The sequence below is a fragment of the Spea bombifrons genome, chromosome 7, assembly GCF_027358695.1.
Source record: "Spea bombifrons isolate aSpeBom1 chromosome 7, aSpeBom1.2.pri, whole genome shotgun sequence".
Lineage (NCBI taxonomy): Eukaryota > Metazoa > Chordata > Amphibia > Anura > Pelobatidae > Spea > Spea bombifrons.
In genome coordinates, this window is record NC_071093.1 from 25,843,140 (window position 1) to 25,983,288 (window position 140,149).

Here is a 140,149-nt window from a genome sequence, read left to right on the forward strand (position 1 = left end):
CCAGAATGCCTTATGCCCCCCATTTAACACTCCCCCCTCCCTCCTCCTCCTCCTCCAAACTTACCGGTGCTTCTGGCTTCCCTGTCATGTAGCCGGGGCAGCGTGTAGATCCCACGCACTTACGCTGCAGCCGGAAGGAGGCGTGGCTAGCAGCGGGGTGTTGTCTGCGTCCATCGTGCAGACCTTCCCCGACTGTCAGAGATCAGAGTTCCCCGCACCGGTGCCGGGGAAGGTCTGCGCGATGGACGCAGACAACCCCCGCTGCTAGCAACACCTCCTTCCTGCTGCAGCGGAAGTTGTCTACGCGAATCGCGTAGACATCTACACGCTGCCCCAGCTACACACCGGGGACAGTACAGTACCGGTAAGTGGGGCGGGGGGGACAGGAGGATCCAGGTCCCCTGCAGCTGCGGGGGATCTGGATCTTAGTCGTCTCATAGTCAGACCTATTTGGGGTCTGATTATAAGACGACCCCGATTATAAGACGAGGGGTATTTTTCAGAGCATTTGCTCTGAAAAAACCCTCGTCTTATAATCGAGCAAATACGGTAAATATCTTAAACAAATGAAATGTTCCAGCTTACATTAAAAAAGTCTTTAAGATGTCCCATTATCCTTCACTTGGTATTGTGCTTAAAACCGCTACAGTTCCGATTTCCTGTGTGGCATATAATGTATTTCCGGGTATACTGGTTGTCTCCGCCTAGTCTACCTCTTATTAAATATAGTCTTCATCAAGTAAAACTGGAAAAAATGATTTTGACTGGAAATAAAGACATCAAATCTTTTACAATTTCTCTATAAAACAAACAAAAGAAACAACTGCTAAATCCAGTAGTTTCTTTATTTTATTGTCACCATGTCAAGATGAAAGTTTGGTCTGCGACTTTATCAAACCTTATTGAAACTGTCACAAGGATTTTCTCTACAAAAACTACAAAAGTATAAAGTTACAGCAGTGCAAACAGTTTTTCACATAAAAAAAAATCAATTGTGTTATTTTATTTAATACATAAGCAATTAGAAATCCTATAAAATATGAAAGGTAAAGAAATATATTTGTTTTGATGTACAGTCTGAAATAAAGTCCGATACATGTGACAAGGCATGTTTTCAAATTCAGTTACAAAACTGAGCATGAATGTAAACATTACATTACAAGTGTCACCGTTTAACAAATTAGTAAGGCTGCTATGGGCCTTTAATGAAAGCCCAATAATGCTCATAATTCTCTAATATACCACAATTGGCCCACTTACCACACCATCATGTTACTCTCCATGTAATGTACAGAATTGTACCAAATGTGCATAATACATAGACAGCAGGTAATTTTATCTTTGTTTAAGTCCCTACAGAACCAGTTTTTGTGCTACAAATGAACTCCTTGAATTAAGACAGCTGAAAAAGTTCAATTCACTTAAAGTGTAAAAATGCATTGTAGATAATAGCACTGATAGTTTCGATCTTGGATCTTTAGATAATCTATTTGATCAGCTTTAAGATTCTCAGATTCAGGGAACGGGATGCAGTGAGTTGCATGGCTGTGTGAATTTTCAGGATGGAGAAACTGGAAGTCTTTAAGTAGTAGGTACCCATGCAATGTTAGCAAAACAAACTAGAAAAAAGCTTAAAAGAAACAAACCTGGAACTTTCCTTTACTATGAGCTGCATCATATTGCCATTTTACTGAAGGCACAAAGACATATTTTTTAAATGAATACTTCCCGGAAGATACAGTGGTGCTGCATAGCCCAGTGCTATTTCTAAGATTACAGAGTAAAATAATATTTCTAAAAACAATATCTTCCCAGTGTTACAAAATATTTGTGGAGACATTACAAAGTAGTATAATTTACACTACAAAACTATACATTTGTGCATCTTACAGTGCAGTACCTAAAATATGTATTACAAAGTTTACCACAAAGTAGTTACAGAAATAAAAAAGTAGATCAATCTATTATTTCCACATAATGAATGGATAACCAGATTACAGAATGTACATTGGAGTGCTTGAAAGCATTTGATTTTGGTGTACCAATAAGTATTAAGAGTTAGATATCCTTAATATAATCAAAAAACATGTGTTTATGCATCTGTTGTTCCTTCTCCATTCTCCTGAGGCTGAAGCTGCTCTCTTTCTGTTTCTTCTTGTGGAGGTCGAACACGTTTAAAGAAGCCAACCTAAAACAGTTGTGAAAGCAAATTTTAAATACAAAAATTGGTACTTAACAAAATATTGAAATAGATACATTTAAGTTTTGTGTATTTAGCAGAAGCGGTTTAGCTTTCCAGAGACCAACTCTATACACGCGATATCATACCTTTTTGCTCACTCCCAGAATGTCATTGACACCATCTAGGGATGGATCCAGTTCAACACATGAAATATAAATATATAATATATAAAGGCATTTACTTACCTTATACATTATGAAAACCATGAGTGCCAACAACAGTAAACCAGATATCACTGCAAGTATAATCACCCACACTGGTACAGGCAAACTGGCCGTTTGATTAACCCATAAAATATTTGTAGTAACCTGAAAAAAGCGGAATACATGAAAATATTACAGAATGACTTCTAACCAACTATATTTAAAACACACAGCATTTCATGCCCTGCTGCAGTGATGGTGTGTGAAATAAAGTCAAAATTAGTCTACCGATATACACTGATATATTAACCCCCCATGTTAAAGTTTTATAGAACTGGCACCTGACACCCATTTCCCCTAAAAACTACTGGCTACAATTTAGATATAATTAGAGTACATTTTACTTGGTGTTGCATGCAATAACTGTGACATTTGAAAACACTTACCACTGTGTTATTTGCTATATCAACCATTTGCACGTTTTTATAGGGGAATTCTAGAACATTAAAAGAAGCTGTTGATTTCAGTGAATATGAATGATTCTGGTTCTCCGTCTGTGAAGGAAAACAAAATAGAAATGTGTGCCTTCAGCAGTGGTGCTTAACCATAAATGTCATTTAAATGAATGCATTTTAAGTATTCAGAGTAAATTCCTTCAACTTAGAAAATGAATACTGTAAAAAAGAGTGAATGCAGGATAATATATACAATTATGTATAGGGCCAGGGCCTGATTAATGGTGGAGCACATGGAGCAATTGCTCCAGAGTTCTGAGAGGCCCTGGCTTTCAGATGAGCCAATAACTCTCAACCTGTTCCATGAAGCAATGATCTGCTCATGTCATCCTCCCTTACTGACTTTGTGTGGCCCAAAATAACCTCACTTCACAGCATGCAGCTTCAGTGACAGAGGATGATTGCAGATGATTTTTCTCACTGATTTATGGAACTCCTTCCCACCAAACTACAATACACCCTGCTATACCATAGTGTAAACTGTAAAGTGCAATTTACTTTACCAGGCACACATTTTTACAATAATTTTGTTTAACTCACTAGGTGAAAGCAAAAACAACCAAAAAAATAAAAAAAAATTAACTGGTGCATGTCAGCCCTTTGTATTCTCTTTCAACTATCTTTTTAACAAACATTATACACACCATTGAAAGACTGCTATAACCAGAGTATATAAATGTTATACAACAAAATTTGGTATCTAGTTGTGCATAACTTTTAAAAAACTAAAAGCAAAAAATATGAAATACAATAACTTACATTTAGAAAAGTTGGAGTCCACAGTCTTGACCTAATGTATAAAATTGCACTCTTTCCTTTTTCCACTCGTCCAACACGACAATCAATTTTCAGGCAATCAGCTGTTTCGCAGCCCTAAATCGAAAGAAACAGCTGTGAATTGTATATCCCATACATACAGGATTGCACAGGGTGTGTGACAGTCGCACCACTTGCCACCTATAATGTAATGCTTTTTGTAAGTATATTGCTGGTGCCAATAAACAAGGACCAAAGGATGAGCAGACTGGTATACCGATTTCTACATGATGCTGCTAGGTTATGTACAGGAAAGGTACAACTACAATTTCACGTATCAAAGTTCTTACAAGAGTCTGGATCTCTCCTTCGGTCACAGTTAAATCACGACGATTACGTTGGCGATTTTCAGTAATACGTGTTTCATTTTTATCACCTCCTTGTGATCCTGTAAGCTATAAAACAAAAAGGAGAAAATTATTCTTGGGAACTATCACCTTTGATATAACAAAATCAGTAGCATCACAGATTGCAAGGATGGTAAAGTCTCAAGCTCACTGTTGGAAAATCTGAAGGGAAACCAATCAGCCACAAACCCGTAGCAAGAAATGAGTACATGGAGCATGCCAGGAAAAATTAACTTCCAGTCATTTGATATGCTTTTCTCAATTGCCTTAAATATTGGTTAGATTACTTTTTCCCAACTACTCAATGGCACAGTCTATCCACGAGAGTGCTGCAGAATTTAGATCACAAATTACATCAATACCAGGCACTGTGGTCTATGACCCTGATATAAATACCAGGTAATCTGGCCATACACTACCTTCTGGAACCAGCTGCAGAGGTAACTGCTGATCTCATACCTGCCCAACCCATTACTCCTGCACAATTAAAATGTGTGAGAAACAGAAATGTCAATAGGTTTCTCTAATTTACTATTTTACTGAAGAATTCTGCAGGAGCTACAGTAATATCAAAAAGCTGAATTAAAAGCAAATGTGCTGCTGCAGAGTTTTGCATGACATTGGAAAAATAAAAAATGAAAGGACATGCAAATTGATGTACTACCATCCCATAAACCCTTCTGCACACATACTATTGGAACTCCCACCATAACAGCCAGAAATGGCCCTGTCAAATAACTACAGGAACAACAGAGGGTCAAAATAAAGAAGGACCAAATGTGGTGGGGCATATGAGAGATATGAAAAGCTCCGAGTATCAAGCTTCTGGAAAAGATGTTAACTGAATGGCCCAGAAACTGGAATGGTGAACAAAACACCAAGCATCTGCACTAGAGACTGAGATGTCAAACAACACGTAGGAAACAAAGAAAAATGAACAAGATGTATTTACCTTCACATTTAATGGATTGATTTCCAGGTTGGAAGTGCACTCCATGGGACCATCAATATCATATGTAACAACATACAATAAGGTATTGTTGTTAATCTTGTAGGGCCACTGAAGAGTGAGGATGGCTTTACTAAAAGCACTCGGGCCATTGTTTCTCAGCTAGCATGAACAAAAATATCAATAAGTTATTGATAGCATTAACAGTAAAAATAGACTGTTTATAAGAAATGCATGAACGTTTCCCTGGGTTATTTTTTAAGATTAATTGGGATAAATATCTCTTTTACAAAAAAAGAAATCTCATAGTGGTCAAATTTATCGTCACATCATGTGAGGGGACAGCTACAGAAACACACTCTCTCTCTCTGCCCAGCAGGCAATACATCAGGTCAAGTAGTGTAAATAAATCACATCTTTTTGAAGAAATTGGTTTTAACTTTCCTTGTGCATTTACTTTTCAAATATCTTTTGCTTTGCTGGTAAGTGGATTTAGCCAACCAGTATTAGTCAAATCTTAGTAAATCCACGTCTTGACCTCTTAATCGAAAATATCTTGCTAAATCTTACTAGCAGGTCACATTGTTTCAGGGTACAAAAAACAAAAATGTAGCACCGAGACATAAATATATATACGTTTTGGCTTATTGGCTTATGAGAAAGTTTTGCTAAAGATTGGCTTATGCAAAAAGTCTTATATACACGGATCAGCCATAACATTATGACTACCTGCCTTATGTTGTATAGGTCCCCCTTTTGCCACCAAAACAGCCCAGACCCCTTGAGGCATGAACTCCGCTAGATCTCTGAAAGTGTGCTGGGGTATCTGGCACCAAGACATTAGCAGCAGATCCTTACAGTCCTGTAATATGCGAGGTGGGGCCTCCTTGGATGCATCCTGGTGCCATGTGTTTTCCAGATAAGCAACACACACCCAGCCATCCAAGTGAAGTAAAAGAAAATGTGATTCATCAGACCTGCCCACCTTATTCCATTGCTTCGTGGTCCAGTTCTTTTGCTCACCTGCCCACTGTAGGCGCTTTCGGCAGTGGATAGAGGTCAGTCAGCATGGGCATCCTGACTGCTCTGCAGCTTGACAACCCCAAACTCAACAAACTGCAGACTGTGTGTTCTGACACCTTTCTATCAGAGCATTAACTTTTTCAGCAATTTGAGATACAGTAGCTTGTCTGTTGGATTCGACCACACCGGCCAGCCTTCGCCCTCCAAATGTATCAATCACTAGTTTTCCATCCTTGGACCACTTTTGACCACTGCAGACCAGGAACACCTCACAAGAGCTGCAGTTTTGGAGATACTCTGACCCACTCGTCTAGCCATCACAATTTGGCCCTTGTTGAAGTTGTTCAGATCCTTACGCTTGCACATTTTTCCTTCTTTTAACACATCACCTTTGAAGATGAAATTTTCGCTTGCTGCCTAATATATCCCACCCATGTCAGTGGTCATAATGTTATGGCTGATTGGGAATATTTTCTGGGAGAACCTGAATGCTGCATGCATGCGATGTTTCATTGTGTGCGCAACCATTGGCAGCACGTCAATGGTTGTGCACACAATGAAACATCACGTGCGTGCAGGCGTCTAATGTCACCATCTGACAGGAGGCAGCAACAGCCAAGAGAGTAAATGAATGGCATTTCAAATGGTAAACCCCTTTTAACTCTCAGAAATCACTGGGGGGGGCGTCTTCTGAATAAAATCTAATTTATATCCCTGTAAGCATGTAATGTTACCTCAAAGACATGCTGAACTAATGGACCAATGTCATCTTCTGTGACCAGATTCATCTTTGCTTCCCAATTTGCTATTGGCAAGAATAATTCATTTGGAGTTGAGACCCTGAATAGGTATATAAAGAAAAATGTTAAATGTGGAAACAAGTACTAATATTTTATAACTTTACATTTTTTTCCCATTAAACTAACAATTCAAAAAAACCTTTTTGCTTACTAAAGATTTCGGCTGGACGTGACTATATTTTTCACAAAGACTTGTGTTGGAAAAATACAAAAAACCCATATATCACTGTAACAAATGTGAAACTGGATACAACTTTTAATAATATTTTTTTTATACACATTCTTTGCAATATTATCTGTGTTCACACTTACCCTCTTATTTCCACAGCTGATGACACAGCAAGGGCAATCTGGATTGACTGGACTGGACTCAAATTGTCATACTGATTTGAGCTAAATGTACAGAAAATGCAGAATCATCAACGTGGAGCAACTTTAATACATACATAAATAAAACTATACATTTTTAACGCACGTCTGCATATCACTCTTTTTGCATATTGGTTTTACAACATCAGAATGAATGAAAGGAGGGGCTAAACAAGTATGCTGGAATGCAAATTTTGTGTCAAAGGCAGCCGAAATTTTAAATCATACATTATAGACAATTCTATACCGGTATTTATATTTATGACAATATTGCAGGACTAACACATCTCTAATTGTAAAATGCCTTTTGACTCTTGCTTGCTTTCACTTTCCCGAATATCCACAGCAGGCATCTTCTAAAAGACCCACTGAGCAGGATCTACACAATGCATAGTTAAATCAGTAAGAATACTTTTAAGAAATGTAATTAACTATGCATTATAAAACACCAACATAGCCTTTCTTACAGGACAGATTCGCCGACTTGAATTATTATCACACACAGTAAAGACTGGGCATTGAAATGTTTAAAGCATATGATAGAGGACTTTAAAGGTTTGTGGTGACACCCTTGCAAATGAGGGTGTCACCACAAGAGATGGGGAGAAAGGGTTGTAAGGACTGTGTATATAGATAGATAGCATGTAGATAGTGACAAGGAGGGAGAGGGGGAAGATAGTAAGAAAAAGTGGGGTGTAGATAGTGAGAAAAGGGAGGAGAGGTAGCTAGAGAGAAAGGGAGGAGAGGTAGCTAGAGAGAAAGGGGGTAGTAAGAATACTGAAATAAACAGTGAGAATGAGTGAGAGAAGGAATTATTGGGTTGATGAATAGTGTGAATGAGTGAAAGAATAAATTATTGTGTGAATTAGTGAGTGACCGTAAAAGTTTTTGTATGTATCATAGATGTATAATAGATTTGTAGAAAGGTAAAGATCACACAAGCAGGGTGTTTGAGCCTTGGGGACCAAGATGGCACAGGGCGGGCTGTTTGGGGACAAAGTTAACTTCTGATGGGATGTTTGGGGACAACGATGTCAAGCCCTATGTGTGTAATCTGAGTGCTGGTCAGGTTCTGTGTGGGCAGCATGGACGCCAGGGCTAGCTTTGGGGTGTGCAATCTGTGAGCTATACTTGTAATTTAGGGGGTTTATCTATACCTTTAATGCTAAGTTTTTATGTGAATTCCAATTTATCTACACCTGCAAAGCTGGGTTTGCGAGTTATTCTGTTGATCCAAATCTGAAATGCTATGTTTCCATACATTATTTATTTATACCTGCAAATACAGGGTTTGTATGTCTTATTCAGTTGATCAATACCTGCAAAGCTGTTTCCGTGGTTTTTATTTGATCTATACCCTCAGTGCTGAGTTTACATGTGATTTCCAGTTGATCTGCTGGGTTTGTGTGTTCTATTGATCAATACTTGCAATGCTATGTTTCCATGCATTATTTTTGTATACCTGCAAATACAGGATTTGTATGTCTGATTCTGTTTATTTGATCTATACCTTAAATTCTGGTCAGAAGGAGGGAAGACTGCACTGACTCTCACAGTCTTCACCTAATCTGTAGTGAGTCTGGCATATATTTTTATGGTGTGGTAGTGGAGGGAATTATTGCATGCTAGGGAGTGTGGAGTGGGGACCCAAAGAAATAGGGTCCATTATTTCAATATAAAATTGACAGCAGGGTCAATATATATATATTTATATATATTGTCAGCATTGGCTAACAGTATATATTGTCAGCAGGGGCTAATATTAATATACATCTGCGGCAGGATCTAATACTAAATAATGAAAACTAACTGCCAGTTCAGCTGTTGAATCACAGTCTTTACTTCAAAGAGATAAGTATATATTAGGTAGCTACAAATGCATGTCTAGCGTATATATATCAAATAACAGATGGAATACCTATCTTGTGATAGTAACTTTTTTATTGGACGGACAAAATTTTGGATTGACAAGCTTTCGGAGCTCTTCTCCCTTTCTTCCGAAAGCTTGTCATTTCCAAATTTTGTTAGTCGAATAAAAAAGGTATTATCACCACATAATTATTCCATCTGTTATTTGATATTGACACCAGTGGACTAATATGGCTACAACCTCTACTATATGTATGTATGTATATATATATATATATATATATATATATATATATATACACATATACACACATACATACACACACACACACATACACACCGTATATACAGTGTGTAATCTCATGCACTTCCCTCAATGTGGTCACCCTAGTGTGTGTATGGGCAGTGTGTGTGTGTGTATGGGCAGTGTGTGTGTGTGTGTATGGGCAGTGTTTATAAGCTAGTTTATAAGTGTGTGTATATGTGTGTGTGTAAAGGCGGGGGAGTATGAGGGCGGTGTATGTGTATACATGTGTGTATGGACAGGCTTGTATAAGGGCAGTGTATGTGCATATGTATGTTTATGGGCATGGGTGTGTGTGTAAAGGCAGTGTGTATGCAAGAGCAGTGCAGGTATTTGTATGTTTGTAAGCTGGTGTGTGTGTAAGGGCAGTGTATGTGTATATGCGTGTTAATGGGCAGGTGTGTGTAAAGGCAGTGTGTAAGGGCAGTCGAGTGTAAGGGCAGTGTATGTGTAAATGTGTGTTTATGGACAGGTGTGTGTAAGGACAGTGCAAAATTAAAAAAACCTCAAAAAAAATAGCTGGGGGCACAATTTTCCATTCTTGCTTCGGGCGCAAAAGGAGCTAGCTATGGCTCTGCTCCCATCACTTTATACTAAGACATTACATTATATGAATGTATATAACGCCAGCAGATTCTGTAGCGCTGTTACATTCAGTCAGTAAAATTTAAAATCACATACACCAACATAAAAGGAGAAGAGTGCCCTGCCCTTGTAAGCTTAACCCCTTGACTGCTAACGACGGCATGGTGCCGTCGCTAGCAGTCCCAGTCAGGTGCTAACGACGGCACCATGCCGTCGCTAGCACTCTCCTACCTTGATGGGGGTCTGTGGACCCCCATCACCACCTACCCCGGCGATCTGCCCCTCATTTTGAAGGGCATCACTGGGACCACCCGATCCGGCCGGTGACGTCACGCGTAATGACGCGATGACGTCACCGCGCAACTTTATTGAAAACTGACAATTGTCAGTTTTCACGGTATGGGGGCATGCTGCTTAGATGCCTGTATCTCAGGCATCTGAGCAGCTACAGACCCCCAACATATACCGTTGGAAAGGTAATCGCCTCACCTTTCCAACGATATAATGCTTGTAAAAAAAAAATAAAAAATATTATGTTAAAAAAATAAAAATGTACAAAAAAAGTAAAAAAAATTAAATTATCTAAACATAAACTGGTTTAACTTTAAAAAAAAAAAAAAAGTTTAAGTATTCTAGCTAAATGATCACTGTGGTAGCCAATGTTACCACAGCGATCATATAGCTATAAAAAGTCACATTCCCTTTTTAAAAATGGCTGATACTAAATTTTAACCCCATGATCCCTTTGATCATGGGGTTAAATTTAGCCAATGGTAGAGGAAGGCAATTTTTGAAATCCAGATGAACTGCAAAAATCAGCCGTATAGCCTGTAGTACGTAAGTTAACCATGTCATCCCTGGAGCCCCTTGCATTTTTACTGCAAAACTTATTTTTGCTGTAAAAGTGATTTTTTTCTCCCTTTACGATCATCTCTTTGGGATTGTAAGGGGAAAGAATGGTGTGTGTGCTTCTGCGAGTGAATGTATGGAAAGTATGGTGTGTGCTTCTGCGGGTGAATGGAGATATGAAAGCGTGTGAATGATCAGTAATTAGGGTTGAAGCCTTGATGTGGCATTACTGCTCACGTAAGAAGTTAAATTATGGCACAAAAAGTACATATTTTCAAAAACTACACCCCTCGGCGCATCAAATGAGGGGCTGCATGTGTTTCTAGTACAAACCTGGAGTGCGCAAGACACAAATGAACATGTCGCTATGGTTAGAAAAAACATATTTTCTAGCCAAAGCGACATATTCCATCATTATCTGTGAACTTAACTTTTGTCCTAGAAATACATGTAACCCCTCATTTGAAGCTCCAAGGGATGTAGTTTCTTGAAATGTGTACTTTATGTACCCTAATTTAACTTCCCAGATGTCTAGACCACCTTAACTTCAGATATGGCAGATTGGAGAATCTTGTTAAAAAATTGTCTTAAAACATTTAGGGGTGATGGCTGCATTTAGACAGCTCTAGACAGCTGGGAAGTTAAATTATGGTACATAAAGTATATATTTTCAGAAACTACACCCCTTGGCGCATCAAATGAGGGGCTGCATGTGTTTCTAGGACAAACCTGGAGTGCGGAAGACATAAATGAACTTGTCGCTTTTAATTTTATTTATTTTTTATTTTTTATTTGTGTGATATTCACTTATTTGTTGTGCAAGTCAGATTTGTGATACGAATACAAATAAGACCTCATTTGCTGCGGCTGGGGGTGTAGTTTCTAAAAATATATAGTTTTGTTGGCATATTTTAACATCCCGGGCAGCTAGAGCTGTTTAATTGACGCAGCCATGCATTAAATTTAAAGATGAATTTTGTGATAGTCTAATAAATTTAACTTTTAGCAATAAAATATTAGAAAAACATAGTCTACTGTTCTCAATGTCTGTTTATTTTAGACCGGTTACCTACTACAGATATTTAGCAACACAGGTTTTGATATTAGAGTTTAGAAAAATAACATTACAAACTAGTTTTTATTGAGTTGGAAGTGAAAAATTACACTTTTTTCCCATTTTTGGTTGTATTTTGCAAACCTAATGAGACATACACATATAAAAATGGTATATTTGGAATCTGCTGGGTGTGTTGAAAAAAAACAATATATGGTTTGTATAGTTTATTTCCAAGAAATTTACTTGAAACACGTTTAAACGTGAGAGGCACCAAAACGCCGAAAACTAGCTTAGCACCAGGGTGTGAAATGGCTTAGCAGCCAAGGGGTTAAAATCTAGCTGACAGCGTAACTCCTATAAACTATATACCACCGTCAATGTCTGACTCAGGGTGACCACATCGGCAATGTTTTCCATGACATGTATACATTTTTCATATTGCTGACCAGCACAGATAAAATGCTGCCCTGAAGTATGTGGGATATATAGACTCATGGGAGGGACCCAATTAGTCAGTTATACATTATCCATACTGCAGTGCAGCTCTTTAGCTGGTGTGGTCAGCAATATGTAAAAATTATATCTGTACTGGAAAACATGGCTGATGTGGTCACCCTACTCTCGGTATATAATGATAGCAGTTTTCCTGTACCACCATCAATGTCTGGCTCAGTGTATAGTGATAGTAGATATGCTGTTCCACTGTCATGCATGCCTCAATATATAATGATAATAGTTATGCTGTTTTAAAGTGTGAAGTGTGTGTGTGTGTGTGGTGGGGGGGGTGCGACATACAAGGATCCGCCCCAGGTGCCAAATACTCTCGGTACGCCCCTGAACAGATGTGCCCTTTGCAGCTTGATGGGGTTACTTTCTTAATGTCTACTTTTATAGACATTTTTTTTTCAAAAAGACAAAAAAAACCTCTCCCAATAATAATATAACATACAGTATATAATTTATCATGATACTTCATTGTACTCCAGCTGCAGTGAGGATCTGTATGATGCTTTTGCAGGCGATGAGTTCCATGTTCCCACAGGCCCTTACATTCATAATATATGACTGCTCTGAAGTGTTAAACAGGTTGATTGAAAATTATTAAACTAATTTTACTCATTTTTTTAACATACCTCCGAATCTGTAAGTCAAACTTAACAGAGTTGTCCATTTCTGAATGCTGATGAACACTGAAAAGCAGGCCTGCCAATACCTGAGATAGTAATAAAAATATGGAACATTTATGGAATTCTGATTTTAATATTTTTTTTCTAATTCTTAACTATATATTATTATTAATAATAATATTATACCACATACACACATTTAAGAGACATTTAACCCCTTCAAGACCGCTGTTTTTCATACCCTAATGACATGATTTTTTTTTTGTAATATTACCATGCTTGTTAGTTGCAATTATTCTAAACATTCAAGGTATTGATATGAAATATACATAATGAAAAAATTGTCATACTTTTTGCTTTGCTGTCCATATAAGGCAAGCAGAATTCAGCTTAAAAAACATGAAATTGTCATGCTACTCAGCAAGACAGGCAAGGTTGTTGGTGCAGGATTGAACACCACAGAAACCATGGTGTTTATTCAATAAGGGCCGTGTTACTCCTACTCCACTACTCATTATGCAGTGCCAACACTGGCAAGTTCCTCCAGCAAAAGGCTGAGCTGGCCCTGTATAATGTGTAAGGCAAAGGGCAAAGAAATGCCACTACCTTTACTATGCATTATACAGGATAAGCCAAGTTTCTCCTGCAATAGAAGATAAAGGGGGGGAGGGGTTGAATAGGCCTCATCGTGATTTGATATAGGAAAGGCCATTGCCTTCGAAACCAAAACGAGAATGCTTAAAACTCATTAAAAAAATAGACATGCTAATAGTTTATTTTCATCATTTAACAAAATGCAAAGTGAGTGAACAGAAGAAAAATCTAAAACAAATCAATATTTGGTGTTACCGCCCATTGCCTTCAAAACACCATCAATTTTTCAAGGTACGCTTGCAGTTGGTAGTTAGGTTGTTCCATATATCCTCGATAACTAACCACAGTTCTTCTGTTCTCTCTCTTAATATAATCCCAGGTAGACTTGATGTTGACATCAGGGCTCAGTGTGGGCCATACCAACACCTGGATTCCTTGTTCTTTATGCTTAAGATAGTTCTTAATGGCTTTGGCTGTATGTATGGGGTCATTGTCATAAATTTGGGGCCAATCAGATGCCTCCCTGATGGTATTGCTTGATGGAAAAGTATCTGCCTGTACTTATCAGCATTAAGGAGACCATTATTTCTAACTAAACTCCTTTTGCAGAAATCCAGCCCCAAACTTCGCTGTTGCCTGCAAACACTCAAACTGCAAACAAACTGTTTTCTGCTTCAGCCAAATATTTCAAATGTTGACTCATCAGTCCAGAGCACCTGCCAATTTTCCATTTTTTTTTGTGAATAGTTGAGTCGGTATGATATTTTGGCCGCAAATATTTCTTGAACACCACATCTGACCAGACTTTCTTTGGACAGTAGATAGGGGTACCAGGGTCCCACTGTTTTCTTCCAATGCTGAGCTGATGGCACTGCTGGACATCTTCTGATTGCAAAGGGAAGTAAGCATGATGTGCCTTTATCTGATGCACTGGGTTTCCTTGGCTGACCACTGCATCTACGGTCATCTATATTGCCTATGTCCTTGTGTTTCTTCAAAAGAAGCCTGGACCTCACTGATGCAATATAATTACCTTGTATCTTGTTGCTGTGCTTAGTCTTGCTACGGTCTATGACTTTTCCACTAAACTGTCTTGATATCGAGCTTGGCTGTTGCTCACTGTTCTCCTACACAGTTGTTTCTGTTTCAGTTAGAGATTTTTCAACCTACATATTGATTTAATGATCAATAGCAACTATTTGGTATAATTGTTTAATACATCATACACCTGACTATATGCCTACAAAATCTCTGACTTTGTGCAAGTGCACCTAAAGGAATTGCTGCTGTTTTGAAGGCAAAGGGTGGTCACACCAAATACTGATTAAGATTTTTTTCTGTTGACTTACTTTGCAATTTGTTACATTTGTTACAATTTGTCAGTTTTTGAATGCATTCATAATTCATAAAAACAGCATATGTTCTCACCTAAAACTTATTTTTAACTGATATCAGTATATTTTTATTGGTGTGAGTTCCTCTTTTTGAGACAAAGATAAAACTTAAGAATGGGTTCCTATTGGTTTAAGAAAACCTTTCTGATGGTCTTGATGGAGGATGCTAGTAACATGTGGGCCACTTAAATACACTTGTTTGTTCTTTCATATAATGTGAATGTTTGTTTTTGTTTGTAGTCAAAGTAAAAAAACCTTCACTGAAAAAAAAGATACAATACATGCATTTTGATTTTTTGTACAGCTAACTTATTTTCATACCAGAACAATACACTTTTTTTTTTTTTACCTTTGTTCCAGCCTTCATTGGATTTCCAAGATCACATACCACAAGGCGTGTTCGATTCTCAGTCTTAAATGCACAAGATAACCTAGATAAAGTCTAGAAAATAAGGGAAAAAAAGAAAAAAAAACTATATATTACTCAACATGCCGAAATTGTATTAATAATACAATGATTCTGTATTTATACATTTAGAGTATTTTTAATTAGTAGATTAAACTAACACTAAATAGTCAAGATCATCCAGGTGAATGCCCCCCTGCATTAGAAGAAATTGAAAGGCCAGTCCATCAATGCATGATGTTACAAATAGAATAGGTGTCAACAGGAAAAGATCTTAAAATATATGGTCTGAAGGAAAGGTATCACAGGCACAGTTAACCAAGACCCAGAATAAGGATTGTCGAAATGCAGCATCATGGGGATTAACATATAAAACCACAAAATGGCCAATGCCTATATACAAATACGTATATTTGAAATAAGTTTTGATCTGATATTTAGAGGAACTCAAGTCACAGTACATACGGCTTATACTTTTATGGTTGAGGGGATCTAAACAGCTAAACAAATCTTAACTCACCTCATTGTTTCTAATGACACCAATAAAATCAGCCTGTTCTGGAATCTGTATAAATAACTCTGCTTCATAAGCTCCTTCCCCTTGGTTCTGAGCATGTACGAGCAATGTTAATGGACTATCATCACCAATATAAATCTGCTTTTGTTCACTGTTGAAAGAAATCAGACAAAAGAAATCAATCGAAAGAAAGAAATCGTTATCCCTTTATTGACTGGGTTGTTTTTTTATTCTGTTTTTCATCTTTAATCAAATCAAGCTTTTACAAACACTGAATGTTTTTGTTTAGTTATGTTTTCTACTGGTGTGTTACCAAATGCTAATTTGACTTCATAAGTTGAGATTAATAATCAGCCTGTGTTTATTTAAAGAGTGGCTGTCAATATGAATCTGAGACATGCGGCAAATTTTATCTTATATTATACTACTGTATACTATTATACTACAGATTTATGCTGTTTATATACATACATCATAGTAGGGACTGTACGACATCAAGAAGCACACTTAGGAGGTACGCTGGTTTACTACTTCTCCAGTGATGGTGGACAAACATTTGTCAACTTCGTTAAAAAAAAAACTTTGATCATAAATGCTACCTCATAAAACTGATATTTTATTTATATCCTTGCAATAATTTCCAAAACTACAGCAAAAATAAATCAGTTACAGATGGTAATATGTAGCACACTACAGAACAAGATACGTAAATGATAAAAAAACCAAGATAAGTAAAAGATATTGACACGAAGGATGCAGTGGGAAGCATCCAAAACAATCTCATTGAAAAATGCGTCATTCTGTGTATCCCTTTCTGAACCTTCAACATTTTAGATATTTTGTAACTAAATAAATAAGTACAATCACTAACCTTTCTACTGATAAAATCAGATTTGGTTTGCATATATTATCTTCACCACAATCCAGTAAAATGTGTGCCTGGGAATGATACAACAAAAACATTATATTATATCTTGCATAACAACTATTCACTTTAAGACAACTTTGAAAAATGTAACTGTTATTTGTTGGATCAAGCCTCTTCTGGGTTGCTGCAAATTTTATATTGTCTGCCATATTTATTTATATTTTGTAATCACACAACAAATACCACATTAGAAGGATGCTATTAAATAAATAACAATTCTAAAAAAAGTTTACTTTTTCATTGAAAAAGGACCTGACTGGGATGTCACGGAGAGATGTCATGAGACTCATATAAAATACCTCTCATCATATATAAAATACCTGTCATCATGGGACCTAAAACGCTGAGAGGGACAGGCACCAGTCAGAATGCAGCATGTGCTTACTGAATTTCTTTGCAAAGCCGTAGGGAATATCATTAGGTTCATGTGACATTTTGGTACGTTTAGGAGTGCTAAAAATAAGCGAAATTGGGAGTATTTATACAGTATTAATGGAATTCTGTCAATTTCAAGGCACTGTACAAATGAAAATTTGTACTGACTGACTGTTTAAGATGGGAAAAATGAAACATTAAAGGGAACAACCGATTACAAATACCTGTTTTGTAATGTTGGCTGGAGTGAACTGGTTTAAAATAGGTAACAATCCAGATGAATCTGCTGCTGAAGTTGAGTTCATTTGGTACTCCATAAAAACTGTTATAGGTGTAAGTTTATCCCTGAATTCCGACTCATCCTACAGAATAAAAGAAGGGAAAAATAAAAAACATCATGTTGGATTATTAAATATCTTAATGTAAGAAGGGCCCAGGGTACAAGCCACACGAGAACAAATTCTGCAGAACGGACATTCTGAAAGGGCATTACGTTTTTAGGCCATTCTGCGGGCCTAGGACTGAGAGGGAGTTTTGCCAATGATGAAATTTGCTTCCGTGCCAATGAAAAACAGGATAATGAAACTCTCTGACCTAGATATTAAAACTGGACATTTCATTAGGGGAGACATGCAGGCATGCAGTAAGCTAGGGGCAACATTCTGCTAAAACTAATCCACAATCATTACAGAAGATGTGTTTGGCAAAACACACCTCCTGACACATGGTACTCTTACTGTCAGTCGTTCCGGGCAGCGGTCTAATGAGAACTCCATGCGTGCTTACAAAGTGCAACAACTTATTTCAATGGGAGCACTATCCTACCACTAATGGGCTGCTTTAAGTTTTTGGGGTTTTTTTTGCTAATGTGGGTACTCTCTTTTTCTGAATTTTAAAATACTACAATAACAAGTTTTTCAACTCCACGAAACACCGCATTAAATACTCAAAGGAAAAAACAACTGCAATACTTACCCGTAAAAATGCTTGTAGTTCTTCACAACGCATGATTCCTCCATTTGAAATAGTCATAGTCTTGGAGTGACTTGATTGTTTACTGTGGAGAAATAATGCTCTGCGTACAGCTCCCTTCTGTTTAAGTTTATCCAGTAACAGTTCTACATGGAATGCTATTAAACAGAAAATGTTTTTTTTTTTTAAATCCATATATATTTCTTTCCTTTTAATAATATTAATTTCAATTTTCAAACAGGGCAACTTATTGCAGGACAGAAACAGACATCCATTTTTCTTTCAATTGTATTTGAAAAGTACATTTAAATATACATTTATACTTACTAAGATCACTGGGGACCCTCCCTTTACCAGTTGCCCTCAGACAGAACTTAACATTAAAACTGCAAAAGGAAAACAGGGCAACTTACTTTAACATCTACATCACACTGAGAAACTTCAAAACATTATTACTGTTATGTGAGATTGCTAATTTTAATCTACTAATTATATGAAAATGCTAAATTCTGATAAGTGAAGAAAAAAATACTAAAACCTTGAAATAGCCAAAAAAAATGATTATTAAGATAACATGTTTACCAGTTTTGAAACACAACAAATACTTAATAGTTACAGTTAGAAAATACATACCAGGAAACTTTCGTATTATCCAGGTTACAGGTTTTACTATCTGGGTTCAGTATTGATGGGTTCACTTCAAGAATGGCATTTACACGGATGACTGGTCGAGCCCTGAGAGTTAGATATTCAAATGTTTATAATGGATTAAAACAGATTATTATAATAGGTTTCTTTTTAGATCACTGGTAAAACTACATTTTAGATATCAGTTTATGGCACAAGTCAAAACAATGCTGTTGTCGGTAATAAATTAATTAAAATAATTTTAAATGAAGATTTCAGTTATTTGCAGGATACCCAAATAGCTTTTGTTTACTACACCTATTATGGGATATCACTGCCATATCTATGTGAATTCAAAGCAAAAGAAACAATGTACTGGGTAGCTCTTTATATCTATACCACGTTATAGATGTCAATCTATTTTAAAAGGGCTTAAAAAAGTATATCGATATACAACTTAATAAAATGTCTCTTCAGAGCCATAGAGGATAATGACATAAAAACAGACCATGGTAAAGATTGTAATGGTACGCTCTATTAAATAGAAATGCATTCCACACTCTTTCACAGCTTTTAAATAAATCAGTGTCCTAGTTTTGTTTCAATTTCAGATATCAATATCTCGGATTTACTTTACTAATTTTTAGTGAAGGGATACCTGTATAATACGGCTTTATCAACTCCGAAAGCACCAACAAGTAAATCTGGGGGCAAAGAAGAAAGCAGCTGTTAATTTACACATTACATTTACGTGGAAATTAAGAGTTATTTTGTCCATACAAATATAACCCATATTGATCATAAGAGAAACCAAACAATGCTTGTGTTCTAAAGTAAAGTAAGAAACAATGTAGACTGAACCTGCATGCTGGCATTTAAGAGAACAGTGTTGACTCTGTGTTACTGATGTAACAAAATCTAGACACGGTTTTGATAAGAATGGTTAACTTGCATCTCTGTCTCCAACAGGAGGCAATTTACGAGGGAATATCTAGGTTTCAGACATTCGGACGGCAGTTACACAGTATATGCATCACAAAATCCTGAACATTTACATCACTCATACATGTGCGCTGCACAGGTGGCAAAGATTATTTATGTTTCACAAGTATAATCTTGTGATATGGTGTCATAACATTGGGCTTCTGGATAGGCCCTCTTCTATATGCTCCTCACAAATAGCAACTATGCTCTGTGCCGTTATGATTTCTCTGTGTTGTAACAGCAAAACTGAACTGTATTTTACAAACCCCACGGGGCTTTAAAATATACCCCAAGATTTCCAAGTAACATGGTTGAATATAATTTCTATTTTATAGAATATAGGAAAAGGAAATTAGTGTTTTGCTAAAATGCAGTATTACTTCCTTAATAAAACAAGTATTGTAAGAATGTATCTACATAAAACATGTCGAAGAGTAATCAAAAGAAAGGCAATGAAAAGTTAAGCACGCTCACTACTTGTGTAGGAATTACATTCAAGTACTAAACATGACAGATGGCAAAAACACCATATTGTGTAGTAAATATTTATAACAGTTGGAAAACTACCAACATACAAGCATTAGCAACCTACCCGGATATCCATTTTTATCAACATCCGTATCTCCTCTTATGGAGTAACCAAAGCTCGATGGAAAAGCCTTTGAGGCCCATTGACCCTCAAGAGTCTGAGAAGGCACAGTGCTGATACCAGAAGCTCTTCCATTAAATATGTAAACAAGCCCTTTCTTGCCATCACCACCATAAGGTGCCCCAATGGCAATATCTATATAAAAAAAAATGAAAAAAATATTAACTTAATGAATCAAATTTCGACAGCTGAAAAATAATAATTATTTAAAACATATGCATGGAAACCTTTGTGCTCGCTTTATAAATATAAAATAAAAGAGGTTATTTAGAATTACAATTCCTTGAGATCATAAGGGGGAAGTAATTCATGGAACATCAAGACATTTTGAGCGTAACCCATACTGTTGTTGATTTCTTTTTTTGAACCATTCGATTCTTACTTTGTTGAATGGTGTTGTACCTTCTAGATTCAAACGTCTGTAGTTGTTTTAATAGGAGTTGTGTGTTCATCTCATCTAAAGGATTTATTTTCCTCTTTGAGGACAAGTTCATGTTCTGTGTGCGGACTGCTTGGATAGGAAGTAGCTATATCACATGAACTGCTTTGCAAATTTTTAATACCCGGAATTAGATATTTTCTATGAGCTCCTGTTGCCCTCGAACAACACAATAATAAATGCCCTTAACAGGCTGGATGATGACAGGCAACATGCTACTATTCAGGAACTATTCAGAAATAGGGTCTTTATTTAACCCCTTAATGACAAAGCCCGTACATGTACAGGTTCAAAATGCATTGTTTTCAAGGGGTTTAGGAACCGCCCATTGTCCTTAAGGGGTTAATACCTTAAATAAATGTATTTACTTCACACCTTGTACGCATAAACAAGAAGAGAACTGCACTAACCCAGTCAAAGTTGAATGCACAGAAAATACAATCCTGACACCTCAGTTAGGAAATTTTACTATGTAGGCATATGTCAATATCTACCATCTCATATAATGTTGTCTACCAGTAATTTGAGGTTTTTTTTATTTAACACAAATTTGACTATATTTTCAGAATTCACCTTTGGAAGTTTATCTAGAAATCAATATTGTTTATATGTCAATTTATATTACAAAACACATCCTTCTGTGTGGCAAAGATGTAAGCCCTCAATTTACAGCAATGGCACTTTTGCTCATTTTAAATTAAATTCTACTATAATAAGTCAATCAGCATGCGAATGACAAACATTTTGTAACGATGCACAACCTTTCCAACAAATACCTAAAGGGCAGAGGTTAGGTCTGGGGCATCCCCGGTACCATCACAAAGAATAATTTTAAACTTACATGTGTTGAAATAGTAACCTTACCATTAAACCCATCCTGATCCACATCTCCTATGGGTGCAATACAACTTCCAAACCTTGCAAACACTTCATAGCCAGTTAGCCTCAACAAGAGCTGAGGTCCACCTGCTCTTTGTTGAAGATAAACAGATACTTGACCAACTTCCTGAAGTTTTCCATCTGAGGCACGGTCCATAAAAAGTGGTGTCCCAATGAACAAATCCACAAAGCTGCAATGAAAATATAAATGTAAGAGTGACCCTAATAGTTTCACACACAATATATGAAAACAAAATTCCGTTACTAAATGCTAATTAGAGCACAGAAATGTCAGATTCACTAAAGATTTTTCCTGCTTGGTATGGAAGTAGACTTTTTACAAAGGTTTTAATTAGCATTACCCCAATCATTCTTATAATTCTTCACAATATCACCAGATATATAAAAATGTAGAATACACATTGCCCTCCACTTTTAGTCATCACTTTATATTTATTTATAGATAGCCAGCTGATTCTGCAGCACTTTTACAATAGGAAACAGGGAACATTAACAATATACAATTTCACAATAGGATTTGTACAGACAGAGAAGAAGACACTGATCTTGTAAGGTTACAATCTATTGGAAGGTTTAGGATGAATTAATGAGATGGAACGCATTTTTAGCCTTTCATGCCAAAACTGTCTGTTACATAACATGCAGTTTGTAAAACATGTGCAACAAAAATAAGGAACATCTTTATAGGATTTACCTTTTTATCTCCCTAACTTCCAGCAGGAGCTGAGGTCACGCTGAAGTTTTGCTTATGCCTGGGTGTGTGTGCCTGTCTGGGTATGCATGTATGTCTTGGTATATGTGTGTCTGCTTGGGTATTTTAGTGTATGAACATGGCTTTGGCTATGCGTGTGTGTGGGTATGTTAGTGTGTCAACATGTGTCTTTGGGTATAATAGTATGTGTGTGTGTCTGGCTGTGTTAGTTTATGTATCTGGGTATATGCCTGGGCGACTATGTTAGTGTGTGTGCATATGTGTTAGTGTCAAGTGTCTGTGTTTTAGCGCTGAGTGTATGGATGTGTGTTTTGAATCTCTAGATTTGTTGGTGTTGGATGAGTGTCTGGTGGTGTCTTTGTGTGCCCCTCCCGAGGTCAGGCTAACACAAATAGCTAATCAGCCAATCACATGGTAGCAACTCAATGCATTTAGGAATCTAGACGTGGTCAAGACAACTTCCTGAGGTTCAAACTGAGCATTAGAATGGGGAAGAAAGGGGATTTAAGTGACTTTGAACGTGGCACAACCATCTCTAGGGTTTACAAAGAATGGTCCAAAAAAGAGAAAATATCCGGTGAGCAGCAGTTGTGTGGACGAAAATGCCTTGTTGATGTCAGAGGAGAACGGGCAGACTGGTTTGAGATGACAGAAAGACAACAGTAACTCAAATAACCACTCATTACAACCAAGGTATGCAGAATACCATCTCAGAAAGCACAACATGTCGAACCTTGAAGCAGGTGGGCTACAGCAGCAGGAGACCACACTGGGTCCCATTCCTAAGAATGTCAGCTAAGAACAGGAAACTGAGGCTACAATTCACACAAGCTCACCAAAATTGGAGAAAGGAAGACTGGAAGAATGTTACCTGGTCGATTCCAGCTGCGACATTCAGATGGCAGGGTCAGACTTTGGTGTAAACAACATGAAAGCATGGATCCATCCATTCTTGGCACACTTTGGGCCCTTAGTACCAATTGAGCATCCTTTAAATGCGACAGCCTACCCGGGTATTGTTGCTGACCATGTCCATCCTTTTATGACCACAGTGTACACATCTTCTGATGCCTACTTCCAGCAGGATAACGCACAAAGACAACACAAAAGCATGGATCCATCCTGCCTTGTAACAGTTCAGGCTGGTGGTGGTGTAATGCTGTGTGGGACATTTTCTTGGCATACTTTGGGCCCCTTAGTACCAATTGAGCATGGTTTAAACGTGACAGCCTATCTCTGTCTAGTTGCTGACCATGCCCATCCCTTTAAGACCACAGTGTACCCATCTTCTGATGGCTACTTCCAGCAGGATAATGCACCATGTCACAAAGCTCACATCATCTCAGACTGGTTTCTTGAACATGACAATGAGTTCACTGTACTCCAATTCGCATCATGGATGTGCAACCGACAGATCTGCAGCAACTACGTGATGCCATCGTGTCCATATGGACCAAAATCTCTGAGGAATGTTTCTAGCACCTTGTAGAAAGTATGCCACGAAGAATGAAGGCAGTTTGAAAGGCAAAGGGGGGGTCCAACCCAGTACTAGCAAGGTGTATTTAATAAAGTGGCGAGTGAGTGTATGTATGTGTATGTATATATATATATACACACATACACATATACACATATATACACACATACACACACACACACACGTATACCTAGATGAAAGATTTTTCTTTAGCTAAATAAGTGTTCTGAACTGCAATGAAATGGACTTGTGTAATGTCACCGTAAATTACCATATTTTTATTAAATTAATTATTATTAGATAGTATTTCATTAAATGTGCGACAGGTGTTACAAACACAAGAAAAAAATAGTTTTTTTGCTTTGGTTTGAATTTTCAAACAAAAATATGAGGCACACAATGGTTTACGTAGGTTTTCCAGCAGAACATAATTCTGAACAAAACTCCTTTTACAAGCAATAAAAAGTTACATACTAAAGCAAAGAAGAACTATGCTTACCTGTCTCCATTGATATCTGTTGTGGCAACTGAATAACCGAAATATGCTGCCATCTAAATTGAAAGTAAGACTAAACTTAATGTATAGTATAATTATCAAATAAAACAATGAACTGAACTCTAAAAAACTGCAGAAGTCAAAAATCTTTTGCAAACAAAATAAATACAATTAGCATGAAAGGCGGTTATAAATGGTAGGAGGGTGCGCATTACAGAAATGACGGCAAGTGAAAAACATAACAACAAACTAGAAAAGGAGTTAAACTGGGTGGAAGTTGGAGTGACCATAGTAAGAAAAGAAGTAAACATTCATATGTTTACAACAGACGATGCTTTAGGTGGTTAAGTGCAATTAACAACAGCAGGTAAAGAAATGGAGAAAAGACAGGAGAGTATAGGGGGCAAACAGTAGGTGTAAATGATTTTATAGTAGACAATGACTTGGAATACAACATGGAAACATTTTAAACCAATCAATTTCATTTGTAGCGGGGATGTAGATTCTTCTGATCCTTGGGTTTTATTTTAAAAAATGCACAAAGGATATCCTTTTGTTGTGTTATTCTCCACAAATATTACAATAAACTTAAACTTACTTGTTCTCCAGTGAAATTGTACAGTGATGTCATTGCTTTTCCATCAAAAATGGATACCTGTATTAAAAGAAGGAAGAGATAAAAAAAAATTGCAAACTAAAAAACCATATATGCTATTACCAAATAATATGAAAATAATATGCTATTCTTACCATTCCTAATGTTTTTGCAGCTCTTGGAACACCAGACACAAAATCTGTATTGGTAATCAAATTAAAAAGAAAAAAAGAAAATCAGAGATTGTAAGTGAAATAATGTTTTTAGCTTGAGCTGTTCAGCTATTTTAATGCTATTTTGTATGTGTATTAGGAGATACATTAAGCTGTTCCTGCCACTGCAGACTACAGTTCATTTACAACGCTAATTGTATTTTGTTTGCAAAAGTTTTTTGACTTCTAATGCTTTTCAGAGTTTGGTTCATTGTTCTATTTCATAACTGTAGTATACATTGTATCAAGTTTACTCCTTCTAGAAATTCAGATGGCAGTACATGTTGGACTGTAATTTACGGTGGCTTTACCACCATGTCCCTGTATTAAAACGCCGCTAACGTTAGAAAAGTTTAGCTTTTGCTAAAGAGGCCAAGGTTACTTTCACAATGCAGAAAAAAGTGCAAGCTACTTTCTTAGACTGACTGGCATTTATAGACAGGGAGAAACATGCCTTCATCATAGAAATCTACAGGATCAGTGATACAGAAATATTGTCGATGGCACATTAATTTCCACTTAATAAAAACAAATATTTATTTCAGGTCTGTACAATGTTGATGGACATACTCTAAAGCTGATGGATGGAGACTGGCAAAAAGCCTTTTATTCTTCCTTTGCTCACAGCTTTCAACAAAAAGAGAGAACGAACGCGCAATTAACAAACAAGAATATAATTTTTTTTATCGCTGTCACTTGAAGAATGTACCCGGGCAAGCGCATATGACAAACTACATTGGCATCTTTGACCTTTAAGGCCCACATAGAAAACTTTTTTTTAGGGTCAGTTTCGAACAGCTTAAGTTTGTATTTTTTTTCTATAACAGGGGAAGGTTTACTAAAATATAACCAAGTAAATAAAATGTTTAATTTTAGATTAAAAATAAACATTTAAAATATTAATACTGGAAGTCATGTAGTTATGCTGTGGCTCGTATGTTCCACAGCTTTTGTATCCTGAATGTGAGAGATTCTATTATTTGTGGAATTAACATTCCATTTCAAGGACTATTATTGTTTGCAGGCGTTTAGTAGCCAAGATTTACTGACCAAATATAAAATTGCATCGTGTAGAAGAGACACCTCAACAAGGTTCAGAGACACTGAATCAAGGAGCTGGAGACCAAATCCACTACATCAAACTTGGTATTTCATATTATCAAGATGGTAAGAGGACAGCGTGCGCTGGAATTGTGAGACTGAAGGTTATTCTCAGGTCTATATATGTATTTTATGGCCCTTTTGTGCTTTTAAGTCACTGCTGAAAAATATATATCCTGAACTACATAGTATAACATGGTGCATAAAAAATATTTTATCAAATGTTATATACCTTCTATATTATCACCATTAAAATCTCCAACTGCGACAGAATATCCTGAAATAGAAAAATAAATAAAAATATATAAAGTGTTACAATATGTCAATTTAAATAACATCAATATCTAGTTCTATCCAAATGCAATATTTAGACTGGCTAAAGGAACAATTTAGTCACCAAAATTGCAGCTTATTTAAGGAAACAATTCACGTTATATGCACTTTGATGCATATGATAGCCGAGTGTCCCCTTTAAATTAGGGTTTTTCTCCCCTTTGCAAATTCGAAGGGGTTCATCAGAATCTAACCTTATAAATGTGCCTCTTTCCTCGCTCCCAATATCATAGCCTTACAGCAGATGTGTTTGCCAAACATTTCACCTGCTTTTGAAAAGAGCACACACCATATACTCACTGCCAGTCAGTTCTAGTGCTGACTCAAGCAAGAGTTTCCGGAAAGCTGATAAGCGTGCATGCATTCTTTACGGTAAAGGACATGTGAAAAACAAGCTCCTACAAGCAATCTGGACTATGTTTCCCTGGAAAGCAGTGGAGTATTGCAACACACATTTCATTTGGGTTTATGTTTAACTAAACTTCAAGCTAAACAATGTAGCTGATGAACCAAGAGAAGAATACAACTATTGGAAAATTTAATAAAAAATTCCCTGTTCAGTACATGACAATTGGATCAAAACAGGTCAGCATCTAAAAGATGTGTGGGATTAATGACTCAAACAGTGTAAGGCTGACAAGTGATAAAGCCAGACAAAGGCAGAATTTATTACTCATGCTGTGGAAATCCCCATGCTAGAATAAAGTAACATCTGAAAGCACACTTGTGCAAACAGTTTTGCAAATCTCTACAAAATCCCCATATTATACAGCAAGTACCGTATTTGCTCGATTATAAGACGAGGTTTTTTTCAGAGCAAATGCTCTGAAAAATACCCCTCGTCTTATAATCGGGGTCGTCTTCTAATCAGACCTCAAATAGAGGTCTGATTAGTAGACTAAGATCCAGATCCCCCGCACCGCTGCAGGGGACCTGGATCCTCCTGTCGTCGCCCCCCCCCCCTCCCCACACACTTACCGGTGCTTCCGGAGGTGAAGTTGGCAGCGGGGGTTTGTATGCGTCCGTCGCAAATACCTTCCCCGACTGTCAGAGATTAGAGTTCCAGAGTTCCTGATCTCTGACAGCCGGGGAAGGTATTTGCGACGGACGCATACAAACCCCCGCTGCCAACTCCACCTCCTTCCGGCTGCCGCGTAATGAGACGTCAACCCGCTGCCCCGGCAATGCAGCAGGAAATTGGAAGCACCGGTAAGTGTGTGTGTGTGTGTGTGTGTGTGTGTGTGTGTGTGCCTTTTAACCCCCACTTAGGGGGTTAAAAGGCATATTATGGGGCAGAGTGGCATATAGGGAGGTATAAGGCATTTCAGGAGGCAGAGTGGCGTTAAGGGGGCATTTAATAGAGCACTCTGCCTCCTGAAATGCCTTATACCTCCCTATATGCCACTCTGCCCCATAATATGCCTTTTAACCCCCTAAATGCCAGAGTGGCATATAGGGGTATAAGGCATTTCTGGAGGCAGAGTGCTCTATATAATGCCTTTTAACTCCCTTAATGCCACTCTGCCTCCTGGAATGCCTTATACCTCCCTATATGCCACTCTGCCCCATAATATGCATTTTAACCCCCTAAATGCCAGAATGGGATATAGGGGTATAAGGCATTTCTGGAGGCAGAGTGGCACATAGGGGGTCAAAAGGCATACCATGGGGCACAGTGGCATATAGAGGGTTAAAAGGCATATCATGGGCCACAGTGCCATATTGGTGCGGCAAGCCTGGGGGCAGATGTGCGTAACTGGGGGACAGGTTGGAAAATACAAGAAATAAAAACAAAAAAAAAATATTTTTCTCAATCATAGCTTTTATTAAAAAAAATAGTTTACATGAATTAACATTTACTGGTAAAACTTTTTTCCTTTAGGGTCGTCTTATATTCAGGCTTTTTCTTTTTTTCCTAAGTTAATATTCAGATTTTGGGGGGTCGTCTTATAATCAGGGTCGTCTTATAATCGAGCAAATACGGTATATAGAATGCAAAGTCAAATTAACAATGTCACCAATCCTACTGCCTATACAACTATTGGCTTATGGACAGACTGCTGATCCAGGATGCCCACAGTTTAAACACACAACATGAGTAATGTCTGGGTCTACCACCAGGTCAACAACGCTGTCTGAAAATATAGGTAATATGTCAACTTGGATGTCAACAAATGACTCCTCTCAGGTAGCCTGATCAGTAAAATCACCTCAGTTTAGCTAAGACCAGAACAGGGGGCCTCTACTTGGCTCAGTGCTAAAGCCAGCTGTAAGGTTTTACCTATGCTTATGTGCATTCTCAGTATTTAAACATGCATGCATGAGCACCGAACCAGCACTCCTGGCTGACCCGACAGATCTCAGGATGTCACAAGGCAAGTTACCAAGTGTTTCACACCAAAACCCTGCTAAGATTGCAGAAAGCCAGATGTAGTAAACAAGATTGAGCCGCACCACCCCTTTAATATCATCAAACAGTTCAGACATCAGAAAACCTTTAAAGAGAATATAACACAAATTTTAATGTGGCTTCATTAATAAAAAACAAAAAAGAAAGAACAGAAAATAAAATGATGGTGGTGCAAGTAAAACCACATATACCTTGGGTTTTCTTTTTTCCCTAGTGGCTCGTTTTCCCTGAAAGACCTAAACATATCCGTATCATTTTAGAAACCATAACACATCTAAATGTATTTTTTTAGAATTTCACATACCTAGGTAGCTGTCATCGTACTGGGGACTAGCTGGGCGCGTTGCCAATTGGTTGTCATAGATAATGCTGTATTTTCTTGGATTGTATTTATTCACAATGTCTTCGACTGGGTCAGAAATTAGTTGACCTGAAAAAGAAATATATTAATTATACTGTTACAGTGTCTTGCAGTTACACACTTCACTCTTTCTTCATTCTGGAGAATGAAGAGTCGGTAACAAGTAAAGAGTTAGAAAAACCACAAAAGTTGTGTGTCTGTGTGTATGCATGCATGTATGTGTAAGCGTGCGTTGTAAGATTGTGTGTGTATATGTACGTATGTAGGAGTAAATGTATGCTAGAGTGGCTGTGTGTGTATGTATTTGTTTGTATGTATACACAAGTGGAGCGCTGTCCCTGACCATCATCAAACCCCCACATTATAATTCATTCACATCCCCACCATCATTATCCCCCAATTCTGTGTAGGATGCAAAACATGTGTGTGAGCCCATAGCCTAGAAAGAACATTGCCAATGACTGATGTGCCAGACAGAAGGAGCATTATTGCAGTGTGTATGTGTTGTTTTTGCATGAATAAATTGCATTATAAATACACACATTGTAATGTCATACACAAAGACTACTTAAAATATGGTACCAAACAATGGTATCTTTACAGATTTATTTTATTAATGTATTAAATTGCTTTAAAATGACATGCAGTGTAATTTACAGTACCTTGCCAGTAAAAACTGCCTGGACCTCCAAGAAGAACTCTTTCTGCCTATGGGAAAGTAAAACACGTTAAACATAGGGAAACAATGCATTCTATTTAATATAAGACAGCAAAAGTATACAAAAAAAAGAAAAAAAACATATTTAACATGAAGCCTAACACTGTTTAAGTACTGCCACTTAAATTCTTAGAACACACAGCCTCCTTGAAATCACACTTTTTTCCTGTAATCCCGATTGATGCCTTTAGAGATCGCCTTGTTCAAAGAGCACATCGATTTTAATACTGAATGACATTTCTCACTGTAAATGTAATACAATTAAATTAGAAAGTAAAGATTGCAATGTTACTTATGAGATGCCGCCAAACTGTGTCTTCTTTGGAGGACACTAGAGCAATTTTTAGAAAGGCCTTGGAATTTTGACAAAGAAGCTTGTGCTCTAACAGTTACTTTCTATTAACACAGCATGCTTGCAGTCATTCACAAATCCTACCATGATAAGTTTTAGGAATGAAATCAACTGACGGCATCTTAATTACTGATTTGAGTGAAAACTAACATTCCTTGCAGGAACAATGCTGGGTTTTGTGCTGAATCTGGGCCCAGTCTCCATATTACCTTTCCAGAGCTGTGTGTCCTTTAAATTCAGATCACAGTAATGCATATGCCAACATGGAGCAGAGGGAAGTTACGAGGGGTTGGGCCTAGGGCAGTTCCCAACCTAAATATATCACTGGCATTAAACATCTTTAAATTTCAAAATTGTGTTTTTGTCATTTTAATTTATAGCTTAAATTCTAATATGTTAACAACAATATTCTAAACAAAATACCTTCGTAAAGTCAATGCTAAATCCACCTTGACAAAATCCTTGTTCCTGCGCATCATTTTTTGCTACAAAAAAGATATATTAGTTACAGAATTAATATTAAATCCAGTGACTTTCATAGCAAGAAAAACACGATTTGTGCGAGAATTAAACTGATAGAACTACTTAAAGAAAAGGCAATGTTAGATACATACTACTGGATCTGCAGGGGGCATATTCCACTACCCTATCGCCGTCCTGTAAGAAGCATGTTCCGACAGGCTCTCTTTCTTGTTTTACTTCTGTCCTCCAGTGATAAAGTGGTGCACAAGCCTGTGAAAGCCAGAAATATATAGCAATGTAAATAAATACTATTCTAACAGTATTTTTGAAAAAACCCCAAAACATACTTACTAATATTTTATTCTGTTTTGACCGTATGGATGCCCCAAACCACTGATGTGACTTGAACTCTATAGGATCATCTTGGCTATAATATCGGTTTCCTAAGATAAAAGTAAAACAGTCTTTTTTTTGGCAATAATTGGCTGCGCATGTTAAACAATTATATACATAATCACACACACACACACACACTAAACCTATACAAATTCCCTTTAATCCTTTATTATAAAATTATTGTTCTGTCCCAATACATACTTTCCATGTGTCCCCCCCCCCCTAAAAAGGACAAAAACACTGTGAAGCTCAAATGTCTGCTATGAAGTGGCCCTTTTTTTCAGGACCTCTGAATCTTAGGTATCCTAAAACATGATAAATCATAATAGTAACAATAAAGTGCAGCTGCGTGCCTCAGCACTGACTTGGGCCCAACATCTGGCTCGTTCTAGATTGCAGACGATCTAGGTTAGTGTTTAGGTTTGTATCAGCTTGTACAACACACCACCTACCTACCCTACTTAGGCTATGGAGCTCCTAACTAGTTACACTGGGTCTTCTTTGCTGTTGGGCTAGCATAACAAGATTGGCCTAAGTTAGGCCAATCACGTAAACCGTTTGGGCTGTAACTTAAAACTTTCCCAAAATGATTGACCTGTCCCATGTCCATACCATGAGAATGTGGTAACACAAGACAGAATCATATGTATACATGTATGTATTTATATCCATTCCTCCATACATACCCAACCATGTAGGAAATGAGAAATACAGAAACCAAGGTTGAAACCATACAGACCCTAAAAGTGTCTCTCTTTGGCCATTTAACATCTTGGGTGGTATGAATAAATGACTGTTAATAAAAGATATGATCAATCCTGAATTCAGCATGTAATCTATTTGTGTCCCTGCTGTTTCAAGGATATTGTAAAAGTGATGCATGTATTTGCTAGTGTATTATAGAGGAACTATACAGAACATATAAAGACTTACCAGTTGAGTCAAAAACAATGGGCTGGCACTTCAAATTTTTCCAGTCACATTTAAGTACTTCTCCGCCTTCATTAATGCCAGGCTGGCTGGTGTTTGCTTTTGGAGCCCCAATCAGCAAGAATGACCTATGCATAAAGGATAGAATACGTAAACTAAGAAAATAATACCACTAGCAAAGCAGAAAATGCTTAAAACGGAGACTTATACAAGGTCATTAACAGAGGGTAAGAGGTTTAGATGTATGGAAGTTTTACCTTAGTAAGAGGATGGTCGATAAGTAGGACAGTCCCCAGCACACATGGATACAGTGAGGGTACTTAAACATGCGTGGTATGGGCATATGGACATCCTAAATCTAAGTCAAGACTTAGAGTTAGTCAAGACTTAGGACTGATTAAAGTTTAAGTCTTTATATCGAGAAAACCATTCGGACTAGATGGGCTGAATTGTTCTCATCTATTGTCATATCCTATGTTTATATATTTCCAACAGAAGGTTCAAACAAATTGTAGTGATTTACAAAAGGTCTCGAATGTAAGGCATGTCTTTTCACAAGTGACACAGAAGTACACAATGCGGTAGATATTACTATTGGAAGAAGCCAAATGACTAATGATTTATTTAAATCAGAAGAAAAGAGAATGTGGCTGTGCAGTTTAATGTTGATAAATGTAAAATAATGCACTTAGGACATAGGAATAAAGGGTGCTCTGCTGTTGACAACTAAAAAAAGGGATTTGGGAATAATTACTTCAGAGGACTTAACGGGGTGGTTTAATGCTCCAGACTGCCTCACCAAAGAAGAATGCATAATACAATATCTTCTTTAACATTTTATACATTCGCCATGCCAGTGATAGTGGTATATATATATATATATATATATATATATATATATATATATATATATATATATATATATATATATATATATATATATATATATATCACATGTCACAGCTTGTGCATGACAAATAGCGGAGGGGTTCTGCATAATCTTCATGTGCATTTTACAAACGGGACACAACATAAAATATTATATCAATGCAATGGCTGAAGGGTACTTTAACACCTTCGTGACCAGACTGTTTTTCAAATTTTGTACCCTTCGTGACAATGGCTATTTTACAATTTCTGTGGTGTTTGTTTTTATCTGTAATTTTCATCTCTCTCGTTTAGTGTACCCATGCAAATTTTATATTTTTTTCAGGACAAGAAGGGCTTTCTTTAGACACCATCATTTTGATCATATCATATTAAAAAATAATAATAAAATATGACTTATTTGAACCCCCTTTACTCATCTACAAAAGCTAAATTGATTTCTAGCGGGGGCACATGGTGTTTGGGCTTCTATTTTTATATATATATAAACTAGGTGGCGACATCACAGGAGTCTATTTTTTTTATACTTTATTACATTCTTAGTTATCATTAAACTATTTTTATTGGTTTTTTTTTATTTTTATGTTTTGTATTATAAAGATTATAAGATAGGACCAAGGACCAAATAAACGTAGAGCTTTGGAGAGCTGAAAAAATAGATGGGCAAGGTGGTTCTTAGATGTTGTCAAATTCTATGTTCCTACATTTCTAAGAAGTTATCTTTTATTTACTGTATATATTGCCAACAATTTACACATTGCTTCTTATAGTACATACATTCAAAGGGTATGATACAACTAAAATGGATGGACTAAAGCAAATTGTTACATTAGGTAAAGAGGGCTCCTCATGCAAGGTTACAATGAAAATGTTGCTTACAGGCATTACAGGAAATGCAGTACTTTTGAGTGTATATATATATATATATATATATATATATATATATATAATAAAACAAGAAAATCCTTTCTCACCAAGCATCGATGCAGTAAATACCAGTTTGACTGCTTAGTAAAGATATCACCTACAAAAACAGGTCCAAGCAGCATTCTGCCACAGGCCACATATTTCACTAATTCATCAAAACCAAAGCAGACATCAAGACATGTTATATCATGCAATAAATGTCCACAGGCCAACACAGCACATTTCTGATCACTTTTAGTTTAAAGAATATCTGACACTCAATAAAGTCTTATTATTCCTTTTTGTATAAAACATTCATGCGTTCAGATGAGCAGTCATTTGTATCATGTGTGAGATATATAAATACATATACATGCATTCAAATATAGACATGATTTCCATTAACCTTTCTATTGCTAACTGGAAACTTATATCTCATAGATGGTAAAACATCCTGGTATTTTTCCATTTTTGTATGCTCACATTGTGTCTTAACTTGACACAATCTGCATTGCTACTAGCTGATTTTAATGACCAATGTCCATGTTCTTCCAACTACAAATGTATCTCCTCTATAAAGCAAAAAACATACCAGCTCTGAAACAGAGTTGTAAGTCTTAAGCCTAAAGCTACACTTAATAATTGTATAGCGTCAATGGATTCATGTCCCATTGGAGGTAGCGATGATTAGCTTAATAACTAACATGTAAACTTTAATGTTACAAAGCCAGAAATACTTAAACTATAGAATTGACACTGATGTCACATAGGACAGAAGTGGACACAGAGTTAGAACATCTGCTGGGGTAAAGATGGAGTCTCACAGCAGCATCAGATTTCAAGGGGAAAAAGAATTCCAACTTTAAAGAAATATTTGCATAAATTAGGCAGAACTATTTCACCAATATCTTCTATAGACTCCTAAATAAAATGAAATTAATTTAGACACCACCACACCATGGCTTCAGGGGACTGTCATTGCTTGACTGTTATTGATTACAAAAGTATCATTGCTTGCTTCAAGGACAGACATTTTCAATTGTGACAGAAAAATGCTTTATTAACACAGACATCCATAAAATAATAAACCGACAGAAAGTCTATCACTGCCATTTTTACCTTTTAGTACAGAGATCCCTTTTTGTAGATTATTCTGATTTACAGTATGTTAATAACAAAGCTGGACAGCAACAGTGTGCAATGGCTGCATCACTAGTGCTTGTTGGGTGACACTTGGGCCAAGGCCAATGGCAATAAGACTGAGCCATATATTTCAAACACTATAATGGCAGCTTATCTACAATATACACTAATAGCAGAATTTGGGGCAGCTCACTTGCACAACCTACTCCTGTCAATGGTGCCAATAACTGTGACAGAACAATTTCCCATATATATATTTGTGGTTTGGTTTTTCCCCACACAGCACAGGGAAAAATATGACTAAATCCTGAGGAATAATAAACACCTTCAATAACACATTGAGCAAAACTAGAGACCAATATGTTGCAGTCCAGTGTTTTATAACCATAACAATATTTTGTGTTTGACATTTAACCCCTTCAATTCCAGGGGTTTTTGGTACCTCAAAGCCCGGAGCAATTTTGCCATTTTTGCGCTATGTCAGTCCAGCGATTATTCACTTTTCCTGTGAATAGTGTAGCCATGTAAACTATATATTGTTTTTTCAAGGAAAGATAGAGATAGGTAAAGCGACAGAAAATTCCATCCAAATTTATCAATTCAGGTGTCTTGATTTCAGAAATACCTAATTTATATAAAATTTTCATACTTTTCCAGCACATAAAGCCAACATACTATAAGGTGTACATTACTTTATACAAAGCCGTAAAATTTTTACATTAGGTATGATGGGAATGTAACTCTAATTTTAAACAAATAAAACAAAAACACCCACAAAAGGTATATATTTCTGTAAAGCAGACAACCCAGGCTATCCTATCAGGGGTATTTGGGCACTCTACATGCAGGTATTTTGCCACCAATCACTGTCAAAGGTGGCCACAGAAATTAGTTCCTGCGCTTTTTTCAACAACGCGTCTTAGTATTTTGTAGTATTCTTAGGATATTTTGCACACGGTATATGTTATGGCAGAGAAATCCAGCCTAAATTGTTCAGCCGCCTCTCCTGATTACGGAAATACCCCACATGCCTAGTTTTTTTGTGGTTTTCTGGACATTACAGGGCATAAGTTGTAACGTGCCGGCATACTGGATCACTGATTACGGAAATACCCCACACGCATATGTTTTTTATGCATATGGTTATTTATGGGTTTTTTTTTTATTTGCAGGGAAAAAAACTTACGGAATTGTGCCAATTGAAAATACCCCCCTGTGGCTCACCCCAAAAAAAAAAAGAAAAAAAAAAAGAAGTATAACGGAAATTTAATAATCTACCTTGGTGTGGTAGATCATGAAGCACTCATGGATGCAGAGTCCTGGCAAAGAGGGACAGGAAGGGCAGTGGTACCTGGAGTCCTTCCTAATACCCTTTTTGTAACAGACTCTGCATCTTTTCTGAGGCTTCTGTTTGGCACCAGTGGTGGGGATTGAAGAAGAAAAATGCCTGCCGGTAAAACGCAGGACATTCCCATCCTGCACATTAGGGATTGGCTGCTCAAAGAGGATTTTGAGCTGGTGACGTCACCTGGAAGGGAAAGCCCGATCGCGTTATCGGGCATTTCTATCTGTAACAGTTTTCCGGCTTCGCGCCGGAAGCTGTTACAGGAGATCGGGCAGCAGAAAGCCAGCGATGCCGGCTTCTGCTGCCAGGGGGGAGTCCAGGCTGTCAAACGACAGCCTGGTCTCCAGTGCAGCGGCAGGGATGTGTCCCTGACGCTGCACGAAGGACTAGACGTACCGGTACGTCCATAGGGGTTTCTTAGTGGGCGTTTTTTGGACGTCCCAGTACGTCTATAGGGGATTGAAGGGGTTAATAATATAACTTGTACAGACTCTCCAAAAGTGATAGATTTGGAGAGAATGAGTATATTTTTTGTGTATTGAGGCAGTTTATTAAACTCGTTTAACTCGCCATAACAATAAGTGGACCATTTAATTGGTTTGCATAGTGATAGGAACACTTTTTAAACTTGTAACCCCCAAATGTGGCCACCTTTTTAAGCTGTTTATGTCCTATGAAAAAGCATTACAAAACAGCCATGTTTTATGGTCTTCATGGTCCATTTTAGAATATAATTATATATAACCATGGTACTTGTTTTGGAAATCAAACCTACAAAAAAGAAACCTGTTTTGATCTCAATACAATACATACATTATTAATGACATTGTCTTTGCCATAATTGTTAAAATACAGCTTTATGCCACTCCTCAGTATTTTGCATTTAAAAAACAATGATATTTTAAAAGTGAGCACAAAAAAAAAAAACTATGCACAGTATCAAATGTTAAGGGATGCTTATTATTAACATGTGAGAGAGAACCGTGCTGGATAGGCGTTATTAACAGAAAATCACCGAAAAATCCCATGAATCACAGGCTGGAAGGCCTTAGACATAATGGTTTAAATAAACAAGCGCCCCCCACACACACACACACACACAAAAAAGGCTAATTAAATCAGAACGTGTTTACAGAACATATCCGAACCTACAGGGACTTACGTAGAAGTATCAGGCGTGAAAAAGTCTACAGCAAAACCGAAGTAACTTCCTTCGCTACCCGACTGAACAAAGGGGTTATCCACATCCAGATTGAAACAAGAAGTCAAACCCAAACCCGTAAATAGTAGCCCCAGAACAACGGCGGCGGCCATAGCGTTATTAACGTGAAATAGCCCTCGGTTCTCCGCTGGTGAGTTTATGTTTGGCCGTGTCTCCTATTCCGTGTGACCCATATGTCAGGACTTGCTTTTCGTTTGCTGTAGCGGGTGTTGGAAATGACTGGAAAGTGGTGTCGGGCTGAAGAATGTTAGTGCTTGTAACTAATGTGCTGATCCCATAGAATGATGAGGGCTGTAAACTTCCGCATGACTCACAGAGGGGCGGAAGACTGGAGACGGGATTCGGAGCCTCAGCTATGTGAGCAAAGCCTGATGTGTCGGAATGGGAGGCGGAGAATGTCAGCTCACACTGGATGCCAGTCCTTTTACAGTATTCTTTCTCGGTCTTACCCTTTTTCCCTTGCAGTTACTTAATATGCAGTCCATAAGAGATTGATGAGGTCTGATAGCAAAATGACATGAACATAAAGAGTAGAAAATCCTATACATATCTGAGAGATTTAGGTTAAATATGAATTGAACGTGGTTTGGATTTATTTCGGTTTGTAAATGTATTTAATACATAAAGTGTAGCTTTTTATGGTATGTAATTAATACCTTAATATACTATATAATGTATACACTTGCATGCCAGAGGTGTCATGTGAGAGGAGATATACCAAAATCCTCTTTGATAGGTGTGTTTCAGCGTATTTTATTTTTTCCTGGAATATGGAATTTTATATGGAATTATACAGTTTGTATTCTACAGGGTCTGGGAGCATCGGTGAATATTGCAAACATTGTGGATCAATGGTTTTTCTAAAAATGTGGTTTTAAATCCATTGCTTCACTATTTATTATGAAGGGCCATCACAAGCAAGCAGAGACATATGCCTTAGGCCTCACCCAGGCCTGTGCCTCCAGCCGCCTCCTCCACTGTTACCATGCTTACTGCGGAGTTCCAGGATATTACATAATATCCCAACACTCTATGACTTAAAGGCACAGATTTAAAGCATTTTACGGAGGCTAGAGCCAGCACAGCCTCCATAACTTATGAGCTTGTTGACCCTGGACTCCCCCACCTTAGTTGTTCTAGGTGTCACTGCCAGCAGGTTTCACCAGTGAGAATGGTTGAGCTGGCCTTGCGTAATTCACAATGGAGAAATCTTACTGATTTAACTATAGCGTTTTCTAAAACAGAAGCTCACTGTGGCAGGGCTTTCATAATGTATAGGAGCTGAAACACATCTCTTCTGTGAACTCTGCATTTAGTGAATAGTCTCCCATACCAACTACTAGTCAATATACACTACGCTAAAATTATTTTAGAAACAAAAATAGGATGCAGCTATGGTATAACAGCTGCATAAAATACTTGAGACTACGAGTGGTGCCGAATTGCAGATAAAACAGAAACATTAAAGAGACCTAACTCATCTCCTGCTGCTTTTGCCTGTGTGGTATACTCAATGCCAATCAGCTCCTGCAAGGATTCCTGGGAGGATCTGATTAACCCACCCGTTCTGTACTTGTGCAGAAGGTTTTCCCACTGATTTCAATAAGAGGGCTTTCCTGCTACTAATTGGCTGCTTCAAGCATGAAGAACATGGAGATGTAGAGCTGCAGCTTCTTACAGTAAGTCCCCTTAACAGACTGAAGAATACAATGTACTTTAATATGTATTCTTCATTGGTGTTGCTACCAGGGCTGTAACAATCATGGTTGCAGGGGTCGCAACTGCAGCCAGGCCTGACATTCTGGGCAACTCGCAGCTGATTCACCATGCAAGAAATGACATCACATCCACTTTCTGCATGCTGGATCAGTCTGCACAGAGCAAGAGAGACAAACCACTACTGCAGGGAAGTGGTGTAGGCAGGGACACAGGCAGGCTGTTTGGTGGCAAAGATGGTACAGACAAGCTGTGGGCACTGACCAGTTGTTTGGGACAAACATGTAGCAGACAAACTGGGGGCACAGACAATTTGGGGACAAAGATGTCACAGACAATCCATGGACAAAGATGGCAATTATAAGCTGTTGGGGTAAAATATGTCACCCACAAAATGTTAGGGGGCAAAGCTGGCCCTGTGGGACATGTTGCTTGGTGAAGTTGAGTGGCCTCAGGCAATTTTTGCACCGTGGCCCTATGGTTTCTAGTTACGTCTTTGCGTTGTTAGCTGTAATTTGTTTATGTGAACAACAAAGATTAAAGTCTGCAACTAAAAATGAAAATGTTCCACAGAACTTGTGTTCAGCATAGCTTGTGATCTCCCAATTGGTGGAGAACTACAGTATTTGCTTGATTGTAAGACTACACTGATTATAAGATGACTCCCCAAAATTTGAATATTACCGTATTTGCTCGATTATAAGACAAGGTTTTTTCCAGAGCAAATGCTCTGAAAAATACCCCTCGTCTTATAATCGGGGTCGTCTTCTCAGACCCCCCAAAAAATGTCTGCTGGGGCCATGCTGCTTACCGGTCGCGAGCAGCGTCTCTTCTGTTAGAAGCAGGAGGACAGGAAGCTTGCAGCGTCCTCACAGAGCTCTATCTCCCCCTCCCTCCTCTGGGGGCGGGGCCAGAGAAGTTGCTCTACAGCCGGTCCCCTGCAGAAGTCTTCGAGTGAGAGATCTGCAGTTCAGGTAAGGGGGTGGGGGAGGGTTTTTGGGTAAGTATGTGTGATTAATGTGTGTTTAATGTGTGAAGTATGTGTGATTAATGGAATGAATGAGTATTTAAATGTGTTTGTGTGTGATAGCATGGATGTGTAAGGGGGGTGGGGGTTGTAGCATGGCATAGGGAGGCTGTAATCCCACTACTATCATCCCCAGGTTCCAGCATGTACTGGCTGCCTTGGCTTGATAGGAGTGTGATTGCTGTTAGCAGTTTGATATATATATCAAACTGCTAACAGCAATCACACTCCTATCAAGCCAAGGCAGCCAGTACATGCTGGGTTAAAAGGCATATCATGGGGCTGAGTGGCATATAGGGGGTTAAAATGCATTTCTGGACCTCCAGAAATGCATTTTAACCCCCTATATGCCACTCAGCCCCATGATATGCCTATATACCTCCAGAAATGCATTTTAACCCCCTATATGCCACTCAGCCCCATGATATGCCTTTTAACCCCCTATATGCCAGAGTGGCATATAGGGGTATAAGGCATATCATGGGGCAGAGTGGCAAATAGGGGGGTATAAAGCATTTCTGGGGGCAGAGTGGCATAACTGGGGGGGGCAGGTTGGCAAATAAAAGGAAATTTAAAAAATATATTTTTCTCAATCATAGCTTTTATTAAACATGAAAAAATAATTTACATGAATTAATATTTACTGGTAAAACTTTTTTCCTATAGGGTCGTCTTATATTCAGGCTTTTTGTTTTTTTCCTAAATTAATATTTAGATTTTGGGGGGTCGTCTTATAATCGGGGTCGTCTTATAATCGAGCAAATACGGTAATTTAGAAGAAAAAGCCTGAATTTAAGACTACACTATAGGAAAAAAGTTTTTTTTTTAGTAAATATTAATTCAAATGCGAACTATTTTTCAGATTTAACAAAAACCATAATGCATTTTTTGTTTTTATTTCCTTTTATATGCCAACCTGCCCCCAGTTATGCACATCTGCCCCATGGCTTGCTACTCTGCCCCCCAGAGTTGCCTTATACCTCCCTATATGCCACTCTGCCCCCCGATATGCCTTATACCCCTATATGCCACTCTGCCCCCCAGATATGCCTTATACCCCTTATATGTCACTCTGCCCCCCAGATATGCCTTATACCCCTTATATGTCACTCTGCCCCCCAGATATGCCTTATACCCCTTATATGCCAATCTGCCCACTGATATGCTTTATACCCAGATATGCCTTATACCACCTATTTGCCACTCTGCCTCCCTGATATGCCTTATACCCCCTAACTACCACTCCACCCCCCAGATATGCCTTATAGCCCCCTATTTCTTCGCGCATCGTGCAAATGTCCACAGGGTGCCAGAGAGGAGGATCCAGGTCTCCTGCAGCGCCCCGGGGGATCTGGATCTTAGTCTTGTAGTCAGACCTCCATTTGCTCTGGAAAAAAACATGTCTTATAATCGAGCAAATACGATACATTATGTTAATGTTTCTCTGCTGCTTATGAATATGTGTATGTTTTCCTCTTGTTCTTAAGTTCTCTGTGTAGTACAGGGTATATGGTTTCTCAAAAAACATTCCCTTTAAATCACAGTCTACAGGCCATTTTGTAAGAATAAACCAAATGTGTGCCTTTCAGGGGCTGTAAAGTTACACCTCTTAGTGAAAATAATAATTCCTCTTTACCCTTTTGTAGGGTAACTTGCAGCAGGAATTAAAATTTCAGTTTTGGAAATGCCACAGTGGGTCCAAGTCCAGGGAAAATGAACACCTTTTGATAGACTTACTGGCCTCCGCCACCACTCCCCAACAGTTCTGGCCCTGTCACTCCCTGTAGGAATGCCAGTAAAGCCCTGGGGTTCCATGTGGTTCGCAATGGAGATTCAAACCTTCCGCTATTCTTCTGGCTGGGGAGGGTGGAAATGTTTTGCAGTCTCCAAGCACTGTCAGCAAGAGGACTGAAGACCCTGCTCATCATGCAGGCCTTCTGGCTGGAGTTGGGCGAGGAAGGGTGTCTGTCTGTTGTGATTCATTAACAGACTTGGCATAAGTAACTTTGGGAATGGGATCTCTACATTTGGGCTTAAAAAAATAAATGGTGCTCACTGAAAGGGTTTCTCCTACCAAATTATTTTATTACTAGTATCAGATTAAAAATACATCTTTCCTAACATCCATGTGACAGCAACAGCAGGGTTTTCTGTCTTTTTCCAACTGTAGGACAGATGCCAGATCTAAAATAAAGCCAGCCCCCCACATAATATGTAGCCACCCCTGCTCATATCTTCCCTGTGTTTTCCTGTTCTCTTTCAGGTTAGTCATTGTAGCTGTATAGTGGCATCTCAGAGGTGAGCGATTGCTTTGATTCCTTCCCTTGCTGACTTCTGAAGATGTGTTGTGTTCAGAGACAATGCACCGCTGGGAGCCGCTGTCATAAAGCAGCAACCTCTTTGGCAGAACTGCATACTTTGGACCTAGGCTGGTCACACTATCAGCCAGGTGGGGCCACTGTAGGGCGGCAGTACTTTGGTTACCTAGCAACACTGTCATATTTCTATTAAAAGAGCTGTTTTGTAGAGGTATGTTGGATTTTTTCTTCATATGTAGCTCTGTTACAAGGTTCGTAGGTCCTGTCTAGCCGCTGAGAGTGTGTCATGGGTAGGATTTACCCTGACTCTGCGTATATTGTCAAGCACTGTATTCAACTAGTTAAAGCTTAGGTTTTTACTTACTTTATTTTACATGATGTCTGAGACCAGACAACCTTCAACTAGAAATGTTGAGCAAAAAAGGAGGCTGTGAAAACTAAACATTTGGCGTTCTCTTTTTATCAAGGGAAATGAACACCATATTGAAACCGGGCAGTCTCGACACCCTGTTGGAGGACATTAGACTAATGGATATTGATTATTATTAAAGAGGTTTATTTTTTTAGACCTAGAATCAAGCCCTCACTAAACATGTTTTTTATTATTATTATTATTATCTACAACTCCAATCTATCAGTTAACTACTTATTACAAAAAAGAGTGATAGAATTACCAATGCAGCAAAGTGGTTATGGTACCTACTTCATGTTATTATTGGTTCCAAAACCAGGTGGTTCATTACATCCTATTCTAGATCCATGAAACAGGAACATTTCAAGAAGTCACCTTGGAATCTTCAGGATTACGTTCAGATAAAGCCTGACAAAATGAAGTAGGTGCAACATCTCCTAGACTACAGCACCTGGCTTTTCAGATCCTTCCCAGGACAGAATATTACACAAAAGCAAGCAGACTTTGTATTACCCATGAAACTGACACCCTTCTCTGCAGTTTTACTTAATATTCCCAGCTACTTCCTTGCCTTTAGTCATACCCTGACACACAGCAATACCGTATATTTGGACCTGACTCAGGACAGCACCTCAACTGTTTTCTCTATGGGTGATGTTCCTACTGCTGACCACTGGATATGATGTCATTTTCTTGTACTCCTCCTATTAAGGAAGCACAGCACAAAATGAAAGCTGAGGCAATGTCCTCCATAGTGGTTTATGGGACAGTTGGGGAGATCAGAGATCTCCTTTGTAACCAGTGACCTGACCAACAGCACACCAAGCAGACTGATCTCTAATAGGGTGATCACTGGCGTAACTGCAGGGTGTCGCAGCAGTCACAGCTGCGACCGGGCCCGTGTCTATAGGGGGCCCAGCGCGATCTCTGCCACCCCTTCTTCCTGTCTCCTCGTACAGTTTAGAAAGGGTCCTTCCGACCTGGACTGCACCGATCCAGGTCATAAGGGCCCTGTCTGGACTATTTTGAACTGGCACGGGGAAACAGAAACGTCTCAGGGTCATGTGACCCGTCGGTGAAACCGAGGCTGCCTGTACACTGTGTAGCCAGAGAGAATGCTGCAGGAGCGTTGAGGGGTAAGTGGGGGCGGGATATATGTAAATATGTTTGTGTATATATACACACTCACTGGCCATTTTAATAGGTACACCAGTTCAAATGCTTGGTAACAAAAATAGCTAATCAGCCAATCACATGGCAGCAACTCAATGCATTTAGGCATGTACACATGGTCAAGACAACTTGCTGAAGTTCAAACCGAGCATCAGAATGGGGAAGAAAGGGGATTTAAGTGACTTTAAACGTGGTATGGTTGTTGGTGCCACACGGGCTGGTCTGAGTATTTCAGAAACTGCTGATCTACTGGGATTTTCACACACAACCATTTCTAGGTTTTACAGAGAATAATCCAAAAAAGAGAAAACATCCAGTAAGCGGCACTTGTGTGGAGGAAAATGCCTTGATGTTGTCAGAGGTCAGAGGAGAATGGGCAGACTGGTTTGAGATGACAGAAAGGCAACAGTAACTCAAATAACCACTTGTTACAACCAAGGTATGCAGAATACCATCTCTGAACGCACAACATGCCACAAAGAATGAAGACAGTTCTGAAGGCAAAAGGGGTCCAACCCGGTACTAGCAAGGTGTACCTAATAAATTTAAATATGTTGTATGTTGGAAGGATGGCACAGACCAACTGTTGAAGCTGAAGGGCATGGGGAAACACCAGGGCCCCTTGGTTTTTAGTTACACCCCTGAGGGTGATCTTCCACTGGTTTGGTGGCAAAGCAGTGTCTGCCGACACAAGCTCCCTCCCCCCCAAACCTGTCAGCCTAGGCTAGAATACGCCTATACTAACTCATAGGGATTAACAGGATGATGGAAGGGTAACTAATTGAGCCCCTGTCTATAAAGCCAGGGCCCCGGGCAGCTGCCTCTTTTGCCCTGGGCCCTGGCTTCATAGACAGGGGCTCATTTAATTACCCATTGTTAATAGTATGCAATGACACACTTTATCCACTAGATGCTCCTGTAGCATAAGAAACATCTCTCCTTCCCATAGACTCATTCATAACTGTAAATAACATTTTACCATACACTTCTTGTATACTTTTTTATTGTATGTGTGAAGTCTGCCAGTCGTGTAATTTGATACACTATTTCCAAATACCAAATATATTCTTCTATTTTGATTCAGTTCAGTTTTTTTGTGGTACAACATGGCTGATTTCAAATATAACCTTAGGAGGAGGAAAGTTTGCACAACTCCTACACAGACAAGTCTGTCTGCAACCTTGGAAGTCAGAACAAGAAAGCAAATATATTTACTGTTAAGCATTTTCTGTTTTCTGAAATGAGTACATAAATAGAATATAACAATTAGTCTGGTGGCCTACTGGCCACATGTGGGCTTCAGGATCCCTCTATGGGACCCAGTCTGTATGAAAAAAATCCATGTCCTACATAGGTAGTAGACTTGTGCAATCATATTCCCTATTTTTCGGCCAAACTGTGCACTCGTATGAATCTCCGAAGACTAGAAGTGTCCCGCAATGAAACAAATGAAAACTCAAAATATTAGTTATCCTTTTGTTTGTCCATTTGGGTGCCATTACAATCCACAGCAGAGAAGTGAGAAGAGACTGTGTGTAGGAGGGTTCAGCATAAATGATTCTTAGATAGAAGTAGCTAATACAATCCTTGCATGAAGTGAAGGCAATCGTCATGTGTTATGGCCAGAGTCTGCCCTTTGCCCTACTGCTGCTGCTGCTGCAGCAGCTCTGTGACCTTCTGTACTCTGAGGCATCAATTCATAAAAATCCTTTCAATTTCTGAGGTAATTCAGTGCCTTCCCATTGCCCTATTGTTGCTGCTGTCGCTCTTATCACCTTTCTTACTGTGAGGGATCTTTTTTTAAAATAAAAAAAAGTGTAAATTCAGTCCCATGTGCTGGATGGGGGTAGTGCCTTTGGTGCTGGTGGCTCTGCAATACTAAAATTATGCTGCTTGAAGTAAATCTTCAGTAAGTAAATGTTAGTGCAGAAGGTAGCTCAACTACAGAAAATAATGCACCAAATTTCATTTTGAAATTAATAAGCCATCAGAACTTTGTTGTCGAAAAAATGAATGCTCCATATACAATAAAAGATAACCTGAATTGATTTTGCTCAGTGTTAATATATAGTTTAATGCTGGCCAGCAGTGGTGTTGGATGACTATAGCAAGTTTAGTAATTCTTATTTGTCACTTGCAAAAACATATATAATCTATGCAACCGTTGTACTGTATATGCACTATATGTACACATTCCATACAAAAAACATTGCAATTTTCCTAATAGTTGGTGCAGTGATAAAGCTGGGCTGTAGAGCAGTAGAGCATTCATAAGATGGATGGAGGAGGCTCAGTCAACCTGTGATGAATGGTTTGGAGACCAGGGGCTTTAGATTGTGGGGGAGGGGGACAACCCAGCTATGAAAAGAGGAGTGACAGCTTTTGAACATGAGATGAATGGGACTGAGAAACACGAGTGTGAATTAGTATTATGGGTAATGCAGGGGACCTTAGACTGTTTTTGTAATGACTGTAGAGGAAATGCATTTGAATGGTTGGAATGAGGGCGAGTATGGCCTGAGTAAAAGGAAATCAATGGAGTGAAAATGACCAAGGACTGAGAGACAGAAACAAATGATATTTGAACATAAAGGCAAGTTAGGAGTAGAAGATGAGAAAAAATATGAAGCAACACAAATCAGAAGATATAAGCACTGATAAAATGGAAAATATTGTTTTTTGTTCCCCTTTGTTTTAGCACTATTCATTCTCTCTGATGTTTCAGTACACTGCACTACTGCAAAATCCAGCAAGGGGGGGTGACTGAACTCCAAGTCAATTCACATTCAGCCTTTATTATCCACTTTAGAGAAAAAATACAAAATGACCCTCTTTTAGAATATTTTGCTATTGAAACAGGGTCATGCTCAAATACGACTGTTGACAGTTATATGAATTTTATGCATTTTTTGTTATTTATAAATTAAGATTTATCATTGGAATTGTTTAATGTGCAAGATCTGTCTATTATTGGGATAGTTGTGCAAAATCTACTGTACCATAATGAAACCATTTAATTTCCTTTTTTATGCAAGTTATATTATTGCAGCAGTACATGAGATAATATACAGACCATAGCTACAACATAGCATAGAGTGGTTAAATTACCCTAAATGAAAAGTATTTATAAATAAGGGACATATTTCTATGATCCAGATTACATAAAGATACATCAGCAAAACAATAAAGCAATAGATTTTTGACAATCTGGTAATGTGAGAGGAATCATATACCCATATATATAGTTAAATGTTTAATTAGACATTTCCTAACTAGTGTTACTTTTGATTACATAAAGTGGGGAATCATAGCCTCAAAAGTCAGGCCATCAAAAAATGGTTTCAAAACTAACACCTAACATGTCTTGTAACTGCATTACTATGTATTGTACATGAGTAGTTTAACAGAGCACCCCATTCATCATATAACACTGTCTAAGGTTATACCACATTATCATCATCTTAACAAATGTTGACTTCCCCTGTATTAAATAACCCCTTCTCTTCAATATATTTCCCTTTATAGTGTTCCATTATTCAGCAATTGTTAATTTATTATTATAAGCTATGTCCCCGCCTCAAATAGGTTCATTAATTACACCCTCATTTTTACTCATGCTCTATCATGTGATTACACTTCTACATATAACAGCATAAAGTATTTTTTCCTGCAAAGCAGCCTCACCCACACAACACTCATCACTTTCACACACAAACACCTCACCCACACAGCACTCATTCTGGTGCTGTTGTAGGGTGTAGTTTTGGACAGTGCTTCAGTGAATGTTAATGATGTAACCTGGTCTGGGAATATGTTTTATGTGGACCAAACTAAATACAATTATGCTGCATTATCAGCATTACAGAATGAATACTAATTCAGTAAATATCTCTACATTCTTCTGCTGCCTGCCTGTGACAAGCAGATTCTGTTACCCCCTCTTAATCCTTCCCAGCTATTCAGCAATAGTACAGTGAGTGGTTTATTACATTCTCTCACTAATAGTGTCTGTGGCACAATGCCAGCAACCATCAGCCCCCTCCTCCCTTTCAAATGTATTTTGGGGGATCCTTTCAGATTCCTGATTTTGCCTATGGGAAAAAATCCTCAGTGAATGGGTCCTTAGCGCTGCAGAGAAGGGACGAGACTGTAACCAAGAGAAGGAGAGGGAGGGAATGTTCCCTACAAGACAGAGGCCATTAAGTACATCAGCAGAAATTGTGTGATTAGAGTGATGTCATTGTCCACGTTATATCTACAGATTACCAAATAAAGCCAACAGCAGCAGTACGTCTCTGCTGTATTATAAGATGAAGGGTGCTTTTTATCTTCCTAGGTCTTTAGCTGCTCCTACATTCCTGTAGAAATACATAGGCCACTTTTTTTGTTTGTTTTTACAAATTTCATATGCACTCAAAGCGATTGGGAATAGATGATAAAGATGCATAAAAATGCGCAAAACAGCATTTTTATATGACCTTGTATTATCATTTTGTGCAGACACCCCATAGATTTTATATTTATTTCTATCATGTCTTTCTTCTCCTAACCAGTCAAGTCTTTGAATATGCAAAGCATAACTTATGAAAACATTACATATGCATTTTTGTGTTCATTTATGAAAACAGGAGGATGCACACCAACCTAACAAAATTGAGAATCCAAGAGCCTATAGGCACATATCTAATCTTCTCCAAGAAACACTAACAAGTATTAACCTTGAAGAATAGAGAACCTTTAGCCCTTTATGTTCCTGTCCCTGAACCACAAACACTGGAAAATTGCTGTTATCAAGTGAAATAGAAATACATCTCTACATTTTCCATACTCTCATTATCAGTGGAGCAAGGAGTGAATGTCTCAGCTAAGTCAACTGCAAGAACATGGGATTGCAAATAATTGCTTGCATTTATTCTTTAACATTTATCTCATAGACTGGATAAGACTCCAGCCCACTTTAAATGTGTGTGGTGTCTGTGATGCATAAATCCTTCACCCAAACAAGGCACTAAGGGGTTTAAAGCCTACAAACAAGGGCAGGGAATCAGGCCTTTCAAATTCTGTCTGAGGTGCACAGACAGCTGCTGCACAGGTAGATCACGGAAATTTTTGGCTTAAAAATGCTGCAGTTTTGAACTTGGGGGAGAGGCCAGTGTGAGAAATTTCCAGATTGGTACTGGACGCTACCTGATGGATTCCCAATAGAACACCTATGGAAGCGATTTGTATACTCTCCTATGTGTGAAGAGAATTGTTTTTCTTTAATTTGGCTACAGCATGAAATAAAGGGACTTTTTTTTAACCCTCTGTGTCTTCCCTGCAGTCAAAGTACCCTACAAAGGCACACACTACCACGGGTATTCCCCTTGCAAAGGCGTGGAGGTATTCTGCAGAATCCCACATATAAACTTGCCTCCCCCACCAAAAAACCCAAACCATTTACTGTCATGTAATACACTCACGGTCAGCTCTAGCTCTGGTTCAGCAAGAGTTCCAGGAGGTCCAATAAAAACCCCATGTGCATCCACAGGGACGCTCAAATTAAATTTATTTGGCTAGAACGTGAATGCTACTGGGCATGTGTATCCAGGATACTCTAGAATGCTTCCTGGTTTCAGTAGATGCTGCCAAGGGAATCTAAAAACATGATTAATACGCAGCTACAGAGAATGCCCCTAATACCAAATAAGACAGTATCATTATGTAATGTATGGTTTCATAGAAGTAGTTGACTAAAGAATCGAGGTTTAAAACGGGAAAAAATTAAAATACAAACTATACTAAAACTACACAAATATCGGACAGTACAGTGAAATTGTAAATTATTAATATAAATTAACATACTCTAACCTTTGGAGAGTTATATGCTTCAAAACAGATCACAGAGATTATTTTTAGATTTAGACAGAGTTAGGGACTGGGTGTGCAAGTGGCAGATGAGGTTCAACATAAATAAATGCAGAGTTATGCCTTATGGTAAAAATAATAAAAATGCAACCTATACTATAAATGGAATATCCTTGGGGAAAACTACCAATGAGAAAGATTTAGGAATAATGGTAGACAATAGACTTGACAACAGTGCACAATGCCAGCAAGCAGTTGCAAGGGCCAATAAGGTTGTGGCATGCCTACAACGAGGTATTAATTCACGGGTGGAGGACCTCTTTACAGGTCAATGGTAAGACCTCACCTTGAATATGCTGTACAATTCTGGGCACCAGTCCTTAAAAAGGACATTATGGAACTAGAAAAAGTGCAAAGGAGGGCTGCAAAATGAATAAGGGGATTGGGAGATACTAGTTATGAAGAGAGACTAAAAAAGTTGAAAGGATATACACTGGAAAAATGGCATCTTAGAGGGGGATATGATAACATTATATAAATATATGCAGGGCCAATATAAAGAGCTCTTCAGTGACCTGTTCATTAGCAGAAATGTACAAAGAACAAGAGGTCACCCTCTGAGACTGGAAGAGCGGAGATTTTATAGACGACAAAGGAAGGGATTCTTTACAGTAAGGGCAATAAAGGTATGGAAATCACTGCCTAGGGTGGTGGTGTTATCAAATACAGTAGATGCCTTCAAAAGGGGTCTTTTAGAAAGGCATGACATACAGGGCTATAAATAAAATTAATATTTTAGAGCTTCTTGATCCAAGGAGAAATCCGATTGCCTTTTGGAGTCAAGAAGGATTTTTTCCCCCCTGATGGCAGAATTCGAAGTAGCTTAATTAGAGTTTTTTTGCCTTCTTTTGGATCAAGAGTAGGAAGGTTAGGTAGAAGGGTTGAACTTGATGGACTTAGGTCTTTTTCAACCTTATGTACTATGTAACTATGCAGATTTATATACGTGTCATGTCTGTCATAACCTGTGCACTCACCGCAGAACCCTAGAGATGGGATCATCTAAGTCCTAGTCCTAACAGTGAGGAGGCTCAGATGACCCCCCCTGGGCCCCCCAAATGTAAAGAAGCAAGTGAGGGTGCCTAAATCCACAAAGGATTTATGGTTAGTTCTCCAAGATGCTTGGAACAACCTACCTGCCCAGCTCCCTAAACTGTGTTCATGTGTACCTAAAAGAATTGAGGCTGCTTTGAAGGCAAAGGGTGGCAACACCAAATATTGAGTTGACAAATTTTTCTTCTGTTCTAAATTCTAAAAAAAATTAACATGTCTATTTTTGAAAGCATTCTTACTTTACATGATTTTTACCCCCCCATTAAACAATTGCACAGCGTTGTATATAAATATACATATTCCGCACATAGGACTTGTATCAGCACCCAGATTGCACACATAAGGACCTGCCCCAGCACCTAGATTACACACTAACAGACAAAAAGACATGTTCACACACTAAGACAGCCACATACACACTAACGTACCCAGAAACACATTTACACATTAAGATACCCAGATACATATGCCAACACACTAGCATACCCAGGCACACATGCACCACTACCAGGCAGATACAAACATACCCAGGCAGAAACACACATACATGCAGCTCGCTTACCCCACAAAGCCTCAGCACATCTTTGATGCCAACAGGGTCAAGCAATGCAATGTTGTGCGTGTGTGTGTGTGTGGGGGGGGGGGCAATAGCTTTGTTGGATCTACCAGTGTGCTCAGCGCCAGCATATGACTAAGAAGGCTAAAGTACGGTACTTTTGGCATTTGATCCTGGCTTTAATCATTTAAGGCTTATTAAAACATACCACAGGCCAAATATTGATTTTAATGTAGCCCTGGAATATACATATTCAAAAAATAAGTCTACTAAGCTAATTTTGTCTTAAATGCTTGACGACAATTGACGTGCCGGGTACATCACGGAATTGCATCCCCTGAACGATAATTGACGTGCCTGGCATGTCATGGAATTAAAATAGCTCAGCTGATGTTGCACAAGATGGCAGCGCCCAGTAAAAAGTTAAAGTTCCTAGAGAGTCTGTCTAGACCTTCCCTTGAGACTAAACCTCACATTTATGGAAATAAACCATGTATACTGTTAAGGAACTCCTTGGGGCATCGGCAGTTAACCAATAATGTATTACAGAAAGGGTACTGCATTCATTGAAAATATTTGCAGTGGAAGAAGTAAAGCCTGAAACGGTAGAGGAATTTGAGAATAACTAGCAATTCTCCGATTCAGTTAAGTATAATAATGGGTTAGTGAGCGATTTTTGTGAAAATACAGTATATATTTTACATGTAGAAGTTATGCTGTATACAGATTCTCAAAAGAATCAATATAGAAGCTCCTGGTGACCATGTAAGCAGCAGAGGGGCATAATTTCACTGGGGGTGTAGTCAAACATGAAGCCTAGGCATTCCTGCTGGGCAGTATTAACTCCAAATAGCTGTAGATATATATATATATATATAAAACCTGATATGTATCCTTTTTACAAATGATAGCCTGCACCACACTAGTTGTGCTGGATTTAATTAACCATTTCTGGCCCCACTTCTGCCAGGAGATTGGGTTATTTTAAGATAATCATTCTTTTTTTTTTTTAAATCACTACACTGAGCAGCAGCCGCTGGTATAGGGACGGCATATGGGAGCATTAGCCGTTTTCTTGAAGTCGTTGTGTTGTTAAGTGTTGTAGTTTTCACCAGCTTGGGTGTTTTCTTTGATCTGATGACTTCTAGGGCCAGTTTTCTAGCAATAAGCAGCCCCGCCCCTGCTATTCATGATTGGCTGTCACTGGGAGTCTGTTAACTATGCAGTGCTCAAATTGGAAGGGGAAAAAAACTAATAGAGTGCTGTGAATGTAGGTCAGAGGATACAGCTCCCAAAATACGAGACAAAGCGCTATCCTTCGGGTGAGCAGTCTTCATAGATTTACATACACTGACAACCTAGCTTCGAGTTACTGTTTTATGATATCACCCACCCAACCTAGCCCTAGTTTAAAAACCTTACTACTACTTGTTTTGGCTTATAATTTTACACCAGAAGGTATGTTAGAGGGCTTGTTTTCTAGATGGCGGGTTCCCTCCCAGCTCTACCGTGTCCCATTCTTGTTTTCCAAGCTGCTGATCTCTGAGCTACTTGATGGGCGCCTTGAAACTGCCCACTTGGGTTTGGTTGAGGGTGGCTTGAAACAGTCGCTAGCTCAAACTCCTGTTTATTTTAAGTAAAGGTTACTCTACGCGTATACAGAAAAAAATATACTGTACTACATTTTAGAAGAATAATTTGACGCGTTTTTAAGACGGTTCCGACGGTGTAGGTACAATATGGGGTAGAAACTTCGCACAGACCTTCTCTTCACATTTACGGTGATGATCAAAAGATAACGCCCCCTGCGGTGCTAGAAAAGGAATTAGAATTCTGCGCTTGGCGCGTAAGGTCTAATTTTCGTTTACCGAGATATAGTACGTTACAAACTAATCCTAAAAAAAATGAAAATCAAAACCGGTATGTCATTACATATTTCAGATATGAGCATACGCCTTCATTCGGTAACGGTGAAATAAACCGCTGCTAAAGGTCCAGTTCGTCGAGAGCCCTGTCGTACCAGTAACAAGCGTCTATTTGAGGCCCGACGGCGTTTAAAATAACGTAGGGGGATGGGGGGGGCTGCTATTTATCTAATATCTGGAGAACTCAGACCTTGGGTGGCCTTGAAACGGCGTGAAAAAATTCTCACCGCTCTCTTTGATTATTCAGCCTTCCCCGGGGAGCCTTGAAACAGGCACAGTTTTTAGTCCATAACTGGCTTTATAGGAATGGCTGTGGGCCAAAGTGTTTACATGTGGTTGACTGGCAAGTAGTTGGACCAATAAGATGTTTACTATGTGACGCTGGTTGGACAGCCTGAAACAAGGTGGGACTAGCGACACAATGCTTGTTTCATTGCTAGATAGTTAGTTCAGTGCTTGGATGGGGGACCGTGAAGGGGTTTGTGCGATGGGCATTCTTCGAGCTCTGTCTTGGAGACCGTTCCAAGGAAAGTGATTGGATTTACAGGGGCATGGTATGTGAATCATTGCGGATCACAAAGACTGGAAAACCATTCGGATCGTACGGGCAAAGGGAGTTTGGGCTCTGGAGCTACCGGAGTAGAATAGAGAGAAGGAGCTGCTTGGACCAACAACAAGGTAAAAATACCCCTCGAACATTTACTAAAATGTTGGATGGATCTATAGGGTTCAATTTTCTAGTTAAAGCTGTTCAAACTGACTTACCCCTCGTCTGTGAACGTACGCGGGATGCATGGAATGATGAGCAGTTTGCCAAGAACAAGAGACATGTTCTGGGGTTTTAATTAAAAACAGGAATTCAGCCATTTTAGCTCCATGTCATGGTTCTTTCCCCTACCTCCTTGCTCTTCAATCAAGTCGCCACTTTCCACATGCCTTCCACAATGCCTGCTCAGAATGTTTCTAACGCTAAAGGAAATAATCATAATAAGCAAAGCAACTAATACGAACGCAACTTCGGAGAATACGGTGTGCGGAATATGACATATGCCAAGGGGATCCGCAAATCTATACCGTTTATACTAAATACGTCACAGTAGCTGCATTATACGGGAAACTTTAGTATGCTTTCCAGCTCCATTTCACGTCACTCTTATTAAGGTTTTTGTTCGGATTATGCGCGATACACCAGCGTTGTTCGATAAATAAAACTTTTATTCTTGGGTTAAATAAAGTCTATTTATGAAACATTAACATAAAGAGAGAATATCTGTCATTTCTCATGTATGTGTGTAATATAAATATATATGTGTGTGTGTATAATGCAGAGACACGCATGTTTGCCCATAACAAGCCATCTCTGTCTATGGAAGAAACACCGATATTAATAATCAGTCCTGCTCCTATAAACAGTGCTTGGAAATGTAGCAAGGAGAAGGGGGTGTGACCCTTTCCATATACCAGTCTCTTCAAATGTATTTTATATGTAAAATACATGTTACATGTATGTGCCACATATTCCTATCTCGCTGTCATTGCTTTGCCCAGGGCTAAAAAATACTTTTGCAAATGTGTATTTATGAAAGAAGGAGAAACAAGACTGTTTGCACCCTTTTTGTATGATTTAATTGGTGTGTCTGTCGGATCACCTAAATGATAAACACGCACACGCTAACATAATGAATGTGTCTATGTGCGTATGCGTTCATGCACCATCGACATCCTCGGGTTCTCTATCCACCATCTTATCCTCTGGTCTATAGCTTTGGAATATGCCCACATCACCCCTTTACCATCACAAATACTCATTGACTGTTCACGTCTGTGTTCGCTGTGCGGAAACACTTAAGTCCAGTAACTCTAGTCGTTAAGAGTTAAACCAAGGTTCTGAGTTTGGAGAGGGTGCCGTATGCAATATTATGCAAATTTCAAGTTTTTGACTATTTGGTATGAGGACCATGTAATGAAGCAGCACCGTTCACACTCTTTTTATATCTATGATCTAGGCTCCCAGACGGGCTTTGGAACATGGTGCGGTTTAAGGTATAACTTTGAGGATGGATGGCCGGGATTTTGTGCATATGCCTCCCCCGGTGTTGTCAGGATTGCCACTGGAGGGGGGCAGGAATGCTGCCAGTGGTTCTGCGGGGCGTCTTACACCATCCACTGGACACTTAACCCAGCTTTCATCTGCAAAGTACCTTCCAACAGCTCTTAACTTGCACTCCCATCCAGGTAAGACATACATAAAATCATATAATTTCACATGTCATTTAAATGCGTGAAAATATATTTTTCTGTACTATGTTTTAACCTAGATTTATATCCTGGTATACTTGTGTCTCTTACGGGGTGCTTTATACCATGCTGCAGTGGAGATTATAAAGAAAAATTGAGTACCTAAAACAATTGAGTTTAATAATCATACAATTCTTTTGCAGTGATCTAAAATATAGGGCCTGAAACAGAAAAAATTTCCAGGAGAGCTAAATGTGTTTGAATTTTATTTCTTCGGTCCATGTGTGGGAAATTGTTTCATAGCCACAAGATCACCAATTTATTTTTCCAGCTTTTTAGAAATCCTGCTCTAAACCACTAAAATGTGGAATGTATATTTTTCCATATGAAGGAATCAAATCTCTGCTTCCAATTTTGTGTGCCATATTTTTGGTATATTTTTTATATATAAGTACACAAATTGTACTGTGGCCTTGTATACTGATTAAACATTCTTAGTTTAGACTTTATAAAATATCAAACACATTCATAAAATAAAACTAAAGCATTTGTTAATCTCTTAAATATTAATAGTTTATGAAAATAGCTCTCCTTAAATGTACATCATAACTACATTTTGCAAATTTCAATGCTGTCACCTTTTTTTTTAATGGCTTTTTAATAGAATATTAGAATATAGAATATATTATTATAGAATATTAATGTTGAAAATATAACAGTAGGCACTGAACTAGTAGAAAATCAGAATTTCAGCCCCTAATGGGGCACTCGTTTAAATTCTGGATGCACGTTTTGCTGCAGGAACCTAATAACCTGATCTTGTGTATTCGTATACGGGTTTATAATAACTGCTGTATGATAGGAGACATGTTGGATTACTCTGAGCAGAGGACTGCTTCACTATTAGCGTGAATGTAACAATTATATTAAATTTCGCATGTATCATTTGTATTGTGCTGCTGCGTTGCATAAGCAAATGGCAGAACATAGCCACTTCTTGGTTGGCTACATATGAAAATATTTTTTTCCCTTATGGCGTATTTATGCTGATGAATAATTTGTATTTCCCAATTTAACCATTTTTAATGCGCAAATTCCTGACGTGTGTATGCAGAGATGTAACATTTTCACGAAAGTAAAGATCAAAAGCATGTGTATGAAACCAACATGGGCAGCTTATCTTTCCACAGAAGGACTTGTTAGCAGCTGCTAACCAATTTAAGAGGTCTCTGTGTGGTTGGGCAGAGTCTGTGACATTCATGCTTTGTCTGTACTATATGGATGACCTCACTTTTTATATTTTGAGGTTTTGTGGCAACTGAATTGGCTTGGGAAATGTCACTTCTGCCCAGCTTGCATATGCTCTTAGCCCGAGTGTAATGTACATACATTTCTAAAATGTTGGCATTTGCTACAGCTGTCCTAAGGAAATCCCAAGGGCCCAGATCGCCCTAGGTCAATTTAACTGCTGGTATTTCCAAGGTTTATACATGCACTACATGCAATTTTATTTATAGAATTATGTGTCTTTTATAACTTGTTTTATGCACTAAATTCTACTGGATGCAAACCCATTCAAACAATTAAATGTCATTACAAGGCGCTAAAACGTTTTTTTTTTTTTTTTTAATCAAATACATTATGGTCTATTTACTAGAAGTTATTTTAATTCGTTGACTTTGCTAAACATGAAGGTCCATCCTAAATGAGCGTCTGCTAGAGTATAATGCACAGTTAAATCGGTGAGATCTCTTAAGTTTTCGGACTAATTGAAGAATACATTACACAGGGCCTTCTGAGCCCTTCATGCTGAAGAAACCTGTTAGTGTTGACTTTTTGTAGTGAAGTTATGAGAAACACAACTCTCCTTTTAGTGAATAGACCCTATTATGATTTCATTCTTATATTTTATGTATCACTGATGCAAAATGTTGATTTTGGGTTACCTATTTTGCAAAACTGAAAATGATTAATTCTACAAAAATATTAATATAACTGAATCAGATTTAAATTTTTCCCCTTAGGTCACAATTTTATACACCGATTTCATATGTTAAGGATCTGGTGGCTGTTGATAACTTTAGTCTTGAAACAACCAATACCACGCTTATCACTGGCTAGAAGAACTATAGACTTAATTTGGGCAGTAAATGGTGTAGCAGTCCAGCAGACACAGCATTGTGTTCATTCTGCTTACATTGTGGGGGCGATGGCTAGAGTTAGGTGTAAACTAACGTTAATATGCTTTTAAAAACACAAGACATTTAAACAAATAAACTTTATATCATGCTGACTGGATGTGCAAGGGTTAATGCAAACCAGGGCCACATAGGAGAGAAGTATGTACCAGATCTGATGCTTATAGGTTGTATCAAAGACTATATTTATAGCTTATATAAATGTGTGTGTATAATATATATATATATATATATATATTAGCTTGTCCTTTCTCTAAAGGACTTAAGCAGTCACATTGAACAAGTGACCACATAATCAGACTGTTTTAGTGCACACTTCTCACAAGAACATTGAGAGAAAACCACTGTAGGTTTTGCTGAAGAATTCATTGGGAAAATATTTGATGAGAGAAGCTTTTGGAAGTGAAAAATGAGAACCCCCCCCCCCCCCAGCTCTGGCGAATGTTCATGGAAAGTGGCTTGTGGGGCAAATAGGAAGGAGGGTGGAGAAGGGGTTGTTTTCTCCCTTACCAGAAAAAGAACTGTGTGCTCCCCAATTATCCTGTTTTGCTATGTAGTGTAATAATAACCTTGGCAAGATACCGGGACCATAAACCTTGTTTTCCTACCAAATTGCAACAGCGATCCCCACTGCAAAAGTTATGCTTATAAAACAAATATTATTGTGGTTATTGATTTACGAGAGGTTGTATACGTTTTCAAGATTACGGCTTCTTTAATGTATATTTAATTAGCGAGTTGCCAGTGTACCGCACATGCATGCAGACTCGTAGCTTCTTTAAATTTAACTGTTCTCTTACAACCTAAATACAAAATGTCTGGTTACACTATCCTTTTCACGTATTACAGCAGCAGTGCCTTTTATGCCCCTGACGATGCTAAGTCTGTAGACTCAGTGCTGTTGATATGCACGTGGCGTTTGTGGATGTCCTTTCCGTGACATTAAGAAGCACTATAGCAACCTGTTCTAAGAGAAAGATCTCTAGTGAGATGTAGTATGATTCAGCTCGCATTCTAATTCTACTTTCCAAACATCCCTCCATTGGAGGAAGAAGAGAAAGGGACGTAGTAACCGCAAGAGGAGGGACTAGGAAGATCAGAATATAGCAGCAAAGATTACATGGAGTCTTTAGTCAAAGGTGATAACTTGTTTTTTCGATGTAATTAATTTTATTTAATTGAGCAAGCATACAAAAAGATGGTACAAAAACTTTTGGGATCTCATACATCTCTTCTTTAGATGGTTTGCCTCTGTTTTAAGCTTGTAGTTAAGTCGTGTTTCCTTGTGTTACAGGCCTCAGTAGAAGTTAAGGTTAAGGATTTAACTACGCAGTACTAGTAGCTTCTGTTACATATGATTTTTTTATGTTTTAAGATTAGAATGTTTTTGCTATTCTGTAAAATTGATCAACAGCTTGGCTTCGGTGATTTTCCTCTCCTGAGTTTTTTTTTTTTTTTTTTTTTTTCTGACCGTTGGTACTCTTTTTGAGGTAGCTATATGCAGGTCTAGTTACAAAACCTTATATATATGTAGATCTTTGTTTATAAACTGGGGCAGACCGAGAGACTGAAGCTTGACTTCATATCGAGACTGACTGGTATGTTTATTTTTATATACTCTGTTTTAATTTTGGATTTCTGTAATTTATTATTTTTAAATAATTACTATTTTGAGTTCTCAGTCCTTTTAATTGTGCTCACGATTTCATCTATTGAATGTGAGACCTATCCACATGTATAAAATTTAAATTTGGTAACTTATCACTTAGGGTGGAGAATAACCTCTTTTTAACACATTACATGGGAGGAAAGGTGTGAACCCATCACACTTGTGAAAAATGGAATAGGGCAAGAAAAAGCTTTGTTAGTGAAACGGGCGATCTGTGCTTGGAAAGTGGGGGAGGGATCTAAAGAGAGCCGTATAGAGTATTTTCTTGTATCAATAAAGTGCTATTTGCAATGTTGCTGACTGTAATCTACCCGTTTTATAAAGTGTTCCTTTGTATTGTGACTCATACTGACCAGTGGGAAACGAGACTTACAGGCCGGGCCTTTACTTATCAGTGGCTAAAAATGTGATGCCTATGATTTTCTTTGGTAAGCGTGCTATCTCTTTGTGATATTTGTGTAGCCCTGTATAAATAATGCTATGAACACACATTGCATCTTGGAAAATGTTTTAGACAATGTTTTTATAGCAACAATTGTGACATCCCCACATTTAGCTTTATATTGTGACTGCATCATGTTATTGAATAATAATGTAAAGCATGCATGACAGCTTCTGTGCTTCATGGCAGTGCTGTAATATTACCTGTACATGCTTAATGGCAGAGGGTGGTTCCTGTGTCCATGTAAATACTGCCTCTTTAGCTGGTTTCAGATGCAGGTCTTCAGTATGAGCTCTCATGAGTACAGGTAGCACATTCCAGCTCTTAACCTTTTCCGCAAGCCCATCCGTGCTAAATCCTGAAACCCCCAACTGTTAGGCTTTGAGGTTCAAGGTTATGAGTCTCTGTTCCAATCTGTTTTCCATGGGGAACCTATGTTAAGTAATCATGTGACTTGTCAAAATGTCAAAAAGATAACTGAAAAGTGCATTTATTGTTCATAATGTTTCGGAAACACATTCTGTGTGTGTGTGTATCTATCTATCTATCTATCTATCTATCTATCTATCTATCTATCTATATATATCTATATCTCTCTCTCCCTGCAAATATCAGTAATGTCACATTTCCCGAAGCCCTATATTTGATGACACTGTGAGAACTGTTGGATCACAGCTTTCAGCACAGCAAGATTAATTCTTCTTTAGTTACACCGTCCTTTTAAAGTATATAGTGAGTATTTTAATATTCATTCTTTAAAATGTAAAAAAAATGCCATTACCTTAAGAAGAAGCTGCAGCTCCCCACCTTCTCAGCAGTCTCCTCTGATTGGCTGCTTCAGGCTAATCAATTGGAATCAATGTTTGTGCCATTTGGGCATGTTAGACCCAACTGCTGAACACATCTTGTGCTCGGCAACTGGTGTGGGCAAATTCTGCAGAATCCCCACATTACTTTAAAGTGCATATGATGGCTGGAATGTCCCTTTAATTGTATTTAAACTATTCATAGCTTGTTTAGTTTAATATGAAGGAAAATGTGTTTTTTTGTTTGTTTTGTTTTTTTCTCTGTGGTGTGGCAGAATTTTTTTCCACACCGTTGTATCATGTGGTATGATTCACATTTGATGTAAACTATGCGTCTATGAATAACTTGTCCAGAGAAAATGTTAAATTTTTCCCTGGTTTCTGTTATTGTGTGTGTGTGTGTGTGTGTGTGTATGTATGTATGTGTATATAATATATTTGTAGTAAATGTGTGCATGCATGGCGCTCAGATTTATGTCTGTAAGGATTCTGCTTTATATGTATGTAATTTACTCGTGTGCTGTGACCTACAAAGAGCAGCTGTGTATCAACGGCTATAACAGGACACATGCGACTATATCGTTCGACACATGGAAAGAACTAACAATTCACACATGGGCACCGTTAAACTAAGCAAGCCTTAGCAACATACTAATACATGAGAGCACCAAGGCCGGCTCATTCTGCAAGGTGTTTAGTTGGAGCCCAAGTAGAGCAGCTTACTACATGTGCAATCTGGAGCGCTTTCAGTTAGTGTCATTAATCATTGTGTCATAAAGTTGTCAAGGGTTAGACATTACCATTACTCAGACTGGCCTATTTTCCTTAGCTCTGTAAGTGCTATTCTTACACATTTGTAGATCATATTAATTTATATTATCTCCTTAAAACCTCTGAGTGCCAGCTTTGTATCCTATACATGGGAAATGCTGTCATGGAAAAATGATCAACATCTTATCTCCCATGGTATAAGTCTTGCATGTTTAACAGAATACACACAACTGCTGTTAAAGATGGATATCTCACATTTACTGTTAAGCAAACAAGAAGCCTCAACTGAAGAGGAGAGAAGCCCACTGTTCGGTCTGCGACTGATTGACTGTTTGCTACTTTGGCAACCAATGACACTAAATAAGAACACCAGCATAGTGCTAGCTGACCTATTATGATAGGTTGTTGGGACTATGATGTCATAGATGCCCCCCAACTATAAACATTTGCTGAGATACTCTAGTACACCATCCGTCTATATAACTCTCTAAGAGGCAAACTAAGTAGGCTTTCTTATTAAATAATAAAAAAAAACAGACATAAATCTAGTTGGAGTCTTCCTTATTTATGCGTAAGCAGGAATGTTTTGTAGGTGTCCTGACTTGTTTGGCGCTTCAGTGAGCGCGTTTTAGAGCCAAAGCCTTACACTGTATGAAACCAGACACTTATGAACAATTGTATTGTAGCACAACATTGTCAGTTCTTTGGGTGGGGATGACTTGCCTAGTGAATGTAAATGTGAAAGGGTTGAACAAAATGCAGGTTGGGGCACATCCCCAACATCCCCATAGTAACAGACCTTGGAAAGGCATTTTGCAATCTTAAAGGGGAACTCCCACAAATTAAACCCCACTATTCTTGAACAGTTCTACATAAACACCCTGACTCCTTATTATCCTGTCTGTGGTAAACAAGACTGTGGCTCAGTCTCGCTCACCCAGCCACAATGAAAGTCAGTGGAGGAGCTGACTTCATTAGCATTGTAATAGTCAGCTCGGTGTGATGTTAGAGCAAGGAAATTAACAAAATGGCAGCATCTAGGTCTATTGGAACTAAAAGCACATTTTTGTCAATGCTAAACTACATGACTAAATTTGGGATATCTCCCTTTAGCCTGGCCCGGCAAAAAAAGCCTGATGCTTGCTACTTTGCAGGAATCCGAAATTGGCATCACTAGCGCTCCTTCCCATAAAAATAAACATTGGATTGTTCTGTGGACTACAACTCCCATCAGCCAAAATGATGTCTAGGTTGATTGAATGTGTACCCTTTTGAAATCAGGTGCTCCAGCGGTGATAAAAGAAAGTTGGCCTAAGTGCCTTTGTCTTCTCCCATAAATTAAACTTTTAAGAAAAAATTGTCTATTACTTTTAATACTTGGTTTGGAATTTATGAGAATTTTTTTTCTGTGTTTATGCCATGTGATTGGATACATAGTTTTGCCTGGCTTACCTAAAAAATTCAAAGCTTGCAATTTATCTGGGAAACCTATATATAACCAAACTACAAAAGTTGGCCCAGAGGTAAAATGTGCCCTGAACCAGCACAAGGTTAAGGACCGTTCATTCACTGCATCTCATATTGAATGGCTGCCGTAATGAGGCAGGGGATCTTCTTGTAAGAATTTTCTGCACATATTTAAATTTTTGATTGCAATAATAATAAAAAAAATGACAACAAGGGTGCCCAATATATGTGAAAACTTTTTTTTACTTTGTAAACAATGGCTCTTATATCCATTTAAAATTAAATGTTTCATCAATTGAATTAGTTTATTATGCACGGCCTGCTTTTCCCTTCTTGTTGACAACACTTGGCCCTTCATAATAAACACTAGTGAGTAGACCTAATACAGATCTACCTGTGAAATTGGTGTATGAAATCTGTATTGTTTTGAATTATACAAACTTTGTTGTGGTTCTTTGTTGCAAAGATGACGTAGCAGCACAAATTCAAGCATGTGGAATTTGGAGCCCTGACTATTTGTTTTATAATTACAAAGTATCGAGTCTTATGTTCTTTTTTTTTTTTTGTTTTTGTTTTTTTTTTTAGGGTTTTCTCACCTGACCAGCAATTTATATCCTTCCTACATTCCCTTGAGTCACCTGGAACCTGCTGCTGGTGGGAACCCCTTACTTGGCCAGTTAGGGCCACACAGCCTGTTTGAGTCACCAAAAGGTATTGAAAACCTAATGTAATACCCAGTTGTTCTCTGGCACTGTATAATCTATAATTACCTGTGATATATAGTTACCATGTATTCTGTAATGCTACACAGATGTATATTTAAAATGGATGTAGAGAGCCTTATTATAAATGTCCTTATATGGTTATTGTCTGTCCTGCAAATCTGTTTCTGTGTATAGACCAATATAACCTACCTTTATGTTGGTAAGGGTTAGCCAAAGCCAATCCTGATCTGAACTGAGCAAGCAATGCACTAGGTGGAGATTTTCTTGTAGTAATACCCCTTTTTGATACCTTACACACTGTTACAGGGGCAAATACCTGCAGATTTATAGGTAGGGTTGAGCACTGCAAACTGTTCTTGTGGGCATTCCTTGTGTCCTTAGCTTACAGAATTTGCAGGGGTTTGTATTTTTTTTAATTTTTTTTGGCTCTCCATAAACATCTATGTATAGGTAATGTTGTTATGTTTTATGTAAGGGATATTTGTCCTTTTTTATATGGAGAGAAACATGGACAGTATATATTTATTATTATTATTATTATTAATGGCATTTGTGATATATAATTTTTTTTTTTTTTTTTTTTTTTTTTTTACTAGATGGCTTTTACTTATCTAGCCATGCCGGACAGTCATCTTTACACATTCAACCACCGATATTGCGGCCTTCATCTAACCAAGATCAGAACCCCCAGCTGCAAGAAAAAGACCTGCCTAGTCAATCCCATAGAAACTCCAAAGAGGTTGCTAAGGAAGCAAGGGAAAGAGCTTGTCAGAATGAGATGTTGATGTCCTCATCCAAGAAAGATGCACGGACTAGGGATGAGTTACAGGCTCATAATGTGGTGGATCTAACCCAGGATGCTAAGCTTGAGGGAGACCGAAAAAGGACTGGGATACAAAGGACATCTAAGATGGGTGAATACCTCTCGCCATTTAATACAGACCTTGTGCCAAATCGGGGATCCAGCAGTGGGGAAACAAAATCCAAAAACCCTCTTCAGACCTCATTTCTAAATAACTGTAATGCTGGAGGTGATCCATTGGCTAAATCATTAGGCCCTGAACAGGGCAGATGTGCCAGAGATCCAGGAAGACATGATGAAAATATGAGGCCTTCAGGCCATCTGCACTTAGACCTATCTAAACGTTGTGACTCTATGGTGACCTCAGCTGGCAATTTAAACATTCTGTGTAGCTGTTCCTCTACACCACCTATACAGTCATCTGCTAGAATGGCAGCAACCTCCACATTCCCTTCCCAGCCTGTCCATTCCAACATCTATACAGTTTTCCCAGCCGGTAAAGAGCCAGGAAGGGAACACAAGGTAACAGCACCCACCTTTGTGCCTTCTATTGAGGCTTTTGACGAAAGAATCGGACCTGTACAAATTGCTTCCCAGGCCCGTGACCAGAAAGGGAAGGAAGGTAAATCAACAGAAAGAACAGATGTCCCACGAAATATATTACCACAGGATTTTTCTAGCAATGAGCATAAGAGAGTAGATGGTTCAAGGGAAAAGGGCTCCGTAATTCGCTCCAGCTCATCCCTAAAACGGTCTGTGGCCTCTGATTCTTTCTTGAGTCGTCCTGGACTTGTCTCTCCTGAGAACAGGGACTTTGTGAGCAATAAAGAATCAGATAGTCGAGAGCGAGGCCTTCGTGTTAGGGAAGCATCCAAGGTATGTGATTTGATAGATTCACCCAGGCAGCACACAGAACATTCCCAGAGAAAGCTGCCTCAACAAAAATGGAAGCCATTTGAGATGAACAACTTTGCCACCACTCAGATGGCTGTTCTGGCAGCACAGCATAACCAGGTAAACCACGCAGAAGATGCCAAGAAAGTCTATATGGATTCTAGCAACCTCCCAAGGTCTTTGAGCAACTGCAGGACCAGTTCTGAATGCCTGCACACCCCCACTCATGGGGAGAGCTCTGCTATGCAGAACCTTATTAAATACAGTGGGAGCTTTGCCAAGGAAGCAGCTGCTTGGAAGAATAGTGGTAAGAAAAGCCCATTCGGGGGTCTTGGGAATATGAAATTGGACGCAAATCAGATGAACACAGCCAAGATTCAACAGTGCCTCTCGCAGCCAGGAGTAAAGAGAGACACAGAGAGACCAGAGGGTGCCAAATCTATTGGGCGGGACAGCATGGGCCCCCAGGGAGAGGTGGAGGTTCGGCACCCACCTGTGGGCATCGCTGTAGCTGTAGCTCGCCAGAAGGATAACGGTGGAAGTAAAATTGGCAGCTCAAAAGGTAAGACTGTAGAATTTGTGATACACTCTAATATATGATACACTCTACTGTTTATTGCCTAGTATGTTTCAGCCTTTCAGGAACACCATTATTGTAAAATGTTTATAAACTATATTCTGTTGCTTTTATACTCCCCTCTATTTTCTGGTCTGAAGTTGGCTTCTCTGTATAAGAGTTTTTTTCATTGTATAAATTGATTCCATATTGTATAGATATCAAATGTACTATTCCTGTCTACTAGTGTTGTTTATATGGGCTTAAAAAATAATGTAAATCATGCAAGCAAATGCGTTGATTTATGGAGGCTGTCTTGCAAAGTATGCTGTTGGAGTCAATAGAACACAGGGGAGAAATGGATAACTTGTTATCGTCTAAAACCGAGTAAGGTTTGATTTTTAACACAGGAAAAAGACAGACTAGGTGTGGGCCAAATTGCCCTTATGTGCTATCAAATTATATTTCTAGTAACTAGTGGAGTTCAATTATTGTTGGTAAGATTAGGCTTTAAACCGTCTGTGCTAGAATTGTTAAGAAATATGTTTCTCCTAATGTGTTGTACTTTGTCAAGTAAAGGGTTAACACATACTTTATGTATGTACCTTAAAATTAATTGTGGGGGTTTTTTTTCTCTCGCAAAACTTTAGTTTTTTATATTAACTGTGATGATGCAGGAATAAGAGTATTGTATCAAAGTTCACAATTCTTATTTGCATCTGGGCAATACTGTCAAAAGTCTTGGTTGGGTTTTCCTCTTTTGTCATCGGTTGTGAAATGTTGTGGCTTAACAGAATCGAATAGTTTTGTAAAAATTCCACTTTATCAGACATGCCATACCCCTTTTACTTCTCGTGTGACTCAAATGATTTTAAATAAATATCTTAAATTATACCTTTTTATCTCCTCTAAATGCTGACATTGCATTCTTATCCGGTTTCAGTTCTTGAGGGCTGTGAACATGGCATGTTTCATGGATCATACTTGGTGATTTCATTGTCTCCTCATCCGTTTGAACCAGTGGTGTATTCCTGGCCTTGTGCAGCAGGTCCAAGGGTGCAGCAGTCCCTCTGCCACCAAACAGGGTGCCGATCACCCTCTTTGAGTTAATGTATGATCATGTTATTCACACCCTCGAATGTCTCGCAGAGCAAAGGAGTATGTCTGTTAGAAAAATGCTTATGTTATCGTAAATATTATTCCTGACAAAGACATAAGAAAGCAGGGAATGTCTAGTCTATGATATATGCACGAGTTCACGCCATGTCTACTCTAAGTTGTTCTATATATATATGTGCAAAGGGTCAAGTCTAGGCCATTCTTAATTATGCAGCTTAAAGAGGTGTAACTTGCTTGAAAAGTAACCAATCATAATAATGCATGTTATTAGAAGTATATAAGAGGTTATATAAACCATGTAATTCAAACATGTAATCAGACAACGCTTCGACTTTTGTGTGTTGTGTGCCTTGTCTCGATTATGCGCATGATCTAAATAAAGGAAAACTCTTTCTGAGGAGAATTCGACCATTATTTCAACCAACAATGTCCCAAACCAAATTATTTACTTCCGCTTTAAGATATGCAATTCAAGCAGAATTTTTCTATTTATAATCAAACCTTCAGGGCAATTTTATTAGTGCATATTACTGCCAGAAACAAGAGAGAGGAGATACGGTATATGTATAGGAATATCTCCGTTTCTGAGTCCTTAATACAGGTGAATGTTGCTCACTTTGCCTTCTCTAACGCATTGGATATGTTGATGACTATTCGCTAAATAGCCTTTTCGCAAGTTGATGGTTTACAGGTGACGTTATTTTTTGCAAAAGTATGGGAATTCAATGAGAAACTTTCCGACATTTGCCACTTCCCTCATACAGAAATAATGAAAAAAATTTTAGATTCCCTTGGCATTCAAGAGGTTAAAACCTTTATTAGGTTTAAAGCGTCTGTCCAAACAAATTGGTTTTTTAAACCCATATGAAAAAAGGGAAGATACTTGGTCGAAAAGCATATTATTTTAGACTAAACACCAAAAAAATAGTTACCTGTGCACTATCCCAAATCCCAATGCTTATTAAGACAAATGGAGGTTTTTTAGTTTCACTCCAATGGCCATTTAAAGTAGAAGCTCGCCTGCCATGTCACGGCAAACCTCTTAGGCGAGTCCTACACTGAACAATTCACCTTTCTTCTTTGAGCTAATTGGGCTGATGAATACTATAGCCGTTGCTGCCGCCCAAGAGTGATGGGAGTCTGAGCGCTGGGCTTTCTTCTGTGTGTTTATATTAATTTACGCTATATTCTTTTAAAAATGTAGTGGTTGTGTGAATGAGAGCAGTTGATATTGTTTATTACAGCTCTGCCTCCTGGTGATGGGTTTTTAACATGTTGCGCCACCCGAATCCTCCAGATCAGCAAAATTGGGTCCTGACATGCCCTACTAATTTCCATCTTAAATGGGAGTGTCCTGTGACATCTTCAGGGGTGCCCACCGACTTCGGCGGGACTGCCCGCAATGTCATTGTGCCCACCCACAGACCTCAGTGGGACTGCCCGATATATCATCTGGACCACCCACTGACTTCACTGCGTCCCACATGGGTAGGCTCCAGGTAGCCGGAGCCCAAAAGTTCCCAGGTATGTGAATAAGGCTGAAGAGAGGTTCAACCTATAGGGTTTCCTCTGTTGAAACATACAGAAGAATAAAATAAAAAGTGTTATGTCTTCCCTTGTAGTGTGCAAACCCCTCATTCCATTTCTTATTGCAGAAGTCTGGCAAACTTTCTGATGGGTTCTAAAGGGTAGGGACCCACAAAATGATGGGGCGATGTTCAAAGATTGTACTATGTGGTGTGCAGCAAGCTAAGATTCATTGAGAAGAAAGAAAAAGAAAAAAAAAAACTAGGTTGCATGTTTCACAAAATTAGAAACTAGGTTGCAGGTGTAAGTAATGATAGACAGCAAAAAAAAAAAACAAGACTGGGAAGGACATTACACACAACTTCCACTAGAGAACCTTAAAAATATGTGTATTAGACATGTGCACAGCAAGCAAAATCAGTTGGGACTAAATTGTCGTTTTTGATGCATGCATTTTCGGGCAACACATTTTGTTTCCTTGCCGTTCCGCTCGGACAAAATTTGGGGGGCCTTCTTTGATTTGGAATGGGATTTGGGGGGTGTTCCCAAAAGAAGGAGGTACCTGACATGTTCTGGACTCTCCTTTCAGTATAGAATAAAAAAAAAAAAAGATATTCAGGATGGTAAAAGAAGTGCAGTAGGAGGGCACTGGGCCTGGGCAGGCAAACGTTGGCAGATAACGAGCACATGCAGCCCCATGTAGCAGGACTTATTCTTCACCACAGTCCTGTGGACTGAATTTCTACAATATTGTATATTATACATATTATATTGTATAATGGATGATATGATAGAAAATAAGAAAAATCACTTGACTTGTCTGTTGCAGTCCCTGTAATACACCACAGTAGCCACTACAGCTTCTCCTATCCACCATACAACAGTACATTTTCTGTACTAAAACAAACCTATTAGCTTGCAGTATAGTAGGTGAGCAATTAGGATTAATCTCAGCCTCTGTCAAGCTAACTGTCACTGTCTCACGCTGCAACTCTTCTCAGTGTGTAACTGCTGCTACTGGCAAGTAAAAATGGCGTCAGTCTTGTAAATGCTGATTGGCCAGAATGAAAAAAGTAAGGAAAAACTCCCACAAGTTGTTGGACCTGCCAATCACAGCCATAACAATCAATGAGACCAACCCCCCCTTTTTTGGGGGGGGGTTACTTCTACCCATCAGTCATTGGTATGTACTCTCCCACTTTACCTCATCAACGAGTAGTAGAATGGCTTGTAATGGCGATGGCTACAAATGGTGGATTTTCTGAACGTTTGCTGTTCCTTTTCATCAATTCGTCGGAGATCACCCTCGTTTTCAATGATTAGTGCCAAAATAAAGTTTTACGTAAACAAATGTACAAGTCTAGTGTGTATAGTAGGCTTGTTCATGCTAGAAAGGATGAAGAATTACAGGGAAACTCTAGCCATCACATGCACGTTAATGCGTGGTCCACTTTCCAAATTTGTTTTGCCCTCCCACCCCGGCTAAATGCCCTACAGGAGATGCATTCAGTACAATACTCCTCTCTGCACGCTATGTACTCTCCTCCAGTCAGCTCAGACATTGGCTTAAGGTGGAATGTTCATGCATTAATTTCAATAGGAGCACTTTTCTGCCACTGACTTCTTCAAGCAGCCAATTAGTGGCAAAAGATGCCTGATTATGGCCGAAAAAGTTTTATATGTGAGGGAAGTGCTGATTTTTGTAGAAAGTAGAGTTTGGGTAGTTACTTAATGTCTGAGATGCAGGATACATTGTTAATAATAAACATTGCGTATATGGTGGTGGCAGCAATTGGCAATAGGATAGCTGGGGGGTTTTCTTTTAAGATATTTTCCACCATAGAGGTTAAGAGTAATATATTGTTTTGTTCTTGTAATCATTATTAGTAAGATTATTAGTGTTTAATGAAGATATGGAGATCTTCGTTGATTGGGACATCACACATTTATCCTTTAAATGAAAGTTAAATAGAAGGATGTAAGCTGTTTATTTTCTATAGCTGTTTTGCTCCAACTATGGAGGTCCTTAAAGACGAAGCACCGACAATTCTAGCCGATTAAGAGTGCTAGCAGTGAATCCATCTGTGTACGGACTGTCATTTATGTTTTGGCACAAGTTGATTTAGCAGCCTATCTGTGCCTCCTCTGCCCCTGGAAACAGCCTGTCTGTGCCACCTCTGCCCCCCCCGCCCCCAAATCAGCCTGCCTGTGCCATTTTTTGCCCTAAACACTAACTTACTAACTTCATTCATTCATCCACTTACCCATTCATTCTCCCGCACCCTCTTACCTCACTTGCTGATTTCCCTGGTCCGGGGGCCGGCTATGCAGACGTCTACGCGTTTTTTGGAACTGGAAGGTTCCCCTGATGGTGACATCAATGGAAAATAATTTTTACCATTTTTTAAAAAAAAAATAAATTTGGAAGGCCATGTCATGCTGGTGCTCCATCCATTAGAATTTTGTTCTTAGTACTACTGAATCTGTAATACCTTCACAGAAATAATACTTTAATTGTGCAGTATTTTACCTCACTCATATTTTTTGGCCACAACACGTAATTATCGTGTGACACTGAAATGGCGTCATAAAATGTTTATGTGGTTAAGCCTTCAGCGGAAAGAATAACCAGGGATATCTGCCTATGTGTATTTGTTTAGCATACTAAGCAACTTTAATCTTTTTAAACGTGCAGTAATGCAGAAGAGATGACCTGGAGCCTTGCACTTCTAGTACTGCAAACATTAACTATCCTTCAGCTGATAAAACAATAAATAACATGGTTACTAAGCATTTGCTAATGATTTGTGTAGGGTGCATTGGCGTTACATTTAACTAAAGTTGACTGTCTTCTGTGTATATATTAAGATATTGCAGTTTTTCAGATGTTGTTGTGCCTATGGGATTTAAAATTTTTGCTGCTAGAGCAAGTTCCTCTAGAATTGCTAACTGTGGCCGTGCAGCTGTAGAAGATCAGCGTGTTGTTTGGCCTCTGAGCACTTTGTTACTGCTGAAGAAGCAGAGCGGTTTAACGTGTAACAGAAACTAACCGGCTTCTTGAGCTGTAACAGAGCGCGTTCCTGTTTTAGCTACAATGGAGCATATTGCTCTAACACGTCAAGTGTTTTTTTTTCTGTCAACTGGTACAGAACTCTGCTCTACCTTGTCAGCTTCAGTGGATCGTAACGCTCTCTTACGATCCACTGATCGTAAACTTAATTATGAATCCTTATTGCCCTGTCTATGCCATCGTAATCCATGTTTCGGTGTAAAGAATTCTTTTAAAGCTTGCTCTAAATCGCATTCAATGTGCCATTTTTTTTGTTTGTTTTTGTATTTTTCTATTTACCTTTATTATGCATTATTATCCTGAAGGGTATTTATTCTAAATGCAGTAATACAGGAGTCACGTTTGTGTTTTATTACCATGTATACATTTACAAATAATTGGGAAAAGCCTGAAAATACCTCTGTTACTCTGCTTTGTATTTTTATTTTCTTTCCCTACAGAATATGTCTTTACTGCATTCAATGCACCAATGACATTGCTTAAACTAATAAAAAGATGTATGATTAAAGCTTGCTCTATAGAAACACATTGGTGTTTTTAATAGTTCCTTTTGCTCCTATGTAATTTAAACTTAGAATTAGGTGACTTTATATTTGTATTAATTGGTTTAGGGCGCTTGGATGAGGAGAATGGAGATGAGCGGATTAGGCATCATGATGAACGTCTGTTTGTAGGGAGACTGGATCGGGAACAGGAGAAACTTCTTCGGTGAGTACTGTGTCCAGAGTCATTCATTCTAAAACCACGTTGAGTTTTTTTTTTTTTTGTTTTTTTTTCCTCTCCTCACGAGAACAAGTGGTATGTTAACATAGCAGATCGTATTCATGTGTAGTCCTTATCCTTGGGGTATTGATGCAGTTGGTTGGTCTCAGGCGTGGTGGTGAGATTAACATACCGTATGTTAAACTGCCCTAACTGGTGAAAAGGGAAATTGGTCTTCAGGTCTAGTAATGACCTATTTAACCTAGGGTTCAGTTGCAACTAGGATGTCTACAAAATTAGAGCAAACCATGGGGGATAGATACTCATATTACTTTCGTATTGTGTGCAAAATTCCATCTAACATGCCCATAACGCTCCATTCAAGCATGTGGGCTAACCACTTCTCCCCTCAACAAAGGGCTCCTGCATGATGATTGTTTCTATATCTATATTGGAGGAGCTTTTACTTTTGAAAGATCCTTTTTAATTCTCTTAGAAAATAGCATTGTTGGGGCCTCAACAGGTCATATTTCTATAGTTGTGGGTTGGTTTGCTTTTATTTTGCTATTCTAGACTGTCTGGTAACAAGAGTGATATATACTGTGTAGGGAAAGCAAGGATCTGGCAGACCTAGCACGGATGCACACGGCTGGATGTGCTGCTGGTGGCTTGAACCCTAATCTAATGGTAACTGGCGGTCCAACCCTTGGAACTGCTGGACGGTGGTCAGCTGAAACGGCGTCACACTTGGCAGCACCTCCTTGGTTGCCGAGGGCAACTGCCCCTTCCATGTGGCTTGCTGGTCATCCATATGGTAAGCATAGACATCAAAAAATCTTTTTGTTTTGTGTCGTTTTCTTTTTTGTCTTTGGTCCCAGTTTTCTTTTTTGTCTATAAGAGTTATCTTTAGTTTTTTTTGAGACCAGATTAAGCCAAATGTGTACATTTAATAAGATAATGATCCTTTATGCTGCAGATAAATACAAACTTCATAGATACTTATATGTAATTTAGCACCAGATAGTGGGGTCTGGGAACAAAAAATGCAATTATTGCAGAGTTTGGCATAGTGAGCTGTTTCTTCTTCTACCAAAGAGCATGTGATCCCTGACACTTTAAATTGTTATGTCAATTGAGAGGACTGTGTCTTTAACGAATAACCCAGTTCCTATAATATTAATAATAAAAAAGAGTTTTACTGCATGTAAATGAATGTATGTGTTCACAATTACAAAATAAAAACATAAAAAATACCATTTGAAAAACCATTAATACTTTTTTTATTAGGTGGTAAGCAATTGTAACCAATTATAACCATGTTGCATGTTTTTCAGCTGCATGGTAGTAATAAGAGAAGGACAAAATTAATATACCTGGCATCTAGGGCTGTAACTAACGATTATTTTAATAATCGATTAGTTGGCCGATTATTTTTTTGATTAATCGGATAAAAAATGCAATTTTTTAAATTTAAAATAATGTAATAAAAAACATACAATTTACACTTTCATCTCTTTATTGCAATGGCCTCTCTCTATTCACCTTCTTATTTTACTGACATAATAATAAAAGCTACAAGAACCCAAACACAGTGTTTCTCAAACTAGGTTTTAATACAAAGTTATTAGTAAATATTAATTCATATGTTAACTATTTTTCATATTTAATAAAAACTGAGAAAAAAGCCTTGTTTATATTTTCTTTTATTTACCCCAGTTATGCACATCTGACCCCCAGCTTGCTACTCTGCCCCCATATATGCCTTATACCTCTTATATGACAGAGATTCCACTGTGCCCCCTGATATGCCACTGTGCCCCCAATATGCCTTATACTCCTTATATGCCAGTGATATGCAACTGAGCCCCCTGATATACCTTTTACCCCCATATATGTCTTATGCCCCCCTGATATGCCTAATATCGATATGCCTTATACCCCCTATATGCCACTGTGCCCCCTGATATGCCACTCCACCCCCCATAAATGCCCTGCACCACCCTGAAATTCATTATACTCCCCCATACACCACTCTGCCTCCTCCCCCCTCCCATACTCCACTCTGCCTCCCCCCTCCCATACTCCACTCTGGTGTACTCTGCCTCTCTCCCGACTCCCTGGTGTTTTGTGAACCTCCGTTGCTGACAGGCACTTTCACTGCAGCTTCATAGAAGCCTCAGCGTAAGTGAAGGGCAGTAACGGAGGCTGTCTGTGCACATCGTGCAGACCCCCACCGGCTGACAGAGAAGCGAGGTCTCCTGCAGAGGATCATCCTCTCTGTCAGCTGGTGGGGGTCTGCATCGCACAGACAGCCTCCGTTACTATCATTCACTTACGCTGAGGCTTCTATTGTTAGGGATATTAATGAGACAAAATGGGCAAAACCAATATTTTATCACATACGCAAAATAACGACGCTACCAAATATTGTAGTACCACATCCACAATACTAATTTAAGGAGATACCCTATATTTTATCTCCGATCCTAAATCCTTTCAGATCGCCGGAAATTATAATTCAAATCAGATAGATATCACCAAGATAGTCAATCAAAAATATTTATTGTAAATACAATTTATAAAATCTATATATGAGTCAAACAGTGCATAATATAAAAAACAAAGTTCTTAAAACATGTAAAAAATGAATCAATTCAAATACAGTATATTATCGATAGTTATCAATATGAGTTACTACTTTATGAGTCTAACACACAATTAATTTCCATCCCACTCAGCAACCAAAAATTGATAATAATCAGGGCAGTAATAAAAATATCACTATCTCTCTAATATTAGTTCAACTAATATAACAAATTAAAAATAATTTAATTGTGTCTAAGAGTATTAGTGAAGTTCCTAATAGATGCAAATAATGTCAAACTTCATCTATAGGTAAAAATACCTTTTCATTATTGTTATTATCACGGGTTATAAGCTGCAGTCTCACAAGCCGCCATATACAATAATGCAATATACTATTTCCCAGAAACAGGGAATTCTATACGAAGAAGACAAAATTCATCTCTATTCAGAATAATAAAACAATTATAATTACCACCACTTGTTGCTGTTGTCCCACCGATCCTTGTAGAAATTAATCCAGGTTCATTGGCAAGAAATTAAGTGGAAAGGAATATAACTTTCTACCAGTTATATAGGTTAGAACTCAAGGTAACTCCAAGAGTGAAATATGGTGCCAGAATCTTAAGATTCCAATTCTCTGGGGTAAATTTGGTGAATAAGTCCGTCAGGGTCTGTCTATTTCAGGGTGCCATCTTTTTAAGGTCCGTTTTTTCAAGGTGAGTCCCTAAATTATTCAAGACATAAGCTTTTAAAGACAGAGCTTATTATCAAAGCCTCCACCTCTTGATTGGAATTCTCCAATCATAACGGTGGGTTTTACCCATTATAATTAGGATTTCTACTCATATTTACACCGTTGTAATTTCTTAATTTACCTGCGAGAGAGGCTCTGGTCTAAGAATTAACTTAAAACCATTACATATGTGTTTGGAATTTATCCTTGATCACCCTAATCGCCAAATGTTACTTCCTAGATAGTAACTCAGGTCTTGGTAGTCTTCCCATGTATCCCCCATTCCAAGTTACATTTCTAAAGATATGCAGTGTCTACTCCTTAACTTTCTCATGGAAGATAACATTAATTGTATCATGTATACGCTGAAACATCATTATACATGAATACTCCTTTGTTCTCAATTATAGAGGGAACAAGGACAAAAAGAAATAATCACTACATGATTAAGTAAAATAAAATGGCTGACTCCATTTTGTGTTCATGTAAAGTACAGAATATATGGAATACATGTTTTCTATCATAAAATATCTGACACTATGAAGCTGCAGTGAAAGTGCCTGTCAGCAACGGAGGTTCACAGAACACCAGGGAGTCGGGAGAGAGGTGTATGGGAGGGGGAGGAGTCAGAGGGGTGTATGGAAGTGAGGGGAGAGACGGAAGTTGTCTGTGCGCATCGCACGGACACCCGCCGGCCGACAGTGAGGGGAATCCAGGTCCCCTGCAGCTTTGCGGGGGATCTGGATTCTAGTGTTTATAATCCGATCTCTGTTTGCGGTCGGATTATATAAGTAGAGGAGTTTTTCAGAGCATTTGCTCTGAAAAAACCTCTTTTTATAATCGATAAAAATCGATTCGACTAATCGATAATGAAAATCGTTGACAACTATTTTTATTATCGATTTTATCAATTAGTTGTTTCAGCCCTACTGGCATCTCATTAGGATCCTCTTTTTTTTTTTTTTTTTTTTTTTTTTTTTTTTTGAAACTACCCCACAGAAAAATGTGATGATGAAGAACTGTAAGCAAAATTGCACAAGTCCCTGACAGTATCCGCTTAGTTTCCAGGATATATAGGACATGCGTGTAGATGATCACACTGTTACTACCTGATTTAATTCTTTTTTGTCTTTCCAGGTTTGGGTCACCCATCTATTCATCAAGGAATAACCCCAGGCTTCCCTCCTGGGATGGCTGCCTCCTTGCCTACTGCGTATCATTTTGCCAGAGACCCTCAGACTGGCCAGATTGTGGTGATCCCTACTGAACAGCTGTCACATCTCGGTATGTATAAGGATGTCTGTATTTTTGCTGTTGGGTAAAAATTGTCAAGCTGATTCCAGATATGCAGGGTCATCACATGGTTAAATTGTTACAAGTACCATAGCATCCAAGTTAAATGTTCTTGCTTATATCTCCTCTTAATAACATACAATCACAATTCTCTGTGTACCTATTTTTATCATTTTGATCTATTCCAGTACATTTATGAAAAACTCCTGCCCGCATTTTTACGAAAAGTGTATCCTTGATACAGCGTGTGGTGTGTATAATGGTAAAACCTTCTGTAAACTCTGCTCCCATGCTTCCTCTTCACAGAGATACTGGACAGGATGCCCGCTCTTTGGCCAGCCATGTACTCTCCGACACGCGCTTCTCTTCAGCATGCACATCACCTCCAGCTTTTGTCCCAGCAGCAGCTTCTACGGCAGCATGAGCTGTTCATGCTTCAGCAGCAGGCGGCACATGCAATGGAGATGCAAAGGAATGTACAGCTTGATGCTATAGAACTGCAGAGAAGTGTACAGATTGATGCTCTAGAATTGCAAAGAACCGTGCAGCTAGAAGCACTAGAATTGCAGAGGAGTACGCAGCTGGATGCTCTGGAACATCAGAGGAGCAAGCAACTAGAGGTGATGTGTCCTACTGCTTTCCTGAATATATATATATATATATATATATATATATATATATAATTTCATATCACTCAGCACTGGTGTTGGTTTCATTCATTAATCTCTGCAAGTGCAAACTAACTGGGTTTTCGGCATGAAAGCTGGAGACGGCAAGAAAAATCTGACCAGCAGCTGCTCATTAAATGGCCCATGCATCCCTTTCTTTTGTTTCATTTTATTTCCATTAGTTAAATAAGAAGCCCTGTGACTCCTGTAAAATGCAACACCAAAGAATAGTATTTTGTTTCTTATTGTTCCAACGTGGTTTCTCCTTTGTGAACAGTCATTGGATATTTTAACAAACCACACCTGAGCTCATTGCTATTATCAGAGCTATTCCTTTTTAGAGAAATGTTATTGTTAACTGCGTACTACCACGTGTCAGTATGATTGCACATAGTAAAGACCATCTGTTGAAACCCATGTTGGTGTCATAAAACGACACCATCTTTTAAACAATGTTCAAGTGATGCTAGTAGGAAGCAAATCTCACTGCTAACAAGCACTTGAGTGTTCCCTGAATTCATAAATTAACCGGTGATCGTGTAGACATGTCATGGGTTTTAATTAATCCAAACAGTACACATTTTTGAATTTTTTGGAGCATTGATGTTGCTGTGGTGAATCTTTGGTAACTTTCAATGATCTACTCAAGAACAATGACGGTTTGACCCAGCACACATTTCATCACTAGTGGGTTAAATCTTCCTAAATGTGGCATTTTACCTCTGGTAAATGTGGCATTTTCTAAGCTATAATCAGCCCCAAGGACTTTGATATCCCTCACTCTCATACACAGCTTTACATTAACGCCTGTTTTAGTTAAACTCTGAATGTAATGCAGAATTGATAGGGGCTTGGTTTTCCTTATATACTACAGGTTCGTGCAACACGGCCTCAAAGATACTAAGATGGTCATTGTTTCTTCATCTTTTCCCAGGAAAAAATGAAAGTGAGTGAGCAACAGGCAGAGGTGCAGGACAAAGTAGCAAAGCAGAACACAGAGACCAATAAACAGGGGACTTCTTCAAAAGAGCTTATGCAGAGGGTACTTTCGCCTCCTGTTTCTGTGTCCCATAGCGAAATGCACAGCCCTACTGCCTTTCCCCCCGAACACTCCATAGTTCCCATGCTCAAAACAGAGGTTGTCCATAAACGGGAAGATGCAGCACCAAAGGAATCCTTTGTCTATTCTACAAATTCTCGCTCTCCCAGCCCACCTGCTGCTACTTCTGCACCTACCACTGCTGCTATATCTACCCTAGAGAGGCCTTCTGAGGACAGCAGAAATGAGGACATTGATATTAAAAAGGACACCTCCACATTCCAAGGTTTGTCAAGAAATAATAAGTCTTTCATATGCAGTTTTAGGGCCATCTATTTGTTGTTTTATTTAATGAAATTTCCTATACAATCCCTTTTGAGGATACACGTTGATGATCCAAGACTGGATAGGTTAAAGTTATTGTGTTTCTGGGTTTCTATATTTACCAGTTCATTTTTGGCTGGATATTTCCTAGGGTTGATAAGTGGGCAACCAAACCCACCTCTTGTTTTTTTTTTTCTTGTGGTGATTGTGCCAATTACGTAGCACTCATAGAAGGTGAGGCGAGCACACTATGTGATGTATGTAACAAAGAATAATCAAATAACATTGTTTTTGTTTTGTTTTTCTTCCTCCTTTTCTCTCAGATGCCTCCTCAGGTTACCCATTCCAGTCTATTTCCCATCCATTCAGACAGCACTACACTTACTTGGTCCAACCATCTGCTGCTTCTGATGCAGTTTGTTATGCTCCAGATGTTCCAGTTCCAACCAGAAGTTCTAATCCTATGGAAACCTCTCTGGAGTTAAAACCTACGCACCTGGTTATTCCAGATTATGAACCCGATGTAACAGATACTAGTGCAGAGACTCTGGGAGTTATAGTAAAGACTGAGGATGATATCCTGGATGCTGCATCCGAGCAGAACACAAATGACCATAAAGAGGAATTTCAAAAAGAACACATGGAACATCAAATTGTTGTACACCAAAGTGAGACTAGTAGAGATTTAGATATATGCCAAGAATCCTCTCTTCAAGATATACATCCTGATCCTGTTAAAGAGACCAACCCAACTCAAGCAGACTTCAGCAACACCTTCGATGACAGTGATAATGACCTGGTGAATCCAGTCTTCGCACCTCAAAAAAAACTTCCTGAAAGCATAAGTGATTCAGGAGAGCTGAATGAATGCAAAGAAGAAAACCAGCAACTGGAGGACATGAAACATGTGTCTGAAATTGTATGTAGTGGAGGTGCTGATGTATCCCACCAGCAATCTAACATGCCATGCATTGACATTAAACAAGAAGATCCATTGGCTGGTATGAATGCTCTAGTGGCTGCAACTGAAATGCCAGAGTCATATGCCTATTTACCTAGGGACAGTGTCATCTTGAATTCTGACCAGTCTCTGGATCCTGCTCTCTTAGAAGGCATAACACTTCTGAGTGAAATGGCAGAAATTGAACTTGAGAAAATAAATCAAGAAATGGAAAGTATGTATATTAAACTTTCTATTCAAAATGCTTGTTTTGTTCAGTAAATGCATAACTGTAGACACATGATCATACTATAGATGCATACTAGGCCTGGGCTGGCCATCATGCACACTGGGCAAACGCTTAGTTAGCCTGTGCCCGACAACATCATCAACATGTCTTCATCATGAGATTTACTGGCCTCTGCCTGGGCCCATTTTCATTTACCAGTAATCTTAAGTGTATGTTTTTATATAATATATAATATATATATATATATATATATATATATATATATATATATATATATATATATATATATATATGTGTGTGTGCCAGCCAGCAGGTATTTACTCTTTACAGCACAAAGATGTGAATTAAGTTTTATTCAGAGCTAAAATAGAAGATGCGTGGACAGTTTGATAGACAATTTAAAAGGAGGTGACAACAGTTTTATTTTCTCTAGACCAGCAAACCCCAGACACTTTATGCTGTGTGCTATGTACATTGTTACCCTGTGTAATTACAAATGGCTAATGTCTGTGTTTTTTTTTGCTGGTGGAATTCAGGGTAATAAAAAAATATATTTTTTTAAATATTCTTGTTACAGTGAAAATGAAAGCACATTTTAGTAGATTAGGTAGTGTGTGTGTGTTTTTTTTAATGCAAACTATAGTAATACATCAATGTATAGTGTGCTTTTAATACATATTCATGGAGAAGGAGAATTATAAATGAAATTGTGTAGTTAGATGTATGTACTCTATATAAAAGTCTGCTTTGGTGTTTTATGGCGTTTCTTTTGTGTTAACAGACCTAAAAGCTTCCCAAGCTCGAGTTTCTTTGGAGAGCTTGCTCGCTGCCAGCACACAAATGTTGATGGAAGTGCTTTCACCCCCCACCCTGGACTCTTTGAAAGCAGAATCTATTAAGTTGTCTCGAGAACTGAATCCCAACAAGAAATACAGCTGGAGGCACAAAAAAGAGGAGAGGGTAAGTAAGACTGTTGTCTTAAGATTATAGCTTCTGAACAAAATGGGCGTCAGAATAAGGTTGAATGATAAAAGTATGTGACCGTTATGACTATGGCATGGGAAATACATTATATGTAGACTGGCAATACATTAACATTTAGTTATAATCCATGCAGATTTGTATTAAAAGGAAAAACTATTTAGCTCCAGTTTTATTAATGCACCTGATGGATGTGGCCATCTTGGAATTCTGCACGCTGGACAATGTCTGGAAATGCCGAAAACACTTGATTAATTAGCAGTAAGAACTTGTCTTTCTAGAGAAACACAAAAATGGTTAGATAAATTAGAACAGAGCATGAGGCCAAAGACATGAATACTAAAGCACAAAGTATAACCAAGTTCACCAACATCATACAATCTTCTAATTAGCTAAACATTATGAAATGCCAACCCACATGTATATCTTGAAAAGTGTTTATTAGGCTGTGTACAATGGTGTGATTCTGTATGTTTGATAGCATCAAAAGCTGCCACTAAGGATTCATTGCACTGCCACCTCAAAACCATTTTGATTTGGTTTACCAAATTTAAAATAGCTTGTATGTCTTACAGTTCTCTCTCTTTGATGTAGAACTGAAATATATTACAATCTGTTTGCATAGAAATCTGTCACTACTTGTAAGTGGAATAAATCATTTTGTTTTTCTTTTCTCTGTTTTTAATATTTATCTCTTGTTTTGCATGCAGCTGTTTTCTGTAAAGTCCTCACTTGATCACATGGATTCTATGGAACTTGACTATAGGTTGAGACTGGCAGAGCTGCAGAGACTGTACAAAGAAAAGCAGAGGGAACTGGTCAAGTTGCAGAGAAGAGAATCTGTGTAAGTAAACCTGTTTTCATATTCTGTGTTTGAATCTTGGAGACATTGAAAAAAGGCAATTTCCAAACATTTTTTTTATATTTCTACACTCTGTTAAAGACTTATTTCCTAAGATGCTTCCATTAGCCCTGGGGAGTGCTGGCATGAGGGCCAGGGAGGTAGGTGCCCTTTGGGCTACTCCTTTAAGCTTTTGAGCCACTACCAGTTTTACTTGCAGTTCCACTGTTTAGGTAGCATTTACATTGGAGCCATTCAGCAACAACAAAAAATATGTAGGGTCACTGTTTAATCTGTTGTTGAAAGACACAATGTCTTACAATGTGGCGATGCCCTGCCGCTGGAAAGAGTGGTTAGGAAGTGCTCAGTCATCACTTCCTTTGCTCAGCTCAGCATTGCATTTTTCCAGACAAGAGCTTCACGTGTTGCTGCATCGGCAACATCCAATAAGGAACATCCAATGATCTAATGGCATATATTTATTGGCAAAGGTGTTTTTAACCCCTTCCTTGCAATTGATCACTGTATAGTCAGTGATCTTGCATAGCAGAACTTTTTTGCTGTCTGTGCATTTTTTTAGAGGTTTATTTTTCGTGTAATTTTTTAATAAATGATAACATTTGTATTTGAATGATTTATATAAAATCTTCTAAATTATTATTTTTGTAAAATTAAATTTCAGTTGCATGTTCCTGGTGGAATTTTGACATCTTGTCTATTCTGCCCCCATGTCCTATTTGGGAAATCTTTAAAGCTGGCCAATTCAATATGCCCCCAATGTAACCTATATCTTTGAAAACAAGACATCCCAGATAATTGCAAATGGTGTTATTTTAACCATTTTAAGTTTGTGGTAGTTTTTTTTTTTGGGGGGGGTACCCGCACTTGTACTTCGATATGACTTTACGGCTCCTGGTATATGCCACTGCCAAACACTTCAATATTTCTCAGTAATATCTCCTCAGTACAGTGATACCAAAAAGCTGCATTTTTCAATTTGGAATTTTGCCACCTGGTCATCCTGTACACATGTCCTATTTGGAACATCTTTGAAGCTGACCACTTCAATTTACCCCCATCAAACTAGACACTCCAGACCATTTCCATGCACTAATTCTACCACCAGCCTTTGTCAAACTTTGTAGTAGTATTAGTAAATACTTTGTAACAAATTAGTGCATGGAAAGTCTTGAAATACCCTTGAGTATCTACGTTTGAACCTGACCAATTAAATTTAAAATTCAACCACCTTTTCTTTTCAAAGATGTCCCGACTAGGACATGGGAAGGAGGATGACTAATTTAAATTAAACAAAAAATGAATTGCTCATGTCCCAAATGTGGCCTTTTATCCCACAAACAACCCAACAAACCTATGGATTTTTCTAAACAGATATTGGGGGGGTGTTTGGCAGTGATAAAAAAAAAACCACAAGCTGTAAATTCATACCTGAAGTAAGTGGGGGGAGCAAGAAAAAATACTACTGCAAACTATGTCAAAGGCTGGTAGAATTAATACATGGAAAGTGTCAAAATACCAAAAATACCACCGTTTGAAATACCCCAGGGTATCTAGTTTATAAAAATATATGGTTTGTTTAAGTTAATTGAATTTGTCTGCTTCAAATGTGTCCCAAGTAGGACAAGGCGAAGGATGTTCAGATTTCTTTTAGTATAGCAAACGCTACTTGAACTTGCACTATAACTTCCAAAAAACATATAGATTGAAATTTTTTTCGACTCAGGACAAATCTTTAGATTCTATTTAGCATTGTTTTTTCTTTAGCTTTTGTGGAAGTAATTTTTCACCATATTTTATTATTTTTATAATACATTTTGATATGATCAAAATTGTCCTGAAAAAATATATAAAATTTGTGTGTACCCTAAATTGGGTAGAAGAAAATTACAGCTGAACACAAACCACTTAATAAATGTGTTTCCCTTCAAGCTTTACTTTGTGTTTGTCTCTAAATACTATTTCATGTTCAGTAATTCTTTGGTATTATCTTACCTATCCTGGCTGTGCAGTGATGTCAATCTGATGTTTTTTTTTTCTTTAATCTGTGCTTATTTGTAGCACCTAAGGACTTTGAGAGCTTACTTCATTGTTTTGTCCTTTTTTATATTAAAAAAAAAAAATAGCTGTGCTGAAGTAACATTACGCTGGTCTTGTGTGACTTTTTTCATAGAACCTGCAGAATGAGTTGTAATCCTTATTGGAGGCTTAACACCTTAAGGACCAGGCAGTGCTGGATTCATGGCTGAGGAGCTGACAATTTTGGTAGGCCTAAACATGGGCCTTGATCTTCGGCTCCATCTGTCCCTATGTTAATCCAGCCCTGTTCATTCATAGTAACAATGTGTGATCCTTCTGTGCACTTTCCACACCATTTTGGAGTGTGTGTGTGTTTGGACAGTAGTGATCGGTGAGCTTGTTTGGGAAGTCTGTGTGCCAAACGTGTTTTGGGCAGCTGGTTTCCTGGGCCATGTGAGTTGGCTTTCTACTAAGCTGAACATTTGCCAACCTGTACACATAACCATTCATTATTCAACTACCCCATGAATTCCTTCTCCCCTATATTCCTCCTTACCCCTACTCTTCCTCTGTCCCTTCTTTCTTGCCCTTGTGACTTTTCATCCATCTTTTTTTTTTTTTTTGCTTTATTTCTTTCTGTTTTCATCCACTACATTTGTTATTTTGAACCTATTTTGCTTTTCACATATTCTACACCAAAGAGAATTTTCTCCCTTCCATGGGTTTGAATATTCATCATTTCTAATCTTCCTCTCCAACCCTATTTCTTGCGCTTATTTGTCAATACATATTATCCTTTATTAGTCATATATCCCCATCAATTCATTTACACCCCTCAACAGTTTCCTTTTGTTTGAGGTGCAAATTATGGGGGTTTTTGCCTTCTTCTGGACCAACACCAGGCCTGAGCTTAACGGACCTGTGTTTTTCAGCCTAAAATACTATGTTACCCTGTACCTTCCTCTTTCTTCCTCCCCTATCAGTTCTCTATCTATACACCCTTCCACCTTCATTCCATAAATTAAGCCCTTCCATTACATCTTATCCCTTTCCAGACACCCTTTACAGCGCGTCTTCTCCAGCCTGCTGTTGGGCTGACAGGAAAAGTGAAGTGGGTCTGAAGCTTTTGGCCCATTTGTTAATCCTGCCCTGGCTATTTTAAATGTGCAGGACCAGAGCAACCTTTATTTTTACTATGTCTTTCTTTAACCCTAATTTCCTATGTTTTCTCAATTTATGCTTTATTTTGTCAACTGTTTCTCAGCGGTGCATATTAGGAATTTTTAGTTTTATACACTCTGTATTAGGACTAACACAAAAATTGAAGATATTTTTTTTTTTTAGTTTTCTTCACAGGATATGTGTCATCTGCAAAAAAAAAAAAAAAAAAGAAACTCAAATAACGTTTAGCAACATTCACCAGGTAGATTAACACACATGCATAGGTATCTGAGGGCCAAACCAGTCCCTTGTACACTACTATTCTTTTTTTTTTTTTTTTTTTTTTTTGTTAAACCCTTGGTTTGGCAGTGACGTTTTTTGTTCTGTGTTTGTACTACAATTTGAAAATATTTCTGCTTAATTTTTTCACTCTTTTTCCTTCCTGCAGATCGCACAGTGATCAGAAAGCAGGTTATTCAAACACCTTAAGTGTAACCGGTGCTTGTACAGAGTGCCATTACACTTAATAATCTGTCAGCTAACTAGCAATGCTGACTCTTACTGACTGTGGGGGACTCTCCCTGCAATCTGGTGTGCAGTAAATTCTGCCATCATCTTTGGCGATATTTTTTTTTTCTTCTTTCATCTGGAGAGGTAAACAAGGTTGTGTTTTTGTGTGGTTTTGTTTCAGGATAACATTTTGCCTACAGTGAACTTATGGAGCAGAGGCAAGTTTACATGAAATTATCCTGGCATTTTCTTTTTCAACTGGCCCTAGGTTTTTTGTAACAGTAAGTTATTTTTAGGGAGACGCGTGATGAGAAGAGTAGGAGCTTGGGAAGAAGAGGCCCTGGGAGGCCCAGGAAGAGGAATCATGGAACAAGTGTTCTATCTCCCCTGCTGGAGAGAGAGAAGAATGGCAACAAGAGCAGAAAGTAAGGCAGCAGTGTGATAGGAGCCTAATCGTCTAACCAGTACTAGGGCTTTTAACCAGTCTAAACCTACAACTGCGTAATTCCTGTTGGTTTTGCACTCTTTATTGTGATTCCTAAGAACTTGGCATTACAATGGTTATGTCTATTGTCATGCTTTTTTTTAATATAACAGTTTTGCTGAGTGACACCTTGTATCCTATAGCTTTACTCCCAGGGTTAATAATTGCAAAGTGTCGGATAACTCAACAAACCTTGCACGATGGTAAATATGGAGTCTCAGCCATGTAGCGATCGTTAAAGAAGCACTTACATGCCTTGGACATAAGATGACAGTTTTCTAACTATTTGAAGAATTTTGTAAGGTGTTATTCAGCTGAATGGTTGGTTGTTTTGAAACCTACTATTGCTTTATCAAGTGTCATGACTGCTCTGGAACATGGTATTGATGGTCATTCTGACAGGTATCAGAAGAATTGGATATGATTTCATTTTGGAAACAAATAATATCAAACTTCTCCGTAACCGCTATAATTTATATCCTGGCATTACTTATTACAAGAACGTATTTTATTTGAGCTCCCAGCAGTTGTATTTCTCTTATTCATACTTCAATTGTGTTTTCTTACAGCAAGTGTCTTCTGCTTTCTGAAGATTCGGAGACAGGGGAATTTTTAAGAAATAGACTGATGAATGTTCTAGAAGAGGATGAGATGGAAAATGTAAGTGAAAAACTGAAAAGCAGAATGCAACGTTGGGAGGAAATGGACAGATCTTCAGGTTCAAAGTACGAGGTTAGTAAACGGTAAAAACTGAATGTGACAAACTCTGTTAACAGATACTGGATAAATTGCAGAAAACTGCACAAAAATAGTTACTACTACTACTACTACTCCTATCATTATGCTGGTAAGTAACCACATACATTGCACTGCATGTGTTCACTTCAGTTTGTTGCAGGAAGGTTTACATGAATGTTCACCTACTCACTGGGAAGGTAAAAAAGGTTACAATGTAATAATTTGGCTAAATAATTCAGGAGTGGACTTGAAATGTTGGACAAGAGATCGCATTATATTTTGGGTCCCAATATATAACTCTGCATATGCCACTTTTAAAGGTGTTCCACTTAGATTTGCAAGGGATAGTAGAACATTTTTCATGATGACACTGTTATGTGTAGGAAGGACATTCAGTAGTGTAATGTACAGTGATGCTGTATTCAAGTTGAATAGCACCTTTTAATTGAATACTGATAACATTTAACATCTCCATCACAATATGTAAAAACGCCTTTGTATTTGAGTATATTTGTCATCAGTGCACCCAGTTTCTGAGAACACTTCTCGTTAATGTTTTTGTCCTTGAGAAGCAATAGAAATGTTGTTGACATCCATAGAAATAACAAATTATTGGACTATTTTTTCACATTAGGTACAAAGCAGGTGCAGAAAGAAAAGGAAGTCAAATGACCAGGATCTGTTGGCAACCAAGCTGGACAAAGCCTTGTATCTCGGTAAACAGGACAACCTAAAGACTCAGTTTAAGCTTTCAGAGAACAGTGCTGGGAAGCAGAGATGTGAAGGAAAAAAGACTGCATCAGCCACAGAATCCAAACAGATACACACTTTGCATTTTCCCTTTATAATCCCAAAGCAAGGCAAAAACAAAATGACTACAAAATTAAAGAAGATGGATGTGATGTCAAAGCTTATGAAAACTCACACGTCCACACTGTCAGAAGTGAGCAGCTGCTCATATAGTGAGTAATGGTCGGGTTTTCTGTTCTTCATCTCGCTTAGGATAACTTAAAGCATGGATTTTTCGAATAATCATCAAGAATATGATCTAGCAATTTTGGTTTCAGCAGTTACTAGGTACTGGGTGGTTTTCTACCGCTTCAGACGCTTCCAAAAATGAAAGAAAATGTTAAATACAATTCAGTCTGCACATTTTTTATGATGTCATGGTTTAAACATTTGTGCAATGCAATGTTAATTCCACCTTGTGTTCTTATTCATACTAGAACAGGCAGAATCTTCATTCTTTGAGCAGAGAAGTTTTATATTTACCACTCAGTTCAAAACATTGATATTTTTGTTGACTCACATTATTTGAAAACTTTATTTGATTTCAGATACAGACACAGAAGATGAGCAGTATCCTAGAACAGATTGGCCCTCCAGCTCCAGATCAATGCATCCTATGTACAACTTGTTGTCTAGGAAGATCCGAAAAACTCCAGAATGTCTTCTTTCTCCAGGAAGTGCAACGTCCAGTTGTGGGACTGTCAAGTCTAAGCAAGAAGTCGGTAGAAATAAACCCTTTTGTTCATTGCTACCAAATGGAGAGGCTGCATCATTCTTCAGTGATTCAACGGAGGACTCGCTTGACCAAGGTTACTAGATTCACAAAAAAAGTGTTATAATTGGGTGTGGTGGGATCTGATGATGGTCACAGGTGGACCATCTTTGCATTTCGCAGCATTGTCTGCTATATTGAAAAATATTTTATATCTGTAAAGTTGTGTTTTGAATATTGGCTCTTTTTGAGCTGTATTTAGCCTCCTGTCTGTTTTTTCCATCATGACTTTTTATATTTTCACAAGATTTTTTTTTATTGAGATTTTATGTGGGGTGTGATTTGATGTTTGTATTACCAAGTTTTATTAAACATTTCAAATTCATTTTTAACTAAACCAGTGTGCTTTTGTGTCTCTTGCGGTGCATTCTAATAGGTAATCTAAGAATGGCTTTAATTCATTCTGCTTTTCTCCATCCCTCACATCACATCAATGGCTTCTGTTTTGCTGATATAATCACGCAGTCACTATTATTCAAATATCCCTCCTCACTAACAGTTGTGACTAATTGTTAATAGATCTTTTTTTATACTTTATCAAGGGGATAGATACATTTAAACATCATAAAAATAGCCATGGTCTGTTAAGGGAAGAATGGCATTTGTATTATACACATACGATATATATGACATGTACTAGAGTTTTTCCTCCAAAGTTGGGTCTAAATTACTCATACATATCTTAACAATTACTTTGATTTTTTTTTGGGGGGGGGGCTTTATGTAAATGTATTTCCCCATGATAGACAACCTGGGAAAATCAGTCCTTAAACCCAACTAATACAGAGGCAACATGTAAACATTTATATAATCTAAAAATATAGTAAAACTACTGTAAATTTAAAGAGGTTACAGAAGAAAACTTAAACCACACTGACAGATGTTAGGGTATGTCTTGCAGATAGTGGCAACATACTTAGGATCTTTGCTTTCGCTGTTGTAAGATTTTGATCTTTATTAATGAAATCGAGAAAAAGATGACTGACTTTTTATTTATTTATTATAAAGAATGACTTAACATGAATTACCATACCAAGTACGGATGTGCAAATTCAGTATTTTAAAGTTTCTTAATAAACTCAAGTCTTCTATAGTTTTGATCCAGTTCCGGTATTTACAAAAATATTGTAAATAACTACGGTTTGCAAAGGGATATTTGAATAATATTGGGTGCAAAAACTTTCCTTAACACTAAACAAAAAATGAGCCAAAACACCAGTTGCAGAAATTAACCAAACTTTTCTAGAATGCTTGCTTTTTCCTTGCAGCTGCTTGAGCATTCCTTCATCCTTGACCCTTACCCCATGATGCTTTGAATGTCTGTATCGGTCTCTTGCATTTGTTCTCGCGCTGCACTAAGGAAGCAAAGTGATTGGCTGGAGTAGGGCAGACACCGCACAGCGTGGGTCAGTTTGCAAGCCACCAGAACCATGAACACTTTAATGTAGGTAGGCGAAATCCTTTCCCTTTGTAATTTTATAAAGTTCAAAAGCTTTATTAAATTCTCCATACTGGCTCTTGTGTTCCATAAAGTTGCTCAAATGTTCCCCTTTGTAGGGACGTTTGAATTTTCAAAGGGAAGTCATAATGCATTAAGTGCCTCTGTTTACAGCAGACATAAAAGTGAACAAAAAACAGTACTTATCTTACTTGCCATTTTTTTTCCCCAGTGTAGTCAATTGAACGGTTATAAAATCTCTTGAGTCTTGTGCTGTGTTTTTATATAATGCAATATATGTACACAGTAGACTTTAATTCACTTTTGTACCTGAAGCTTGTGCATGTAAAAACAAGGTTATTTTGCATTGTTGCTAAACCAGAATAAAATTCACACATTTTCTTAAAAAAAAAAAAAAAAAAAAAAAAATACCTGTGATTGAGGCCTAATCTCTCATGAGGTGTTTTTTTCTGTTTAAATAAAGAAGGAAAGGAAAGCCAGAGAGTGAGGACCCAGTAGCTGTCTATGGTCTGCCTTCACCTAGCCTGCTTTGTATGCTCTCTTGCCTGCCTGGCATTGTGACAGAATATGTCCTGCCGTTTGTAATGGGTCTGTATTCCGTCCATTGTCTGTATTTGTTCCTTCCTAGACTGCTTCAAAATCCATCCTGTCCTGTTGCACATTGGTCTTTTTTAGAAACTAAAAAAACCGTTCTGGAATTCTGTCACTGCTTAACAAGTAACATTTCTATATATTGTCTAACATACTATGTCCTAACTTGGACCTTAAACCAAGAAGCAACTTCAAACTAATCAACAGAGCATGTGAAAAAATCTGTTCTTGGACCATTTTCAAAACGTTTGCCTATCAAAAATACTTTGCTTATTCACCTAGTAGTTGCTTTGCAGATGAGTTTGTAGAAAAGTTGTATTTTCAGTTTACCAATTTCATGATGCATTTTGATGGGACAGTACTCCCAAGATCCTCCTGTAAGTAGGGCAGCGGTAGCTCCATTTAATATATATTTAAAAAAATTAGGGTGATTTTCATTAAATCTCACTGATTTTACTGCATTATACAGTGCCCACCCACACTCTTCTTGCGGGAGAGTGGCCCTTCTTGATGCGTGTTGAAATCATTATGTTGAAACTTCAGTGAATAATCCCCAAAGCCTACCTGTTTTAAAGCTCATTATGCTTGTGGGGAAATTGTCAAACTTGTTCCCTTCAACCGAAGCTGAAGAATAGTACATAATGGTTTTGTATTGCGTGGTATGGGGAGCAGGAATAATACTAAATATTTTCAGGATAGATAAGTGCAAACATTGCTAAATATCTTACGTTACTGTTGAAAGGTTAACAATAGTTCTTTGTTGGTCAATGTAAAGAATTTAGATGGGATTAGAGTATTCCATTAGAGAAACAGTAGGAACGCCTTAAATACAGTTTGTTGGATGGATAGTACGAGCCAAAATACCATGACAATGCCAGTATCCTCTGTTCACATCTGCTTAATGTTTCATTGTGATGTACGCTTCTTTTTAGAGTAATGGTAAGTCTGTTGCATTCAGTTGGGCAGATAATAGATAAAAATCTTCACCCCCGAAATACTGAACTAGAAAACTATTAAACTGGTGGGTCATGTGCCACTTTTCCCAGTCTTAGTGTGCAGCCAACTTCAACATTTTATTATTATTACTACTACTACATGGATATTTAGATAATATCCATGTAAGGGTGCCATCGTTTCTTGTTATGTGTATGTATTATTGTATACACATTATTTTGCTAGTGTTTACTTAATATTGGCCCCACTTTAATCCTTTATTCACCCTACGGGGAGGGAGAACCCTTGGTCTATGGAAATGTCTCACCTTGTATATTGTATCTGCAACTTATTCATACCCGTAAGCATACTTGCCGGTGACATTTGTTCTCAAACATTGTAATAATTTAGATTGGCGATTGCTGTTCTTACTAAACATTTGGTATTTTGTGATTAGTGATTAACTCTCTCTCCGTTTGTTAGATTATAGCTCTGTGGAGGAGGAAGATTTTGATTACAGTTTAGATCATTTGACACCTCGCTACATGGAGGAAAGTGGCCTGGGCCTTCTTGCTCGGTTTGCTGCAAGTGTTCTGCCTAGCCCCGTCACCTCTTCACCTCGGTCGGTCATTGAGATGGAAGCAAAAGAAAAGGCTGACAAGGAGGAGAGAAAAAGTCTGACTGGTGAGTCGGTACACAAATATGATTGTGTCTTGTTTTTGTGTAAGCTCTTTGATTTTTATGTGCAACACTAAATTTTAACTAATTTTATTTTATCCATGAAGTAGGTTTATTAGGTAAATACCAATATGATGCCGAGTCCCAACAACCACAGTGAATTTAAAATTGATCACATTGATTACATGTAATTTGTGAACAGGACATAGTGCCTGTGAATCAACCAAAGCATTATAAAGACCCAACTACTTGCATATATATATATGCAATATACTTTTTCCTCTTTCTTCTCTCTCCCCCTACTTTTTCTTGTCATTTTTTCCCCCTGCTCTCTCCTCTCTTGTCCCATCTTTCTCCTTTCTTGCTTTTGTCTCTCTCCTCTCTCATTTCCCTCTATTTCTTCTTTCTTGGAGCGCAGGAGGTTGCTTATTCACATGGTACACAGCACACACCACTATTCGGCTTCCCTAGCCCCACACCCACACATATGTGCGCAAAGTATAAATGAATAATCTCCTGCATCCTAACCCATATACTGATCTATATTTTGTATTTTACACTCCGTCCTGATAAAGTGTATCTATTGTATAAGTTGTATAAAGTGATGTATCAGTAACTGAGCTCCATACAAACATCTGTCAAGTAATGAGAGTGTGGATATAAGCTGATGTTGCCTAACTATTACTGCCTCTTATGTCTAGTACTGCACGGTCCCTTTTAAGTGACGGTACTAAACAAACGACTGAGGCAATATGTATGGAGAGCATTCAATGCTCTTTTGTGCCAGAGATGTTTTTTGCTACTCACCCTAGCATCTGCTGGCAGAATGTTTCTGCTAAATTAATGTGTTAATGCTGACAGTTAAAATTCATAAGGGACATTGCACTTATGGTGTTCTCGAACATTCAGTATAACAATAAAATGGGCTCAAGTTGTGTATTCATTGTTGTTGTTGTTTTGCGCATCCTATCCACAGGTTCAGAGTTTGAATACACAGATTCAGAAAATGAGGTAAAGATACTGAAGAACGTTTCACCAAGCATGACCCCTACAATCGTAACAGAATCTGTGAGGACAACATTGGGTATGATGGAAGACTGCAGTACTGAGAAGGTGAAGCTCTTTGACAAGCCACAGAAGTTAAAGAAACTAAAATCTCCTAAGGACTTCAGCCATGAATTTGGACCAGAAGTTAGTGACGATGACCTGTGGAGTAGGCGTCGAAGTGAGAGGATCTTCCTTCATGATGCGACCAGTACTGCAACTCTCTTGCCAGTGACAACCGCCAATTCACATACTACTTCTAAACCTGTTCGCAGCAGCAAGCTTTCAATGGTGAACCCAAAGAAAGGCAAAGAACGAAAAGAATACTATTGCAAGGTGTGTGCATGTCTTTAAGTGACATTAGGTAGTCATCTTTCTCTAAAACTTAAAATGGATGCACCTGTAGTGCATGCAGCTAGAGGCTTTGTATGCGACTGAAGGGATTTACATAAAAACACCTGATATAAATCACGAGTTTGGTGAAACAGCCATTGCTTAAGAGATGAAATACAAAGCCTATCGATGCTAACAATGTCATATCATTTTTAATGCATATGGAGTCCACCTTACTTTTTATTGCATGCAAATCAAATGCAAAAAGGTATCGTAAAATACCTGGAACACTTTATTGTGAGCTTTAAAGGTTGTTGGAGTACATTCAGTTTAATACATCCTAACCCTGCCTTTGCATTATGAAGTATCTGAAAAATGTTGTGCACTGGCATTATCAATGTAAATTATAAAATGAAACATGTTAGGCTTCTGGCAAGAGTGACAAGTGGCAGTGCACACTGTGGTAATGAATGTCCTCTGCTGTGGGTTACAATATTTTTTATGTTTCCGGAACTATTGAATGACATTTTATTTACTATACTTTTGTTTCTTTAGAAGAAAAATAAGGAGACGTTTCCTTTCACTGGCAGCAGCAGCAGCAGCTCTGCTCCTGAAGAACAGTTCTCTGTCACAACCTCTGTAAATTGCAGTCGAAAGAGTAAATTGAGGTTGAAATCTAAGGACATAAAGAAGGAGGTGAGGATTGTAAATAGGGGACCTAGATAATGTCGGTGGATGCTTCCCAGGGAACTGATGCTCAGTGAGTCAGTTACAAGGGACATCTCTGATTTTCACCAACTGGCTCAATTACAAAATAGAGGGCATTACATTTTATTTATAGATGACCTGTCTGATCAGTACAGCCTCAAATGAATACTGTACCTTAACCCCTTCGTGACAAAGGCTGATTTTACTTTTTGTACCCTTCGTGACAATGGCCGTTTTAACATTTCTGCGCTGCTCGTGTTTAGCTGTAATTTTCTTCTTTCCCGTTTACTGAACCCACACACATTAGATATTGTTTTTTTCAGGACAAGAAGGGCTTTCTTTAGATGACATTGTTTTGATTGTATCATATTATTTACTATTAAAAAAAGTATAAAATATGGTGAAACATTTAGAAAAAAATGACTGTTTCTAACTTTTAGTTGAAAAATCTTTTACTCATCTATAAAAGGTAATAAAAAAACCTGCTAAATAGATTCTACTATTTGTCCTGAGTTTAGAAATACCCAATGTTTTTATGTTTTTTTGCTTTTTTCTACACGTTATGGGGCAATATGTACAGGTAGCGTTTTGCTATTTCAAAGCCATTTTTTCCAAATCTGGTAATTCTTCCCCCCATGTGCCATTTTGAGTATCTTTGAACCCGGCCAATGCAATTTACCCCATCAAGTCATATATTTTTGAAAACTAGACAGCCCAGGGTATTCCAAATGCTAGTATTTTAACCCTTTCCAAGCACTTATTCTACCATCAGCCTTTGTCAAACTTTATGGTAGTAATTTTTTTGCATTTGTTTTTTTCACACACATTTTACTTCAGGTATGAATAAACAGGTTCTGGTATATGTCACTATCATAAAACATCCCAATATGTGTTTAGCAACATCTCCTGAGTACAGCGATACCTCACATGAATGATTTTGCCTGGCTGTTTGGGGGCAAAAGGGCCACATTTGGGGCATGCACATTTTTCAATGTAGAACTTTGGCATTTGGGGATCCACTGCCCATGCCCTATTTGGTACATCTTTGAGCCGGGCCATTTCAGTGTGCCCAATAAAGCCATATATTTTTGAAAACTAGACACCCCAGGGTATTTCAAATGCTAGTATTTTAACTCTTTCCATGCATCATATCTACCACCAGTCTTTGTCAAACTTTGTGGTAGTCATTTTTTTGCATTTGTTTTGTCACACACATTTTACTTCAGGTATGAATTAAAAAGTTCTCGTATATGTCACTATCACAAAACACCCCAATATGTGTTCAGCAACATCTCCTGAGCGCAGTGATACCCCACATGAATGATTTTGCCTGGCTGTTTGGGGGCAAAAGGGCCACATTTGGGGCATGCACATTTTTCAATGTTGAACTTTGGCATTTGGGAATCCACTGCCCATGCCCTATTTGGTACATCTTTGAGCCGGGCCATTTCAGTGTGCCCAACAAAACCATATATTTTTGAAAACTAGACACACCAGGGTATTTTAAATGCTGGTATTTTAACTCTTTGCATGCACACATTTTACCACCAGCATTTTTTCAAAGTTTGCAGTAGTATTTTTGTGTGTGTATTTTTCCCACACACATCTACTTTATGTATGAATTTACAGCTCCTGGTATATGTCGCTGTCACACGACACCCCAATATGTGTTCAGCAACATCTCCTGAGTACAGTGATACCCCACATGCATGGGTTTGTCATTTTTGGGGGGAACTAATAGGCCACATTTGGTACGTGTGCATTTTTCTAATTGGAAATTAGATGTGTGGCCATCCTTCCCCCCGTGTTAATTGGGACCTTGTTGAACCCAGCCAATTCAATTTACCCCATCAAATCATACATTTTTTAAAAGTAGACACCCCATGGGCATTTAATATGCCAGTATTTTAACTCTTTCCATGTGAGAATTGTTTTAAGCTAATATGCTAATTTTAGGACTTGCTCACAAAAATATATTTTTTATATATATATATTTATTTTTTTGCCTTTTTTAAAAAAAAAAAAAAAATTTTTTTTCAACTTTAAGGTTCCCCTGATAGTGACATCAGTGGGAAATTATTTTTACATTTTACTGGTTTTTTTAACTATTTTTTTCTAATTATTATTAATTTTATTTTTAATTTATTTTAATTAATTTTTTCTAATCACACACAAAGCTGAGCTCCATTGACTTGCATGGTTGAATGCAGTACCTGTATTCAACCTGCAAGTGGAGCCAGAATTCTCTAGAGGGTCTGGAGACCGTCTAGCGAGCCTTTTCATCTTTATTATTTTTTTTCCCGGGCCGCCGCCATCTTGCTGATGGCGAAGATCACCGGCAGCTGCGGCTGTGACCGCTCTCCGGAGCGGTCACAGTCCATCAAGAGGTAAGTGTTTGGTGTCCTGATCGAGGCATTCCAGCGACACCATTTAAGTTTAAATTAAAGGCTTTTAAAATGGGCGTCCGCCGCCATACAAAGTATGGCGGATGTTGACGCCCCGGGGAGGGGCCAGAGATGGCCCCTTTGTGCCGATCATGGCGTTGCTGAATGCCTCGAGGTCGAGGCATTACAGCAACGCCGTTTCGGTGCAGAAAGCGAAAATAGATCGCTTTCTGCACCCGTTTAAAGACGTGCCGGTCCTGGCACGTCATTTGTCGTTATCGACTTGAATTTGGGTGACGTGCCCGGACCGGCAATTGTCATCAAGGGATTAATAGGCAGAGTGTCAGAATATGACATCTCGGCACGCAGCTGCCATGGAGCTAGAGCAGTGCCCAACATAAGTACACAGCTGATAAGCAGTGATAAATTAGGGGAAATGGTTTATGATAAACTCTTTCAGTTTAATGGTGTATATGAATTTCATGCAGTAGGCTTTCCATCGATACAATACAGAATGGAATAAAGGAAGTAGGTTGTTTAACCCCTTGGCTGCTAAGCTGGTTTTCAGCATTTTGGTGCATTTCACGTTTAAATGCATTTAGAAGTAAATTTCTTGGGAATAAACTATACAAACCATATATTGTGTTTTTCAGCACACGTTAGCAGTCAAGGGGTTAAAATGAAACATGTTTCCGTTGTATAAAGGTTGTGCGTGATCAGCCACACAATTTCCTATTTTATCTTTATTTCAACTGATCAGTGAGCTTGAAGGCTATTGTCTTGTTTTTCAACAGGTTGAATTTGATGGATGTTACTTAAGCTATTTGGTTATATAAAAGTGTATTACCATAGAACATTAAATAGTAAAACAGCTACTCAAACTTAATGGACATTATTAAAACATAGACATTTTACAGCAGATGTGAAGATCTGTTGTATCCATCTACTCACCATTTCCCACCTATAATGAGGCCATGAAACTTATTGTTACTGGCCTTATTAGGAGGACAGCCTTATTCCCATCCCACGGCTGCCTAAATTTCTGGAAATTCTGTGTAATCATAGACGCCTTATATTGCATATAATTTTCCCTGCCCCTATTTCAGATTTTGACATCTTGTAAGTAGTTTCTCTTCCTTCAAAGTATATTTTAACCCCTTTCTGCCTTTCGACTGATTAGATATTATCTACCTCTCATCGATCCACCACATTGTTTTACTTTGTGCTTTTCAAAAGCAATAGAGTATTATTCTATTTTGTAATAAAGGTGTAGCACTGTTTCCCATTGTTTCAGTTAATTGTATCTGCAAATCTAGAGATCGTATGCAGTCATTTCATACTTTTTGTTAAATAAGAGGCATGATACTGAGTTGTTTATTCTTATTATTTATTCTTTTTTGTTAGTACATGCATAGCAAGTAAGTTAAATAGATGGTCCAAAAAATATTCAATGAAAAACATGTTTGAGTTCTCAGCATCATCATCATCATGAACAGTCACAATATAAAATTTAAGGAGCATCAATATCTATTTGAGAATAACATTGGAATTACGTAATACACAAAAAAGAGGAAGAGAAAATTGGATCAGTAGTAGGCTGTTGCATAGAAAATGGTGAAAGCATATACAATCCATGTATAGATGGTATAGATGGACTGTTTAATAATCATAAAACATATTTTTAGTTTTTCAAAAATGTATTGCAGAATAGTGACAAATTCACTTGCAGATGGGAATCTAGTTGTTTTCATAACATAAAAAAGAGGAAGCTATTTTGGGGCTTGGGTGTACCTATAGTTGTATAGCTGTAGGGGGGGGGAGAATGAAAAAATCTTGCTCCACAATCTAGATAATTGCATGGTTTTACTATTTCATGATGGGAAAAACATAACATAGCAGGGATGCCCATAGACTGTCCCAACTCGGCCCCCATCAGACCATAGATAAACCCAAAACCAAACAAATCCTTTCTTTGACACAATAACATCTTCTGATGTCCAGCATTCATATGAACTCGAAATCTCAAGAAATCAAACTGTAGAAGTAGGTGAATATCATCAAACTCCAAAGGGTTTCAAGCTGGAAATAAGAGAAAATATGGTATTACATTTCCTAGAAAAGGAAAAAACATATACAAATTATTAAATCACAAACATTTGCACCATACCGAACGGAGTCTGCAAAAATGAAATAGATACACTAAAATCACCCAATGGAAGTATCCAAGAAAGTGTGTGTGTGTGGGGGGGGACAATACTCACCTCCGTGTCTTTAATAAAATCATGACTTCTCGTCCTGAAATAGTACAAGAGACCGAGGCTCCTACTGTGCAAGTTTAAAACTGCACAATAACTGAAACATGTGAAATCAGTTTAAAGTAAAAGGTACGGAATGTAGACTCCTGTGACCAATTCGCTGCGCACGTAAGGTCTTCCAGCCGACCCCTCCTAACGTGAAGACCTTGGAAGCCGAAGTTCCGCTGATAGAGTGAGCGGCAAAAACTTCCATGTCCACTTCAGCAGATGACAACAGTCTTCACCCAACGGGCCGAAGAAACTTGACGAAACGGAGCTCGTAATGATGATAATAATTGGGACATGTCAATAGGGTGAAAAGAAGATACCCTATGCTCTTACTTCCGAAGACCGAGTACTGGACATAATTTAGGGTTGTCAGGGAACGCCAGATAAAAAAAAAAAAAATGACTTAATCAAAGTCCCTAACAACTGGAGAAAAAATTCAAGCATCTGAATCTAAGGCTCTAACCTCTGCCACACGCTTGCATGAAATCCAACAGAATGATGTAACCCATTTGGAAGATAATTGATGAAGGTATAACTCCTCATTAACAGGCCACGATTCAAACAGATTCAAAACCAAATTAACGTCCCACCTATATTGATATTTAGCCCTAGGTGGATGAGACAACCTAACACCTTTCATCAGATGACAAACCAGGGGATGTTGACCCTACGGAACCCCCCAAAATCCCAAATGAAAAGCGGAAATTGTCAAGCAATAAACATTGATGTTCAAATAACAAAGACAAAAATGTGACCACCTCAACTACAGGTGCTGAAACGGGATCTAGGTCCCGAGCCATGCGCCAACCAGCCCAAATTCACCAGGTTGAACCGTAAGACTTTCTAGTCCCAGTAGCCCATGCATTCTCCAAAAATGTATGACCAAATGTATATGGACACCCTCCTAATTAGTGAGTTTAGGTGTTTCCACAGCATCTCAATCGGTCACAAACTGATGACAGGACATTCTCTTTCAGGATTTTCTGGTAGATAAATTCATGGTTCCATCAATTATGGCAAGTCACCCAGGTGCTGAAGCAGAAAAAGCAGCCATAGAGAATAACACTAGCAGGGGCGGGCTGGGCCCGAAATCTAATCTAAACGTCCGCTGGGTGCTGATGCCGCCGGCCGGCGCTACTTTAATACTTTTTTTTTAAATTTAATATGGCAAGCCGGATCGGCTATTAAATGGAAAACAAAAATAGTATTAAAGCAGCGCCGGCCGGGGGCATCAGCACCCAGAGGCCGTTTAGATAAGTTTTCCAGCAGTCTGATGGCCGCATAGTAATGGGAGTAATGGGAGCAGCGTGAGGGGTGAAAGGTGAGTGCGAGGGGGCGGAGCCACTTCACTTGACTTGCCCCCCAGGCCTTAGGCTGCCAGCCCTCCCCTGAACACTAGTACCTCAGTCTGATTCTCTGTAGTACCTCAGTCTGTTCTCTGTAGTGATAAATCGCACTTCACTATGTGGAAGTCTGATGGACAAATCTGGGTTTTGCGGGTGCCTAGGGAAACGCTTCCTACCATAAACATAAAGCCTACTGTAAAGTTTGATGGAGGAGGGATAATGGTCTGGGGGTGTTTTTCAGGGTTGGGCAAAGTTCAAGGGTAGTACTTAATGCTACAGCATACAGAGGCATTTTAGACAACTGAATGCTTGCAACTTTGTGGGACTCCTTTGGGGAACACCCTTTCCTGTTCCAGCATGACCTTGCCCCTGTGCACAAAGTAAGGTCTATAAAGATGTGTTTGGTGAGCCGAGACTTTGAGGGGTCTGCACAAAGCACTGACCTGAACACTTTTGGGATGAATTGGAACACTGATCCAGGCCATCTCATCCAACATCAATGATTGACCGCACAAATTCTATTTTGGCTGAATGGCAAAATTCCCATAGAGACTCCAAAATCTGTGGAACACCTTCTCGAAAGAATATATGCTGTTACAGCCACAAAGGAAGGGCCAAAATCATGGGTATTAATGCCCATGATTTTGGAATGTGATCTCATATAAGTGTGATCAGGTTCCTGTATACTTTAGGTCATATAGTGCACATACATAAATAAGCATCCAGGATATATGTGCTCTCATTTTCTAACCCTGGTTATTGGGGAGAACATTCTGTGTAAAAATCAAACTGTTGTGGACCATCAAAAAACCTTCTCTGGCCCAGTTGCAGCTGTAGACCCTGTAGGTACAGCAGTGAGTTCTTCCCTTTTGGTAGGACTCTTCAGTTATGTTTGGATGAAGTTTTTCAAATGAAATCCACTGGTTGCTCAAAGTTGAATTATACATGACTGTAAGGTACTTTGACATTGAGAAATCGATGACACTGAGAAAACTTAAGAAAAATGTCCATTCTTAAGTTACATTTTAATTTTCCAGAAAGCCCCTTGGCTTTATGAAAATGCAGACTTTGACCAAAGTAGCCAAGTAATCATTCATTATGCTTGTGTGAATGGATTGTTTCATTATCACAGTCATGGCAAAATTTACATTATGGGTGCTACACATAAAATTTAGCAATAGTTCCATAGGCAGAATGCATGGCTGACTATAACCTCAAGGAAATCCCCGGACTCTCCATACTAATAATGTGTTCTTCCATTAACTCTCCTGTAGATCATTGGTACTTCAGGATCACCAAAGCAGGTGTCGCAGCCTGAGAATGTTTTGGCATGCTTTTATTTAACAATACAGATATATATTATGACTAAACCAATCAGCTGATGTGTATTTGATGAATGTTTGATGCTTATTAAGACCCTGCTTATTATTATATTATTTTTAGAATCGTGGAAAGGGTGGTGCAGTAAGCAAGCTGATGGAAAGCATGGCTGCCGAGGAGGACTTTGAGCCCAGTCAGGATAGCAGCTTCTCTGAAGATGAGAATGTAACCCATGGTTTGCATCCTGAGCGCCCAATCACACCTGGTGAGCTTTATTTTGAGGAATACCAGTGAAATTGGTAATGACTGCAACATGTTTGACATCTATATTTTATTTTCTTTTTAGCACCACACTCCTGTATCATTGATAAAGATGACCTAAAGGATGGGTTGCGTGTTCTCATTCCCATGGATGATAAACTCCTTTATGCTGGCCATGTACAGACTGTCCACTCTCCAGACATGTAAGTAATCAGCCAACCTATATAAAATGGACATTGTAAAATTATAGAATGGCCATTCAATTCCATTTATTTTTAAAACTCTATCTTTTCTCAACAGATATCGCGTGGTTATAGAGGGTGAAAGAGGAAACCGCCCGCATATCTATTGTCAGGAGCAGCTCCTTCAAGAAGCTGTAAGTTGTACAGTTAGAAATGTGTGTAGGATGAGTAATATTGAGGTATATTTTATAAGGTGGGTTTGCAGCTTAATCTGGAATTTCTGGTGTAATGTTATTATGTGGCATATTGTTTGAAATGCTTTGTATCAAAGGGGAACTCTCACCAAATTTTTATATAAGTAATGTTTGTCACAAAAACTCATGTAAGACTCGCGTAAATAGTACTTATCTGCCCAGGATCCTCAGCTAATGGAGAAACTAGTTCTAATTACCTAGAAGTCTCTTGGAGATCAGAACACAACACTTAATTGTGTCACACATGACACTGCATGCAAAATATTAATGTAATATTTATGCCGCTAGTGGTGTCAAACGCCCTTACACGGGATATGTTAAGTGTAAAAAATAGCAAATAGCGTCTTTATTCATGTATTCGCTTTTGACATTGGCTTAGACTTGTGTTGGAAAAGTAATACTGAACTGTAGTGAACAATGGATTTACTGCAGATAAATCACACTGCAAAACAGGGCCTTAGGGCCACCCATGTAAAACTGTTTTTCTCCTCTTCTGCTTCACATAGCAGAAACCTAGTTAGCACACGTTACTGGTTACCCTATTGACAGTCTAAATATGCCACACTGTGACAAAAAGCATAAATATGCTGCAATTTTTCCTTTTTTGGAAGTACCCTTTTGAAACTATACATTTTAATACAGTGCAAACATTTGATGACAAATGTTTAGTTGTCAAGAAGTACAATTTACAAGTAAGCATGTCACTTTGTCTTGTTTTATCCCGCATTGATTGTTAAACATTTTGTTTGTGCGATAGCCACTTAAACATTGTCTTTACTGTTGACACTTGTCAGTATGTTCTAATATTACTAAACTTGTCTGGTTCATGAATAGGCATGCTGCTGTATAGGAAAGCGATGTGGCCGATGCTAGGTTATTTGATCCTTCACTGTGCATGAATAGAACAAGAATACATTAATATTGGATTATTAAAAACTTCTGAGACCATCAATGACCCTGAAACCATCCATAGGGGTTTGAAATATTTACCTACTATGTAAAGATTTTAAAGCAGGTTATTCAAGTTGGATGTTGCTGCTGTAGACAGTCTTGGGTGACTTTCTCTGCTCAAATATCACACTGAGCTGTTTTTTTTTATGGCAATTCTAATGTACCGGGGAGAGCAGGCAACATTCATCCCAAAGCACATCCGGAAGACAACTATACACAGTGTGTAATATACAGTCTAGTCATAAAAACATTTAACAGAACCAGAATCGACAGACAGTTACAAATAGAAAGATTAATTATTAATAACTCTGATGTGTATAGTCAATTATATGACAATAGGAATATGTGCAATAACACACACCAAATAAGTACATTGAGGATTTAAGTATGGGAATTAATCTAAATGTTAATGTGATTTTTATGGTAAATCAAATGTCTATTTGTTTTAGTAGATAAGAAGGTTACAGAGAGAAAAAAGGGCATGAGGGGAACACAGAAAGCAAAAGAGAATACAAAATCCATTTAATCAGTATAGTGTATACAAGGGCATAGCAGGGATCTCGGAGTACTTATTATATAAATAATAAAGCAACATTCGTAGTAGCAGAGACCACTTCAGTAACAAGGCGTTTCTAGCAAACCAGTACAGATTCAGATCGAATATCACACAAGAAGGACAACGGGGGGTGGTATGTCTTAATTGAGAGATGAGGAGGGCTTGGAAGAAGAAAAATAAAAAATGAGAAGAGAAAAAAATAAATAATTATACAAATGTACATACCCACATATACAGCTACAGACACAGACAGATACAAACACACACATGAAAAGGAGGCGTGGGGGGGGCAAGGGGATGAAAAAAAGGAAAACATGGGAACTGCAGAGTAGAGCACCAGATCCAGCAATCCCCTAAAAACTCATGCAGGCACATCAGACAGAAAGGCTTGGACCTGAGGGCCATTGGCAAATGTTAACCAGTGAAGCCTAGTCCTTTGGTACTGCTCAACTACAAGCCAGCTCTTCCAGCTCCCGTTTCTGCTCTACTCGGAGAAACCGTTCCGCAAACGTGGGAATGGATCACTCCAGTGCAAAGGTACCAGTGCCTTTGCAGCCGTCAGCAGGTGCCGTACAATCGATTTCTTGTACCAGGAGACGAAAAAAGGCATGTGTTGAAGAAGGTAGAATTCATGTGTGAAGGGGATAGTCTTGTCTGTGAAGGACTGTACACATTTATGTATAGCTGACCAAAAGGGAACTATTCGGGGGCAGTGCCACCACAAATGCAAAAGCGAGCCCAGGGACACTGCAGAGGGTCGATACCAGTGGGCCAGCAGTTTAAATGTAATTTCTTGATCCCTATTACTCAATGAGCAGCGTCCGTGAGGATGACCTGCAGTGCTGTCTCCCATTTTCCCATAAATGCCAGGGTTTCTGGAGTTTGGATCAGTAAACCGTACAATATGGATATACTATGGGTAAGGCGTGTGGCCAAAATACAAAGAGACTGAAAAACGGAAACGCCCTGCAGCACGTCGCGTACTAAGTGGCGATAGTAATTGTGTAGTTGCGCATACCTAAACCTATCAAGCAAAGTAGGTGGACCAGGCTCCACCAGGTGTTCCAGCAGCCGAAGACCCTAAAGGGTCGTAAATGAGCGGATCCTTGAGCCCTCCCTGGACGAAGCTACATCGAATAAATCAACCCCCGTCCCGGGAGGGAAATCGTGATTGTCCCTGATTGGGGTGAGCGGATATGGAATGGAAGAGATCTGCGTGCTACGAGTCAAGGCGTTCCAAACTCGCAACTTATCTCGTATAAAAGGAAGAGGAGAAGCCATACGCCTCGTCGTGTCAACCGCAAGCCATGGGATGGAACCAATTGGGATACCAACAAGCTCACCTTCAACTCCAACCCATTGCTTGTGTTGAGAGGCTTGAAACCATTCCACGACACTCCTGTAATACGGCCGCGGGCAAGGCAGAGCAAGGCCACCTCTAGATTTTGGAATGATCAGCATGTTGAATTTAATGTGTGGTGCGTGGGGACCCCAACTAAATCGAAGAAAGGTGGAATGAGTTGAAGCAAAAAAAGTCTGAAAGAGACCCATTAATACAAAGGTGCGCCGTGGGAGCTCGATAGAGCAACTGGATCCAGGCGAGCAGTCCAGGGCCAAAACCCATGTGACAAAGTGTAGCCAGCATAAAAGACCAGTCCACCCTGTCAAAAGCCTTCTCTGCATCTGTAGAAAGGAAGAGGGTAGGGGCAGAACCAGAATACCGTCCTGAAAATCCTCCAACATGCGAAGCAGGAGATGATTTCTATTGAGCAAATAGAGATTGGCGAAGGGCAAATATTTTGAGATGAGAATGGCCACACCTGTAGTCTTAGCGGTCGGATTACAACTGAAGAATCCTGTGGTATAAAACCGGTTAGATCTTAGGGATCCAATTGCCGAGGAAGTGGGTCTCTTGTATAAATGCCACATCTACCCTTTCACCTCTCAGGTCACGAAGCAGATGCAAGCGTTTCTCAGGGTTGTTCAACTCGTGAGCATTGATAGACAGCAGATTGAGGGATGCAGGACGTACAGGGGACGACATAACAATAGTGGGGGGGGCAAAAGCGGGAGGAGGTAAAGGGGAGTGAAGGGAAAAGGAGAAGAAAGGGAGAAGAAGTGAAGGGAAGACGAGAGGAAAATTGGGAAGGGGGTAGGAACCATGGACGCGTACCAAATGACCAAAAAGGCCGTGTTGCACCCAGAGGACGCCTGTTGAGGGAGTCTCACAACCGCTCCGCACACCCAGAAAGAGGGTTCACTCGACAATACAAGGACGTTATTGTGCGGGAGCAGAGTCGACCAAACAAATCAAATGTATAGAACAAAAGAAAAAAAGCAAATCGTATAAAAATGCACAAAAAAGTAAATAACCGTGTAAACAGCCTGCGCGCCTCGCAGTGATGACAGTTATAATCAACAATGAAGCCTAAGACATCAGTTGGAGAGAGAGAGAAGGAAAAAAAGGGGGCAACCCCTTCAAAGATGAGGCGATTAAATAAATAAATAATAGAAAAAACAAATATATAAGGCATTAGTGATCACCACAAGGAACCACGAGATGTATGACACATAAAACCAGCGATAACAATGAGAACTGTTGCAGTAAGGGTGAGATATACACACGCTACCCGACCGCTCAAGATGGGCGGAAACAGATCATGAATTTTTTTTACATAAATTATATAATAAGAATAATAAAGAGAATGTAAACTTATCCGTGGTGCATACTAATCGGGAACATAAGGCGCAATAGGTAAAGCCGGTAGTCCCACTGGTGTTGCCACGGAAGGGCCGAATGAGGGAAACAGAAACCAGAGGCACCGAACAGAGACCAGTGCCCTCATGCATAGTGGTGTAAGAGAAAGTACATCTTCATCTTGTGGAGTTGCACATTAGAGACTTAAAGGGGAAGGAACAGCGCGTAGAGGTAGCAGAGAATCTATGTGGCACTTCGGTCTTGATGCTATGGGGCATTAAAAAAAAAAAAAAAAGGGGGAAGTGATGCATTTATTAGCCACAAGAACTCATCGAGGCCAGCGGACCTCGATATTTCGCAGCTGCATTTGTCATGACAGAAACGCTCAATCTCTCCCGTTGGGTATGGGGAAAAAAATCTCTCTTCCTCGTGCTCTGTCGGCAATCACTCCTCGATGTCCCTTGGTCGTGGGAGATGCAGGGGCCCAGGTAACTCGCCAGCAACAGGCAGACTTCCACCCCGTCGTCCAGACGCCCGTCTATGGTCAAGCCGCGGTAGAGAAGGCCCCAAAGACGCCTCATCCATATCAAGTACCAGCGGAGGGAGGAATGTCAGGGAGACCCAACTCTTGTAGTATGCAAGGAAGCTCATGATAGTACCTCAGAGATAAGTAGGTATTATTGTGCCGTACCAGCTGTGCGAATGGGTGACCCCAGAGAGAGTGAATCCGGAGTCTCTGTAATTCCACTTTGAGAGGTCGTAATGCCCGTCGCACCTGCAACGTTAGGTCAGAGAGGTCATGGTAGAGAGTGGCAGGGGGGGCTTCAACAGATACAGGAAAAGAGCTCGGTGTGAAGGGCCAGTAAATCCTTAGAGGCCGCAGGCTCAGGGACCACTCTGATCCTTATTTTGCCGTCTCCCCTATTATAACGTGAGGCGCTTTGGCATGCCAGGGCGATGACGAAAACAGCTGCACCACCTCCGGTGCGTGTTGCTCCTGCGTAGGGTTAAGAGCAGCCATCCCCTCCTCCAGGGAGGATGAGATGGCAGGCGATCATGTCTCATGTTCTTCAGAGGCCTGGGAAGCCAAGTCTGCAGGCATCCAGAAATACTCTTGTAGGGAGGTAGAAGCACCCGGAGGGACCACTCAGGGTAAGGGGACTCCGTAGTAGCCTGTTTGCTAAGGCACATCGTCTGGATTAGCTATGGTAAGCCAAAAAAAAATGCGAGCAGAGAACCTAAGCAGCCATCTTCTTTGGCGGTCGGACACACCACCTAATGTGATTTTTAACCTGTTAACAACAATTGCCAATCACCTATGCTCAGCTGGTGTTGGTTAACTGCCTCGATATCCAAAAAAAATTACTACCTCAAAATTTTAAAAGGCAGGTCGTAGATTTAGTGCATGGAAAGGTGTAAAAAAAAAAAAAAACTGGTTTAAATGGGTTAAATTGAATGGGCCAGCTTCAAAGATGTCCCAAGTAGGCAAATAGGACATGAGGGCAAAATGACCAGATATGGAAATTCCTAGTTGAAAAACTGGATGCTAAAAAGCCACATTTGGCACATGCGCATTTCAAACAACCCGATGAACCTATGCATTGGTGTTATCTAAAGAATTCCCTTGTCCTGAAAAAAAAAATGCGTAGGGACACTGAATGAGAGAGAAGAAAAACACAAACACAGCAGAACAAAAGGGTACAAAAGTCAGTCTGCTCATTTAGCACTTAAGGCCACTCTCCGGCCGTTCTCTTGCGTCCTTCGTTGCAGCGCTGAAGTCGGCAACCTTTGAGGCACCTCACTCCCTCTCTTAGGCGTGCTACTTAAGACATGTCTGTTAAGGGTCTCCTGATGTTATTTTGTCGCTATGCGGGCGATTGTCGGGGGGTGGGTTGTCAGAATACCGTCTGATGTGTACCAACTTGGATGTCACGGTTTTTGCTCCCCTCCTTTTTCTTTTCTGTATCCCACATATTTGAAAAATTTCAACAAACATTGATTTACCCTAAAAGTCAGTCTGGCCACAAAGGAGTTTACTATGTGTTAAGTTAGAATCTATGTGTAATATAGCCAATATTATTATGTGAATGCAGACTCCAAAACAAAGGCATCTAACCCCTAGGCGGGTGACTTTTGGGAGTCAGAGGAAATGGAAGTTCTGACCCAGCAGGCTAACAAACTACTTATTCAGCAATTCCAGCCAACGCATCCAAAACTACAATATAATAGGATACAAGGAGGATGAGGTGAAACTATACCACTTTGGTGCATGATTATGGGTTCCTGATCAGTAACTTCTTTGTGATTAATCTGGCTCCCTTCATGTTTTGGGAGGACAGTAAATACCAGCACTTGTCATAAGATGATCATAAAATACCAAAAAGACCAGGTAAAGTATTAATGAGAAGGAGTAAGAGTTTTCGAAAAGTTTAACAGACAAGAAGTGTCTGTGTGGTGCATTGGCCAGATGCCAGTGAAAATGGAAAACAGAAATATGTGGATATTCCTGTTTAGATAAGTTATGTGATTGACTGGCACTCCTTATTCATCTTGTTCCCCTCCATCTCTTTTATTTGGGCCCTATACTAATTATACAGTGCCCAAATGTTACGTATCAGGCAAAATCCAATAGAAATTTCCAATATCAATATATTAATTGAAGTAGTCAGTTATATGATGATACAATTATTGGATAAATAAATAAACTTATTTTCCAGAATCAGGAATGCCTGATGTAAGTGTTGGTCAGTGATTATCAGGTTTAGCCTGGAAAACAAAGTTCTAGAATAATATTTTGAGTAATATTAACTTGAATGTGTGACAAACAGCAAACAACCATTATATTATTCAAATGGTTATCATTTAAATAGATTGTACATTTTAATAGATTGGATATGTATATAGGATTAAATCTACATTAACTAGGATTTACAATAGAAACTACATAATACATATATAGTGCATATGTATTAATAAAAGACATATAAAGTACTACTGATACGTAAAATAAATGTTACTCCTATATAGAAACCAGACAATATATGTGTGTATCAGATTTTCCTGGATTGTACCCTCTTGTATTATTGACTATACTGCTTTCTGATGGTATTAACATCATATACAGCAAGATTTATGTATCTGCTATTATCTGGTGTCACTATGTGTCCATACAGTGCTGCCCTTGTCATTGAGTATGTATTTTCCTTTGGAATAGATCATAGATGTTAAGCCACCTTCAGTTCGCTACCTGCCCGAAGGTACCCGAATTGCGGCTTATTGGAGCCAACAGTATCGTTGTTTGTATCCAGGCACCATCATGCAAGGTGAGGGGTCAACTGTTGGCTAAACTATGACACTAATAACAGTGTTTAGGCTCAGAGAAAGTTTGTCGGATGTGATCATTTTTCTCTTTGGTTAGGAGACTTAGACCAGGAGGATGATAAAGACCTTATTACGGTGGAGTTTGATGATGGAGATACAGGACGAATTCCACTGTCTCACATACGCCTCTTACCACCAGATTACAAAATACAGTGTAAGTACATCTTCTGACGCACTAAAAAAAGGCAGGCTATTCTGCATTTTTAAACTGTTTTATTAGGTCAGTTAAGCTTCCTGGACCTATCTGTTTACATGCAGCTACAGCAGACATTGGTGATATCATTATTTCTGCAGGTGCAGAGCCATCTCCAGCTTTACTTGTACCTAGCGCAAAACGCAGAGTTAGGAAATCCAGCAAGGAGCAAGCAGAAGGGAAAAGTGGAGGCTCTGTCGGTTGCGAAGAGGTGTTGGTAAAGAACAAACCAAGGGGACGGAAACCAAGTGTCAAGCAGATATCTGGTATGTGGATGTTCTACCTTACCGTAATTAAATGCAATTTTTACCCATGTCTGCCTTGTCCCATGCCCGCCCCAGCGGAAGTGGAGGGCAGTAGCGGAGGTTGTCTGCACTCATCGCACAGAAGTTTTACCGGCTGCCAGAGAGCAGGATCCTGAGGTCTCCATCAGTGCTGCAGGGGATCCTCTTCTCTGGCAGCTGGTGAACGTCTGCATAATGCGCGTAGACAACTTCCGCTGCTGCTGGCCAGTACTTCTACCGGGGCTTCTATGGTGGAGCACTGGAAAGTCATGTCACGCCCATCATAGAAGCCCCGGCAGAAGTGGAGGCTGCCAGAGAGGAGGATCCAGATCTGAATCTTAATCTTGTAGTCAGACGGTCTGATTATAAGACGACATTGAATATGAGACGAGGGGTATTTTTCACAGCATTTGCTCTGAAAAAAACCTTATAATAAAGCAAATACAGTGTTCCAGATTTTTATTAAAAACATGTATTGGATACTAATCATCAATCTAACTTATTAAATGACACAGTACAGGTTAAGTACAGGTTACAAAAGGATAAATGCTCCGACAAGAGGTCAGTGTAAAACATGATTACACTTAAATGTAATGCAAAAAAAGTATTACTTCACAAGGGAGTCTAGTGGATGCCTGATAGCCATCCAGCATAATAGTGGATATTAATACATTTTATAATACAGGCATTTTAAGGATATGTAGGATTGGGATAAAGCTGTCCTAAACATAAACCAAAGTAAGGCATCATGTGAGGCTTGAGGTTTAATAGTATTTGGTGAAAACTGGATAATCATAATTGACAACTATATCTTCTGTGCAATTGAATTAAACAAGTTTTTTTTGTCAAAGGGGAAGTAACAGTGCAAGAAAGCACAGGTGAAGATGAATCTTCAATGAGCTCCAAGTCAGGCCAAGACATCCAACCAAATGTAATAAAGCCAAACACAACAAGAGAAAGGAAAAACTCTCACATGCCAGCAGAATCTTCAACTTCATTTGTATCACCAAAAATAGCCAGGCTAGGAAAAGTGAAGATCACCACTAAGATATGCAGTACGAAACAAAAGTGTTATCCAGAATCCGTGTTTTCAAATATGGTCAGTGGAGATGTACTCTCCGACACCGGCATAGCTTTGTTTAGCCAGAATGTACAAGAAGCAAATGTGAATAAAAAGAAAAGGAGACAGACAGAGGAACAAGGAGAGTTTGTACCTAGTGCCAAAAGCCAAAGGAAGACAGATGGTGAACTACTGGTAAAATTAGACCATGAAGGGGTTATGTCTCCAAAAACTAGAACAACTAAGGAGGCTATGATGAGGCTTGAAGACCCCAACATTTCAGTTAGAGCGGAAAAAAATATTACTAGTCTAGGCTACTCAACAGTGTGCACCAGTGAAGCCAAAGAAAAGTCTTCTAGATCAAAGACTCATCCACAGGATTCTCATACTCCCCTATTTGGAACTGAAGCATTTGATAGTATTGTAGGCAGCTCAAAGAGTAAATCTGATCAAAGCCAAGCAATTCAAGAGCCTAAAGAGGAGAATGAAAGCAGCAGTAGCAGTAGTTCAGAATCTGAGGGAGATGATGACAGAAATCCCAAAGAAAGCCAATCACAGAAAGATAGTACAAGCAGTAGCTCAACCTCAACAACTGTATCTTCAAGTAAAACTTCATCTTCTTCCAGCAGTAGCTCATCGTCAACATCCTCGTCTTCTTCCTCCTCTTCCTCTTCCTCATCAACTTCATCATCCTCAAGCTCCAGTTCTTCCTCCTCTTCCACAACAGATGACTCCTCTAGTAGCTCAGAAGATGAAGCCCAAGAGACTGCTTCAAGCACAGCAGATACACATCATCATCTGCAAGTCAAAGACATTAAAGCAAGCAGTGACTGCAAAGTTTCCATCCATATTCAGAGCCAAAAGCCACAAAAACAAGCACAACAGAAAGGTTGTAAAGGTAAACCCAAGAAAAGAGAAGGAATACATCTGCCTACAACCAAGGAGCTGGCCAAAAGGCAAAGGCTACCCTCTGTGGAGAACAGACCCAAGATTGCTGCATTCCTTCCAGCCAGACAGCTCTGGAAATGGTTTGGGAAGCCCACACAGGTATGCTTGGTATTTACAGATGGTTAATTTTGTGATCTTCATAATTTAGAATATGTGTCAAATTGTAATTTCAGAGAAACCTCAATCTTTAAATTCATAGCTTGCATTTAACAGTCCCACTAACACATAGCAGTATTGTATTTTGTAGCTAGGGGTTGATTTCTAGTGTTGTTTTCTTGAAATTATTAACAATTGATGGTGTGCACTTTAATGCATATGATAGTTGAGTGGTCTCTTTAAATTTCCATGTTGCCCATTTTGCAAATCCATGAGAGGAGTGTGCAGAAGCCCTCCATATGCATTTACCCCACTCCACAACCCCAACTAAAATGCCTTGCAGGAGATGTTTTAAAATCTCTTAATGCTGTAATATTTATAACTTGTGAAAAAAAACAAATATATAATTAGGGTAAAAATTATTATTATTATGTGTAAAAGAAGAAAAAAAAGTTCTATAGAATCAGCCGTGTATCTGGTATGTAGAAAGCATCACTGTCTCTATAACATTATAGCAACCCGAACAAACAGCAAAAATGTCACTGTGCAACCATCAGCCACCTGGTTGAGCACAGAACAAAGATTTGTGTCTCTTCAATCACAGATCTCTAGAGTTGCTGTTTTGCGATCCTTGTTGAGCTCACATATGTGTAGCCTAAGGTAAGAGGGTATGGTAAAGGGATAGCAAGGGAAGAGCTGACTTAAGCTTTTCTAATCAGTACACTGCATTGCAATGAAAAATGTAATCACTTACAGAATAATTTTAAAAGGAAACATATACTTTTATATATACAAGAAGTTTAAATGCAGAAAAACTATACATAAGATACCTTTGATAGGTGTCTGTAGGGATCTCTAGATGTTGCCAATTGTCTATGAAATGGTTTACAGTTTTCTTCTAAGATTCATACACATTTAAATAGTCTTATCATGCGTGCATGCTTTGGGGCTCTGAGACATTTTGACATTTGATTTTAAAGAGGTGTCCCAGACATAATTCCAGTAAACATTTGGGGCCTAATATGGCTGCTATTACTTAAAAAGAATGTGCACTAGATATTATAGGAAGAGTTTAGTGAAACTGTGACAAATTAAACCCTATACCCCTCTGAGACTCCCTAAGATCTATAGTGAGGTTGTTATTCTAGTAGAATTAATTTGATGTGTGCGGAATGTAAATTATTCCCTTATTATATAACTGTGAAGTAATGTGCTAATATATTTTTGATGCTTTTACAGAGGAGAGGAATGAAAGGAAAGGCAAGGAAGTTGTTCTACAAGGCTATTGTTCGTGGCAAGGAAATAATCAGAATTGGAGATTGTGCAGTATTCTTATCTGCTGGGAGGCCAAACTTGCCATACATTGGGCGCATCCAAAGTATGTGGGAATCGTGGGGCAATAACATGGTTGTTAGAGTCAAGTGGTTCTATCATCCAGAAGAAACTAATCCTGGAAAGAAACTGCATGAAGGCAAAGTAAGTCTTCTCTTTTCCCACCTTTCCTTCCTTCCTAATACCCTTTGAAATGTTTATACTTGAAAGTTCTTGTACCCTCTTGTGAAAAAATGTAATGAGTGGAGATGACCTTAAATTATGTTGCCAGTCTAACTAAACAGGAACATTATTGAATAAATAATAATGATGATAGCAATGTGCCATTCTATACATTTTCTGAGAAATCTGAGAGTGTGCAAGGATATCTGTCTGCAACATTCATCTGAGTTTACTAAACAGGTCTGGTAAAAGTATATTTTATATTTAAACACCCCCAGAAGGCACCATCAGTCTTGAAGAAATATAAAACTCCAGTCCACAGTCTTTCAAACAGCCTCAGAAAACATGAATACAAATTAAGATACCCTGGAAGAAAACCGTCCAATGTTCTGGGACAAGGCAGAGGAGCTGGGACAAGGGAGAGGAGCTAAAGAGTGGAGAGTCGTGCAGGATGTATAGAGCAGCTCCTTAGGTGCTCAGGTGCCCTGTGCCCCCCCCATCATCATCTCACTTGTCCCTTTGTCTCCACATTCACTGTGCCTCACCTCTCTTTTCCCTCTGGGTATAGGTTAAATAAACACCACATGGAAACAGCATTGCAGGTATAGCGTAACTGAAAAATCCCATACAAAACCACAAATAAATTATATTACCCTTCGTCTAATAATCCAACCTCAAATAGAGGTTGTATAATAACACTAAGATCCAGATCCCCCGCAGTGCTGCAGGGGACCCGGATCCTCCTCTCTGACAGCTGGTGGGGGGTGTCTGTGCGATGCGCGCAGACTAGGGATGCGCCAATATATCGGTGGCCGAAATATATCGACCAAAAAGGGCATTATCTGCAAAATGCCGAAATAAAAAAAAACGGCTGAAAATAATCGTCCGCAGGGGCTGGGCTGCTTACCTGCGCTTTGCTCTGTGCGAGCAGCATCTCGGCCAGGAAAAGCAGGAAACCAGCGGAGTCACGTGAATGCACATCACATGACTCTGCTACGTTCCTTCTTCCCCTGGGGTCGTGGCCAGAGAAGTTGTTCGAGAGGAAGCAGCAGGGCCCCTGCAGTAGTATGCGAGTGAGAGATCTGCAGTTCAGGTAAGGGGTTAAATGAGCAATTATGTGTGATTAAGGGAATTAATAAGTATCTGTAAATGAATGAGTATATGAGTGGGGGGGAGCCTGTAATCACAATCCTATCATGCCCAGGTTCTAGCATGTGCTGGCTGCCTGGGCATGATAGGAGTGTGATTGCTGTTAATCAATGTTATATATATTTGATTTGTTTTTGGTCTGTTAACTATTTTTATTAAAAGTAACACACCAAAATTGGACAAAAAATGCAATTATATATATAATTAACAGCAATCCAACTCCTTAAAAGCAACAGGTTAACACACAATGTCCCCTCGTTCGCTAAGCCATACCTCTTTTACTTACTCCCTGTAGTTCAGGAATAGATCAAATAAACGACACATGTAAACAGCACTTGTATGTATGGATCAAATGAACAAGCCATACAAACCCTATATTGGCAGGTATACATAATGTATGAAAACATAGCAAGTACAGATCAACAGATTAACACACAAAACCAGCATTGCATGTATAGATCAGTTGAAATTCACATGTGAACTCAGCACTGAAGGTATACATCAAATAAACAGAATCAGACATACAAATCCTGTATTTGCAGGTATACAATAATGTATGGAAACAGCATTGCAGGTATAGATTAACAGAACACACAGACCCACCATTGCAGGTATAGATCAACTGGAAATCACATGTAAACTCAGCACTGAGGGTATAAATCAAATACACACAGCCTGTGCCATCTTTGTCCCAGAAACACCCTGCCTGTGCCATCTTTGTCCCAGAAACGCCCTGCCTGTGCCATCTTTGTCCCAGAAAAGCCCTGTCTATCTTGGTCCCCAAGGCTCAAACACCCTGCTTGTGCCATTTTGCTTTTCCACAAATCAATTATATATCTATGATACATAGAAACCCTTTTACAGTCACTCACTAATTCACATTTTCATTCACACAATCATTTATTCTCTTATTCATTCACACAAATAGTTTACACATTAATTGATGCATTCACACAAATTCATTAATTCTCACACTCATTTACACAATTCATCCACACATTAATTCATTCATTCTCTTTCACACAATCCATCCACACATTAATTCTTTCATTTTCTCATTCACACAGTGCATCCCCACATTCATCCATTCCCTTACTCATTCTTACTCTTTATTTATTATAATATTCTTACTACCCCCCTTTCTCACTAGTTACCTCTCCTCCCTTTTCTCACTAGCTACCCTCCCCCCATTTGTAGTTCACTTACCTTGCAGAAGTCCTGCAGTGGGAGCTTAAGGCCTCTGTCTCACTCCTCTGCTGCAGTACGCGCTGCTTCACTGATGAGCGCCGGTATATGAAGTCATATTCCGGCGATCAGCATGAAATACCGGCACCGTGACCAAGACAGAGGCCTCACAGAGGAGAGTGAGGGCGCCAAGTTGCTGAAAACATATTCATGAGCGACCGCTTGGTCCCCCTATGGCGTTTAAATTGGGGGGAACGCGGGGGGCACGGGCCCCTCTGGCCCCCCTTCCGACACAACTGTTTCTATCTCTCCTGCTTTTCATCAATCCCCAGTCTCTTTAACTCACTAACTCACCTTTATTTCATTATATCTCTTCTGTTTACTTTGCCTCCCCATTTGTCTCCACCTCTTCTCATTATATCTCCCACTTCTCTATATCTCTCTCCCTTTCTATCTCCTCCTCATTATTTCTCTCACCTTTATCTTTCTATCCTCTCTCCCTTTCTCCAATTCTGGACTTTGCTTTGTGTACTGCTATATGGACAAAAGTATTGAAACATACCATTAATTATTGAAATCAGTGTTTGGGCTAAACCCAGTGGAGGAAAATCTTAAAGCTTCAGCATACCAATACATTTTGGACAATGCAACTTTGTGGGAACAGTTTGGGGAAGACCCTTTTCTATTTCAGCATGACTGTCCCAATGCACAGGTCCATAAAGACATGGTTGGATAAGTTTGGTGTGGAAGAACTTGACTGGCCTGCACAAAGCTCTGACCTCAACCCCATTGAACACCTTTGGGATGAACTGGAAAGGAGATTGCAAGCCAGGCCTTCTCGCTCTACTGGATGAATAAGCAGCTCTCGCATAAACACTCCAAAATCTTGCAGAAAGCCTTCCCAGAAGTGGGAGCTGTTATAGCTGCAAAAGGGGGACTAATTAAATATTAGCGTCTATGTATTTAGAATGCAATGTCATCAAAGGCCCTGTTGGTGTAATGGCCAATTCTTTTATCCATATAGTGTATTTTTGCTAAATATGTAAAGTTCTTTCCTCCATAAAGAAAGCTGTACTGTCCCAATATACACAAGAACGGAGTTGATTTTTGCATACAAAGTATATATGGTTTGCGATTATATTTCTCTTTAACAGTGCCTCATCAACATGTGTGTAATAACAAAACCAAATAAATAAATGTGTTTTTCTCTTTGCAAACAGAGCAGGGACCACAAATCTAACAAAGGCACAACATCTGGTCTGCACATATCCAGTCTGAGGAAGGATTTTATGGAGGTAAGTGAAGTTGTCATATAAAATAGAAATGTATAGTGTCTAAGTTATCAATGTATATCAGTTCTGCTTGTGAGGAATCCTACTTTTTACAGACCACAATCTTGTTGATGCACTTCTTTTTATGTATTTGCATGATATATTTTTACTCCATCTACAGTGTGATTGTCTTATAACATGTCCTTTTCTGTACTGCAGCGTGCCTTGTACCAGTCCTCTCATGTGGATGAAAATGATGTTCAGACCGTATCTCACAAATGTTTGGTGGTTGCTCTTGAGCAATATGAGCAGATGTTAAAGACAAAAAAGTATCAAGACAGTGAGGATCTTTATTACTTGGCTGGAACCTATGAACCCACCACAGGAATGATCTTTAACACAGACGGAGTGCCCGTCATCATATAATCTGTTGAGCATGTAACCAGTCTAGCAGGCGTTTGTCTTGATTATTCATACACTAACGGTTGTAAGAAAGAGAAGTTGCCTGATCTTAGCACATGCCTCTCCTAAGGAATGTAATTGGAAATAAGAACAGCTTTGAATGAAAATGTTTCATATTATGACTACAAAGCTGCACAGTATCTGATGGTTGCATGTTACCTAGGGCATAGTCTACACTCGCTGTACAGGTACATGAGTTAAGAAAACATTGTAAAGATTGTAGGGTAAATGCTAGGTTTTTCCTCATACGTATAAATAATGCTTTCTAGAAGGCAACTGAGAAATGAGGGAAAACTCATGAACAACATAACAGTGACAAGTGACAGTGATTAGGCCTTTGTCACTTCAGAGAGACAGTCGTGAATAGTAAAAATAGAAACATAAAGCACTTGGAATAAGAATCGTTCATAATACATGAAATGCACAGGCATGTATTTTTTTTAAACAAATATTTAGGGTTTATGAAAGGTTTCAGAGATTGTTATCCTGGAGTATAATTCATGATGAAAGTGAGCTGTGTGCTTGTAACCTATAGATTGGCGATTAAGATCATGAAGTATATTCTGGACAAAACCTCTGTTCATGTACATCTTTAGATGAATTCAACTTTTGAGACAGATGTATAAATATATATAAATATAAGCAATTGTATGTACATGTTTGTGTGTATCTACACACACACTATTATGTGTGTGTATGCATGTGTCATATATATATATATATATATATATATATATATATATATATATTACACATACCTACACAAAAATTACGCGTGCGTATATATTTATATGTACACACACATACATATATTTCACCATAGATATATATATATATATATATATGTAGAAATTTAAAAAACACATTTTAAAACTGTGAACATTCTGCAGTTAGAGAGAAAGGAGAGATATTTAACACAATCTGACTAGAAAAGTTTTTCTTTCTTTTCATAATTTGTGTTTGTAAAAGACCTGGGATCACACACACATATAAATACAAGCTAAGCTCACACTACCGTATTTGTACTGTACCTAACTGCTACTGTTTAAATGACAAGGATTTCATGCTGGTACGCAGTGCCAGATAAAAGCACTTAACTGCCTTTTACACCATGGTTTTTCAGACAATCTTGCTGTGGAATAAAAGTTTGTCTTTTTTTGTGTTCTATTTTTTAAGATGTTATGTTGGACAGTTCTGTGTGTTACTTTTTCATAAAAAAAGAAAAAAATATATTGTAGCAACCTCCTCCATGTTTTGTGTGAGTTTTTTTAACCAGAGAGCTTTCAGGGTTGGGGGGCAACAATTAAGCAATTTATCACTTCCAGTAATAGCACTGGACAAATTTCTTCCAGACATAAAGTGCTCCAAATTGGATTCTGCTACCCTTTAATGACAAGGTTTTTTTAGATTTCGTACACTTTTTTTTAGGTCTGTTATTTGTAATTATTTTTCTCTTTTGTCTGTACCCACACAAGTTATATATTGCATTTTCAGGACAAGAAGGGCTTTCTTTAGAAAGTATTTTGATATCTAATTTATTATTAAAAAAAAAATAATAAAATATGGTGAAAAAGTCTTTGACAATCTTTTACTCATCTGCAAAAGCTAATGGGGAAAAAACACTGAATCGATTCTAATATTTTTCCTGAGTTTAGAAATACCCTCTATTATTATAAAAAAAAATTGCAAGTTATAGGGCAATTATTACAAGTAGCGTATTGCTATTGCAAAAGCATTTTCTATTGTGGTCATCCTGCCCCCATGTCCTATCTGGGACATCTTTGAAGCTAGCCAATTCAATTCACCCTCACCAAACCATATTTTTTTTAACTAGACACCCCAGGATATTTCAACTGCTAGCAAGTCAACTCTTTTCATGTACTAATTTTATGTATGAATTTACAGCCCCTGGTATGTCACACTGACAAACACCCCAATATGTATTCAGCATCTCCTGAGCACGGTGGTACCATCCATGCAAATGTTTGTCAGATTGTTTTGGGGCTACTAGAGTTTAACTATTTTTCTTTTCTCCCCCACCTCATATATTTTACTAATCACATAGTGATTAGAAAGCTGGGCTGCATTCCTCTGTGAACCTGTTTGATTTTTAGTTGGTGCCTCTATCTTGTGAGTGTCAACGTTTCTCCCACTGATGGTGCTTATGGTTATTCTCAAAGGGTGCTTTTTTGTGTTGTTGAATGCCTCAATGTCAAAGCATTTCAGCAAACACCGATATGAGCTTAGGAAGTGGTCATTGACATAACAAACTATTATTCTACATGTCTAATTGGTTTTATACACTGATCAGCCTTAACATTGTGACTATCTGCCTAATACTGTGTAGGTCTCCCTTGCCACAAAACACCCCTGCCCATCGAGCCAATGACTTCACTAGACCTCTGAAGGTGTGCTGTGGTATCTGGCACCAAGACGTTTGCAGCTTTAATCCTTTAACTCCTGAAAGTTGTGAGGTGGGGCAACCATGGATGCATCCTTGTTCTTATGTGTTCTCCAGGTAAACACAGCTGGCCATGCACATGATGTTAAAGAAACATAATTCATTAGACCAGGCTAACTTCTTCCATTGCTCTGTGGTCCAGTTCTTATCCTCACGTGACCATTGTAAGTGCAGCCCCATACTCAACAAACTGCGATGTGTTCTGAAGCCTTTTTATCTCCTCAACCGACTAATTAACATTATGTAGTGCCATGTTGACTTGCCACAGGAGAGTTCCCAGTTATGTTAATGACTGACCATCCTTGCGAGTCGGACCCTCTTTACCTAATATATAAGTTTGTCTGTCAATTCACCTTTTGTCATACTCTTAGAATGTATGGACTGTAAGAAGCACAGCGTACATCATCTCTATTTAAATAAAAGATAAGAAAATTAGCAATTCAATTTCTAGAAAGTGTGACCACATGCGAGATCATCAGAGTTTAATGTTTGCTTACACTATGATATTGATTTGCTCCGATGATAATGTAAAAATCCATCCTCTGAATGATCTAGGTTTTCCATTGTAATATTCACTAAGCTAATAATTTGTTTCAACATATACTGAAACGATATGAATTTGCAAGGAAACTGTTAATTTGACCTCAGGGAAGCCAGTAATTCTCAATTTTCTGTACCCTATGAAGGGGATAAGTCTTTTTCTGATTTTGTATCCTGTATCTCTGCTTTAAGTGCAGATCTGTGTAAGCAATGACTCAGAGCACCAGGATATGGAATCATAAGTTTGCAATCTTAGTCATTTGTAAAATTCTCCCATAAGAGGCAGCAGTGTGTCGGAGTGTTTTTCTTGCCTAAGACTGTTCTTGCTGCAACTTCCACCTAGATACCCAAGGGCTGGAATCCATCCCATCTCTAAAAAGACTCTACTGCATTGGCTTTGCTTATGAGAAATCCACCTGCAATTAAGCACAATGGCTTGTAATAGCTAATAACATGACTACACCGCCCTATGAATTATTCCCTATTGCTCCATATGTACTGGATCACACTCCATCAACCATCATAATAGATCTAACATTTGAAGTGACAACTGCAAAATCAGATACTTCAGTAAATACAAAAATCATCAATTAAACAATGATTAATTATGTAACGCCATTAGACAAAGCCACAGCACTACTCTCTGCCCTTCCTCTGATGAACTACATCCAGGTGGACCTCCTGAAGGTCTTAGTGCAGTAGACTATACAGCAGAGTTACCAAATGGCTTATAATAAAAGTAAGTGGGGCAGCATAAATTCTGAACAAAAAGACTCTTAAGCTCAAGATAAATGGGTGAATAACCATGTAATGTACAGTGGATATAAAAAGTCTACACACCCCTATTAAAATGCCAGTTTTTTGTGATGTTAAAGAATGAGACAGATAAATCAAGGATGAATGGTCTCTGGAATATGTATAATTGGGTTGGAGGAGGCTTGGCCTAGGTCCTACTATAATTAAAAACAGCTCTAATAACATCTGTGTCACATTTATCCTGTTACTTTAGGTATCACAAGCAATGATCACAGCTACATGCATATCCTTTTAAGGCTAGGTTTCCACTTGGGTTTTTGTCCTGCATTTTTTTCTTGATGAAAAACTATAAGAAAACTGCCATTGCATTCCCCTGCGGTTTGGCGTTTTTTCTGGCGTTTTAGCCTTTCTGTGGAAATTGCTTTTTTGACCTTAGGCAGTTTTTCCAGCCTTTACATGTTAGAATTGTCACCCAGCTAAAATGGATTAGGATAAATGGCAAGTATCTGCCCCCTCCTGATGTCATTTCCTTGGTAGAGTTCTACTTAAACACGCCCCGGCGGACCCTTTTGTCTCTTTTCTGTGGTTTGGAAGGCATGATTTATTCCGAAAGTCTGCTCCTCTAGGAAGATTGGCTCCAAGTGATGGTGCAAATTGTTTGCTGTTGCTTTTGGCATGCAGGATCCAGTTGGGTATGTTTGTTTGTAATGGCATGTTTGTTCCAAATGGTGTAAAATTCAATATGAACTTTGTTTTGTGTGAAACTGTTTGTTTCCAGCCTATTTCTCGTAGGACACACAGATACTGGGTCCATTCTCTGCATTGTAACTGTGGAAAAAAAACGCCATAAAAAACGCCAAGGCAAAACCCACATGGCTTTTTCATGGCGTTTTTTCTCTCCCATAGACTTCTATTGGAGAAAAACGCCAAGATTTCCTTGCAAAAAATGCCAGTGTCAACATGCTGCGATTTTGAAAAACTGACACAGAGCCCAAAAAAGCAGAAAAACGCCAAAGAGGACTGAAAAAACGCCAAACAGAAAAACGCCAGGTGGATATGGCATTGTGCGATTTCCTATTGAAGAACAGCTAACATCTGGCCGCAGCGTTTTTTTCACTAAAAAAACGCCGTGTGGCTGAATTGGCGTTTTTATGGGCGTTTTTAGCAAAAAAAAACCAAGTGGAAACCTGGCCTAAGATGTGCTTTCTTCTACCTCTGCAGTTGCAAGGCTATTTCACTATTTTTTTTGCAAAGTAGTACAACATTTTGCAAAGTATTTCAAACATTATCTGCATGTGCAATAGCACAACAGTTGCCCTTTACTTGTATCTCAAAGGAAATGTAAAATATTTCTCAATATTTTGTTGTGTCACCCAATTTCCTTTTCCCCAACCAAGGCAACACACATTGAAAGCTGCATGTCAACAATATGTAGGTGTTCTAGCTCTGTTATCTTAGCCCAGTACACTAAACAAACCCCTTTTCATACCACCTTGTGGTAAGCAGCTGAATGTCTTAATCATCCAGGTGGACAACTGCAATTAATGGTGGTAAGGATTTTGCTGGATAAGGACAACTTTATTAGCATTACCACAAACAGCTGGGTGTTGTGTTTGATTAAAGAAAGTCACCCAAAATATTACAACTGCCTACAAAGACAGCCTTTGGTCTATACAGAAAGCAGGTTCATTGGAATAAACTTAACAACAAGGGATCAGCAACCTAATGGCGTTTCACAGAGACAATGAGAACAGGAAGTTGTGAGGACTGCTACCACTTGTATACACATGAGGTGCTTATTGAAACACCATTTCATATATTTATGTAAGGCAATGTACTGGAAAACATAGGAGATGATGACTGCAAGTTGCGCAGAAGCGTTTAAGAATTTTTTTTTTTTTTTTTTTTTTGTCAAGAAGGGATTTTCAGCACTATACAGGGAGGTCTATTTACTAAAATGTGAGTGCACCTATTAGATTAAAGTCCAATTCCAAAATCTAATATCATCAGCTAACACACACATAGTCTGTAGGAAAGTTTGTGGGGGGGACATGACATAAGCTCCATGTCTCACATACATAAGCATTTTAAACTGCCCCATCCAAGGCCAGACTGGGAATAACAAGGTGGCCATGACACTTTAAGGATGGTACCTACTTAAAGACATAAATGCTACTGACAGCTGCATATGACAGGCCACATTTTTCATTTTCATGCTCCAGTAGCATGCGGTGGGCATATCTATTTGGTGGATGAAAACCGTGGTACCAGATTCGCCACTGAAGTGCAGATCTGGTGAGTATTGGCTCTATTGACTATCGGCCTACCAGACATTTGCTTAGTGTGCCAGGTGGCCAGTCCAAGCCTGCCACCATCATAATAAGCAGTGTATTGGGGGAGAAAAGTATGTACCCTATACCCCCCAACATAAATAGAGGAATGAGTGCAATTGTTGTCTCCCCCCTTGGTTCATTGGCACCTGACTTATCTGCCAATGCATGCTGAGTGCACCCCTACCAGGAACGGTAGCCTGAATTATAATTGCTGCTATACATGGCCCTGGCCACATTGATGCTGACCTGATTATCCAGTCAAGTACCAGAGGCCACTAAGCACTAGTGGCATACAACCATGTGCGCTGCCCTTGTTCTCCTGGTTGACCAGGTTAATTTACTCAGATCCTGGTATCAACAGGGGATCATGATGTGGATGAGGTGGAGAAGCCTAAAAAAAAAGCGCACACGCACAAAATCCTTTCACCAAATTATTTTTCCAACCATGTGTTCTCAAACCCATGTGCCGGTCTTTATTCAGTTTCTAGCCATTGTTATTACCGGTAATGATGCACTTGGTCATGTCACATGATGGTGAATGTCATGTGTGATTCTTCCATTTTTACTTCAATGGCCCCTAATGTTACTTCTCCTGAAGAAAGGAAACCATAAATATCAGGCTTCCTAAGACTGTACTGTAATTTATTTTTTAACCATTTGTCTATAGCACAGAGATGTCAGTACCATTAAAACAATGTTGTGCCTCTGAGCTCTTAAAATGGTGTAGGGGAGAAAACAACACAAGTGTGCCAAACTTTATCTTAGTGCTTTTTGACTACAATATATGTTTTAAAGTAGAGAAACACGAACAGATAAATTACATTATCTGTTGGGTGTAAAGATAAGCAACGAGACTGCTCTGATTTGGTTTAACATTCTGGTTCACTACCAGAAGCATTGTTTAAGTATTTTATATCTACTATTCTTATATCTATAGACAATGCCTCCTCCTTCTAAATTGTTTTTCCACACTTCTTTCTTTCCAGTGGACTACCATATCCAAATGTAATGTCGCCCACTAAATTGATGTTCTCAGATATCCACTTCTCTCTCTCTGGCTGACACCACACAATCTGAAACTTTGACAAACCCCTCCAACCCTCATCCACCTAAAAGACCTCCACAAACCTATAAAATGTTTGTCATCTTGAGCCACTACAACACGTTTACCTCTCCTTTGCAAAATATCTACCTGCTTGTAGCCTGATCCCGCCACAACACGATGCAACCATGTGCTAACCTCAATTCTGCCGTTTTGTGTCTCCTCCCATGACTTCCACCTCAGTTATGGTGCTCCAAACACATCCACCACATTTAAAGCTGCTTGTACTGCTGAGTAAATGCAGTAGAACCCAGGTTTACCTTGGGATAACCATTTTTACTGTTGTACACTTCCATTTGCACAGGTAAGAAAACATACATATGGAATAATAGAACATATCCACCATGAGAAGCCTAACAGTTTGGCTACCTGAAACCACGTGTACTTCACTTCTGCCTTTTCCCAAGGTATGGCAAGAGGTCATTCTGGATGAGTGCCATTTGCTGACTCTGTTATCTCATGTTTGTGACCTAAACTGTAAACATCAACAAACTTTAATAAAATAAACAACAACTTAACATGGGTTGGTCTGATTAATTCCTTGACATCCTGCATTCATGTGTTTTGTTTTATGTTTTTGTATATTCTGTTCTAAGGAATAAGTAGCCATTTCCCTTGTACCAACTATAAGCCATACCATTCAGTGTATTAAAAAGTTTATATATATATAAAGTATATGATGAGAACTGTCCTGACCTACCTGACCTTTTCCTCTCTATGACTTTTACCCAATCCAATTTAAACGAATAATGTAGTTTGCTCCAAAAGAGAGCTATCGTTGGGTTATCTGACCTCATCCACACTTGTAGCACTTGAGACTCTGCAACTTGGAACCTCCATTATGAAAAGTCAATCAATTGTGATATTTTCGAGAGTCCATGTGCTCTCCAGCCTTTGAATATGTGGTCAGATGTACCCCCTTAAAATTGTGGATTAGTGAGGAAGGTGAGGCGTGTGTCGCCAATAAAGTCCCTTATCTGTTCTTGTTAGTGTCCAGTCCTTTATGATCGGGTAGATGATTGGGTTGTCTCGAATTTGTTGTGGCAGTTGTGACAGAGTGTGTGATGGAACTGTCCGTCATTGGGGCCCCTGGAGAGGACTGAAAGCCAGCCTGCTACCCACATTATGGACCCTGTATCCCTGCCCTGGTGAGTGGGACTACAATCTTTAAGTGCACCCCAGTACGGGTTAGTGGGACAGGTGCCGCTTGCCAGCTCTACTGCATCAACAACTCTAGGAGCGACGGAGCTGTGCTCTCCAACTGAACTGTAGTTGCAGTTCAGTCAGCTTTTTAAGGGGGGATATGTGAAGAAACTACATTGCTGGGCCAGACACAGCCCCCTGAACTATGCAGTCTTGTGGGCACTTGGGAAATATGGGGGGTCCCTTTTCAATACAGGTTAAAATGTACACAGGCTATCGACTCGGACCATGGGAGGCCCCTACCATGGTCTTTGTTTCCCTGCATCTTAAATTAACTAGTTTTTAAATTGTTCTAGTTAAAATAATCTGTGTGTAACGGTGTGAAGGAAGGGCAGTATCTGATTAGCAAATACACAGCAGGTAGTCAAACAAAGCCATCAAGGTGTCAAGTGCTAGTGACAACTCTGACATGGTCAAACTTCCTCTTGTTAAATCTTGTTAATATTGTGTGATGTAATTCAGCTATGTACTGATATGGTTGAGCCTTTTTGTTCTGTTGTTCAATCTTGGTTGTTGTCTTGATGTTCCTGTGTATAAATATACTCTGTTCATTTCTGCTGTACTCAATTGAAGGTAGTTGTGTCTACTTATTGGGTACACATGGCTGTTTTCCAAGGTTTGCATGCTGGAAGTGATTTTGGTTAAAAAATATTTGTCTTATGCTGTGTTGAAACATTCTCGTTTATTAGAGTTCCAATTTGATACCCAAACACCCCCTTTGACTTGAGCCTGTGTTGACCCAACTTCGAACCCTGCATCACAATACTTCCTGTGAATTTTTCCTGACATCCTCCTGTGCCATCCTTGAGGGCAACCTTCTGCTGTACTAGTGTCCACTACTATTCTCTGTGACTCATACTGTATGTGCAAAAGGATTTCTACCAATTTCTTTCACCCATTCCTAACAAGCCAGATGTGTATACAATCTATCGTGAAACAGGGATGCAGGATATCCTAACCTTAATCCAAAATGTTATCTGTTTCCCTGAAAATACAGGATGTTCCTTCTACATTTTTTACCATGGAAAACCATCATGTCTTCTGATTTGGATAAATAAGAATGATCATCAAATTGTTCAAACTTTCGAAGAATAGATGAAGCAGGCTTATACACTGTAATAAAGAGCACTTCCTACATCCTTTTTTATTTACCCACTTTGACTTTAACATTCAAAAAGAAGAATTAAAACATGTTTATTACATTATTTTTTATGAATACAATTTTAAAAAATGGAATTTAGCAAAAAGCAGTGGCAGCACACCGGGTGGCCTGATCAGCCAAGAGGGCAACCTGGTTTTGCAGCAGGAGGACTACTACTCCCTGGACCTGCCACCCTAGTCCTAGACCAAAAAACCGTACTGGAAGTTTTAACTTTAACATCCCCCTGCACTTAAAATGTCTGACACTGGTAAAATGTGAAAATGGCCACTTTTCATCTAAAGTGCCAGTTTACTAAGTGCCACTGAATGGGAGCTTACCAAGGTATTCATGTTACTGCATACTCTGCTGATACTCATCATCATAAACTGATTTGTATTACCCCTTTGTTCGTCCCCTGATTTGTCTATATTGAATTATTAGTATCATGTTAGCTATCCTCCCCTCTCTCCCATGTGTCCATGATTTTACTGTGGGGTAATAAATAAATTGGTAAATACCTAACAAACATCCATCCCTTATTTCTGATCTGATTTTGGAGGCACAGGCCACTTTCCATCTAACTGCCAGTTTACTAAGTGCTACTGAATAGGAATTCATCAAGGAGGGCAACAAGGAAGGACACAGAGGAAGGAGGCTGCCATCAGTCACTACTCCATTGAGCTGCGATCAAGTGCTGCCCTCCAGGCCGCCCTAAACCTAAACCAAACGGCCGTGCGGGGCTGTCTTTAATGCGGGGCTGTCTTTAATGCGGGGCAAAAGCCCGCAGCAACCGAGATTGCAGATGTGGCAACCGCCACCAGGCCCAATCACTTCCACAGGGGCCCTACTGCTTACCTGTGCGTTTCTCACAAGCACTGTGCGAGCAAACTCTTGTTCCGCCCAGGGGAAGCAGGAACCCAGTGGAGTCACGTGCATTTACGTCACATCACATGATCCTGCTCCGTTCCTGCTTCCCCTGGGTGGTAAAATAGAAGTTGTTCATACAGAGTGCAAGCAACACAGAGGGAAGCAGCAGCCACAGTGGAAGCCTGCAAACGGCACCAAGAGCCTTGCAGTTCAGGTAAGAGGGTGGGGGAGGATTTATGAACGGGTATGCGTGATTGAGGGAATTAATGAGTACCTGTGAATGAGGGAGTGAGTATCTGTGGAAGAATATCTGTGACTAAGTGAATGAATGTATGAATTAATGAATATGTGTGATAGCATGGATGTGTAAGTTGGGGAAAAGCATGACACAGGGAGGCTGTTTGAGGCTAGGATGCCACAGGCAGGCTGTTTGGGGGCAAAGGTGGCAAGTCTTATCTGGGTGTTGGGCAGATCCTGTGGATGCAATCAGGGTGCCAGGGCTGACATAACAAAGGGGGAGGGGATTAATTAACAAGAGGGTGCTGGCTGGGGACATCACATAAATCAATACTAAAGTGGGACTGGGTGGTGGGATAAGGCAGAGCCTGTCCTGGTGTGTGTTTAAGTGTCATGTGGCAGAGCCTGTCCTGGTGTGTGTTTGGGTGTTGGTGTGGCAAATTCCTGTCTGGTGTGTTTGGGCATGGGTATGGTAGTGCCTGTCCCAGTGCGTGTGTGTTTGGATGTCGTTGTGTCAGAGCTTGTCCTGGTATGTGTTTGGTGTTGGTGTGGCAGAGCCTGTCCTAGTGTGTGTGTTTGAATGTCGATGTGGAAGAGGCTGTCCTGGTGTGTGTTTGGATGTCGGTGTGGCAGAGCCTGTCCTGGTGTGTGTTTGGTGTCGATGTGGAAGAGGCTGTCCTGGTGTGTGTTTGGATGTCGGTGTGGCAGAGCCTGTCCTGGTGTGTGTTTGGTGTCGATGTGGAAGAGGCTGTCCTGGTGTGTGTTTGGTGTTGGCAAAAACACAAAAGTCTACGACAAAGCACTGTGGAAAATAATTTTTTTTTTATTGTTGTGGCTTAGCCTGTCTGGATGTGGGTGTCAGTGTGGCAGAGCCAGTCCCAGTGTGTGTGTTTGGGTGTCAGTATGGCAGAGGCTGTCCCGGTGTGTGTGTTTGGGTGTCGGTGTGACAGAGCGTGTCCTGGTGTATGTGTTTGGGTGGCAGTGTGGCAGAGGCTGTCCTGGTGTGTGTGGCTGGCTGTTGGTGTGGCAGTGTCTGTCCTGGTGTCTGTGTGTCTGGCTGTCGGTGTGACGGAGCGTGTCCTGGTGTGTGTGTGTGTCTGGCTGTCGGTATGGCAGAGCCTGTCCTGGTGTGTGTTTGGGTGTCGGTGTGGCAAATGCTGTCTGGTGTGTTTGGGCGCAGGTGTGGCAGAGCATGTCCTGGTGTTTGTGTTTGGATGTCGGTATGTCAGAGCCTGTCCTTGTGTGTGTTTGGTGTCAGTGTGGCAGAGCCTGTCCTGGTGTGTGTGTTTGAATGTTGATGTGGAAGAGGCTGTCCTGGTGTGTGTGTGTGTGTGTTTGGTGTCGGTGTGGCAGAGCCTGTCCTGGTGTGTGTTTGGTGTTGGTGTGGCAGAGAGTGTCCTGGTGTGTGTTTGGGTGTCAGTGGGACAGAGCCTGTCCTGGTGTGTGTTTGGGTGTCAGTGGGACAGAGCCTGTCCTGGTGTGTGTGTGTTTGGGTGTCGGTGTGGCAAAGCCAGTCCTGCTGTGCGTGTTTGGCTGTCGGTGTGGCAGAGCCTGTCCTGGTGTGTGTGTTTGGGTGTCAGTGTGTATGTTTGGTCATCTGTTTCCTGGCGCTTTACTTACTGTAGGAATAAACTGAACCATTTAATTTTTACTTATCCAGAGATAAAACTCTCTCCTGAATTTGTAGTCACTTCAGAGGACAAAACATTCAAGGCCCAGAAATCAGTGAGAGGAAAAGTTTTGTGTTATTTACTCTACTTTTATTAAAAAGTGGCACAAAATTGTTCCCGTGCATTTTGCCTTTTTTTTAGTGTACTGATGTACTCCCAATCACATCACATTACATCAATATGCGTTAGAAAATCAGGAAAAGATGGGCATGGATGGTGGGCTGACTAGACCTGCCCCCCAGGCCTTAGGCTGCCAGCCCTCCCCTGAGTGCTGCCCCATTCCCAACAGTTATCTCTTTCCACTATGTTTGTATTGCTCCCTCATTACTTTCTTCTCCCCTTCTCTCATGCCAGGCACTTCTCACCTTCACCTCCTCTCTTTTCCCCACCTCCCTTACTCCCAGAAATCTCTTTGCTCACACAACTCCTATTCCCACCTTCTTTCACTCTCTCTCCTTATACTTTTAGCAGCTGGGGAAATTTACCCAAGTCCTGGCCCTGCCTTTTTGCTCTCTTCCTTATCCGTTGCACTCAACGTTCCAGAAACCTCAATAATCTTGTCAACATACTCTGCCACTCCTTCTACCCTCCTTATACCTTTGCTCTCTGTAATGCACATTCTGTGTGAAACAAACAGCCTTACATGACTACTTCGCCTCTAATTCCCTGCACCTTCTAACTAAAACCTAGCTAACCTCTTGTAACGCTGCTTCTCCTGCTGCTCTCTCCCATGGTGGCCTCAATCTAACTCCCAGACCTGATGACAGGGTGTTGGGGTAGGCTTCCTACTCTCCCCAACTTGTGCTAACATTTTTCTAGACCACTTCTCCTTATGGGTTCCCCTCTTCCTCTTCTCTGATGTTCCTTCTGACATCATTGGAGACTTCAACATCCCAGTTGGCAGCCCTTCGAGTCCCATGGCTTTAACATTTATTTTCATTACCTCATACTCATAATGAAGATCACACCCTGGACCTCCTGGACGTTTTCTAAATTCTCTTATTCCCCTTCTCTGACCACCACTTCCTATCATGCTCTCTAACAGTGCCTCCTACTCATTCCCTTGCCCCCCAAACCTCTCCTAACCAGACACCTTAACCTTCAGAAATTCTCAACCAATTTACTCGCTCTCCTCTTTGTCATGGCCTAACGCTACCTTTCCCTATGATTCCATCCTCACATCTGCTCTTTTCATGTCTCATTCCATGTCTGACTTTCTGCCCTATAAATTCATGCAACGTTCCTACTACTCTGCTCTCAAAATTGCTAAGGAAACCTACTTCACCTCCCTCATCTCCTCCCTCTCTCATGCAAATTAATGACTAACACTGGCTATCACAAAGATCGACTTCTGATGATAAAGGTGGAGCAGTAAGGTACGCATCTGACAAAGCCTTTGAGCAAAACGCGTAGTATGTGCTTACTCGATCAGGGGGAGGAGCCAAACACAGATATTGTGCTGGGGTATTCGGGGGGTTCATGGTTGAGATTCATCTACTGCTGATACTTTTCTGTTTTGATGAGCTAGAAGGGTATAAGAGGGTGTCTATCTTACCGTATTTGCTCAATTAGAACAACCCTGATTATAAGACGACAACATTTGAATATTAATTTAGGAAAAAAAGAAAAAGCCTGAATATAAGACTTCCCTATAGGAAAAATATTTTACTAGTACATATTAATTCACATGTAAACTATTTTGATTGAGAAAAATGCATTTTTTGTTTTTATTTCCTTTTATTTGCCAACCTGCCCCCCAGTTATGCACATCTGCACACCAGATATGCCACTCCGACCCACACATATACTTTATACCCCCAGATATGTCACTCTGCTCCCCCAGATGTGTCTTATACCCCCCTATATGCCATTTTCCCCCACCAGACTTACCAATGTATCCCAAGACTTGCCCCTCATGCTCCAGACTCCCTGGCGTCTAGTAGGGGAAGCCGGTCGATGTCTGCACGATAAGCGTAGACAACCTCTGCTGCTGCCCGACACTCCCAACGGGGTTTCTAAGGTGTCCGTAGCAACGCAGTTCCAATTGTTTTCAGGCATCCCTGCGATTTTTAACTGCCGCACAGTTCCATGGATTTTTTTTCGGCCATTTAGAGCCCCCATAGCCAATTAGTTCATGGGAGTCAAACCAGACGGGGGTCTTATGAGCACAGGGTGACTGGCATAAGAGGGGACTGGGCAGAGAAGCAAAGGAATTCCTCAGTGCCCCCTCCCCAACTCAAATCTACCCCCATGTGCGCAACAAGTTTTCCCCTGTATTCTGTGGCACAGGGCCTTCTTTACTTCACCTCCATGGAGAGTGAGGAAAGGTTTTTGCTTGGCTTGTTCAGCCCACAAAGGGCAGGTGTTTTGGGATAGAGGTGTTAAAAGCAGTTTTGCATGACTTTTGAAACAACTCATAAAGCAAGTTAACCTCACCAGTTTTGAAACTAGGGGACAATGTTCAAGGGTTCAAAGACGGGCAACCAGAGTAATAAGGGGAATGAGAGGACTACAGTACCCAGAAACATTATCAGAATTAGGGTTATTTAGTTTGGAAAAAAAGACAGCTTAGGGGGGACTTAATAACTATGTATAAATATATAAGGGGGCAGTACAGAGATCACTCCCAGGACCTATTTATACCCAGGACTGTATCTATAACAAGGGGACATCCTCTACGGCTGGAGGAAAGAAGGTTTCTACACCAGCACAGACGGGGGTTCTTTACAGTAAGAGCGGTGAGATTATGGAACTCTCTGCCAGAGGAAGTGGTAATGGTAAACTCAATAAAAGAGTTCAAAAGGAGCCTGGACGTGTTTCTTGAAAGCAATAATATTACAAGTTATGGATATTAGGGACAGAACGTTGATTCAGGGATTTATTCTGATTGCCATATTTGGAGTCGGGAAGGAATTTTCCCCCTGGTATGGGGCAATTGGAATCTGCTTCATAAGGGTTTTTTGCCTTCCTCTGGATCAACACAGTAGGGACACAATATGTATATAGGTTGAACTTTGGTCTTTTTTTAACCTTATGAACTATGTTACTATGTTACTATGTTACTAATGTTGCTTCTGTTGAAGCCACACTGGCTTCTGTTGACAGGAGAGAGGCCAGCCTGTCATTAGAATAGATCTCCATTGCAGCTCCTAAGTAGGGCTGAGTAATGCAAAGTGGCTCTTCTGGTAAGGCAGAGAGTCACTCAAGCCTCTGGCACTGCCCCTTCCTGCCTCCAGCTGAAATGTTCGGGCCCGATTGGCCATCTGGTACACTGGGCAAAAGCGGCTGAATATGTCAAAGCATAACAATGTAGCTTGTGACTGTGCATATCCAGCTGTTGGCCGCACCTACATCATCAGTCAGCCATTGGTCTTAAAGAGCCAGAGTCACCTTGTGATCGCAAGTCCACCGCCATACAGTAACACACACTCATGCTAACACCATACATTCACACTTACCAGGGCCATAGGAAGGGTGAGGCGAGAGAGGCCCTCGCCTCTGGTGCAGCTGCACGGGGGCGCACAGCCGCCCAATCAGCAGATGCAGCCTCCAGAACTGGTTGGGGAGATCACACATCTCTGTAACCAGCTCAACAGGGCCCTGTGGTGAATCACATTGCTGCCAGCAATGTAATTAACCACGAAGCCCCTAAAAAAATAATTGTATCTATAGGGGAGGGGGCGAGCAGACAGGCCGCCTCCCGTCGGTCCGTCTACAGGGGACTGCCGAGGCAGATGCACGATTGTGCTCTCCACAACCAGCCCTGCTCATCAAATGCCCCCGTGGGCAGTGCGCACCCAGGCATCATGAGCGTGTGTCTGGGTAGGAGGTGTCCGATGAGCAGGGATGGTTGGGGAGATCAAAATCCCCCTCCAACCGACCCAACATTAGGGAGTACGAAGTCTGTCAATTCAGACCTCGGCTTCCATGCTCCCTAATCACTGTGTGCCGGCAAATAATGCAGAGCGCCATGATAAGACGTCACCCTGGCGCTCTGCATCAATAGCCGGCGGATAGTGATGAGGGAGCACTAAAACAGAGGCCTGGAGTGACAGACCTCGCGCTCCCACCACAGGATGGAAAACAGAAGATGATGGAAGATGAGAAAAGTAAGAGATGGGGAGAAAGGGCTGTGTTTATGTGTGTGTTTGTAAGCTGGTGTGTGTGTAAGGGCAGTGTGTTTGTAAGCTTGTGTATGTGTATGTGTATGTAAGAGCAGTGTAGGTATTTGTGTGTTTGTAAGCTGGTGTGTGTATATATGTGTGTAAAGGCAGGGGAATGTGAGGGCAGTGTATGTGTATATGTGTGTTTATGGGCACGTGTGTGTAAAGGCAGTGTGTATAGGCAGGTGTGTGTAAGGGCAGTGTATGTGTATATGCGTGTTAATGAGCAGGTGTGTGTAAGGACAGTGTATGTATATATGTGTGTGTTTGTAAGCTGGTGTGTGTATAGGCAGTGTGTGTAAGAGCAGTGTAGGTATTTGAATGTTTGTAAGCTGGTGTGTGTATATGTACAAAGGCAGGGTTGTGTAAGGGCAGTGTATGAGTATATGCGTGTTAATGGGCAGTTGTGGTTAAGAACAGTCATATGTAAGGGCAGTCTATGTGTATTTATGGGAAGGTGTGTGTAAGGGGAGTGTATGCTTATATGCGTATTAATGGGCAGGTGTGTGTAAAGGCAGCGTGTATGTGCATTTATGGACAGGTGTGTGTAAAGACAGTGTGTAAGGGCAGTGTAAATAAAATAACCTCTGTAAAAAAATAGCTGGGGGGCACAATTTTCCATTCTTGCCTTGGGCGCAAAAAGAGCTAGCTACGGCTCTGACACATACAGACACTCTCCATGTCATAACTATCCCCATATAGGGATTCTATTTCAATACAACCACACCACACACTTACCCTCACTCTCTTCCGTCATCAATGCAGCTTTCTAGACCTCACCGTTTACTTTGTGCGGAGCTCTGATGCGTGAACTACCACAATACTACTGCAGGCCACTTAAAGCGATTAATGCACCACTTGCGTATGGGGTGACCAGATGTACCCTTTAACAATGGGCACACCTTAAAAATAATTACGATTTCCACTGAGATATATTACAGAGAGGCTATAAAAAACCTAGCTTAGTGCCAGGGAAAAACAATGTGTATGAGGAGGAAAAGCTAAATACCCCTCAAGTTTTAGAGTTCTTTTACATGTTCTCTATCGTATTGCCACCCAGATGCCACTCCCACACTAGATGGGAGCATCTGTTTAAAAAGAAGCAACTATAATTTTTGGTTATTGGGGAAGTTATACTTCCCCTTGAAACATAGCAACTACGCAAAAAAAAAATTGCTTTTTGGATAAGTTATCATTCTGTCCCACCTATTTTCAGTCTTTACAAGATTTATTTTGCTGAATGTTTCTGACCTCAGGTTTTTTCAGACAGGGGCACGCTGTTTGGCCATGCCCACTCCCCCAACAACTAATTGCCCAGCAGGGGAAGAGGCACCACATTGAGTAACCAATAGTTGTACAATGTATAAAAAAACAGTTTTGTTGCCAATAAATCATTTCTTGTTGAGTGACACTCCGTACTGGGTGGGAAAAGCTGAGACCAAGGCCCTGCAAATTAGCTATATTGTTTCAGCCTGGCTGCTTTTAAACATTATTCCTGGAAAACCCTTCCCCATCAAGACCCGTGTTCCTATGACATGTCTTAGCGGCTTACACTCTAAAGGGCACACCTGAATGGGGTTAGAGTAGCTCATAGTACCCACTGGGCTAGGGTCCTTGATGACCCAGGCAACATCAGAAAAGGAAAAAAGTGGGCTCGGCATAAGGTATGTTGTTTCATGGCTGTTATGGTAATGCTGGTTGGGGAATGTAATTATTATTATTATTATCTTTTATTTATATAGCGCCAACAGTTTACGCAGCGCTTAATACAATACATAAATTCAAGGGATATGACAAGACAAGAATTGACAGACTAAGACAAACCGATACATTTGGTGGAGAGAGCAATTAAGTTGTGGCCAGCAATTCTGATGTATTGGGTTTTTATCTGTGGTTATAAGGTTCCAGACCGAAGCAGACAAGAATGGGTGTTGTGATCAGACGTTCAAAAAACCAAAAAAAACATTTATTTTCAGTCTTGGTATCTGCAAGGCATAAGCTGTGTTTCCTGTGTATGATGCAAGAACTAGACACGGCATATACACAATTTTAGCCTGCACAACCTCCACTCTGTATGCCTGAGATTCAGCCCATTCAAAGGTCAGACTTACACATTTGCATAGACATCTGCAACATATTTTATAGCCTGAATGTTAATGAAATCTTTATCAGGGCTTTGCAATAGAATTTTAAATGCAAAACTGGAGAAAGCAGAACAAAGAATGTTGGAATGGGGAATACAAGACAAACAACATATAGGGACATATACGTATATAACAAGATGCTATACTGATTGCTTCAACTTTTGCCGCTGCAGACAGCGCATCACTACATATATTGATCACGGAAGTCTCATTGATAATAAAGAACTCTTCAATACAATGCTCAATACAATACAACCTCACACATAACAAGGGATATGCCACAGATCTAGTGTATTCATATTTCATTCAATGAGCCCCTTGTTTGCGTTAAAACAGATGCCCCTTGGTTGGCCTCACATACCTCTCTACTTACTATACATCTCTGGTACCATACTTTGTTATACAGGCCTTTGAGGCATGTTCTTGTTTGCTTATACCCTGCAACTTCTTTAAATCATATTAATGATCTGTAATTTTTTTTCTATAGCTGGAAACACTTAAAGCGGTGTAAATATTCAACTTAATTTAATTGTAACATGCCTCCAACATTTCAACAGAAATAGTTTAAATTCCTTAAACAACTGTAGTTTTTTTTCTCCAACATGTTATTATTATGCAAAAGGATGATACTTTTCGCATGCCTGGACTAAGAGGGACTACATATTGGCAAGCATGCATATAGAGACCAGTATTTATTAGTTACCAATATGAATTTATAGGTTTGCAGCAGTACGTACACACAGTCTATTTTATCTACTTATAAATGGATCTTTTCAACATCATGTGTGTGCCTCAAGCTAACAGAAATTCAGCAAGAGGCCATACATGCCAAGAACTGCCCTAACCTGCTGCTGCAGCAATCTACATCGAGGGAGGGGCTAGATGATTTAAAACAGAAATACCCAAGGAGAAGCTGTTCTTTAGAACAATGAGGAAGTAAATTGTGGGGGAAAGGTAAGCAGCCTGGGGGTAGTGAGACCTGATTTTTATAGGGAGATACCAGGAATTCCACAATGAATTCTTACATCCTGGAAACAAAGGGGGTACCATTAAATAACAATGCTCTGTGCATAGATTTCACAAATATATAATATATACTATAGCTACCTACAGTAACAACGTCAATGGCAATAATACAAGTGCTTGTAGGGTACGTTCAATAAAAAACACTGTATATGCTACCATGTAGTGAATCCATGGCATAGCAGGGTGTGTGTCAAACGGCTCGGGGTGTCACATGCGTCAAGCACTTCTCTCTAGCAGCTAGCGGCGTCCCATTAACCCCTACCGTGCCAAAGAAATGACTGGATCATTGCAGGGTTAACGTAATATCACAATAACCTACAATTTGGCACTGAGGTGATGCATTCATTGTCCCCTCCATTCCTGGATCTTATGTATAGTTTGTGGTCGAAATGTTCGTCTAAATCACAAGGCTAAGGCCACGGAACTACACTGTGCATGCTGGTAATGGAAGCCGAGTAGAAGAGGGCGGAGGCTACGTGGGTGTGACGGAAAGAATGGCAGCAGAGAATGAGCAGGGTGCGAGGGTCAAGGCGGTGTGTCGATAAAAATGGGGGATTGGGATTTCTGGAGGGGAAATGTATAAACACCAATACAATATCATAATTCAGTCACAATACTGCCGCGCGTATAAGCTCCTTACATCGAAGATGGCGCGCAGCACTAAGCAGCCTCTCTCTCCACAGCTTGTGGCCACCATGCCCACGTCATGTACATTTAGCCCCACGGCCTTTTATCTATCATATTGTAGTCCACAACAACTAGAGTGTTTTAGGTTATATATTAGTTCATTGCGCCCTCCCCCACTCCTGTTATACTCATCTGGCACGTCCTTTCAGAAATTATATGAACATTTTAATACTTGTGTGCTGCATTGTGAAGCCCCCTCCCCCCTCTACATACCACCCTCGTGATGCTTGTATAGGATATTGCAAGGACGCTTTATCATATCGCGTACACTACACAAAAGGGGAGAATTAAGGGCACAGAAGACGTCACCCTGCTGTAAATTAATATGTTTGTCGGTAAGACGGGATTCTTTGCGTAATTAAATAGTGGAGTTCAAGGTAGTGTATGGCATTAGAAGGGTTAAACATTATATGTAAGGAATGCAACTGCATAACACTCTATGGTACTCTGTACTATCGTCCAACGTTAGTCGAGAGGGGCGGTTCCTTTGTGTTTCACAAGGGTTGGTCCCCTATCTCACTGAACGTCCCTCCCCGTCCGCAGTCTCGCTAGCCAATCCACAACCCGGTTCCTAGAACGCTCCTTATATGGTCAGACCGTTAGGGAGCGCGCAGCATAAAACCGGCGCCAAGAGCAGGATCTGCTGAGTGACCCGCCCGCTTAGCACAAAGAAGCATCCTTGCAGCAAACAACAAGGTAAGAAGCCGGTAATTTAGGGAGTGGTAGTCTAATCGCATGTGCGATTCCCTAGCATATCGCTGCTTAATCTGTTGGTATTTCGTATTTATTTCCTTAATGCTTGGAAGTGTTTTCTCATTTAGGGCGTTGTTTTATTGTACTCAAGCAAGTGGCTTATACTGCCATGTGTTGTGTCTACTCGCTTGTCTGTTCGTTTTAAATACGCTGCCTGAACCCACTTATCTGTGGTATTGCTGCCTTTCTTACACGGATGGTGTCGGGATTTGTAGACTTGATCCCGTTAAACTGGGCGTTTCCGTAGGTGTCTAAACGTGGAGGCAGCACGAAGGAGGGGTGACATATACCGCTAGCTGTATGTATCTGACCTTGTATGCTGTGGTAGTATAGCCTGCTGGCTCTTTTACCGGGTTAATAGACTCCCTTCAAATGTGTGCATATTGTTGGTTGGTACTCTCTTGTAGGCGGCTTTTGTTTAAATCTTTGGCATGTGAAAGGCGTCGGTAACTTAAATTGTAACATTATCTGGGCTTCTTTGCTA

General features: G+C 39.3%; 2 protein-coding genes across 3 annotated transcripts; one reads left to right on the forward strand and one right to left on the reverse strand.

Annotated features, from left to right (window-relative positions):
- Window positions 1-820: 820 nt before the first annotated feature.
- On the reverse strand, window positions 821-38,026 carry ITGAV (integrin subunit alpha V). Its single transcript, XM_053470674.1, has 30 exons — window positions 37,780-38,026; window positions 32,339-32,463; window positions 31,361-31,452; window positions 31,162-31,279; window positions 30,971-31,032; window positions 30,140-30,185; window positions 29,421-29,546; window positions 26,606-26,650; window positions 25,216-25,259; window positions 25,064-25,120; window positions 24,469-24,521; window positions 21,745-21,950; window positions 20,385-20,576; window positions 19,467-19,512; window positions 18,815-18,916; window positions 18,509-18,567; window positions 18,185-18,339; window positions 17,434-17,571; window positions 16,778-16,845; window positions 15,910-16,057; window positions 15,333-15,425; window positions 13,002-13,081; window positions 7,148-7,228; window positions 6,770-6,875; window positions 5,016-5,174; window positions 4,007-4,111; window positions 3,660-3,773; window positions 2,832-2,939; window positions 2,428-2,550; window positions 821-2,188 (listed from the first exon to the last, which is right to left on the reverse strand). Exons 1-30 carry the CDS (start codon window positions 37,929-37,931, stop codon window positions 2,093-2,095), a joined length of 3,099 nt encoding a protein of 1,032 aa, XP_053326649.1. The 5' UTR covers window positions 37,932-38,026; the 3' UTR covers window positions 821-2,092.
- A 16,358-nt stretch (window positions 38,027-54,384) lies between these two features.
- TNRC18 (trinucleotide repeat containing 18) lies at window positions 54,385-118,967 on the forward strand. 2 transcript variants are annotated; one of them, XM_053470671.1, is made up of 29 exons: window positions 54,385-54,604; window positions 55,933-56,161; window positions 64,103-64,228; window positions 64,839-66,500; window positions 72,822-72,918; window positions 73,521-73,726; window positions 77,369-77,515; window positions 77,831-78,144; window positions 79,127-79,517; window positions 79,879-80,730; window positions 81,527-81,705; window positions 82,437-82,570; window positions 86,572-86,700; window positions 87,329-87,491; window positions 88,132-88,459; window positions 88,835-89,095; window positions 92,525-92,725; window positions 93,696-94,099; window positions 94,652-94,792; window positions 102,281-102,422; window positions 102,504-102,621; window positions 102,719-102,794; window positions 110,274-110,382; window positions 110,478-110,594; window positions 110,735-110,899; window positions 111,769-113,024; window positions 114,261-114,497; window positions 118,070-118,144; window positions 118,340-118,967. In XM_053470671.1, exons 2-29 carry the CDS (start codon window positions 55,984-55,986, stop codon window positions 118,544-118,546), a joined length of 8,415 nt encoding a protein of 2,804 aa, XP_053326646.1. In that variant the 5' UTR covers window positions 54,385-54,604; window positions 55,933-55,983; the 3' UTR covers window positions 118,547-118,967. The 2 variants fall into 2 exon arrangements, with proteins under 2 accessions (XP_053326646.1, XP_053326648.1); XM_053470673.1 differs by lacking the exon at window positions 86,572-86,700.
- The last annotated feature ends 21,182 nt before the right edge of the window (window positions 118,968-140,149 follow it).

Excerpts from the sequence above, each read along its gene's own strand:
- TNRC18 (XM_053470671.1), top strand. The coding sequence starts at position 55,984 with ATGGATGGCCGGGATTTTGTGCATATGCCTCCCCCGGTGTTGTCAGGA. Across the intron at positions 78,145-79,126 it reads AGAGGAGCAAGCAACTAGAG|GAAAAAATGAAAGTGAGTGA; the intron begins GTGATGTGTCCT and ends ATCTTTTCCCAG. Across the intron at positions 110,595-110,734 it reads ACCAGATTACAAAATACAGT|GTGCAGAGCCATCTCCAGCT; the intron begins GTAAGTACATCT and ends TTATTTCTGCAG.
- ITGAV (XM_053470674.1), bottom strand. The coding sequence starts at position 37,931 with ATGGCCGCCGCCGTTGTTCTGGGGCTACTATTTACGGGTTTGGGTTTG. Across the intron at positions 16,846-17,433 it reads CAGCCAACATTACAAAACAG|GCACACATTTTACTGGATTG; the intron begins GTATTTGTAATC and ends TATCATTCCCAG. Across the intron at positions 5,175-6,769 it reads TAGTTCAGCATGTCTTTGAG|CTGAGAAACAATGGCCCGAG; the intron begins GTAACATTACAT and ends TGTTCATGCTAG.